Source organism: Polyodon spathula, chromosome 17, assembly GCF_017654505.1.
Source record: "Polyodon spathula isolate WHYD16114869_AA chromosome 17, ASM1765450v1, whole genome shotgun sequence".
Classification (NCBI taxonomy): Eukaryota; Metazoa; Chordata; class Actinopteri; order Acipenseriformes; family Polyodontidae; genus Polyodon; species Polyodon spathula.
In genome coordinates this window covers 3,222,257-3,331,713 of record NC_054550.1, presented here as the reverse complement: position 1 = coordinate 3,331,713, position 109,457 = coordinate 3,222,257, and the positions used below count along the sequence as shown (strand labels likewise).

Below are 109,457 nucleotides of genomic sequence, written 5' to 3'. Positions count from 1 at the left end.
GTACAATGGAATTCTAACATTGCAAGCATCTTCAAGTTACTGATCAGCGCAGAACAAAACTTGCTTTTGTAAAGACATGCAGAATCCAGCCAGGATCTGTACATTATTTTTCATATATAGAACCTGAGCTGAATTCAAAATGCTCTTACAGGTAAGAAAATCAAAAAGGGGCAAAGGAAATGCTAGCCTAGGGTTACCAAACACAGCGACCAGCACATTAACTTACACATCCATTAGCATCCCGTGTAATGCAGTTAGCTGTTGCCGGTGTCTTAAATAACAAGCAGTCCCTGAATAATATCAAAGGTACCAACCAACGTCAGTCCGAATTCCTCTAATGGATTGTGCTGCTGTAAGCGAGGCTGCTAACATTTATCAGACTTTGTAAGAGAGTGTCATTTTCAAAGGGGAGGCAGACTGGTCCTGCAGGGCCACAATCTTGTCCTAATGATTGCAGCTGTTCTTCAGTCCTTTCCCACCCCCATCGTCAGTCTAGCCGGGAGCCTATGTTTGGAACGATGATCTGCACAGTCTCCCCGGGGGAGGGTTGGAGAATTCCAGGCAGTCAGTTGTATCACAGGCGTCAAGGTGGCACCACAGGTGGTTTGGACTGGCCTGGCATTTTAGAAATCTAGGTTAAATGAGGCAGGCTGGGGGCTGTAGTTCTAGGTTACAGGTGGCAGGCTGGGGACTGCAGTTCTAGGTTACAGGAGGCAGGCTGGGGGCTGTAGTTCTAGATTACAGGTGGCAGACGGGACTGTAATTCTAGGTTACAGAAGGCAGGCTGAGGGCTGTAGTTCTAGGTTACAGGAGGCACGCTGGGGCTGTAGTTCTAGGTTACAGAAGGCAGGCTGGGGGCTGTAGTTCTAGGTTACAGGTGGCAGTCTGGGGGCTGTAGTTCAAAGCAGAAAGGTAGGCAGTCTGTATGGATCCTTCAGGGACTGTGCACAAAATACAAGGCAGGCTGTCAAGAAAGCCTCAAGAATATCATACGCCATATCCCAGTTTCCACTTTCCCAGCAGACATTATAGTAAGGAGTATGTGGCTGTGAATGATGCGACTAGCCAATCATAAGTCATCCAGCTAATAACCAACTACCCGTTTATTAAGAGAGTAGTTCTTCCCAAAGAAGGTCAGGCATTGTTTCCATAATCAGGCACTTGTCCATCAGTACTAAAATAAAGCAGAGTAATGTTAACATCTAAAATTATAGATACTGTAAAACAGGGGTATCCAATCATGGTCCTGGAGGGCAATTTCACTCCAGGTTTAACAAGTGAAATGAGATAATGAACTAGTTCAGGGTCTGGATGCAGGTTTATAGATTCCATAACAGATACAAGATCTGAATTTGAAATGGAATGGTGTACCACTTCCCAAAGCATGTCACGTATTGTTCCTACACTGAGATTGAAAAGATTGAAATTGATCATAAATTACAGCCTTGAATGGACCCTCTGAATGACATTCTGCACACACGTATTGTTTGAGCACAAGCAAACATAAGAAAAAAAAACTATATATATATATATATATATATATATATATATATATATATATATATATATATATTGTGTGTGTGTGTGTGTGTGTGTGTCTTCTCATACCAGAACAGTCAGTAATATTATAATTATAAGATTTCTAACGTCCTATAGATCGGTAAAGGTGCTTACGAAAGACTTCTTTTAAAACGGGTGAGTTTTCAGTTTATCAATTACTTTTTTCTTCATATATATATATATATATATATATATATATATATATATATATATATATATATATATATAGACACACACACACACACACACACTAATTATGTGATATTCAGCAATTCATATTAACAATCCATGTGTGTCTATTATAATGAACTAATTTTAGGTTTGGGAGTGAATGCATTAATGTTGGCCTAGCATAAAGGTACTGATAATGTAATGATACTTTTATTAACAAGACTGTCATTAGTGTATTACATATATAACAGTAGTTTATGTTGTCTTGCAAAGCATTAGTACTTTGGCCTTCGATGCCTATTGCAACCCTCTAGCAAAGTCTTTCATATCTTTTCTGATCAAACTGTTTAACAGCAGGAAACTGCAGCTGTTTTAGATAATGTGCATGTTCCCAGTGTTTGCAGAACAGATTCACTTTGTGATTAATTGAGGAACAGCCACACTTACAAAAAAGGTGTTATTGGAATGATCTCTTTTAATGCACCCAACTGTGTCCCAGTTAACTTTCAACATTGCTGTCCATATCGTTTGGGACATACTAAAATGCTTCTAGATGTAGGGATGCAAAGATATGTGATCAGATGACTGCGGAGTGCATTGATCCTTTATGTGAAATGCATCAGCCTGGCCTGCTAAGACACCCAGAACGTAGTCACACCGTTCATTGCTTTCAAAGCATGAGCTGTGGTGTGGCAGAGCCGAAAAAGTACCGCTGTAAAATCTTACCGTGACAGAGCTTTGTGGATTTTACCACAAGAGTTTGAACAAGAGGGCATTTCTGCAAAACAAGCAGAGCTGGAGAAAAAAAAAATTCAGTAGAAAGGGCTGATTTAAAAAATCTGCAGAATTTGCGGCAGTAAAAGAACAATTTTTTAAATCAGCATTTTACACTTAAACTTGAGTAATAAACTCCTTAGACTAAGACTCTTTTTTCATGAAACATTCAGCTAATATAAGCTACGCCTCTTGGGTGTTAAAAATTGCAGGATTGTTGAGCAATTAGTGGATTTAAAATTAAAATGCATTCATGTTGTAGTTTCATGCCTAATAATGGGCTGTATACTAAATGCAGTATTCAGACCTTATTTAAACAGTTAAAAAGAATGGGCAGCTGTAGAATGAGAAACTAAATTTGAAGTGTGCAAGGAGGATCATGTTTTAAAGTTAGTGACACAGTATTATCGGGGCTGTGCAATCACTCCAGGTTTAAAGGAAGTTATTGGTTCAATTAAACAAGTTAGATGGTTGTGGAACAAAGGCTTAGTATAATCTTTTTTTTTATTTTTTATGACTGAACAGAGAATAAATGCAGAACAGATATGAGACACACACTCTGTGCTGCTGCCAACAGAGCAGCTCCGTGACTTCAGCTGCTGCTGATGAGAGTTCAGCCCTGATTGGATTAGCAGGCATGAAAATAACAGAGCACGCTTCGGATCACTCAGCAGAGGGCCTTGTTCTTAGTAAAGGAATACCGCGCCCAGCTAACAATATCCTTACAGATCTTTTTTTTTCCCATTAGTTTCTCATCTTAAAAACAATAATCCCACGGCAAGCAAGTAAACATCCCGTAATGTTAAGGAGTCTGTAAATATGTAACGTGGAAACTCGCCATGTGCAGCAGCATTGCTTTTGGTGCTAAATTATTAAATGTTGATTTAAAAAATGACCTCTAGATGGCGCTGATGTGTTTTATTTTTCAGGTTCAGAAGCAACAAGGATTTGCAAATTATAAATTCTCAAAAGTGCACCTGCTAACTTGCACGCCAGTGTAACCCAAACTGTGCTCTAATAATGTGCCACAGTATTTTTACACAAAGAATACATCTGCCTTTTGCAGGGGTGCAAACCGTTTTGAAAACTGGTGCCAATAACCCAAGTGCTCTTTCACCCACCTTGTACATCAATCAGCACAAAACCATGCATGATGTATAAAACTTCCATTCATTGCAGTAAAGATCTGTTTGTTACCCGTTCTAATGATTTCCAGCTCGCTCCAATTTTAATGTGACAAACGTATTCTCCCAAATGTCTCATGGCTCCCAGGGTACAGTGCAAGTATACAGTATAATGTTGATGGAATGCATGTGACTATTGCATTGCACTTGAAAATATAGATGACCTTTAATTACACCCTTGTGCTGTATTAATAACCAGACCATACTCTCCCAGTGTCCATCATATGACAGTTGCGGAGCTCTGAGTAATGCAAAACCAGAGACAAGCCAGTCATTGCATGTGCAGTACTGTATTCATAATCGTATATGTTACCAATGCTGTTAATTTGTAAAGCCACACTTTTTTTTAATTTTCTTTTTATGATTATTGACTGCATAATTTTTGTTACTGGATGTTTGCTTCTGGTTAGTAAATAAAAAGTAGCCTATTTATAAACTCTTAAGGGGTTGAGTTAAAAATGTCCTGCAAATATCAGACTCCTACTTTCGGATTATCTTGAGTTATTTACTATTAACGCAAGAGGGATGAATGTGTTAGTAAACCAGTTGTTAACAGTTAATAAACTAAAAACAAGGGATGATTTGTAAAACTGTAGTTAGGCTATTGTAAAACTCTAAACAAAAGAACAAAAACTAAAAAGTTACCAATCAGAATTGGAAAATAAAAATGCTTTTATGTTTGATGCAGCACTTCTGCCAAGCAAGAAGTTGGAATGCATGCCTCAAAACTGAATTATAAATAGCTGACGGCACAAGTCATTTTAATGGACAGCAAAGGGTAAAATGCTCTTGGTCCTAACAAAGGTGAAGCTGTCTCTTGATTGAAACGGGACTGACAGAGACTAATGGAGTGCTGTTCAAAACCTCTTCAATCAAACCAACCCTGCGCTCCCCATAAACTGTGAAAGCTCGACCTGCCCATTACTTGTTTGTACTGTGTCATCCACTGGCGTCCCCAGCAGGCATCACCCTCAGAGACAAACCTTCCAATTATAGACCGAGAGGAGGACGGATGCAACTCAAACAGCAACCACTGTGCATGAGGGGCAATGACAAACACAAATACAAAACTGCCCCTCTCAAGCTGCTGTTGGATTGCGCGCATGCTTTATCAGTATCCGCACTGGCATTTCTGGTAAATCAGTGTAAAGCTGGTCTCTCTCTTTTTTTATTTCTATAACAGAAATGGTCTGTCTCGCGAGGGCAGGAGCTTGCTTTGTTAGACAAGAGAATAGCAGGAAGGATACAAATACATTTCAAGGGCTTACTAGTGTCGCTGAGGCTGAAAAAGTCAAAATGCAGAATACACAGACAGGAGACCTATTTTTCTTAAGCCTGAATTCCTCTTTTCTAATCATTTATTCTAACCTATTAAGGCTATTACACTGTGCTGGACTAGTTATGACAGCTGTCAGCACTGGAGTATTTATAGCTCAGCTCATCTTACAGCCTTGATTACATAGGATCCATTCAAGACCACCCTTTCTGTTGTGCGACACCCACCAGCTAAATGCAACTGGTGCGCTGCTGATGGGACTTTTCAAACTGCATTAAGCAGACATTAACATGTCTTTCAATGTGGGAATTTCCTGGCAGGACCCAAGCAACATGACTAGTAACAGTAAATGTATATAATCTTTTCTTAATCTGCCTATTCATAAGCCACACCATTGCTGCCAAACAATGTGAACATCTGCTTAAAAGCATTGCAAGCCCCATGTGAAAACCACATGCTAAAATACAACCCAGAAGCAATTTACGGTACTTGTATTACAAAAGAAAGGTATTAGATTGGGTTATGTGATGCTTGATTCTATAGAGTTATCAAGTTTTATTTCAAACTGAGCATGCATGTTTAATTTTTTGCTGGTTTTACAGTGCATGATGCCATGGCCTTTCGCAGCAGGGTAATACGGCCTCTGACACTCCAAGAAGATTAGCAGCATTAATGATAGTACAACATTCTTTTAAGGGTACTTCATATTTGGATTAGTTACCCTGGGAGTAGTTTGAGAGATGACCTCATTTGCCTTGAAATAAAAACACTTGAACCTGAATACAAGTAACCTCCCAAGGTCTTCTCGAGGCACGACAAGAAGCTCTGTTTTTTAAGTTTTACAATCTCTACTGCCTCACACAGTCCGATAGAAGTGAGAAGCCTCATAAATTCCTAGCAGGACTGTACAACTGGACTGCAAACTTCAATTAATAGTGATAGTGAATAGCATTAACGCAACAGTTACATCAAAGAAAACATCAGATGGCCAGAATTAGGAAATGTCTTTAAAATGCATTGAGATGGATGCTCTATTTGAAAGTGATCAAGTGTTGTTTGCATTTTTTAATACGCATGTCCTGATTGTTCATCTGAAGATCTATAAACACTCATATACAGGATGGGATTTAAAAAGGAATTTCAATGCAGCTTCATGAGGGAAAATCACCCATGATTGCTCACGACTGATTATACTCTTTACATAGCTGCTGTTTGCGAGGACTACATGACAGAAGCCTGCAGCCAATGACAGAGAGACCTCTAACTGCTTTATTCCCCCTTTGTGCCATTCCAAACACATGTAGCATACCACAGTGCTTCCACATAGATCCAGGTGAAATCTCACTGACCAGGGTGTGGTCACTGGGGTCTAGCAGGGATGTAGACACCATGTTGTCGTAACTATATCTCATTGTGACACTGCTGCAGCACCCTGCTGTCTGTCACCACCTGCTGTAGCTGTGGCAGGCATGGACAACTTGGAACACATACAGGGGATGGGATGCCAAACCTTTTAACATACTTAACCTTAAACCACTTCCAAAACCCATTTTAATAGGCGTGCTTTTCTACATTCCCCTTGACACTGATCCCCTCTTCAAGAAAATGAATATCAGAGGTGCACAATTCTGGTCCTAAAGGTCCAGGGTCCTTCTTGTCTTTCTTCCTCCTGCCTTTAAAATTACTTAAATAAACCTGATTATCCTAATAAAAGTTGAAATATACAGACACCTCAGGCCGTTGTGTGACACGAGAAGAAGATGGGTGCTTCCAACCCCCAAGAAGACCTCCTCTTGTTTCTTATGTTCTTATGTTCTTATTTGTAATCCAGGTCAAACCGTGGATTTGAAAATAAAACCATAAATCATGTTTAGGGCAAAAAATTATTTGTTTTTTACTAAATATCCTTACACCAATAAAGTAGTCCCATATATAACTTTGAACCACACATTAAGTTAAGCTGAGTAAATTAATTTAATTGAAACATGCAAAAGTAAGTATGTCATTATTTTTGATATTGTGTACATTGTTATTGAAAAGATCACCAGGGGGTGGAGTTGAGACGGAACTGAGTTTATTATTTTTTTTCTCTCGGGGCAAGACGCTGTTTGAGCAGAACAGACAGGAGAAATAAAAATAAATTTAATGCTGTCTCGGTTTCTAATAATTTGTTAAGGTCATTTAAAAATCCAAATCGGCATGTCTTCTTACTACTTGTGGGATTTTTTTGCTGTTAATTGGTCACTCAGTTTTATAGTTACTGTACATCTGTAACTGTAAACATGATGGCTACCAGTACTTTAAGTTCTGTGAGGCTGTGCAGTGATTTAGAATATGTGACAAGGCTCTAACTTGTCTTATCTATCCAATATACAGACAGCTGGAACCTTGTTCGACTAATCACATTGCTTGTTTCATGTTCCATTGCAAGACCTGGATTATAAGCATAGTGAAACCATAGGAAAGCATTGTAAAGAATATTACTATAAAAAGAGGACAAACTATTGTGAATGCATAGTATAACCATGGGTTAAGCTTTTACTAGGGAACGTTTATCCTTAGAATTCTGATTTAGCGTTTTGGGCAAAGTTATGGACAAATCCTAAGACTGCATTGGCAGTGCATCTGTACAGCATTCAGACAGGTTCTCTTTCACAGTTATTCTAAACAGCGTTTTACATTCAGCAGGGGGGTTACAGCATGTGTCATTAGGAATGTTAGGTCTCAGAGTGTCCATCAAACAAGGACAACCCCTACAGTTTGGGCTCTTCTTGTAGGCAGTTGGGAACAAGTCTCTTGCTTGCCCTACATGGCAGCCTCTCAATGGATGCTATCTGTATGTATTTTCAAACCAAATAATAAAAAAGTTCTACATTGTGGCTGCTTTTTGACAACAACCCGCAGGCGCACCTTCCTAAGCCCCAGCCTCTATAAGACTGAATTTACATACTAGGTGCAACCTTTTATACAAACCTGCAGCTTTTAAAAACAATTTGAATAATTAATTAACTGAACCACCAATCAAGGCCCACAGTTTTCTCCATGGACATCAACATTCTCACATGGAAATGGTATTTAAATCATGGATCAAATTTAACCCTTTCCTGGGTTCAGTTAACATACACATTTCCCAAAAAAAAACACTTTTGTACATCTTTTTGAACATCTGTACAATAAATAAATTAAACACATTTAGTGGGAATATAGAGATAATACTGGAATTGATGTAGCTAGTGGAATAATTAATTTTATTCTGTAGAATATAAGAGTGAATAAAAACATGAACTGCTAGAAACTAAATAAGCTGTTCACATCATATAAATCCCCATTTAAAAAAAAAATGCATTTAAAATGAAGTAATAAAGAAAGCTGTGATGTGAGTGCTGGTCATCTTCTTGTAACCTGTAATGTTTCTCTTTGAGCAAAGCACCCCAAGTGAATGCTGTGAACTGAGATACCAAGTGTTCTGTGGAGTTAATAATTCACCGTGCCTCTTCAGACTAGTATATGTGCATGCATGGACCCTGTATGAATGAGCAATGAAATTAATATTCACACAAACTGAAAACGTGCTATATTTGTATTTACTTGTTTCTATTAATTATATAAAGAAAATAGCAAAATCTTTATCTCTAAATTTCAACTAATTAATGTTCTAGTTTTTTTGTTTATGGTAGGAAAAAAAAGAAAGACACAAACATACACTGCATACATCCTCCTACCCCCCCAAAAAAAGAAAGACACAAACATACACTGCATACATCCTTCTACCCCCACCAAAAAAAGAAAGACACAAACATACACTGCATACATCCTCCTACCCCCCAAAAAAAAGAAAGACACAAACATACACTGCATACATCCTCCTACCCCCCCAAAAAAAGAAAGACACAAACATACACTGCATACATCCTCCTACCCCCCAAAAAAAAGAAAGACACAAACATACACTGCATACATCCTCCTACCCCCCCAAAAAAAGAAAGACACAAACATACACTGCATACATCCTCCTACCCCCCAAAAAAAAGAAAGACACAAACATACACTGCATAGATCCTTCTACCCCCCAAAAAAGAAAGACACAAACATACACTGCATACATCCTTCTACTCCCCCAAAAAAAGAAAGACACAAACAGACACTGCATACATCCTTCTACCCCCCCAAAAAAAGAAAGACACAAACATACACTGCATACATCCTTCTACCCCCCCAAAAAAAGAAAGACACAAACATACACTGCATACATCCTTCTACCTCCCCCCCCTCCCCCCCCAAAAAAAGAAAAACTGTACAGTCTACTACAGTATTGGTAAATATCTAGAGGCATGTATTTTAGTTCTTTTGAAGAACACAATAATAACAAACTCCTAATAATCAAGATTTAACACATTTTATATTCAAATTATAAACAAGAATACATCCATTCCATGGTGCCCATAGGAGAGTGAGAAAGCAAGAACAGTACAACACAGCATGAGTTATTGCTTTTTTAAATCAATGAACTCTCTGATAGTTTGCACAATGAGATTAGCTGCTCAGCTATACAATCTGAACATACACCTCTTCCCTCTGCACAATACACCCAGACTACAATCACATGCATTGACCAATTATAAGAAAGAATTCCATCTTCAACTTCACAAACTCCAATATCACATTTTGACTTATCTTCTTCGGCGTGGCACACACTGTTTTTCCAAACACAAAAGCAAGCACAGAAATGCACAGAAACAGTGAGAATGCAGGTGACTGAAATGTAATAGAATCTGTTTGTTAAGTAGTTCACGTTGCAAAAGATTATGATAAATACAAAAGTTGCTCAGATTAGGGGCACTTCACTTCTCTTGCGAAGCCTTCTTAGCCATGTATGCTGAAATGCAATAACAAAATTACATAAAAACTATTGTATTATAAACTGTAACTGATTCTCTGGTCTGCTGCTCTTTTGAATGAACTTAAAGCAGCTAGAGTAAATATACTGCTATAGCTGATGTATCCCAATGTATAAAACATTAATTAGCAGTTTATGTTACAGGGCATGATATTACAATGTAATTCAGCCATGCAATTACATTGTAATAACTGGGACAATAGCAATGATTCCTTCTCTTACTTGGTAACTACCATGCAGTTACATGGATACACCATTGTGCAATTACATGGTAATAAGAAGTAGATGATTACAGACAAACAATGAAAACAAAATAAATATAATGAGATGGATGATTGGTGTTATTTCCATATAACTATACCCTATTCTACCATGCAAGAGCTAAACCCACAGTTAGTACCATGTTATTAAATGGTTGTATGTTTTATACACTCAATTCTAAAGTGCTACAAAACCAGTGATTTACATTGAGCATTCTACATGGCAGCTATAAAGCCTGGCAGGTGTGGGCACCAGACAATGAGAAGTGAGGCTGAATGACCAGGGCACAGCAAGCCATTAACTGCCTAGTATTGTCATCGCCCCTCTTGAAGAGAGATAACATTCAACTAAGACTTGAGTTCACATTGATTTGCATTGTCAGCAGCCTCCCCCTGCCAGCTTGTATTTGTTTCAGAATTTAGAATGTCCTGTACATTCCGAATTCAGAGTTCAATGTTCCTCAACATTCAACATTCTCCAATTCGGTGTACTGCATTTAAGACTGCATTCAGCGTTGTATCTACATCCAAATGCAGTCATTTTTTCCTCAAGTAGGATATCCAGAAATAATATTGACTATGGTGAAAATGAACAAGTATGCATTGCTTTGACAGTTAAAAATCCTGATGAACCCAAACTGTCCCTGTGAAAGGGAACTCATATAGTCACACTAAGGTCTTAGGGCCATTGTAGTATTTTATTGGTAGTGGGAACGGTTGACACTTAGACAATCTGGATATGAATATATTGTACATTTACACAATGTGGAAGGGCTTACCTCGGGTAATGTTCAATAAGAAGTAGATGATTACTGACGAACTAGGAAAACAAAAGAAGTATAATGTGATGGATGATGACATTGGTGTTACAGACAATGAAACACAAAGACAGTGGCTTGACATGGACTGGAGGTTGAAATCAGGAGGAGTTATGGGAAGAGTAGGCCTTACAATAGCAATACAGTCTTGCTCTAAAGCAGGGGTCTCAACCCTAGTCTTGGAGAGCCCCTGTCCTGCAGGTTTTATAGGTGTCTTTACATCATCAGTGGCTAAAGATCTGGAACACCTGTTAATCTTGACTAATTAAGCCAATAATTGGTGCAATTAAGTAACCGAGATCTCAATTGCAATAAAAACCAGCAGACCCAGTAGCTCTCCAGGACTGGGTTTGGAGACTCCGCTGTCCAAAGCAATAGGATAAATGACTTCCTTTCCTCCAGTATACTGTATGTTATCCCAATGCATCCTGCCAACTAGGCCCCCCTCATACGTAGTATAGAATCAGTAGCGTAGTACCAAAAAAAAAAAAAGAAACCTAGCAACACAACTAGACAATCGCTTCAACAAGCCCGTTTCTTTTTTAGTTCTACTGCATATCTCCCGGACGCTGTTCAGAGATGACAAGTAGTAGCATCTAAGACACTAGGAGCATTAAAAAACTATTTGATTCAGACTCCCTCCCCCTTAAAAGGAGTACGAGGCTTGAGGGACCGGACTCGTCCCGTTCCCATGTTCCTGTTTTCTCATTGCTGTGAGGGTTACTTACCTCTGACCTCCAGTTTGCACTCCACCTCAGCCTCCCCAAGGTCATTGATAGCCTTGCAGGTGTACGTGCCCCCATCGAAGGGGCAGGGTTTCCTGATCTCCAGGGTCAGCACTCCCTGCTTACTGAACATGCGGAACTTGGGCTCGTTCGAGATGTCCATTTTGTTCTTGTACCAGACCACTTTAGGCTGTGGATTTTTAAAAAAAATAAAAAGGTCTAAGTTAAAAAGGTTACTTGCTAGATCAATGATTTGCACCTTGCTAGTAAGTCTGCATCACACTTTAAAAACAATAAAAATACAATAATTCAGAATCCATTCTTATTTGCTGCGCTGTTTATTTTTGTAAAGTCAGCTGACTCCGGGGGTCAACTCCTACCTATTTATAATAGGATTAAATACAGCCCCCCCCCCCCCATTCCCTCTTCATCTTCACACACTGAAAAGATATATTTTACCTTAGGCCATCCCCTCAAGGCACAGCTCAGGGTGGCGTTGTAGCCTGCTATTACAGATCGGTTCACCAGGGGATGTGTGAACTTGGGTGCTTCAGAAAAGTCATGCTCTTTGTAGGACGGTGGCTTGTACATGATACCTGCAAAAATTCAGAGCTGTTGTTAAAAACTGATAGGAGATGGCCAAGCAGGCAAACCCAGTGCATCTACACTCTCGTCACATTTGAGGAAACCCAGTGCATCTACACTCTTGTCACATTCGAGGAAACCCAGTGCATCTACACTCTCGTCACATGGATCCCAAAGTGCTTCACAGACACACTCACACACACACACACACACACACACAAATGAACAATTAAACCATTCAATTAAAAACAGACTAATACAAATTTGAATATCCACAGACATTTAAAAAAGATGCATAATGTGGTTTTAATTGTAAAATTAGAAAGCTAGTTTGTAAAAATAAAATAATTAAGCGATTAAAATTGACATGTAATAACACTGAAATAAACAAAAATATATAAATGTGAGATGGATCACGTTCTTCTGGTCTCAGGTAAAACTACAAGAAAGTAGACAAACAAGTAGACAAACAATAAGGCTAGTGCTTTCTTCAGTGTAACTTCCTGTCTACCTTGGTAAATGTTCCCATGGCGACAGATTCCATGGCTTGTCATGACAGCATGCTGGTCTCTGTATTTTTGTACATGTTTGGCTTCAGAAGAAGCTGTGGAGCTCACCTGTTTTCTGGATGTAGGCGCTGTCTTTGGAGGTGCAAGGCTCTTCACTCAGGCCACACATGTTCACGGAGAAGACCCTGAATATGTACTCGTTTCCCATGATGAGGTCTGATGCCACGCAGTTGGTGCGGCGGTAGTGGTCATACACATTGAACCATTCCTGGAGGACATGAGGAGACTCCGTCAATACAGGCCCATTCATCCTTTCACTGGAAAGGGCTTCTCTTACTGCCACAAGTAATGCCCATCAGCTTTCCTATAAGTGCTACTGAACACTACAATTATGATGGAAATAGTTGCGTTTAAATAGGTAGATTTTTTTGATAATATTTTGTATTATTTTTACTGTTAAAGGTGTTTTTTTCTTACTAGGGTTTGTAATGTTGGCATTGCAATGGTACAAAGTGCTCTTTCGAATACATTGACAAATCTGTGTATTAAGTTTTATTTATTTTTTTTCCAGTGCATATTCAGATGTGCACCCAATTATATCTAAGCCGAAAGCGTCCTTTTTAAAATTGACAAATTTCTTTTTGAATTGTGATCATCTTGGATGGGCGGATGTTCCGCTGTACAGACAATAATCGAGCCAGTGTTTCCAATATTTGAGTTTAATTTAAACTCAGTAACATGGGCAAGTTCACCAAGATGCTAACCTTCAAGCTTAACATTAAAGTCAGAGTGACATGTATCCAGACAAATAATAAATCTGCCCAAGGCTGGTAGCTAAGATTAGTGTGCTGTTGTCTACTCATGTTCCTGGAGCGCTCCTCTGTGCGTTCGGCACAGCTGGGCTCTGCTAGAATGTCAGTTGCGTGATCCAAAACAAATTGTTCAAGTTGAATGCGTACAGCAGTGAAACATTCTCAGCTACCAGTGGAAAATTCCACTGGGGGTTCATGTTTCATTCTGTAAAATATCTTGCTGAAGTAAAGGCAAACTACACAACCCTCAATGATTTAACAGCTCAGTTGCTTCTTGCTACCTTTATTCCATTCCAAATGATTTACACATGTCTGAAAATCTGACCTTACCCATGCTTCAAAATATGGTTGTAAATGTTCAGTTGCCATACTACTTCTGGATTATATAGGGATGGTTACATGATACAAATAAATTCAGAGCCTGTGCAGAGTGACACTTCTATTACAAACCCTGAGACAGAGAGTTTCATATGATCAGCACGTTTTCATTAGAACGACTAGGCTGAAGAGCCTCGCACAGGAAGGTCACCAGGGGGCTGCTGGGGTGACAGAGGTGTTTGTAAATTCTAATTTCAGATGGGTAGGGTTGAAGGTGTACTTGCCATTGTCTTTTTGTCTGCTTTCTGGATGGTGTAGCCTGTAATCTCACAGTTGCCGTTGTCCTTCGGGGGTTTCCACTCCAAAGCCACGTTGAAGCCCCACACCTCTGTGATCTTCAAGTTCTGGGGCGGTCCAGGCTTGTCTAAATAAAACAGCAACAGCAAAAAAAATCAAACAAACCACACAAAAAAGCACAAAAACATTATACAGTAAATGTGCATGTTTATATATATATATATATAGAGAGAGAGAGAGAGAGAGAGAGAGAGAGAGAGAGAGAGAGATATGGACGAACAGACAAACGGACAGACAGATAGATAGATAGATAGATAGATAGATAGATAGATAGATAGATAGATAGATAGATATTTGCAATCACCCTACAATGTAGTAAAACAAAATGGTTCAAAGCACTAAGCCTACTGTACATACAGTAACCCACCTGCAGTACCACATTAAACTTCAGGATCACTGAGAATAAACAGACACGGAACTAAACTGAACTCCTTGAATACTTATAAGTCATGTAGCGGACACTATAGCCAGAACCACCTGTGTCACCGATAGCCTATTACCACATACAGCAGAGTGCACTACAAAGCAGCCTGCAGTGCCGTTCTATAATAAAACACGCACCGACGACCTGAATGTGGAGGCTAGCCTTGTCCTCCATGTTCTCGATCTGCACGGCCACATCGTACTTCCCGGAGTCCTTGAGCTCCGACCGGCGGATGAAGAGGATTGTGTCGAAGTCGCTGTTACGGATGCCCACTTGCTTGGGGTCCAGAGCCTCTCCGTCTTTTGTCCAAGTCACTTTGGGCCTGGGCTTACCCTGAGTGGAAAAAAGAAAATAAGATATAGCAAGTGCTCTGCCACCATATCAGGCTCCTACAGTACATCTCTCTAATTGTGTCAGTCCCTTTCAATTAACAGGTTAGTTTGAAGAGATCTCCATCCACTGTATAGCATCAGTTCTCTAATGAGACTGTTTTCGTCCACTATGACAGCAAACAGGGTTGATTTTTAAAAAAATATTCGTATTCAATTTAAAGGAATTACATTTTGTTAAATATTGAGACAATTGGAAATGTCACAGTTGAAATGGGACAGGGTCGATTCAAATAGATTAAAAAAATAAAAAAAAAATCTGCACCAGCATAAGTGTTAACCTGTTCTGCAATCGTTGCCTTTAAATTGTAGGGTAATAATCTGTCTTAATGATGCCCCTTTATTTAATCTGGAAAGTCCTGTTAGTCCTTGATCTCTAAAACTGATGCCATCCAGTTTCTTACAAATCACTAATGAAAGAGCCTGCAGATACAGAGGGCATTACAGAGAGTGTTTTCAATGATATATTATACACAAATGCTTGTGTCATTTTTACACAGACAACTTTGTATTTGCAGCGTGTGGCGTGTGTGTCACAGAATAGTGCCAACTGGAGGGTCATAAATTCCAACCAATATTTCAATTGAATCTCCCACTGATACACATATACACAGATTAAATGCAATATACATATATATTTATACATGAATATGAATATATAATTATATGAATATATGAAAGGCCACATAAAATGATTACAATTCCTTTGAAACATGCCACATTGATTTGTGCCGCAACATCCCTGAACATTTTTTTTTTTAAAGCACATGGCAAGATCTCATTTTAGCAATTCAAATAGCTGTGGTACAGGTGGACTGAGGTCACCCATAGTGCTGTATTTTTATTGCTGCTAAAGAATGGGGCTCATGGTGAGGCAAGGGCTGATTTTTCCAATAGCTGCCAAGTTGGTACAGCATTTGTCCTTAAAGCAAATGCATGTCCTCTGTAGTACTTCTTTGATGATTTATCTTCAGCTACTGACTGAAGAGCGACTAATAGTTAAACAATAAATTGCACACCTTGTTTGGGCTTTAAAACACATTTTTAAAAAATAGTTTTTCACATTAGCCATTTCCCCTTGCAACAGTGATCTGCATTGAACATACAATATAATTCACAAAAAAATGTGTATGTGTATATTGGATAACATTGTTTTCTGACACCCAGCATTGATAAACATGGACACGCAGCCTTTATTTGCAGGTGAGGCCTGGACAGTATCAAAACAAATTAATTAACTAATGACTTGCTCATTACTAAGTGCAATAGTTCAGATCGCATTGTTTTATGCAGATGCATTCCCAGCGGTCCTTGTGTCCTGAATCTAGTTTGGATTGCAGAAAGCCTCCAGTGCTCATAGGTGTTTAGAGCCTTTTCCTTGGAACAGGCAGTAACATAAAAGCACACACGTTTGCTGGTGAGATGTTAAGCTAATGTTTTGAGAGGGTCTGTTCCGTATGATGGTAGTTTTGCAGTAAATCTGTCGTTTCTGATGGCTGTTATGAATACCAGCCCTTCAGCAGCTCTAGATGAGATTTCATTAGGAGTTGAGAGATGCTAGCACTGGTAATGAATACAGCCCTACATGTGTTACAAGGATCTCATTTCAGGGTGTGAGGTCCCCTTTATATATAGCTGGCAGAAAGCACAAAAACATTTATAAAGCACATACAATACTAACTCATGTCAACAGATCCCTGCAGATTCAGGGCAACATATAATACAATACCTTCAACAACACTAGATTTTGTATTTTGAGGGTATACCGCTGAAAAGGAAGGAAACACTTCAAAGAAACTTAAAACAAAGCAATTAGACATAAAGCATCCATTTAATCATTATGTTGCTCATGAGTTGGCCTATGTCTATATATAACCTGTATTTAAAATGGCTAGGCTTAGGACACATTTTCAGTCTTGTGTAGAAAACACCACTGCTTATGTAGTGAACATTGGCAGTAGGTGGACATTTCTATTGCCAGTGTGTTGACAGTTTTCTTCTACTGATAATATGCTGGTAGGATTAGTATTCTTCATTTACACATTATGTTATTGAGCTGCGGTATGTTGAGATGTGTGAGTGTAGTGTTTCCACAAGAACATCCACAAGCGTAAACACTAATACTGAGAAAAAAGAAGTCAAGTGTCCTGAACAATCTAAAATAGTGATTTTTATAACATACGTGACTGAATGACTGCTTACCTGGAAAGGAAGGACAATGTTTATTGTCTCTCCTACTTTTTTAACCACAGTCTGGCGGAGGCTGCGAGGAATCCAGATTTTGGGGCGCTCTAAGAAACAAAGACAGAAATCACAGTTTGAACAATTCAGCAGAGAACTATGGACTTACATTTGAATTTAATTGCATGTGTAGTTAACTATAAGTGATGCCACCTTTGCTGAACTGACAAGAGTCCTTGGTGCTTCACAGACAACCCTGCAATGTATAAACATCAAAGGCCCAGATATAGTCAGTGTAGTCTTAATGATGGCCGATGGGCCTGCAATATAAGTCAGGTGTTCTTCTTTCAGCATTGATAATTCCTCGACATTCAGGATTTTGGCAAAATCGCCAAAAGACATTCTTTCAGTATGCTTTGTGATTTCGGCTTCGTGCATATCCCAGACATCAAATTACATTTTATAAAACCGTTTTTCTGGGCTTATGTATTCAAGGCATGATAGTTTAATTATTTTTAACATTGCTATTTAAATCTGTCCTTTATCTGAATAGACCAAAACAACGGATTTAACAGCATTTAAAAAAAAAAGTTTATTATAGTTTGACGATAAGAAAAATTTGTATTAAAAATCATTGCAGATAAAATAGGTATGGCATATGAGCCTAATATCTACATAGCTGTAACTGATAGTTCAGCAAAAATAAATAAATCAAATAGATTAACCTATTTACTAGGGTAGCAAGCATGTGATACTCCCTGTGGAACTGAAGGCAGAGGAGTCGGACCCCCACTGAAAGGGTTTTCAATTACAAGCTGAGCTCTGCAGCCTTCAATTAGGGACTGATCAGCCACTCTGAGCTTGAATAAGCACATTCATGGCAACAGCATGTACAGTGGGAAGCTTCTGTTTGTCATCTAGCTGTGTGCCTGTCCACGCTTGCCCAAGCTTTGGTAAGTCGTTGGATTTTTACTAATTAGCTGAGTATCAATTTCCCCCATTCTGAGCTCCTTGGTGTTCCAGAGCCCTGTGGAATCATCCTGTGTTCTGAGTGCAGAGCAACAGGTGGGAGAAGTGACTGACAAACCGAGAATGCACTGAAAGGCAGCTTTCTTAATCCCCCACTGATCCCCCCAGAACCGCAACCTCGTTTTAAACCCTGTTGATTTTGGGCATGTAGTTCACTGTTCCTAATGGAGTATTTCCTTCATATACAAAATAATAAGCTGCACAAGAACACATGCTTGGATTGGATTTCAGGGCGAGCGACATTTAAAACTCTATTTTTAGATTTGCTTGCTAACTATTCCAGCTTTTGAAAAGACTCCTCAATGATGACTGTGGGGAAGTGAGGTGGGAAGGATATTAACGTTGCACAGGCACAACTCAAATATGCTTCCTCACACATTTTAGTTGCAGGAATGAACGCTTAGGCTGTCAATGCCTGCTCAGCTCCCAATGCCATCTGTATTCCTTTACTGTAGGTGATGTATGTTTTTGTACCTTCCCAGCCCAGCTTTTTCTTTTTGTCTGCCTGACTTGGTTTCTATATGCCTCCTCAGCAAAAGGAAAGTTGCTTGAATTATACTTGTCGCAGACAGGGTCTTCTTGTCCTATCTATCAGCACCTGCTTTCCTCTTCAACGCTTAGCTCTCAGAGCAATAGCAAAGGCACCAGCATGTGTTTGTCAATCTGGTATGTCCTGTTCTTGACTGAGATGATCAGCTTTCAAAGTGTAATGACTTAATAATTGATTGCATTACATTAGTAAGGCTAACCTTGAACATGTGTCTATTGTTACATCAGTACCATCAATAATACTTTATATTAAATGAGTCCAAATTAATTTTGACCTTCCCTTTGAAAAAAAAAAAAAATTAAAAATGTCTACTGGGTGTGCAAAGTAAAAAAATCATTTTTTAAGGTGTTGAACTTTTTAAAGAGGAATGGGATTCGCGTCACATGGCTGAAAATTACTCAAAACATGTCCAAATGGATTCTTATTGCGATAACCGTCAAAAGAAGAATTTGTACTCCCTGTAGACTACACACATGAGTACTTTACAACCCTTGCTTATTGCTGTACCACGCTTTCACTATGCTCTACTGCATTAGCTCTGCTTCTACTGTAGTTGTGTAAAGCTTGGTACATACGCATGATCTCACGGATTGTCACAGGCTGGGCCAGGCTTGCCGGGGCGCTCGCTCCAGCCACGTTGATGGCTCGCACACGGAACTGCATCTTCTCTCCCGTCGGGAGGTTTTTGATGTTGACAGAGGTGCGCTCAGTTAGGCCCTCGAAGGCAGGCACCCACTCATCCGCTAGGGAGGCAGGCAAGGAAGAGAAACACAAAGTGAGGATGAGCCACAGAAAACATCCATGTGTTAAAAACTCACACAAGAGGAGCGCGCAGTAAGTGTGATAAGGTTGTAAATACATTTTTATACCTTTGATTCATCCATAAATATAAAGCAATGAACCCTAACCCTAACCCTAACACAAAACCTGCTTTTTCTTTGTCTTTGCGCTGCCTTATTTAAACTATTTAGGACTGGAGCCATTCAGACATGGAAAAAATACTGAAAGAAAAACAGAAACAACTGTTTTCAATGTCTTCTTATTTAACTTATTTCTTATATCTTTATATAGTCTTTCTATATACAGTACAGAATAAACATGGCTCTTAAAAACACTTTATTACATTTATAAATCATAAATAAAAAAAATACATTAAAATACATCTAAACATGGCTATAAGTGTGAATTGCAATACAGGATTACATTTGATACCCAAGTCATAAAATAAAGATGACATTGGTGTAATAGCAGACAGCAGTGACATTTCAGATGGTTTATAAGCTAACAAACTTGGACTTGGATCAAGTGAGATTTAAGTAGAGTAATCCAATTACACTGCAGCTATATTATATTGATCATAAAAAATAGCAACAGCAATCTAATTTATTATTATAAATACCCGAGCCAGAACCTCAGTTACTCTGCTAAACAGCATCTCAATAAAATGAGAAAATATTTAATTCTGAATTTCCTTGCTTTTATTCATTTCAGTGGTTTTGAAAAATGTAAATATTTCAAATGTCTATTTTTTTCTCCTTTATTTGTTTATTTATTTATTTATTTTTACTCTTTAGTTTGAAAAAATGACATTCTGTGTATTTTCCAAATACATGTTATATAACTTTGCAACATTATTGGATTTTGTTCACATTTCTGGCAAGTAGGGAGGCCACCTCTGAAGTACATAAAGCAAGGACACTGGAACGGCTGTTAAAAGTTTAAACTCGCTACAATTCCTACAGTCATATTGTCCGTCTGTTGCAGTAATATTACCTTGATTTATTTAACATGTGCTCAATTTACAGGACTAGCCGTGCGATGCTGCTACACAGATGTGGAAGCATAAGATTAAAAACGGGATAAGGTTAAAAACCAGGATCTTTTAGGATTTGAAAACACCTTCCCGGGACACCTTTCTCAAAACCGAGACCATCCAATGAATGGGTGTCAACCCTACTGTGAAGCTTTCTTCACAGCCCTGCGAACACACCTGTCCTGTAACTCTGTGTCCTCTCCAATGCCTATTGTGCTGAGCTGAGTGACGCTTTCATGAAATAGACTAATCAAGTTTGCTACACTCGGACCCAGGCTTTCAGCTAACCCTTCACACTGTGTTTCTGCTCAGCCTGGGGGCTATTCCACACAGCAGGAACACTTACTGCCCTCCTTGCAGTACTCCACAGTGTAGCCGTCCATCCCTGCTGCTCCTATCCGTTCCGGAGGTCTCCATTTCAGGGAGATGGAGGTGTCAGTAATGTCATCAACAGTCAGGCAATGGGGCTCGCTGGTGGGAGCTAAGGAGCGAAGGAGAAACACAGATGAACAGAGAGGAGAGACATGCTTTATTTCACCTGGAAAAAGAGAATAATGCCACCAAAATGCAGAGGATGTGCGTGTATCAAACCGCCTTGCTGAAACAATTAATGGATTTTAAATGCGTATTGCTTGATAACAAGCGGTAGCAAAGTGCAAGAGAGTAAACTCCTAAGTCTAATCATAACCAGCAGAACTCTAACTCTAACCCTGACTCTAATGCGCAAAACCAGTTTAATTAATTGGTAACCCACGTTAACCAGGAGAGAGGTTTCCTCAGGGCTGGAGGGTTTTTACATGCCAGGCCTGCTCATTATAGTGCTATTTTAAAAATCTCTCATTCCGTCGAACAGTTTCCAGGTAAGTATAGTGAGGGGTGCAAGGAGTTCAGAAGTGACTCTATTTTTAGTTCTCCAGCAACAACATGATTTTCTCTTGTTTGAAAGACTGCAGTAATAACGTATTCCTTATGGGGGCAGGAGTCTGTTTCCACAGAGATGAGACAGGTTATAAATAACTTGTATGCAGGTACCATTTGTGGCCCCAGGTAATGAAAGGGGTACGTGACCACCAAGGGACGAAGTCCAGATTTGGTTGTGATTTTTCTTTTGGTTTGCTTTTGATTTACCAAAGGAGAACCACCTCCACACCTCTATTTCACACCTCTGCATAAATCAAGGTCCCTGTTTCTATGAGAGCGTCATTCACCTCTACTGCACAACAGCTTAAGATCTTAGTGAATAAAGCAAGCCTGCCTTGCACGCTGTCTTAGGCTAATATAATATACTACGTGTGAGTTTTACATCACTGTTGAAGGCTTGCACATACGGTATTCTGAGTTTGAGTATTCCAAATACACGTTCAGAATAATCTGTCAATGTAATGTCCCATTTTTATTCTGTATTTGCATTAGAAGTACAGTATTTAGAGTACTAGCCCAAAGCAAAAGTTTTACACGTGTGGAAAGACAAGCAAGATCAGGCTATTCTGCATATGCACTATTCACAAGTGTAAACATATATTGTGATTACTGAAGTATTTATAATAATGAAATTGAATCATGCACATAAGCTTGGTGATGGCCACATTCAACATAGAGAAAGCCAGCCTATTATATATTATCTTTAAAAAAAAGCCTAATATTTCCAGCAGCTGTTAAAGTGTGCCTGGGTATATTTTAAATATTACATGGCACTGACCTCCAAGGCTGTACTCAACTTTATGAGCTTTTATGAATTTGAAAAATGGAGGCAATCTATGTGATGTCTATCTTTAGATGGCTAACTATTCTAGGCTAACCCCCACTATAACATTATTACAAACAGACACTATAAATCAATATGCATCCTCCACTAATCTGTAGAGTAAGTTAGCGATGCCAAACAATCTGAATCTACAAATAAAGCAACTTAAACATCCAGCGCATAATGCATAACTCTTCACAATGTAATGCACATGGTTTACTGCAGCAGGGATCACCAGGGTACAGATTTAAAGTTTTCTGTAGCACATAGTTGAAATCAAAGAACAAAGCTAACAATATAGATGTACGTGCATATAGAAGCAAATTCATATTTACAAGAAGCAGTATTTTCAAACTTTGCACGTACACGAAAGCAAAATAAATCCATCGAAAAAGCTTTTACAGAATCCCATACAGTAAATAATAGTATACTGTGCTATTTTATTTTTTATTTGGGACAGTTCATGAACAAATTATTGCCCTTTAAACAGAGCAGCATCTCAAGAACAAACAAGTGCATAAAAGGAAATCCTACTGCCTATGGGTTCCGGTTCTGGTTCTGGTTCTGGTTCCGGTTCCGGTTCCGGTTCCGGTTCCGGTTCCGGTTCTGATTCTGGCTGAGGCTCCTCTGTTGGTTTCTCTTGTTCTGTCGGAGGTTCCTCTGGAGCAGAGTCCTCTCCGAGAGCAGGGGGCTCTCCTGATTCTGCAGCCTCCTCCGGCTGTGAAGCAGCTGGTTCTGATTCCTTCTCCTTTGGGGGCTCATCTGGGACAGCCGCTGCTGGTTCTTCTGCCTGCACAGGTTTCTTTTCAGCAGTTTTCGGAAGCTTGGGTTTTGTCATCGTAGTTGTTGTTGTTGTTGTTGTTGTTGTTGTTGTTGTTGTTGTTGTGTTGTTGTTGCTGTTGTAAACTGATTTCTTGAATATTGCAATCTGGTTATGCAGTGAGGCTGCACCAGCACAACTTGTGTCCCAAAGACTGACAGTCACTAACTTCCAGCTGGACCTAGCAAAGCTTCCCCGCCTGTTCATATGTGATTATTTATAGAGAGAAACGCTAGGAATACTTTCCTAATCAGCTGTCTTTGTGACACTCCGGACTCCTGGATTAGATAGGAGCTTGTTCAAATATTTCAATATTTGAACCCAGTGGGTTTCAAGATGGCAGGTGAAAACTGAGTAGTGTAAAGCACCTGGCTATGTGCCTCACAGCTTCCACTTCCAGCCCAAAAGCAGCCTGGCTTCTATACACAGCAACAGACAAATAGTTAATCATTGGGAATACCACCAAGAATGAAATATTAAAAAATATTGATGCATATTTTGCCAGATTGTACAGTATATAAGAACATAAGAACATAAGAAAGTTTACAAACGAGAGGAGGCCATTCGGCCCATCTTGCTCGCTTGGTTGTTAGTAGCTTATTGATCCCAGAATCTCATCAAGCAGCTTCTTCAAGGATCCCAGGGTGTCAGCTTCAACAACATTACTGGGGAGTTGATTCCAGACCCTCATGATTCTCTGTGTAAAAAAGCGCCTCCTATTTTCTGTTCTGAATGCCTCTTTGTCTAATCTCCATTTGTGACCCCTAGTCCTTGTTTATTTTTTCAGGTCGAAAAAAGTCCCTTGGGCCGACATTGTCAATACCTTTTAGAATTTTGAATGCTTGAATCAGGTCGCCGCGTAGTCTTCTTTGTTCAAGACTGAATTGATTCAATTCTTTTAGCCTGTCTGCATATGACATGCCTTTTAAACCCGGAATAATTCTGGTCGCTTTTCTTTGCACTCTTTCTAGATCACCAATATCCTTTTTGTAGCGAGGTAACCAGAACTGAACACAATATTCAAGATGAGGTCTTACTAATGCATTGTACAGTTTTAACATTACTTCCCTTGATTTAAATTCAACACTTTTCACAATGTATCCGAGCATCTTGTTGGCCTTTTTTATAGCTTCCCCACATTGTCTAGATGAAGACATTTCTGAGTCAACAAAAACTCCTAGGTCTTTTTCATAGATTCCTTCTCCAATTTCAGTATCTCCCATATGATATGTATAATGCATATTTTTATTTCCTGCGTGCAGTACCTTACACTTTTCTCTATTAAAAGTCATTTGCCATGTGTCTGCCCAGTTCTGAATCTTGTCTAGATCATTTTGAACGACCTTTGCTGCTGCAACAGTGTTTGCCACTCCTCCTATTTTTGTGTCGTCTGCAAATTTAACAAATTTGCTTACTATATCAGAATCTAAATCATTAATGTAGATTAGGAATAGCAGAGGACCTAATACTGATCCCTGTGGTACTCCATTGGTTACCATTCTCCATTCTGAGGTTTCTCCTCTAATCAGTACTTTCTGTTTTCTACATGTTAACCACTCCCTAATCCATGTACATGTGTTTCCTTGAATCCTTGCTACAGTAATATGTATGTCACAGGGATAAATCACATTTGAGAGAAACCTAAGCTTGCTACTGAGAGAGTGGTTCATCAGGGCACTGTCCTGTGGAAGTGACCAGCTTTGGGTGATGTCTATAACTGATGTCCCATCTGCTTAAGAAGACCCTTCACCCTAACCCCCCCACTGCCCACCATGAAAAGTTAACGCTACATTTGAAATAAGCTTGCAGGCTCACATGACTTCCACCTGATATCTTTTGTACAAGCTCAGTGTTGCTTCACAATTTGCATCACGTTTCCTAAAAGAGACAATTGCTTGGTAATGTTATAAATCAAGTGCTCTTAACCGTGACAGTTGCACTGCACTGCAGTTAAAACCATTCTATTTCTTTTTCAGAAAATGTGCCTTTTGCGTTTGCAAGCTCCTAACGTTCTGAAATGGTTATTTCGGGTTTTTGTTAAAATGTGGTGCAAAAAAACACCCTGGGAATAAACCATTTACTTTCTGAGGCAGCAAAGGGGATTAACATGCTTACCAATTGGCACGAAGGGCTGTGAAGGGGCGCTAGGCCGAGACATGCCGATGGCATTCACAGCGTAGATCCTCATCTCATAGGCCATGCCTTCTATCATTCGCTTCGCCTCATAGGTCAGACCCTTGTGGGGATCAAAGTTGAGCCTCATCCATCGATAGCTCTTCTTCTTCTTTCTCTCCAGCACATACCCTGAAAGGAATATTCAGTCGGTCAATTGTATAGCCTTACCCTATACAATTCCATCTGATTGCTTAGCCCTTACAAAATTGACTTCAGTGCTAATAAACAGCAGGTCAATGTTGGACTCAGTAATGTTTTTATTGCTGTACGATGCATACTGACTGCTTAGAAATATTTTAACACAGTATGTCGACCAGACTTATGCCTGCATTAGTGTTCAGTTTCATATAGTTCAGGTTGAATAGGGTTGAATTATGGGCTCTCTGCATTATTGCAGAGTTGCAGGTTAAAGGAAGCAATGCTCTGAAGTCTAAAATTGGTAGCTTTGCTGTTGAATTTCCATGTCGTTACCCAGAACTGGCTGGCCTCCGTTGAATGCGGGTGGCTCCCACTGGACATTGCACCAGTCCTCACCCAGACTGACAATCTTAGGAGCCTCGGGCGGGTCAGGGACATCTGGATAAATACACACACAAACAAGACAAGTCAATGCACCGCAGATGCAATGGAGTGGATGGCAGCTTTCAAAAGAAAGCCATGCAGTATACAGAATAGAAACACATGGTACACCAGAATGGGAGTTACTGCATGAGCTTTTAACTCCACAAGCGTTAGTTAGAAAGTCCTCAGAACCTACTGAGATGTGAATAATAAAATAAGTTCACAATATTACCGTTTATTATTATTAGAATTCTGACATCCATTAAAATAGCAGCAGAGCTGCAGTACAGTGGTGTAAGACTCCATTCTCTGCATGAATAAAAGGTGTCTATCTGGTTAATTGGGGTCACAATTTGAAAATGTGCTCAGCCACATACCTCTTTTAAGATTTATTAGAGCCTAATAAAAATCCTAAAATATAACTGGAGAGAACAGCATGGCTGGGCGTACCAACCTCAACGATGGTATTTAAACTGCAGAACTCTGCGGAATTTGTGTCCTTAATTGGGATGTATAATTCTCCCTTCAATAGCTTCCCATTGCTTCCACTTGTCAGGAGAGTTGAAATACTCCTGCCCACTAAAACAATACCCTGACATTTAGCAGATGGCAGGTGCTTGCATAACATTCCCTCCATAAATGTGCAGCGTGACCAGCTATTAAAACGAGAGCACTCGTGGGTCACATTATAGGATCAAAGGTACAGGGGGGACATTTCAAACATGGTTGAAAACTCAATAGACTTGGGAATGTCATCTGCACGTCATTTGCAATGGTTAGAGACCCTTATAAAAGCAGTACTGGAGAGAATCAGTGCTGGCCAAGATGTAGGCGATTTGAACATGGACGGACAGAAAATGCTGACGTTCCCTGCCATGCCAATGCAATTCATTTCAATTTTCGGTATTTATGGAAGAACATGTTGCTAGTAGCAGACTGATTCTCTAGGTTAAATTGTGTTCCAAGATCACAGGATGGCTAATGCAGAGAAGAGGTTAGTACTGCCAATTATAATGTTATAAATGTTATCAACCTGTTTATCTGAGGGACTGTTAATCCCAATTGTTGTACAGGTTATAAAAATGTCTGCAAATGTGAAAGACTTAGTAACAGTTTGTTTAGTTTTCTCCTTTCCTGTCTGTGTTTTTTTTTTCTTTTTCTGGGCAAGGCAACTGTTACACATTAGGCAAATAATTGTAGCCCAGTCAAATTTTTAATAACACAAAGCTAATTTTTGCTTTATAGCATTTGTTTTACTAATGCAAACAAAAAAGATTTATGAAGTATAATATTTTTTTTTAAAGAAAATAAAATGAAAGTAGGTCATTTACTCTAATTGCTAAATAATCAATTTCATTTAAAATAAAAAGACAGATATATTTGGATCCGGATGTGACGCATTGTGCATGCATGTACCTGTCTGCCCAGCCTGAATTCACTGTGTCATTTCTTAGGTACTATCTGCAGGCCAGCAGGTGAGCATCAGATACTCACCCACGACTTTAACAGTAATGTCGGCAGTATCCTCTCCAGCAGGGTTCTTCACCACCACGGAGTAGACCCCCTCGTCCCCTCTCTCTGCCCCCTCTATGGTGAAGATGCAGTGATCCTTCAGGGACTCCACATGCACACGGCCGTCTGTGTCAGATATCACCTGAGTGAACACGAGGAGCAAGAGTCACACCTGACCAACAACATTGCATGTTCAAGAGTCACACCTGACCAACAACATTGCATGTTCAAAAGTCACACCTGACCAACAACATTGCATGTTCAAAAGTCACACCTGACCAACAACATTGCATGTTCAAGAGTCATACCTGACCAACAACATTGCATGTTCAAAAGTCACACCTGACCAACAACATTGCATGTTCAAGAGTCATACCTGACCAACAACATTGCATGTTCAAAAGTCACACCTGACCAACAACATTGCATGTTCAAGAGTCATACCTGACCAACAACATTGCATGTTCAAGAGTCCCCGCGCTCCTGTCTCCACACTCATCACGTCAAAGTCGCGCATTCAGCGTCTGGTAAAGTTTGCTGTCCAGTTACACTGATGCATGTGGAAGGGCTTTACTTCTCCCCTGAACATCTTCTGTGGCTGGTTTCATAGACCCCTAATTATCACTAATCTTGGACTGGCATGTTATTTTAGGTAAGGCAGTCCAAGACTAGAGCTACTTGGGAATTGTGAAACCCGCCGCTAGGGTTTTATTTAATGAGATGCTATTTTCTGCCCCATGAGATTATAAGTAGGGGTTTGTTTTTCTGTGTTTTGTTTTTCTTGCACACTCAAAATAAATCATGTTTTAATGCTGTCTCACACACCAGAGCAAGCTGAGGTGAGTAATGTATTACGGTATGTTGAGTGCTCTTACGAGAAAACGAAGAACCATAATTATGGGGGAAAAAGGGGAGGCCCTGTGGACCAACAATGCTCCTCCAGGGCGTTTCCAAAAAGTTTTAACCAGTACTACACTTTCTGAAGAGTTTCACGTAATGTATACCTCACTCGCACTGCTTAAGCAATCCCCGCTTGATGAAATGTGTTTAACTGAATGCCGTGGATCACATATTATTTAGGCAGCGTCGATAGGGTACTAATATATACCACTTACAATGTTAGCAGCCAGTCGTTCAGATCATCTGAATCAGTTCAGTTTCAACTCAATGCAACACTTGCAGTTTCAGAAGCAGTATATATTTTAAATAGTAAGACTTACTCTGCTGTAGGAAGCATCACTACTGCATTACCTTGGCACGTTATTGTCGTCTTCGTGTCGTCTTTGGGTAAGATTTTAAAAGCAGTGACAAACACGCCAAGCATACTGTACCTGGTATCTTGTTAAAGCATGTGCAGGTATACACAAAGAAGTCCACGGCTCCCGTGAGCGATCACTCTACACCACACGTCAGGGAGCGCGGTATAATATTTCATCTTAAACGTAGCACATGTCTATCAATGGAAATTCCGAGGGTATGGAGAAAGCATGCAGAGCTTTATGAGCTGTGAACCCTCCAGTCAAGAAGCACACTAGGAACCCGCCTACTGAGTTACAAGAAGCACCACATGGAACATAACCCGGACATTCTGAGCCTTCACTAACTCTACATTCTAAGTGTGGTACTTTTCAAATAGGCATGCCCACTTGTCTGCAGTGCCTTCTTCTGCACTTCGAGGAAGGCTGTTTCCTGTTTTCAATTTTCAAATCTACACGGTTTTTTTTTTTTGGCTCGTTACTCTGAAATAAGAATTATTTTCGCTTGTCTTTTTTAAAAAATCTAATTAAGAAATTTCATTTGCAAGTACCAAAAGTGTATAAAAAAAAAACGTTGATTTTAAAATGTAATGTCAGTGTAATGACGTACCTGGTGTTTCATAATGTTGGCACCATTGGATGTAACATAATGTTTGTCTTTTTTGCTGCTGTGTGTAAAGGGCAGTGTTGTGGGATACAGTTATGGATTCTGCCCCCTGTTGGTGAGATGAAGTTATGTATGCAGGTTACATATCTAAAGGCTGAACAAACATAATGGAGATAGTTCTGTAGAAGGTCTTGTATCAGAATGTTTTTCCCTTTATCCAAATAACATTTGAAAGCTTCTAGATTTTTCCTGCAGCTATCATAAATGACAACCCAGTTGAAAGTACGGTAGTTTATAATTACTATCTGACTGATTTTCTTCAATCCAGAATGCCAGATTACAAACATTGTAACTTAACAATACATAAATAAACGTAAAAAGAACAGTAATATGACATTTAAAGCTATTCACGGTTTAAAGAAAAAACAAAGAGCAATAAAAGTAGGAGCAGAAAGACAGAAAAGGCAGCAGAGGAGCGTCGCTGTACCTCACACATCCACAGAGGCATTCAGGATGGACTGGTAGGAACTTGTTGCTGCTGAACTGGGCCCCTCAGGCTCTTGCTGTAGTTCTGAGGTTCTGATAGGCATGCAGAGTCTGTATTTATGTATTTACTTACTTTGCCGTCTTTCATCAAATCAGCACTGAACTCCATGTCTGAGGATTCCTCGCTCTTCTTTGGTCTAGTTTTACCCTACATGAGCAAAGCATAGCTGTGAAGCAGTACAGAAGAGCAGCGACACCAAAGCAAGGCAGAGAAGAAGATTCTCAGACAGAGCCAGGGCCAGAGTGGGAGGATAACAAGGTGGGGGAAGAGCGGGCTTTGTGTGTGTCCATGAGTTCAAATAATTCATTGTCTCCATTTGGTAGTGTTTCTATGAGCTTTAGGTTATGAAGGATTATTCCCCTGACAGCCATAGCCTGATCAGGGGTCTAAAGGATAAGATCAATGTGTTTGTATATATCACCCTGATACAGTTCTTCAGCAATTCGGATTGTGCCTATGCTTCTTCGGTATGGTTTTACTTTCAAGGTTCCGTCTTTGTGCACATGTCTAATTTAAATACAGTAGAATGCACATATATTTGTGAACAGATGTACAGCATCATAGTATGGAAGTATATCTATCTATATCTATATTTGGGGGTTGAATGGTAAGCAGTGTAAAATAACCGTGGGGTATATTATGGGATATGTTGACTTTCTTGCTAGAAATGTAAGATAGAGTGAAAACAGGTAAACAGAAACAGAATTTACAGGAAAACAAACAGAGGGACAAGAAGAAAAACCCCACAGTGCAACCCTGCAGACCTTACACCTTTGAGAACTGAATCCTTTTTCTAGTGCTGCTTCTTGTTTTCAGTTTGTCAAATACCTTGGGAAGCAATGTTTTAGAAATCAAATGTCCTTCTCGTTTGTAAACCTCGCCCTCTGCCACCCTTGCTGTTTGCAGTATGTTGGGTTAAGCTTTCACTAAAGAAAATCATACAACAATCAAAGCACATGCAGTACAGTGATGACGCCACCAAAGGACTGAAACACTTAGCTGTTTAGTCGGCTACTCAGCACATAACCTCCTTAGAATTATTTGGCATGTTAAGCACGTTCAGGGCGGTGGGGGGTTCCATTCAATTACTGAACAGGTCCAATCTTGCCCGGTTTATTCACTCTGTTAAGACTATAACACCCAAGTGGGATGGCAACCAAGATGATGTCAGAATATCTGTACTTTTAAAAGCTTGATTTTTACCTAAGAAAAAAAATCCTTAAAGAGGACTTAGAAACCTCTTCATGTTACAATAAGCTTTTAAAAAACAACAGGACATGAACTTACCTGCAGGTCCTTCCCAAGCCGTTGAAACCTGACTTTCTTAACCTGTGCAGTCTTAGGTAAGTATACTGTACATAACTTTTATTGTGTAACCTAGTTTCTCAATAAATAGAAGTCATGTTACTATACTGTACTAGAGGTAAATGAAGGATACTTATAAATTAGCTTTATTTCAAAGTATTTCTATGTTACTAGGGTATATATGCTAATAAATCCTGGGAAATGTGTTAGGAATGATGGATGTCTACCTTGTCCGCTTTGGTCCACACCACAGTGGGAGCAGGGTCTCCAGTAATGGGCACGTCCAGTCTCAGTTTGTTCCCAGCCACAACAATAATAGTGGTCTCAGGGGTGTGGCCAACGCAGTCCAGGTGAATTTTGGGTGGATCTGTCAAAGTGAATTATCACACACATATGTTACTACAATTAGTACAGACCATCATGAGCAAATTCACTGCTAGAAACACACCATTATATATTAACTAATAATTTTTTACAGTAGGTGGTGTGCATGAAAGAACCAATCCAAAAAAAAAAAAAACATACCGAATGTGGATGTTTTCTGTGATTGGGACTAATATGAAAGACAAGTGGAAAATGCTAGCATAATAAATATTCAAAAGAGATTACAAAAACGTACCTTGTCTAGGCACATAGTCGATCTTGACCTCTGTAGGAGGGGGAAAATAACAGTTAACAAATAAATTTGGATTGTTTAATATATTCTTGAGAGCAATACAATGAGTTTTTCAGTTTGAAAATTGCAAAATTTTCTTTAACTGTGGGATCTGCCTCTCTTGTTTCAAACATCATTCAGTGGACGTCAATCTGTCATTCCGCATTAATAGAAATTGGGGTTCTTCTTGGGGTAAAATATATTGGGTGTGTTGTTGGAAGGACTGTATGATGAATACCTAGGAAGTTCAGTTTGGCAGAGAGATTAAAGGCATATCCTTCGGGCACAAAGGTGTAATCGCCTTCATCTTCTGGCTTCACGTCATCAATTGTCAATTTATGATTCCTAAAGAGAAATTCATATTTGATCATTATAGAAAATAAAGTATATGAAGCATCTTAGTATTCTCTGTATATACTGGTATTTTTGCAGTTTTCCCATGCTTTTCCCATGGTTATATTATGCATTTACAATAGTTTACCCTGGTTTGCTATGTTTATTAACCCTTTCATTCCTGAATTATTTTTGTCGAGCTGAAGAATAAACTCCTTTTCTGTGTATACATTAGAACAGGGCAAAAAAAAAAGTACTTATGCTTCTACACTCCCTCGGACTGGGACCTAGGAGTCCCGTGAGGTAAGGACTGAAAGGGTTAACATGCTTCACCTTACCTCGTAATTTTTTTACAACGCTTACCTGTGTTGTTCCGTGCTTTCACTATATTTCTTACACTGTGCTGTGCTTTTACTATGGTAAACCTTTATAAGAGAGATTACAGAGTAAGGGATGGCAGTGTATGATACTGTATCTCTGGAGTTACAGTGTGACTGCTCACCTGCCAATGTGTGTGATGTGGACTCTGTCACTGGCTTTCACCTCCATGCCATTCTTGTACCAGATTCCTTTCACGTTCTCGTCCGAGACCTCGCATTTAAACACAGCCTGGTCTTTGGCCTTCACTGTCAGATCAGCAATGCTCTGATACACTTCCAAGTCTTTTTCTGTCAGGCAGAGGGAAACAGAATGTTTGTCAGAAGTGCCGTGAAAGAGTGAAGTGGATCTTAGGATGGTGCTCCAGAGTGTTCAGCCCAGCTTCCATGTAGCTTTGGTGGACAATCATGTTATCTACAATGAAATCCATAACTTCGTACTAATCGTAAACCCTGATTTAAAAATCAAAGGTCACTGGGGGCTGTGGGATCATATTTTTTTTTTTTTTTAAGGAAACCGGCGGTAACAGCCACATTTAACCATCAGCTCATTACAAATAAAAATAAATCTGGTTTAGAAGCTGATCAAAAAAAAAGTCATGCAACTTCAGACTATTGTCTTGTGCGTCTAAACATGACGAACATTGTTCACTTCAACAAATTTCCATTGCTTTCGGTGATTACAATAAAGCTTAAAGAAAAACAATAAAGAGAATGTCATATGCGTTTTTTTACCTATATGAAAGAAAATCAGCCACAATGGTAGCGTATTTCCCTTTTGGTTTCTTCTCTACACACACCTCTTGGCTATGTGATGACACATTTTCTTTGTAGCCAGTTTGGCTACATTGAGTATGAGATGCCATGGGCAGCCATAGCCAGGAAAGCCGGCAGTGGAGGCAGGGCATTCGTTTATTTTTGTTTAGTTGTAGTTTTATCTCTGTTGTAATATTATTTCCACAGTGCATCTGGTGTTCCTTGCAATTCTGGCTTACAAGGAGTGAGCTGGCCCACATCTGCATCTCTGTTATGTTATGAAGAGAATTTTGCTAACCCAGGAACTCCAGGAACAAAAAGGAAACAGGTGGAGAACTTTAGTAAAAAGTCCATTGAGCTCTGCCAAGACCTTGTTGGGTATGACCCAAAGAAAACAAAGCATGGATGTTTCCTAGCAGCATTTACATTTTATTTGAGTAACAACCTTGACACCCAGATGGAGCCATCGATCGAATTTCAGGAAGGAAAACAGTAGAGAAGTAGCGCATACAGAATTAGAGCTAACCCTTTTAGTCCTGGCAGGACCCCAAGATCCTGTCTGATCTTAGCACCATATGTTAAGATATGCCGTTGGAAATCACGTTGGAACCTCTTGGAACTCCCGGGTCCCAGTCTGAGGTAGTGAGTAAATATATGTGAAAACATCTTTTGTCCCGTTTTCATGTATACTCAGTAAAGAAGTTCCATTCTTTAGCTTGGCAAAAAAAATTCAGGACTGAAAGTTTTAATTGCACAAAACGGCATTCTCTAGCGCAAAAACTATTCTGACAATTCAACTTATCAAATCCAGTAGGTTCAGAGACAGAATCCTCTATTGCTGTTGTTACCATGCTGTAACCACTTATATCATTAGTGCTTCGAAACAAACCTTGGACCATGAGCTCAGCTACAGATTCCCCGCCATTGGTCTTGACCATGTAGTGGCCGCAGTCTTCCTTGCTAGCTTCGTTGATGATCAGGTAATGCTTCCTGCCGTCTTTCTTGAAGCGATACTTGAACGTCTCCTCACGGGTCAGCTCCACGCCATCCTTTTCCCTACAAGTTCAAGGGATAAGTGCTGACTTCTCAAACCAGCGTGCCAGCGACACAAGTGGGGGGCAAAGAGGGAATTCAATGTGCAGAGCAACACACAGACAGACAGACAGGCAGACAGACAGGCAGGCAGACAGGCAGGCAGACACAGTGGTGTTGCTAGGATTTCCATACAACCCTTACAGCTCTTCTAAACAGCCTATGTAAATGTATTGAGACGGTTTTACAGATGCTTTTTCATGATTATTTAATGTCAAGGTTGAGTTTAAATTGTGTAGCTCCTTTAAAATTAATAGTAAACTATGCACATTCTTGTTCATATGTAATTACATTTTAATTGCAAATATTATACTGTGTTACCAAATAGCTTTTATTTTTTTCTTTGATTCTGATGTTGGTATTAACTATTGCTACAAACAAACATATATAATTTACATAAATGTAACCACACGGTATTCTGTGGTACCACAACATTGTCACATGTCAAGGTTACATATTCTTTGGTCCATAACATTTTGCTTGTGTGTTTTGTGTGGTCGCCTCCAACTGTAGTGATAACTCTTTGCAATGTGTGCTCCATTCACTTCCAGTTTTGCTTTACACATGTTCACATAAAGATCACATTAAAAAAGAGATGTAAAGAGATACTTATGACCTTCAAACTGCTCTTCATTTGTTATGAGTAAAAATAGGGCATTGACGTTAAAAGTGCGTCTATGCTCAATCACCAATATCTTTTCATGAAGCACAGTAGTTTTTTTTTTGGTTGATATTGTCAGTGAAGTTGCTCACATGCCATCTATAGGTCAAGAAAATTTGATATAAAATTATTTACAATGAATATAAAACCAGAATGAATCTTACACATTAACACATTTTCATGTATAGCCCCACCCCACCTCCCCCCCCATGTTACCCTTCTACATGGCATCACTTCCACCCTCTGCCTAACAGTGACACCTGCAGGAGGAGGTGGGAGTAGCACCACCGCAAACTCTCTTAATGTGTCCGTCAGTGGGGGCAAGTCATATAGCATAAGTGGGCCGAATGGCCTTTTCTTCTTCTAGAATTTCTTAGGTTCTTATATCAGCAATATAAATCAGCAATTGAAATCCAGCTTTAGGGAGTCTTTTCAGAAGCAGACCCTATGTTAAACCCAAGTAAAAACAACACAGGAAGGAGATTAAACATTATGAAATATGTTCATTGTATGAAGTAGCCCTTTAACCTTTCAATCACTCACCATTTGACCAGAGCTCCCTCCTCGGAGACCTCACACTCAAACTCCACTCTCTCTCCCTTCATCGCCATCTGATCCTCAAGGGATTGCAAGATGAGTACCGGGGGCTCTAGAGACACACAGAGGGAGCAAACACAGACCTATCTGTCGCATCACTGAGATCAAATATGCAGTGCTGTTTATTGTGTTTGATTGCAAGCAACAAAAAAGATAATGATCTCATTAATCCTTATAGCGGTTTTTAAAAAGAGCCAAGTGAAGGTAAGGTACATGATGTTTTTTGATGTTTTGTAGCCTTACCATTAATTAATTGCATATGGTTATCTTAGTTTTGCTTGTTAATGCTTTTCTTATTATACTATTATACCAGACCGTCAAAGGGAAATATTCAAAAATCTAGCTGTTTCAAGCTGTTATGTAACAGAACTCAACAATGAACACTGAAACAGGAAGGACGTTTTAAATACTGTGGTCTCTTATTAGCCCTCTATAGTCAGAACCATGCAGGCAGCTTGAAATACTGTACATGCTGATATAACCTATAGAAACAGACTTTGGTGTTGTAGTGGTATGTGAAACATGTACTGAACACCAGTCAAGACATTTTTAGTATGGTACCGGTTCCCATCAGTAATCAGTACGATTTTTTTATATGAACAGCATTCCGTCCCTATGTGGTTTGGATTAGTGAGAGTCGACAGTATATATAACACATCCGTTGTAAACGATCACACAGTAATAGCTCACAAAATGAACAGTGCATCCAGTGGATAATGATCTCCCTTCTCTGAAGCCTACCTTTGACGAAGAGCTCAGTGAAGCACTTCTCCTCTCCGATGACACACTGGTAGGCAGCGTCATCAGCCAGACAGCAGTTGTTGATGGTCAGAATCCTTTTGTTTCCGACATTCTCAAAGATGTACCTGGTTTAACAAAGGTTTGAGTTCAACGTAAAACATGAGCTCCAGTGTCCGACGCCTGCTGGAGAAACACAGCGTTACGCTGGAAATATATTCAGACAGCCCCCCCTAGCTTGGCAATCATTGCCATGAAGCATTAACCTCAACTTGCAGGTCTCGACACTTCATTTGTATGTGTATAAGGTCACTAACCATCCCCTTTTTAAATTCACCTTCACCCACACGCAGTAAAAGCAGGAGTGTTAAAACCGTATAGATGTGTACAGTATAGATAGACTTACTTGCTACAGGTGACACCAACAGACCCACGTGGTAGTCAGAACGTGAGGTGAAAGAAAAGAAGAACCAATTAAAATGCGAGCATCTTAAATGATAAAACTGACACACTGAAAACTATGTGCAATAATATTTCAAAGACATTTGTTATGATAAGACATGTTTTATGACATCATAAATGCTTAGAATATAGTCTTCGAGACTTCATTGTGAAAATAATGAAGTGATAGAAACCTGATTCAAGGATGCTAATGCATGGTAGACTGGGTTGGCCAGGTCAGAGAACCCACAAGGTCAGCTACCAAGATATAACTAGGGATTTCTTGCGATTGTGAAACCTTTACTTCCTTTTCAATCTCTGATGCACACGTTTATTTTGATGAACAGCAGCAATAAAGCTATACTTGGTAGAGCATGCATGTCTTTGCTTCGCTCGTACCTGCCACTCATTTGGATTTCCTGCCCATTCTTCAGCCACTTCACCTCCGCATCAGGATCTGCCACCTCAACCACAATCTTCATTTTGTGACCTTTGTCCACCTGATAGGCTGGGTCAAGCTTCTTAAGGAATGCTAGAATAAGTACAAAAATCACCTGTAACTTCAAAATGCCCAGTTGGAGGGTACAGCAAAATCTTTAAGCAAGTCATGTTGACAACCATTTTGGTGACTGCTGCTCTTTGCAATGTTTTTAATACACACAGCAGTGATGAGCACCAAAGGAAAGCAATAGCAGAAAAAAAGTGTTTCTCCAAGTCTTAACTCCTTTTGTAAAAAAATCTGTGTATACACTGTGTCTGTGTATTTGAAATTCAATACAAAGAAAATTAGTCAGCAATAGTGCATGGCAGCAATAGGCTACTGTTCAATAAAATAGATCCCACTTAGATTTATCAAGGCACACTGTAGAGTGATCTGTTTTCGATTTTTGTAACAAGGGCAACTTTTTGATCTTAAATGACGTTTCTGAGTTTCTTGTGACAGGTTGCTCTTGACCGGCTTGAGAGACTGTTCCGTGCTGTTTTAACCAGTAGACCACTAACCTTCACTTTTCTTTTCCTCTTTCTTCATCCTCTTCAGTCTCTTCAACATGCCGCGCAGGTCGGTGATGCCGTACTGGAAGGCGATCTTCTCGTACTCGGACGCCGGGGCTTTCTTTAGGATGTCCCACACGTCCACCTCCGGCTCATTGCTCACGTGGGTGGCCCTGGAGCAACAACATGAAGAGCATGAAGAACGCTCCACAGAGCAAGATAAGGAACCAGGCTAACTAATCTCATTAAACAAATGAAACTATTAAAGGATTTTTAACTTGCCCAGAAAACTACTAAAACACAGCAAGTTGCCACAGTCATTTTGCAGCTGATCAACTTAAAAGTGTCTGTTTTTTCCTTAACCATGTAATAGGAACAGACTTATTAAACCTGGCCAATGTTCTCTTATGCAAACAGATGTTGCGATGTTTCTTAGAAACATTGCTCAATAACACGTGTATCTTGGTACAAACGTATAATTCACATGTTCAGGTATTTGCATATATTTTAAATGTCAATGTTTGGACTCATGGAAATAAGTAAAGATATTTCCATAAAAAAAAAATATCAATACTTTCTTGTCTACTTTGTATTCTGATTGAAGAGAAAACATAGAAATACACGTTCCAGTCAGACGAATTGAACATGCTCGATCACTGACAGATGAGTTAAGCAAATGAACAAAAACAAACAGACCAAACAATCATGCAGCTAAAACCGCTTTTGAAACCGGTTTTTGATCATTTTCTTACCGATTTGATGCTTTTATAAAACTGCTGCACTCAGAAAGATGCACAACACCAGCAGAAACCGCAAGGCACCCCCATGACAAAGCAAAGCAAAACTTGTTAACACAGGGCACACATTGCATTGCATGATAAACGGTGCTGCACATCTGCTGTCAGATGCTTTGCACCACTTTACAATTTACTGTACGTTCAGTGGCCAGTCAGAGTTGCAATTATCACTGAGCCAAAAATCTGTTTTTAATTTTGCAATGCATACTTTTCAAATATCATTGATATTGAAGATTGAAGAATGATAATATAAAGTTAATCATTTAGAAGTGCACTGCTAGGAGGACTAGTCAGTAAATACAATGTATACAATTTACAAACTGCTGCAGAGCATGGCAGTACTTTTTCAGTTACATTTTGGCCCCAATAGTTTAATGATCCATTGATACACATGTTCTTATAATTTGTTTATTTAGCAGATGCCTTTACCCAAGGTGACTTAAAGAGACTAGGGTGTGTGAACTATGCATCAGCTGCAGAGTCAGTTACAACAAAGTCTCACTTGAAAGACAGAGCACAAGGAGGTTAAGTGACTTGCTCAGAGTCACACAGTGATTCAGTGAGTGAGCTGGAATTTGAACCAGAGACCTCCTGGTTACAAGTCCTTTTCTTAACAACTGTACCGCACAGCCTCCTATATTAAATGTGATACAGATTATTAACAATAGAATGAGAGTGTAAATATGTTTTTATAATGCATGTCATATAATACTGTGTTGCTATACCCTGTTGATATATTATCGATATTATTACAACACTGTCATGTTGTTATAACATGTGTATATGTATATTACTTATTAATCTTTATAGCGGATCCTTAAACTAAAGTGCCATCCATATTTCATACATTCCAAAAATATCTGCAATAACCTTGTGATAACCAAAGTTATTTTTTGTCAATAAAATAATGTTATGTATTCCTGAAGAGGTTCCAGACAGTCGATGGCTTCTTTAACCAACAGTTTGATGAAATTCATTAAAAAACATAAATCATGCCCAATGCTTTTGTGAAAAAAATTAATGCAGATTCCTTTTCTGTGATTCTGGCTTTCAACTGTGTAACCAGGAGAGCAACATGGGTCACAATGTGACAGTTTGGGACTTGTTAACTCATATGAAGACGTTGAACACCTGTACATTCTCCACACTCAACAGTTACAGTGGAAAGGCAAGGGTTTGTGGTGCTGCTCCTGGCTGGGCAGTTACTGTCATTCATAGTGTAGGTGTTTTGTGTTTTTTGATATTCCTCCTGTAGGTCCACATATATTGCATTGATTCTCAAACATCATAGAGAGTAGACCGCGGGGATGGAAATAAGACTCCTATTGTACAACACTCACCCATTCCAGGTTTTACTACGAGCTTAGTTAGCCACAGAGTAAAGGTAGCAAGCTCAGGTGCGACTTATTAAACTTAAAGTAAAACCAGTATGCAACAGGAGTCTTTTTTTGCATCCCTCGATCAGGCTTTTGAGTGGAAAACGAAAGTGAAGAAGTACTGATATCTCTTTTAAATGTGATAGGAAGGGCGTGCTGAACAGAAATGGCTGAGGCCAACACCATTACGAAAAGCGTTCGAGATTCAGAAATATATCAGCCAAGAAAGTATCTGTAGATATATCGATTTTAATTTAATATTTTAAATTAAAGGAAGCCTATGATTAACCCCTTGAAGTCCAATGTTTTATTGATGAAAACATTTGACAAGCTTGCTGGGGCTCACATAATGTTTACAAGAGAAACCTGTTACAGTCGGTCTTGTTAATGCAATTGTTGCCCCCCTCCCCCCATAAATGCACAAGTAAATCATTACAACTGCTGTTTGCTATCAATAAAGAGCAGTAAAAGTAAGGATCTTATATATACATGCTTTCCTATATTTGAAATCAGTTGTGCGAGAGAAGGGTTTTTCAAAGGCATGTAGCACAGTGTTGATGAATAAAGTTGTGATTTATAAGGGTGTTTACTTACCAAGAAAAACAAACGCAGAAATAAAACGCCACAGTCTGCTGTGGGGTGCTGCCTTGTAGTTTGAGCTTAAAAAAGTTTGTTTTAACTCACATTAAAATGCCTGAAAATTCTCTCATGGCCACTATAAAACTTATTCCATTATTTCAAGAGGCAGACTCATTTTCAGCTACACTGCTTTTTCTTCTGGCTCTGTTTTATTGTAATTGAAATGAAGCAGTTGGAAGAATTCTCATTCTCTTGAGTCAAGGGCTCATTTCTTTCCATCGAGTGATTTGTTATCATTAAACAAGCCCTAGACTACAGTTCGGCAATAATATGTAGCTTTAATAGACCCATGATCCAGGAGTAATGTTTGCATTGACTTTCCTGTTAAAAGATATCAACGAAGTCTAAATGTTAAAGAATATGATAACTCAGTTATCAGCAGCAAATACCACATTGAACAAATGTGGTATTTCTTACATACCTGAGTTATGGGGGGAGGGCTATAAAAAACAGAAAACCATGCAAAGTGATTATAATTAAGAAGGCATTAGTTAATATTTCATAGCAGTACCAAGTGACTCTTTAAGCATACAGCACTTCCATTCAGACAAGTACTGCCCAAGCCTTTCCCCATTTCTTATTTTCAAGCAGTGTGTGGTGGCGGAACCAACCTGCAGCCATGCATGTCTACAGTGCAATATTCAGCAGCAGTGTGTTAATAGCTGCAGTCCATGCACAACAGGTCCCATGCATTAATCTAGTTTCACACACTGAGGTCCTTACTCTCTGAGAAGGGGGTAGGGGTAACCCGTATATCAGTGAAGGAACAGGACGACAGAAAAACAGGCATAAGGACAAAAGGGAAAATGCATTAGAAGAGAATACAATTTTCTATTGTGCATAATATCAATCATTATCAAGTGCAAAATGATTGCAGTTTAATCAATTGCATTATATACCTGATCACAGCACTATTCCATAGCACGTAACTAAAGACTGTTACTGACAAACAGCTGCATGGATGGAAAGATATACTGAACAGTATGTAAGGCACAGTGATATTACATAATGGCTTGATCAGTGCTTGGTCAGTTGAATATGTTTACTGTACCTCTTTCTCAGCAAAGCACTGAAATCCAGCTCTCCCGCCTCCTCGGCTCCATCACAGCTACTGTACAGGAGAATGAGAACAGGTCATCCAATCAGCATGGTCTGGAACACCTGCTGGGAACCCTCACCTGCTCTACAGCTTGGACTGCACCAAGTGGCTACTCACAGAGGGGTCTCCTGCAAACACTTGATTACTTTTTTAATTTTTTTAAATAACCTGTTCTTGGTTCCTATTACCAGCCCAATAGAAAAACTAAAATGTTTGTGGGGTTTTCCTACATATCTTTCATTTTTTATTTCCAGAAAATATTTTTTTTAAGGTCATTTTAATTATAAAGGGGTGAATCTGATATGATGTTGCATCAGGATTTTTCAGGACACCTAAATATAATGAAGAAAGGAAAGTCACTGATAAACTGATAACTCTCTGTTTTGATAATTAGCGACAATGTTTTGGCTTCCACTTTTTTCAGATAGCATGGTAAAACTGATGTTAAGTGTATGTCAAGTGTTAAGTTTGCTGTTTTTCAATTATCTATCTATCTATCTATTTATCTATCTATCTATCTATCTATCTATCTATCTATCTATCTATCTATATATATATATATATATATATATAATATATATGATAATATATATAATATCTATATATATATATAAATATATATATATAATCTATTAATTATTAAGATTGATAATAATAGATTTGAAGATTTGATACTGTTTATTCGTAAATTCGTCATATACAATCACTAGCTTTCAAAAGTCTTGTTTAATTTTGCTACACAGCAGTAGTAAAGCTGAAAAGCACACTGTTGGTAAAAAATAAATAAAAATACCGAATTCATGAGTTAAATTGCATATATACAACCAAAACCATCTGAATAGGAATTGCAAGTGAGGCTATAGTTGGTCTCTGATTTTACGAACTTAAGCAAACAGCTTACACTGTTACAGTGTTGCTTAATTGTGTAATTTATAATCCATACACAGTAAACTATTTCTATATTGACCACTGTAGGTGATAATAACTTCTTTAACTCATGTAACTCCACCAGTATGGATGAAACTGTAAGGATGTACCCACATACTGTATCAGTGCCTTCTATGGTTTTCTTTCCACATGTTGGTTGAGGAGTCAGTATTAGGGTTTATCAACATCACCACACAGCTATCAGTAACTATCGAGGGTACAAGACATGTATGAAAGGAATTGGGCTGGCATACATATTACAGTGGAAGACATGTTGTGAAGGAAGACAAAGGCTTGTTGTTAGTTCGATGAAATGAAGAGAGTACAAAGTGACCCTAATGATTCAAAAAGGTTTGTGTTAAAACCGGTCAATATAGAGATATATTGGTCAGCTCAATTTCTAATCAGAAAAAAAATAACCAGAAAGCCCCATAGGGTTATTTTTTCAGTGCTAAAGACATGGGTAATGAATGGAGGGAGATATTTAGACATGGAATGAACTACACAATGGAGACAGGGCTTTTGTTTTAATCTTGAATAATGCCACACTGGCACATGTCCTTTGGTTCCAGTAATCTGGTGCTAGCATTACAATACTGGGATTAAAAACAAAGCCTGTTTTCAGTGAATTGTTAAAGTAGAACAAAACACACAGTGTATAAGTGATCACGCTTATCCAGCCCAGAATTTTGTTGCACTAAAAGTACGATGCACAGTGACATTCATAACTTTGTAGTCAACCATTAGCACAAGGGATTCTGGGAAATTCTTATTTGTGCAGCTGGTCTCACTATTTCTTAAAGGGATTAGGTTGTGATGCAGAGCAAGAGAGAAAACAAAAAGTTTGTTATGGATCACCAATTATTTATTTAAGATGACCAATGTTCTTGTATTACTGTACAATTGACAATGTACACTATTTTTTGTATCAGTGTTTAAAGGATTTTATTTGCACAAATAAACAATTATGTTTTTGTCTCTCATCCCACAACCACCCTGCCAGAAAGCCTGGAGACAAAAGTCTGCAACAAATGTTTGTTTTACTACCTTCCACCTGCTGTACTCTTCCGTTTACCTCCTGGTATGAGGCTCCTAATAAACGTTCATGACCATAAAGTGAATCATTACATTGCAGTACAAGGTTTAAACTGACTTCATTGTTACAGAAAAGCAGCAGACATCAACAGACAAATGTATACAAAGGTGACCCAGAATGCATTGAGTAAAATTACCAGTAGCTACTGTATACAAGCCTGTAATGCCTGGATTAAAGCACATCTACGGCTGGGCTGCATTCAGAGACGTTCTACAGTACCACTGAATGACATGTCAATATAGCGCCATAATGGCTCAGCGGCTCTCTATTTTTTTTATTTAATTCAGTCTTTAATCCTAATAAAGAGCAGCATTGTACTAGGGACTATTGTGAAACTAGACTTTTTTGCGGTAAACCCATGTGTCTAATGCTTGTTTTAGTGCTGATGTGAATGAAAAATAATGTCTTATAATGGGAAGGGGGGGGGGGGGGGGGGGTTATATTGATACCTCCATTTTAATGGGGTTTTACCTAATAGAGTCTATAGTTGGGATTTTTTAACTTAGGACACAGTGCCACCAGGTGGGAAAGAATTGTAATTGCATCAAAGATTTTTGATTTTAGCAGATTCATACTGAAACCAATGGTAGTTTGCACTGAAAGTAACCCTAGAGAAACAGCTTATATCAGCATGAATGAACTTGCAAACATTCTAATAACAATGACATCACGTATTAATGTTACAAGTGTACGTTTAGACATTTAAACCAAGTTCTTAATTGAATAGCACCAGCACTTACGTGCGTCTGAAAGCTGCACGGATATCAATTTCTTCTACACGTGCCTCTGCAAAAATGAATTGCAAAACATGCATCTCAAAATCACAATTAACATAACAAAAAGTTTGTTTGAACTACAAGTACATGTGTCTCCCTCTATGCACTTTATTTGGTATTTTGCAATGTCTACTACATGGATTTTCGCATGCATTGAACGTAATTAAATGAACACATATATTAGCAACATGAATGTAACACAGTTCTTCTCCTTCAGCTTAGTGTAACGTGTAACTCTTATGTAACTGTTGTGTAGTTTCTGTACGTGCACTGAAATGCAATAGAAGTCTTATGGCCTGTCAGCAATTTACTCTTTAGCTGACTAGTTAGTTTCAAACAGGTCCAACGCTGACGTTCCTGACCTCTCTGTCTTTGGGAACTCTTTCATAATCTATTACATATTCACAAGCCATTCTTTTTTTTGTGCTGATTTTCTAGAGACACATGACGGGTGTAAATGTGACATTTTCAAAGTCATTTAATCAGAGGCGTTGAGTGGTGGTGGGTGACGTACCGTGCACAATGAGATCAAAGTTGCAGCTGTCAAACTTGTCCTTGGAGGAGACTTCACATCTGTACGCACCAGAGTAGTTGGCCTTGGCTCCAATGATTTGCATCTCAAAGGTGTACACCTGCAAACGATCAGCACAGCTCAGTTCAGCTCTGCACGGTTATAAAGAACCATTGCAGGCGTCTGTATTGTGGAACCATGTTGGACAGCAGCAGTTTTGTATGCATGCAAACTTGTCATGCCTTTCTTTGCAATACTAAAGTGACAATTTGTCTGTAATAATAATAATAATAATAATAATAATAATAATAATAATAATAATAACAATAATAATAATAATAATAATAAATAAGTCTGCCTTTATATCTCACCATCTTTATTGAACACAGTCAATACTTGCTCATAGTATAGTAATGGCAGTCTTTCTAATGTCATCTCTGCTTATCAGTTACCAATATTTTCCAACCAGATAAGTTGACCAGTACCAGTTTTCTAGAACATACTTCCTTTCCTTTTAACATGTGACACAGTGGTTCTTGATTTCGGTAACACTTTACATTAAATGTCTCTAATTACTGTGTATTTACACGATACTAGTAAATACATGAGTATTGGCATAATTACAATAGAATTATGTATAGTTACAATGTACTTAATGTGTGTAGGTAAGTACACAATTGTATCAGAAAAGGGTTAGGGTTAGGATTATTGTGTAAAAAGATTTGCACAGGAAATACATTGTAACCATGCATAACAACATTGTAATTATATGTAAGGACACATGTATTTACTAAGTAACTACTATTCAAATACAAAATAATCAGAGACACTTAATGTAAACTTCGATTTCTTGGTTAAACTGCAGTTCATTGTACTACCAGTTAGCTCCCAGGTAACAATTCTAGCTCTTATATGTTCCACAGCTGATCATGTGGTCGAGTTCTCTCCAGGGCATTGCCTCTTGGAGCCCTGGCCGTCACCTGCTCATGTCTTAGTGTCCTGAGGCAGTGTAGGAATGGAATCCGGTCCTGGAGCGGGCTGCTCTCACCTTGGTATTTCTGTCGTACAGCTCCTTCAGCTGTAGGTGCTTGCCAGCTTTGCTGGCCAGGTCCATCCACTTGCCTTTAAACCACTTCACTGCTGGTTTCTTTATTAGGTTGGCGGACCCAACTTTTGCAGTGAAAGTGATGTTGGCACCTGAAAATAAAGGCAGTGCGAAATGATGGAACAATATCCCCGCTATATTGGAGCAAGCTTAGTAGAACTGTTTTTTTTCAGAATGGACCATCTCCAAATACCTGCCAATTCAATTATTAAAAAAAAAAATCGGGGGGGGGTGTGAGGAGCCCATTGCAATATCATTTAGCCTCTCCCGCCCCTGCATTCTTTCTCTCTGATTAATTGATAATAATATAATAGAGACTTTAGTATATTTAATTACATCCATGTGTGCCTTTATTGTATCCATAAGGATCTAAACCAAGTGAAAATAAACATGCGCTGTATGGCTTGTGCCTTTACCAGTTTTATTATCGCTTTTAACCTTCAAATTCCTTTTTTTTCTTAAGTGTTATGATGGTAAGAGGACATGATAAAAATTATCATTTTAAACAGCTTGCTCTTTCATTTCAATTTCTTATCTGACAGTGCTGTGCAGTGCCAGTGGCCCTCCAGGTGAAGAGTTAATTTCAGCTCATTCTTTCTTACCCATTGTCACCTCTCCACTCTGGGGCTTCTCCAGGAATAGCCCCGTCAGGTCCTGTCTCGTGTCTGGTTGCTGGCTTTCAGCAGGAGCTGTGGAAAGCAATGTGCTCAGCCTTTCATATTCTATCAGAGCCACTACAATGAATCTCAGCCCATTGAATTAAACAGAGAGGCAAGGGCTGGACGTGAATAACTAACACTTGTAGATGAATGTGTGTTACATGTACTACTACCACCCTGAATTTACACCCTGATTTTGTATTGTCGTCTCATTCTCACTCCTCCTCACCTTCATGCTCACAGCTTGCTTGAGGTTGACCTTCAGCAGAGGCAGGGGAGCTGGAAGCAGCATTTTCTGTTTTCTCTGTAAAATGTCAATACAAATTGAAAGATACGGTGTCAAGGTACTGTCTCAAACCTCAATCTGAAACATGTTCAGTGCTTACTGCAGGCTGGTATCCTTTACATTACAGTACTGCTAGTCACACAAGGCTTCAACGTTCTAATTGCTTTACTACAATAGCCCCTTCAGCCCCTGTGTGCACAACTGCACCATGTTACGTTTCCTATCTGTGTATCTAATCCAAACTGCTGAAGTAACTAGCCTTCAAATAAAATTAAAAAAAGGGATGATTTTTGGTGGCACCGCTTCTGTTGGCAGGCACTGTATTGACATTTGAGGTTAAACTAAAAAACTAAGGAATTTAAAATTTCCACTGCATAGATAGAGGTTTAAAATCTCATAAGAAGTATTTCTATAGTCTCTTCTGACACCACTGTGGGGCATTGACTGAGTTCTGAGGGGAGGCTGCCCCCTACTGGGCAAGCAATAATACTGTACTGAATACACGTTGTTTTCTGACTGGGGTTTAGCGTGTGAGATCTGACAATATCAGGGTCATTAGGGTTAATGACGAGATAAATTTTAGTCCTTCATTTAAAATCTCTCAAGCCCATATACACACAGAGCACTTTATACTTGACAATAACCCCCCCTTACTTTCATCTTGTGAAATAAATATGCATATTAATGATTTATTTTAGATAATGCATAACTTTACTAAACACTTTCCTGTATTATAATTATCAGTTGGCATGACGGGGTCCCTAACAGAGACACAAATGGTAATGAATGCCTCAATGTTAAAATGAAGGTCATCCCTCGAGATATGAGCCGGCATGCAACAAGTACATCTGTCAACTTTCCAAAATAAACACTTATATTGAAACAGGGGCCAAGGCATTTAAAGTGTTATTCAGATATTCCAGTAGCAGGAAAGCTCTCTTCCTACATCATTGCACAGTAAGTGGATTTCTCTGATGAGCTGGATTTCTTTGGGTGCACTGTGATTAACAGAAGGAGATCCACAGATCGCTTTTCCATTTGTCACAATTTACCACTAAAATTCCCTACCCAGTTTCCCATGCACACAAGCCTAGTTTCCTAACCAGCATGTAATCTTTCAGCTAAATCTGCTGGGCAAAATCCCCAGGTGAAGAGACATCATCTTAGGGGGAGAGAGAAAAAAACTGGTGAAAGCCAGAATTGTGGAACTGCCAGAGCAGTCTTTCTCAGATCATGGCTACCGCAGACCCTCAGTAAAACCCCTGATCAACCATTTAGTGGCATCGACAATGAAATCTGCAATGTATTTCATTGCTGCTGTTAGGGGCTCGACTTGCACTCCTCCTACCAATTGCTTTTATATGTACTTTCCATTTGGACAAACTCAGTGTGCTAGTCTTCTTTGTTATGCAAAAAAAGAATACAAACGTGCCCTTGATGGTGAAACCTGAACTGTATTTATATGTTTTAGTGGGGCTTACACACCTGAGCTGATGAGCCCTTTTCTTACAGCTCTCTATTCTTATGCTTTTCTCTGTAACCCCCCCATTTCCTGTACCTCCTCTCTTACTGCCCAATGCATTCAACACCTTAAAGAGCTAAGCAAATGTTTGAACATTACACTCAGCAACTCCCAAATCCTTTTGGCTTGAAAATCACTGGACCACAGGAAAGTAGCTCAAAGCCAATGGTTTTCTTTAAAGTTCACTGGGTTTTAAATGAGTTAACTGTATTATAACTCTAAGGTGAAACAAGCATGTGTATTAACGTTATATAACTGTTTAAAAGACATGACCCTGGTTTTATGATATAATGGTAACTGGTAAAGGTGATGTACTGTAAGTTTAAAAGACTGTGAGACCCACCTTGCTGTTCTTTCACTTTGAGTTCAAATTTGACCTTGGAGCTCCCTGCGATTACTGAGTAGATGACGTCATCCTCCTTGCTGATGCTGGTGATGGTCAGAGAGTGTTTATTTCCGTCCGCAGTGATCAGGTATTTCTCACTCGCCACGATGTCGGCCGAGTCCCGCTGCCATTTGACCTTGGTGTCTGTCTTCTCAGTCTCGGCTTCAAAAACAACCACCCCGCCGGCCACAGCTTCTGAACTCTTGGGCTTCTTGGTGAAGGCGGACGCTATAAGTTGAATTATTATTTTTTTTTCCAGTTAATTTTGACAGATTTTCAGTACGCTGAAGCTACACTATAACATACAGGAAAGATACTAACTTCTCATTGCCTTGACATAGCAGTGCTCAAAGAACGCACCACAATTCAAGAGAAGACTCCATTAATAGCTGCCCAATCTTTGGACTTGCCAGTCTATGTATGAACGTGGGACACTTTCCTCAATTGCCCAAGCTAGTATCTCTCATTTAGCTTGTGGTACATTTACATGGATTGACATTTACTGCCACCTTGCATAAGAAACATGACGCTTAACGCAGGCCCATTAAAGAATCTCTGGAATAAGTATCCCTTTGCAGTTTATAATAAACACATTCTTGATTCTGTCGCTTTTTGTAAAACAACCCGAGAAAGGAATTAAATCGCTTCCATCTGTCTGATAAAATCAGCAATCACACTGCATCGCCAGCTGGTCTTAAGTTACCAGAAGCTGATGCCGGACCATTTCTACAATGCACATGGCATGAAGCTGTGGCATACTCAGAATGATGGAAAGACTTAGTGCTGGTATCTGAATGCTTAGCTGATAATCAAGCAGATAATCAGTGCGATCTAAATCTGTGTAATTCGGTAATCTGCAAGCGCAAAGTACCAACAGATTAATGAAGGCGATCTATCCAGAGGCAATAAATCCTGGAATATATTTGTTATATCCCCTGCCAAGAAAACTAGTATGCATATGAATCCCAATCAATTCCAGTTACCAAAGGCACAATTCTTGTGGAGTGATCTATTTATAGCACTTTCAGGACATTTCCATTGGACTGTTTTAAAGCATAGTCCTTTGGCATACTTTATCTGGAAGAAATATTGCACAGGACTTCAAGAGAATCCCCAAATAGCCAAACAGCCTCTGCCTGAAACAATGATTGCAGAATTAGTGTATGAAAATACACATTCAATTCAAGTGAAATTCTATTGTGCATAAGCACTTGAATCTAATATTTTATAACATTGGTTTAACATATTATACTTTCAGGTGTTGCTTTTCTCAGTCAGTTATGTAAAGAGTTTCTTCAAAGGAAGTGTAAATTAGTTAACCAAACACAATGACATCGCAGCTTAACAGTTTCTTTGTGAGCTTAAGAACCTGGAGAAGAGTGTTCAGCCTGGTTAATTAATGTGAACATCTGACCTCTCTTGTCTCTTAAATTAATTAAACCAATCTGGATCAATACGGCAAATATATGACAGAAAATATCTAAATGAACTTCAAAACCTTTTTGAACGAAATATACTCAGCCACACAACGTATAAAGAAGGATAAATAAAGAAAAAGTATACTGTGTTATTGAGATTTATAAAAAAAAATGCATAAAATAAATGAATGAATAAATAAATAAATACATTCATAAATTAATATATACATTCTAATGGTGAAATTAGAATTCCTCCGGGCCCCAAGATATTATAAAGTACCTACGGATTCCTTGATCTGTTTTCATTTATTATAACAAACACTTTCTTGTGTTATTTAGGTTTTAATGTTTGTGAATAATAATTATGGTACATTCCCTTACCAGCTTTCTTGGTAGGTTCTGGCATCTCGGAAGAGACTATCCTTGGATAGGAGTCCCAGCAGACAAACTTGAGACACTACGAACAGTGCCTTTAAAGATCTGGGTGAGAGCTTATCCAGAGTGAGGCTCCAACAAAGGGCCACCAAACATCCCAATCCACCAATAAAAAAAGATTATTTCATCAATGCCCACCCAACTCCAAGATCCACATGACAGAATCCTCCTCCTAAAATTAGATGACGACTACAGTGGAGTCACTCACACATTCTCCAGATCGTTCCTCCGGTGCCTGTGTGCTGTGCACTGTTGTAGAGATAACTTGGGGAAGCGTTCTCAGAGGAAATCTTAACAGCTGGTGCAGCTAGGACAAAATTAAATAGCAGCCATCCCATACCTCGCCTTTCTGGGAACTGCAAACTAATTGAGAGAGCCAAGGGCCTCGATGAATGGGGGTAAATACAAAATTCTACCTTGTCCTGATAAAAACAGTTAGAAAGAAGAAACCCCTCATTCTGGTGTGATGAACATGATGCCTGTTTGGAATGCCTGCAACTGTTTTATTAAAAAACAAAGTGACAATCTAGAACGATGTCATGAAAATAGAAACAGACTTAAAATAACACAGGAGTGAAAGTTTTGTGAATAGGGTCCAGTTAGTCAAGCAAGCAAACACCTCAGCTAGTGCCTTCAACAGTATTCATGATTCTATTGAATAAAATGTCAACGGGGAGATTTACAGCCAGTTGACCTTTCCCAGAATGCATCTGTGGATAAACCGGCCTGCTCTCTTCACAGATATCTCGCGCAACTCTCTCCCAGACTTGCTAAGCTTTGTTATGTGGTGTGGCAGCATGCAGATTACTAATCTGCTGGGGGGGGCCGTACCGACCCCGGTTGTCTTGTGGAGTCCGCACCTGCGCTCTGGTCTATGTTTACAGACACTGAGGTCGGGACCACTTCTGTGTTCAGTACGTGTTTGTCATTCCTGGAGTTGTCTGTGGTGTGAAAAATGATTCTGCTGAAGAGAGATACGGAGAAGTGTGGAAAAAATGTGATCAGGCTGCTTAATCATACTAGCAAGTTACTGTACTGTCAGTAACTGACAAATACAAATGGGCGTAAAAGCAAAGGGCTAGATTCTCAAATCTATTTCTGCGAATCGTCATTAACACAGTTTCTCTGAATGTAAAAATACAAATTTAAAGGTCTAAACCGAATAGGAAACAACGCCATACTTCATTGAAGCCCCTGAATTAACGTATTGCTATTGTTACTGACTTTTACAACTTTTTATTTTATAGATTATTCATTAAAGCTTGGACTAAACAACAGTACTACATTATACATATTTTCACACTGCATTCTTTGCCTTTGACCTCAGCTTTTTAAGTACCTCCTGCCCTTGTTGGAGCTCACAGATAAGTGGAGAGGCTGACCATAGCAAAACCATGGGCAGGGGGCCGGGATAGCTGCCCTCCCCGTTAGACAAATGAATGTGCAACACTATCCCACTGTTCAAGGAGGCTATTCTTTTAGGTCCACACACAATATAAAGCATGTGTCACTACTGACCTCTAGTGGCATGTGGCCTATTTGCAGTTACTGCATATACCGTTCTGGCATGCTTAATGGATGACCTCATTTTGAAGTGTAATGTTCTATTCCAGGGTTTATCAAACTTGGTCCTGGGACCCCCTGTGTCTTCTGGTTTTCATTCCAACCGAGCACTCTGTCACTTAACTAAGCCCTTAATTGAACTGATAATTTGCTTAATTATACCTTTTTAATTGTTTTCAGCTCTTAAAAGGTTGCCTAGTTCAAGTTGCTTATAAAATGTTATAGCTGACTTGAAATCTGCAACTGTTTAAAGACAAGTAAGGTCTAATTAAGCAAATTATGTTTGGCTATATTATGGTGAGCTTTGGGATACTGTGTTCCCATTAAAATTGAGAGATTATTTAAGTTAGTGTTTGTGTTAGTGCTGTACCAACGTGTTAGAAAACTTACAAAAATGGATATTTCAAAACCAGATGTTTGAGTTATTTAAAAATAATTTATTTTATATTAACACATATTATATGTCCACCAATCTTTATTCATTCAGCAAATGGATGCCAGTTGTGAAACGTACCGTATAATATGATTGTCCTTCATCGCTAATGTCTAATGTTGAGTTTATTGGAAATTGCTAAAGCAAGTAACTGTGAATACAAAGTGGTTTTACTGTATCAAGCTAAACATTTCTGACTTGAATATATTTGCTCATCCATGACAGCAATGAATAAAAGGTGAAACATTAAAATTACATTTCCAAAAAAAGGAAAAAAAAAACATCATGATTATTAATGCAAACTTAAATTACATTTTTGTAAGAAAGACAGCTTTACCCTGTGTATACCTCATGTTAAGCCTGTTTTGATTAATGAAATAAAGTGTACTGTTCTAGCTGTTCATAGCAGCCTAGACACATTTCACGCGTGCCAGACTTCATTCAATTGATCAAAACTGACTTAGTGACTTTCACATACCACATTGAAAACCTTGGATAACAGTTTTGGAACATGCATGTCATACATTGCCTATAATAGAATGATATAAGAATTCTTTACTAAATACCTAACAAATTGCAAACACAGAATAATGTCATGTGATGTTGTAGGCTCTGTGGTTGCTTAATATAGCCAACTCAATTTCAAGAGCACAGAAATTGGTGCATTAAGTGAGGTGTGACTGTGGACATTAGGAACAATGACCCTTTCTACATGTGTTGTGTTTATCTGTATCAGTTCCTGCTTTCTATAACGTGCAGTTCCCCATATTATTCAAGCAGCTCCCGGTACTCTGTGTTGCCTTTCGATTGTTGATCTTTACTGTAATAGTATATATGCAAAAACACATTTAATCATTTTTTATTGCAGTGCACTGTTTGCAGCATTTAGCTACAGGATCTAAATACATTTATTTGGCTGGAATTATGATACAGTCAACAATATTGCTACATTCACCTGGCAAAGAATATATTTACTAGTTCTCTTTCATATTTGTGTTAATTCTTCTGTGGTTCTTGGATCAAGCTACATTCCCAGTTGAAATAAATCAAAATTAAAGTAGCATAACAACAGTGGGAATATGAAGGGATTATATTACTTCTGCTTTTGCAATTCTGCTTGGGGGTTTTACCCCGGTTTTAATGCTTACGTCATTGGAATAGGTGGGATAATCGCCACAGTGATATTTATCAGTGCAAAAGTATGGCATGTCCAGTTATCAAAGTATACAAGAAATGCAGCATTCCACTTCAATTCAATGTCTTGGCAGGTAAGAGCTTGTAACAGAATGTTTAAAAAAATGCATTTTCACTCATTCTGTCTAGGGGTCCTTTAACATTGCATTCCTGGCAGTGCATACACAGGTACATAATGTACACAGACTTCTAGATCCGACAGCAATGGAAACAGCATGATTGGCCATTGCTATGAGAACAACTGTACAGTACATGCTTCCTTTGGACGCGAGGCAGCGGGTTTAGAGATGAGATCATGGCCACATACATGCTACTTACAATGCAAACAGTTTTGCCAGTGGAAAGCCATACATCTAAATTAGCTAATAATATTATCAGAACCAACACACTTCTTCTTTTAATCAGAATGGCTCCTCTCAGCCAGTCACCAGTATGTATAAGCTAAACTCCTTCAGTGCACTGAACTCATCTAGTTATTAAGTTTCACTAATTACTGTGTATTTACACAGTAATTACATACTAAATACATGTGTACTTATACAGAATTATAATGCATAGTTAGAATGTACTTAATGTGTAAATCTTTTTGCATGATATATCCCTAATCCTAACCCCAACCCTAACCATTTTCTGACAGAATTGTGTGCTTACATGTATAGTGCAAAAACATTTACACATTAAGTACATTGTACCTATGCATAATAGCATTGTAATTATGTGCAAGTACACATGTATTTATTAAGTAACGACTATGTAAATGCACAGTAATTAGAGACACTTAATGTAAACTGTTAGCAAATTGACTACCTGTTTTGTTCTCTTTTTATGTGCCTGTAAGTTCGATATTTCAATGTACTCTATGAAAGCGAAAGGAAGCACCAAGACTTTTTTGGCTGCAGTCTTTAAGGCTTTTCTGTGGGTTTTCCCTCAGCTCTGGAGCTGTATCAGTGCGAGTACATCTTTCTATCGTTGCTTCTCCCCAGCACCTCACCACTGAACTGGTAAGTCAGCTTTTTCTTCACTTTCTTCACCTCGCCGGTCTTGCCGTAGTTTCTGAGTGCCCGGGCCATCTTCTGGTAGGTCATTTTCTTGCGGTTGCCCTTCTGCAACCCCCAGCGGTGGGCCAAAACTTCCTTGTGTTTGGAGGAGAACTGGAAGGTCCCCTTGTCTTTGTCCACCCACCAGATGCTTTCCTTCAGGTCCCCGTTGCGCAGCAGATCAAGCAGGAATTGGAACAAGCGGATCTTCTTCTTACTTCCTGCAAGGAGAGACAGACTTATCAATTCCAGCCTTCTGTCTTTCTGTCTGACCGTGGTTATTGAAACTGTTTACCTCCACCCACCTGCTTCTCCAGTGGCTGCGAAAGGAATACTGCCCGCAGGGTCTGTCTCTCCATCAGACACCTCGAAGGGAGGGCTCCGTCTCTCCAAGTCATCATCATCCGAACTGCGCTGCGCTGGAGACTGGAAAGGAAAGACTCGCTGAAAATACTGCACCTAAAACACGCCGATAAAGGAAAGAGAAAAACATTCAACCGACACCAAAAATGGGTCTCCTGTTTTTCAGTCACTAAAACTGTCTGGCTCTGTTGAAATGCTGTGGCAGTAAATTAGAAAAGAGGATAATTCCGTTTATGGATCAATTTATAAAATACAGGCAGATGGTTTATTAACGAGGAATAAAAGCGTACAATGACCTCAACGACACATTACAACTGTAAAGATTCATGTCATGTTGTAAAATAATTGTACCAATACTATGATTTATAACATCACATATAGTATATTTGGAGAGGCGTTTTTCGTTATTTATATCAGGAGTAGGGACCTGGTCCTGGAGTGCCACAGACATTTCTGGTTTTTGTTTTAACCGAGCCCTAATTGATTCAATGATTGGCTTAATTGGTCAGAATTACTGTGTGTTCCAGGTATTTAGCAATTGATGATTAAGAGATACCTACAAAATCTGCCGGATCGTGGCACTCCCGGACTAGGGTTGCATACCATTGATTTATAACACCCTTTGCTAAATTATATACAAAATAATGATTGTGCAACATGGTTTTTTTTTCTTCACTATTCAGCAATGTGAATTAACCTTGAAGGGACGTTTCAGTGGGAAAATGACCCTTTGAGACCACACAGACATCTTGAAAGAGGAAGTTAGACAGGACAACCAGAGTGTTTGTGGGGGGGGGGGGGGGGGGGGGGGGGGGTGGGGTGGTGGGGGCAGTAGACACTGTGTCTTCCCAAAACTCGGCTAGCGGGGGGGGGGGGGGAAAGGTAGCATGACCAGGCGTTGGACTGGTGGAAACTTTGGTCACGCTACATTTTAATATTTTAATAAGCACTTTTTTTGTTTGTTTGCTTATTAACTGTTGACAAATCCTGTGATTTTTTCATATAGTAAGCTGTTTTTAAACTATTAAAGTAGTGTTGTCTTTAAAAACACCTTTAACAATTTTAGACAACACTTTCCACTTTAAACAGTCAGTAATGCATCTATAAACACATTTATATACTTTATAAAGAAATCCTTAAACTAATGCATAGCCTAAATTTGAACCCATTTCACTGAAACGCCCGAGCTGAAACTCTTTGACAAAATATTCACATATTTTCAATAGATTAATTAGCAAGTAATAAACAATTTAAAATAAAATGTTCTCCACTCTGGTCATGCGTGTGGATGGGAACTGCATAGCATTATCATCCATATGCAAATATTCATCAATTACAACTTAATCATAAGATATGCAGATATAGCATAACATCTATCTATCTATCTATCTATCTATCTATCTATCTATCTATCTATCTATCTATCTATCTATCTATCTCAGTCTCTCTCTTGCTCTCTCTCTCTCTCTCTCTCTCTCTCTCTCTCTCTCTCTCTCTCTCTCTCTCTCTCCTTATTTTAAATCCAACTTTTCGTTGGGGTAATTTATAATACCCTCAGAATGATCTCCTTAAAAGGAATTGAAGAGAAGTGATTGCATGAAAGGGGAAGCAAGCAGAATGCAGGGGGGGTTTCCATCTCCTGAACTCCGGTTTTGCAACCCGGATCAGACAACAATAATCCCACGGACAGAGCCTTGGAACTTGCTCAATAAAATATCAATAATTATGGTAACACTTTAAAATAATGGCAGAGAAGTCATAATGAATTCTGACTGAATACCAAAGGAATAGTTTATAAATAGACAGGCAGGCAGACACTGAAATAAATCATTGATAAATAAATCACAAATTACCTTGCCGTGAGTTTTATTTTCAGGTATAGTCTGTATATTTGGTGAAACCAACTTCCATTCAGGTTTCCAGGTGCCAGCAACAAACTGAAGACACACAAAGTCGAATTATTACAAATTCTGGGCAGACGTTTGAAGGATACGGTACAGTATATTAATTTAATTCCATAGCACTTCTACAGCATGGTAAAATAAAACTTATACAGCCTAACAGCTAATAACACTTTCAAAAGAATCTTTACCAATTATAACTATACAAACATTATATAATTATAACTATACAAACATTACACAATTAGAAAATAGCGCATTTGACACCAGGAGGTGTGCTAGTCTGTATTAGAGAGGGTTAGAGGGTTATTCTCATTTTAACCTGAGAATGTTTACAAACAATACAAAAGCTTTAAACAAAAGACATTTCTTCAAAAGGGTCTCGTGAATAGGGCCTCTGGAGTGGGGCGGGGTAGGTGCAATAGGGGAGAGAGTGACGGTTTGGGCTTATATCTGACCAGCCCCCTCTCTTGAGATCTTCTGGAACTAAAACCCAGGGGAGCAGACAGCTACACTGGGTAGTAAAGTAGCACAAATCCACAAGCCAGCAGTTAATGAGTTAGCAGAATCTACTGCTGCCCTCAGGGCTGTTACACATAGCCAGGAAGAGCCAGAGTTGGGTAATACAGCAACACTTCAGTGCATGCTGTGTCCCCAATGCAGAGACAACAAGCGTTAGGCTGAGACAATTCCATCCTGCTGGGAACAATACCTCATCGTCAACACCAAACACAGATTATGATACACAAAAAGGGGGTCTTTTATTTGAACCGCAGGCATACGTTGCTTAGAGATCAGTGATTAAACAGAAACAGGTTCAAACACTCAGGCACCACATACATTATCTGGCACGTCCTACTTACAAATCCTGAAAGATTTCGATGGTATATTTCTAATTTGCATTGTGAATCCTATAATAACCATCATAGGAAATTACACACAGCAGGAAACAATCAATTATTTATTTTTTTTAATGAATTTTTTTACAAATTTTTTATAATATTTTAGTATAGATGTCGTCCACCAAAAACACCTTACAAAATCTGATGTACTTTAAAGGCGTACTTTTTTTTATAAATTTTAAAGCACTGCTCAGTATAGTCAATGTTTTTTTTTTTTTTTTTTTTTTTTCCAAAGTTCATATATCAAAGACACTGCATAGCACAGGTCTTACAAGGACCTTCTACAAACCTACAAACTGCAATCTAATATACTGTGGTGTATACTGCAAGAATTCTTCGGACAACATACTGTATGGTAGCTGAAACCCTCAGCTGCTTACACCTTGTATTGCAAATAGTCTGCTTATTCTAGGATTTTAATGGATGTTGGTTTGCTATGTACAATTTTTTCATATGATATTTTATTTGTATAATGTTTTAAAAGCATTAGTGCAAATTCTGTATAGTAAAGAAAATGGCAGAGAGAATAGGATTGAAAAGTAATCTAAAGAATGTGATGTGTGCAGCCAACAAGGGATGAAAGCAAATGTTTCCGTTTGTTTTCTTTAAATTAGGTTTTAAACCCCTCTTGCACTGTGTTAACAGCCGGATATTTAGACACATACTGTGTGTATCTTCTTACTTGGGTGTATTTTTAAATTAATTACGAAATTCAGACCACAGTGGAACAGTTTGATAGTGGTGAGCCGCTAAAGAGACTATAAACAAGAAGAGGATTAGGAGTAGCTTGGTCTCAGGTCTGCGCTGACTCTCACTGTGTTTGCTTTAGGGAAGGATCCATTTGGGATATGAAATGGGTAAAACTAGTACAATCCATGCAGCAGGGTTAAGGGTGGCATTGTGGGAGATTTCAGTACGACAGGACCTTTCATAGTTACACTGTCCACAAAATGTAATTCTATTTGGGCTCTGTAAAAAAAAAACGGGCAAGATACTCTGAAACACTTGCTGTCTTCTCCCTACTGACTGCCGAAGCGAATGGAAAAGCAGACCGTCCCGACTGAAGCCAGGCACTCCAGAAGGAATGAACCCCTCTCTCTCTCTCTCTCTCTCTCTCTCTCTCTCTCTCTCTCTCTCTCGCGCGCGCTCTCTCGCACTCTCTCTCCCGTGCCACTGAACGGTTGCTTCTTCAGGATCTGAAGGAATTGCAACATGGACATCTTTCACAACACGATTGAGTCACATTGGATTGAAACAGGACCACGGGGGCAGATGGAAACCTTTTCTTTTCCTGTGTGAAAACTACTTCATCTGACTGTTTTTTGTTATGTTTTTTTAGGATTTTTTTTTTAGCATTGGCTTCACAGAAGGTTCTGTAATATCGGCTTGAGCTTCAAATGGTGTGGCTTCTAGAAAGTAACCATCTGTGAAAAGGCCCTGAACCTGTTAACCCTCATCCACGGTCCGTACATAGCAATTGATTAAACTATTCAATTTGGAGACATGGAATGTCCCAGTAGGACAGGGGTTCCTGCAGGTAGTGCCCCTAGTGGCGAGTGTTATAGGTAACGTGTTTTACCTGGGGGGATATTCCGACATGTGTGGCCCCCAGAGCTGGGTCAATAGAGTGCAGGGGGTCGAGTTCAGTGTAACGGTGAAGCTGCTGCAGGTGCAGGGGCTGAACGCTCTGTAACTCAGTGAAGTTATTCTCATGGAAAGCTTCGAAGTCACTGCTGTGGATGTGGTGAGGGTGGTAATCCCAACAGTGATCTGGGAGAGAGAGAGAGCCAAGGCTTTACCAACACAGTCAGGTCCGTATGTACTGAGACAACACAAACCAGAAACGCTTTCTTTACATTATCTCATTGATAGTGATCAATGATATAAAATACAATAGATATGGTTTATTTCACAACAGCACATATAATGTAAGGAATACTGTAGAGTGTGTCTCCACCCTCAAGCGACATAAATAAACTGCAGCAGACTGCATGAGTTAACACAAAATAAGCAGTACACTCTTTGGGTGCTTACAGTTAAACATCACTTTCTTTCTTTCTTTCTTTCTTTCTTTCTTTCTTTCTTTCTTTCTTTCTTCCCTCCTCACTTTTCTTCCTTTCCTTTCGCTTTTTCCGTTCTTCCTCTTCTTTCTCCTTCCCCCCCTTTTTCTTTCTCACACCCTCCCTTCTCGTTTCCTCCCCTCCTCCCCTTCCCCTTCACCCCCCTTTACCCTCCTCTTTCTTTCTTTCTTTCTTTCTTTCTTGTTTCAGGGGTATTTTATCTGTTTATTGATTAAAACTAAAAAAATACAGCACAAATCCCTAACCAAAATGGAAATGGTTCCGGCTTTCCACAGAGGTGGTTAAATGCTTTAAAACTATATATGTTACATAGATTCACAAAACGAGTAATAAAAAATAGTTAACAGTTCCGTGTGTTTTTGTTTTGTTTTGTTTTGTTCTTATATGGTTCGTAACGTCGTTGTGAAACATTCAGTCATTTGGCCCAATAAAGGAACACCGGACGTCTAACTCCTAGTATTCTTCCTGTGGCGGGACTCTCTGTATCGTAGACATAAGGAGCCGAAATAGCTTTGTATCGGCGTGTTGCCAAGCATTGCAGTCAACTTTATTTATGTTAAGTCAGTAACACCGGGTTATTTCCTCCTGGCCTGCAGATTGACATCATAAGAAGGACACCGCCCTGAGAGACATAGCATTACAGTATTCCTCGGCTTTATCAGCATGCAACGGTTTCATATTTAAAAAAAAAAAAAAAACGATTTATTTATTTATGTATTTATTTTCAGACGGATGCGTGATGAGTCTTTCGGTTTTGTTTCGTAAATCTTCTTATTTCCATGTCCCTGTCTTTACATCTCTATTCCTTCCCGTTTTCAACCTTTGTGCCATCGTGTCAGTTTGTAAACATAAACACTTTCAGTTACTTCATCAAAATAATTGGGTTGCAGTAGTAGAGTGGTTTACTTCGCTTCCTCTGCCCAGTTTTGGGGTTAAATCTGCACGCATCGGCCTCTTGAAATGACACATTAAAATGGATGAATACAACGGAAGCACTAAATGCCATACGGTGTTTTATTGTATGCTTTAAAGATTCGTTCCCGGTGTACACTCGTGTAGTTTCAGGTTTTGGATAGCTTTAGTTGGTGACGTTGCATTCATCTTATAGACATTCAGGAATACATGTAAGTATAAACCGTTATTCTATTAGTACTTTCTCTGTCAACATCAAAACTTTTCATCTAACTATTAAATTCATTTAGATGTACACATAAATAAATCCATAAATAGATAAATAAATAAATACATAAGTAGATTAACATTGGGCAGTTGTTGAAACGTAAAATACATTAGGCTGCAGTAATATTACTTCTCTGGTCTCCCTTTAAGCTGGTGAACGTGGTTAATTAGTTTGAACCCGTGTGTAAAGTTAGGGCACTGAGATCATTTGCACAATTCTTTTTTATTTTATTTTATTTTACTAATTACTAATTGTACAGAACTAGAAAGGGACAATTAAGGTGCTGGCGTGAGCTTTTAAGCCTCCTGTTTATTTATTAACAGTTTTGTTTCTCTTTTTTTTTTAACTTTAAAAACGGGATAAAAAATAGTTCTCTATGAATCTGTCCCTCAGTTTCTGCTCTAATTATAACCTAGCCGAGGTTTTTCAGCAAACGGGTGGGTTCTTTACACGTTTTAATTACACGGATACATTATTATTATTATTATTATTATTATTATTATTATTATTATTATTATATAATAACATACATAATTATAATTCGATATCGAGTCGTCGATAGCTCAGCAGCTATATAAATTCTTAGACTGCAATATATTTAAAAAACTGTCCGTTTCACTTATTCTTTCCTTTTTCTTTACTTGAATAAGTCTGGCTTTAGTATAATTATCATTCATCATTATAATAATAAATAATTCATAATAATAATTATAATAATAATAATAATAATAATTCAATCTCCTTCTTTAAAATGCAATTGAGAACAACGTTTCATTTGCATATGCGACCAAGCCGAATAGCCTCAGTAGACTACACTGAAATATTATATTAATAATACACTATATATATATATATTTCAGCTTACCTCCATGGTTTTCTCCGTCGCTGCTCAGATAGGGATAATATTCGTGAGGCTGTCTGTAAATTTCAGGATCGTATGTAATAATTTCTTCTGCATGCTGTCAGATCAAAAAATACATATTAACTACTGTCTGAACGCATCGAATGTAATCAAATTAAATACTGCATGAAGTCTGATTTTGCACAGTGGTGAAAACTTAGCTAACAGGTGCAAACTAGAAAATACGGATTTTAAACGTGTAGTCTCGTTGGCCTACTGTTATCGTGAGTAAACGTGTTCATGCGGCGAAGCATCTACTTCAGAAACAACCTGTTGTACTGAAGAGAATTGCTATCAATCTCCTGACTGTTACAGGATGGAAAATAGGTAAAACAAACTAAAATGTTATATTTTGAACTACCGAGTAGCAGTCTTAATACAAAACCGAATACATTGCAGGTAATAACATGTGCATGTTTGTAAACTACACATGCTTAGAATTTAATTTTTTAAAATATAATTACAAAACAATAATACGCCTCAATTGAATAAAATTTTGTTTAAACTACAGATGAAACAAATTATGCTACGTTTTACTTTCCAAAAAGAAGTCGGTTTACATGGTAATGCCATGATATCCTCTATTATACTATAGATAATAAAAAAAAAACTATTGTATATGCACGTGTTGTTTATATATATATGCACTAACATATATATATATATATATATATATATATATATATATATATATATATATATATATATATATATATATATATAATAAATGACAACCTGTGAAAGATGTTGTTTAATGCGTGTATGTGAATGTTATAGATAAAGTAGTGCAATGAAACAGCATTTGAAGGAAAAGTCTGACCCATTTAAAATACACTGATATCTCAGATATCGGAAACTCGTATATTTTGTTCAAGAGTGAAAGAGAAAGGAAATACTTGTTTTTACAATTTAAATGTATATGTGATAGAAAACAATTGCAACTTATTGATGTGCATCTTCAAATTCCACCCACATTGCTGGTCATATTTTTTGCAGTCCCTGCTGCTGATGCAGAGTAGCACAGTCAATGTCTTGAAAGAAGCAGAAAGAGTTATACTTACATGTGGTAAGATATACCCTTCCATCCTATAGGCTTGCTGATTGAAATACGTTCTCAGATATTTGGTGCTCTTCAAGTGTCTCTGCGAAGCTCAGGGAGTCATGTCACGCAACTCAATGCAGACTTTTCTCAGCAAACTTGGTTTTAAATAAACATAGTATCTTTCCCAATAAAAAGCGAGGTTGAGCAACTTGTCTAGCTGCACAAGAATATAGAAGCGCACTGTGTATAAGGCAGCTGATGTTTAATTAATACTGTAAAAAGAAAGCTGCTGGAGTTTTGTCAGCCCTAGTGTGGCCTATGAAGTTCTGTGGTGTTTTGTTTTTTTTGAAAGTTCCTGATTCTGAGTGTGTGTCAGATGGAAGTATTGAAGCACTATATGTGAAGTGTGACATCACACACGGCCAATCAAATCAGACTGTGTCTTTTCAATGAATCAGGCATTTCTAGCTAAAGGTGCCAGCTTTTTCAATTGTACCTCTAACAGTATAGTGTACACTATATTGGGCACAGCCAGAGGTCCATGCTATTATTATAATTTTAATTTAATTAATTAATGTATTCATTTTCTTGTATTATTGTCTAAAAACGTCTAACAAATTTTGGTCCAGGACTGAGCAATGTATACATACTTTAAAAGTTGTGAGTACTCATTTTGCATGGTGCTCTCTACTGTACATTAAATATAATGGACCCTGTTCACAAAACCTGAAGGACTGATTTAAGAAATGTTTTGAGTGCTTTAAAAATGAACTAAACCTCTGCTGAAATTTTTTTTTTCCTATGAACATTCTTGAACTTTAGTGAAAAAGGCAGAATTAATAAAGTGTACAAATATCTCAAAGGAAACCTCTTGTGTACACGCACAGTAATATTATTTTTCTTCACTATAAATTTAGTATAAAAAAATAATTCAAAAAACAAAACAGTACTTTTCTGGTTATCTGTTTGGTACAACAATGAACTAATCTTCACTATACTTTTTTATGCTGCTGTCATGATTCTCTGCAGTTCGTTTGTTGACGTCCCATAATATTTTAAAATTCCTTGGACGTGTAACAGTTAAAAGCACACTGAGTCAGTTTGAAATGCTCAGACAAAAAATATATATATAAACGTTATATATGTAAACATTATATATGTAAAAAATATATGTAAACGTTTTAAGTTTTCAGAAACTAGTTCTGTGTACATTAGCTGATGCTGTTTGTGACAATCAACAAAAAAAGATCCAAGGGCTTTTAAAAAGAATGTCATTTCATACATACATATATAATTGCACAATCTCTTTTAGGTGCTATTTATATGAACAAAACTGCCCCACAAACACATCTATTTTTATAATGGTAAACAAACTTTGCACCCCTTGCCCCCTGCGATGTTACATGCATTCATCTACATGGTAGCTGTATTTATAGTCACTAAACTTAAAATGTATCTATGTTTAAAACCATGCACATGCATGTTTTGTCACTGATATTCCAGTTGCCCAATCTGCACTCCCAGAAAATAATAAGTTTAGTTTCTACTGATACATGTGATTGAAGCATGTCCCTGACTGTTTTAAGGATTTTTTTTTAGATCATTTTGAGTAAAAAGAAAGAAAAAATGGTCAGTTCGCTACAAATATTTTTTTAGCTGTTTTAGAGAGGGTTTATTAGTTTATTCTCATTTTCACAGCACTGTTTAACCAAAAAAAAAAAAAAAGTTTAGCCTAAAAAAACACGCAGTCCTTAACAGCGGTCCTTGAAAAAAAAAAAAAAAAACAATCCTGAAAGTTATTACAGTTTTTCATATGGAGAATTGTGTATGGATTTGATTGTGTAACCAGGAGCATGCAACAAGTCCGGTCTGGCTTCTGTCTTTAATGAAGTCATTATTGCTAATTATTTATGTGTAAGGGTGAGGAGCATTATATAGGGAAACCGAACATATATTACAGAGAGAGAGAGAGAGAGAGAGAGTACAGACTGCTACTCAGGAGGTAGTTAAGAGGGGTGTTCCTTATCATTTAAGGATCTTAGTGTTATTGTCATTATTTCTAGAAAGCAACTAAACATCCTTAACATTTTTTTTTTCTCATTTAGGAATAGCTTTTTATTGAAATGTTCTTTTCTTTTTCTTTTTTTTTTTCATTTGAAAACAATCAAGAATAATGGTAATAGTTTCTTATCTGGCTCCAAATGCGATTTGTAAGTCAAATGTAATTGCTGATGAATTCTGGTGCAAGCATTGAACACAAGTTTAATAAACTGGTGCTTTTTCCATATGAATTAAATAGCCAATACATTCGTTCATACATAATTATATTCTATTTTAATGACGTACATTTTTTATTATTATTGTTTCTCAAGTTTTAAAAAGGAATTATATGTATCAATGTATATATACTGTTTTTGTCTGCAAAGTTTTTTAGGTTTGGTGGCATTTTATCAAATTGTCCCCATGTCTTTATAATCTTTTCAATACTTAACAAAAGACACCTTATCCCATCACACACCAAAACAAAAAAGGTATTCCCAAAGGCAACAATGATATCAGGGCCGTTAATTTGTTTAAGAGTACCAGTTCTGCAAATCAGTGCTGGCATAAACTGCAGACAAGGTGGCTTATTGTTACCATTACATTATTGATTCACGGTTTGTTAAAAGTGAAGTCCCGAGTCAGGTTTGTTCCCTTTTTTAATCAAAGCCAGCACCACAAGTTCTTCCTTTTACAGGAACATAATGGAGCCTGAGTTGTTCAGGAGCCATCGCTTATAAATAACTGCAGTTCCCTGTTATTTTGCAGGTAAAAACCCATCTTTAGTTCCTCAACCTGGTCGCTGCCACCCCACAGGGATTCACTGCAGCAGAGGACAAAAAAGGTAGTTTTTAATTTTTATCAGGGGTGGCCAAAAGTTGGCCCTTCCACTCCTGGTCTTAGTTCTAAATTGTGTATTTGAACCAGTCAAACCTCCATCCAGACCCTGAAGTAGGTAACTATATAATTTCACCTGTTAAACCTGGAGTGGAATACTGGCCCTTCAGGACTAGCTTGATTAGACACAGTGTATAGGTAACAAGCTGAAGTGTGTCTTATTAAACATAGTAAAACCAGGAATGGATCAAACTGCTGTGCAGTGGGAGTTTTAATTCCATGTCCACAGATAGATAGATAGATAGATAGATAGATAGATAGATAGATAGATAGATAGATAGATAGATAGACAGATAGCTAGATATGAATAAGTTATACAATAATCTTAAACAAAATAAAAGAGAAACATTGTAAAAACAAAAATCAGTTTTAAATCGTAACAGTTAAAGATTCTCACAGTCCACATGAATCATGTAATTCAGCACCCTCACTATACTGTGCACAACCACAGTTCTAGAAACCCAATCCATCTGACATCTCAGTCATACTGTTAAGGTTTTACCTCAGAAACCTCAGCGCTTGCACTATGAACTTTATCTTCCCACTTTTAACCCTACCTGGGTGAGTGTTCCTTTTGCTTATCACGTTGATTCTACCAGAGAGATCTTATTTACAAACAGGTGTTCAATACTACTGTAACCACAGCAAACTCCACTCAACTGAATCCCTTTTCATTAAAAGCATTTGCTTTTCCATTTTCAAAAACCACTTCATGTACCTTGAAATACCCTTCTTATCTTAGGATAGTATTTTAATTATGATATTGCTATCCTTTTAATGGCTATTACAAAATTTACAAACAACACTGTATATACCTACACACGGTAATAATTGGATACAGTTATCTTAGATCTTGTTATTTGGTATTTCTCATATTAGATAATGGGACCATAAATGTAAATCTAAGAGGGAAGCAATTGAAATAGTATTCAAAGAATTTGAATGCTTTATGTCATTAGAACGCTGTGCAAAGAGCTCCAGATGCTCTTATTTGCCTAAAGTGTGTTCTGTGCCTAAGCTGTGTTACCATACAGCACTGTGTGACTGTGTGTCTGTGTGTGCATGCGGGTGTGTCTGTCTGTGTGTGTGTGTGTGTGTGTGTGTGTGTGTGTGTGTGTGTGTGTGTGTGTGTGTGTGTGTGTGTGTGTGTGTGTGTGTCTGTGTGTGTGTGTGTGTGTGTGTGTGTGTGTGTGTGTGTGTGTGTGTGTGTGTGTGTGTGTGTGTGTGTGTGTGTGTGTGTGTGTGTGTGTGTGTGTGTGTGTGTGTGTGTGTGTGTGTGTGTGTGTGTCAGTGTCATCACCAGCCCTGATAAAAATAGCAGTAAGTGTCACTGCAGCTGTACTGCCATCATGCTGGTGCTAACCCTTTCCAACTGAATTCATTTCCCTTCAGCTTCGCTGCAGTCACCTCAGGACTGGAGCCGCTTCAACAAAATCACACCCACTGAAAAAAATCATTTCCATCTGTACCCATGCATGCTTGACACTCAAGCAAGTGCAATCCCATCAGCTGCCTGCAATCATTCGTACAACGTCCACGCTATCTCCAAGACTGTATATAAAGATCTGAGTCAATAATGCGCCGAATATCTATTATATATTATAGTAAATACCGTCTTCCTATGAAACTTGTTAACACGTTTTTACTGTGGTTTGAAGACTGCTAGATAATTTTCCACAATGACAGTTATGTCTCACAAGCCCATGACAAGGAAACTTAAATAAAAGAAGAGGTCCAATATCTGTCTGCAGCTGAGAGTGTTGTTGCTATTATGTGGGTAACACTTTATATTAGGTCTCTCTAAATACTGTGTGTTTTATAGTAGTTTCTTAGTATATTCATGTATACTTACACATAATTTCAATGTTATTATGCACAGTTACAATGTACTTAATGTGTAAATCTTTTTGCATGATATGAGTAAGTACACAATTGTATCAGAAAAGGGTTACGGTTAGCGTTATAGCGTGCAAAAACGTTTACACATTAAGTACATTGCAACTATGCATAATAACATTGCAATTATGTGTAATTAGGCATGTATTTGCTAAATAACTACTATGTAAATACTCAGTAATCAGAGACACAATATAAAGTGTTATAGTAATAGACTCAAGTGACTGGTGGTCTTGTGCTGTGGACCACCAAATTAATTTGATTTGACCTTTGACCTGGCCCTATGTGCCACTGATGGTAGTTTTTTGAGGAATAATGAGCCATATTAATAATGCTGTGGCATGCTACAGTATTTCACCTGATACCTGTAAAAAAAAAAAAAAAAGCATCTTAGTAAAAGGGAAAAACACTGATGAGCTAGCGGTGCTAGAACAACACAAAACCGATGCGTCTGCCAATTCCACCCAAAGAAATAAGAGAATACTGATGCCCCTTGGACCTTTGCAGAAATGCAAATTCCCCTTGTCAAGAGTAAAAAATAAATAAAAAATATAGTGTTATCACAGATAGAAGTGCTGTCCAAGAAAACATACAGCATGCACTGTGTTTTAGTTAAAAAGCCATTTCCAAGAGGACCACATGACAAGCACATTTCTGTCTGTGTTCTGTGATGCATGTCCATCAGGTGTATTTCATCCAAGTCCAGGTTTGCTTTGCCAAGTAAACCCCCAGATCACTACACCCATTGTTCACCCCCTAGCTGAAAAGTACCTAGAAGTCTTTAGCAACCAAGCGAGTCTTACTGACCCAAAATGCACCAAAAAATAATAATTATAATAATAGTGGAATTTAACAGAGCACCTGATTGTATCTTGAGCAGGTGAAATGCCCTTTTTGAAATCCCAGGGAGGAGAGAGTCAGAGGAGGTTACTGAGTGCCTTCACAGCTTGTAACTGATAACTATGCACAGTTAATGCCTTACAACTCTCCTTTTACAGTGTGCTTATCAAGCTATACAGTAAAACGCTTTTTGTCTGCAATGACGTTTGCTGTTTTAAAGCAGTAGTAATACTACATCAATAGATTATGAATTGGAGTGTGATTAGCATGGTGCTACTCAATATTAACTCCATAAACTACAATGTGACAGCGGGCTTGGTGATGAGTCTGGTTTACACAAAAAGGGGTGAAATGCCGTGAAACGTAAGAAGTCAAGCAGGCAAATGTTTCGGCTGGACCGTGTTCAAACTACATAAAGGTGATATGCTCGGTGCTGAAGGCAGCGAGGAACACGTCTGTCTACTTGACTTACCTTATAATTCAGCTCCAGTGCTTTGCAGGTATTGTCTTTTTAATTGATAACCCAGATAGGATTTTTGAAAATATATAAATTAAAAAAAAACAAAAAAAAAACGATTTATGTAGTTAATAGGGGTTTACAGCAAACATGAAAACACTTAGAAAAATAAAAGTGCCAAACGAAATGAGAGGGAGGTTAACTAACACAATAAAAGGATGTGGGCAGATGAGAAAAGTACCCTGTTGGTCACTATCTGTTGAGGACTTTGCTCATCGCTATCTCTGTCAGTTCACATGGGAATTTTGGTTTCACAAGCGCAGTGAATGTCCCAAGCAGCTTGCGATGATGATAAAGACACCGGCCGAGCCTCTCGAGGCAGGCTAGAGCACCAGCAGTGGGTTTTGGTTGAACTAATGGTTAGCGTTTTCTAATGCATGATGGTGCCTTTAGCTTCAGATAAGAAAACAGACCTGGAAACTTACCAAGAGAAGGGCAAACTTGTGCCAGGGACTGGAAGCAGTGTGTGCAATTAAACAGGCAATAATTACACAAAATGCAATCACCTTCTTCCAAAAACTACTATAGGAGGCTGAGTGGTCCTGTCTGGTACAGCAGGTCCCCAGTTCAAATCCCAGCTCAGCCACTGACTCATTGTGTGACCCTGAGCAAGTCACTTAACCTTCTTGTGCTCCATCTGTGGGGTGAGATGTTGTTGTAAGTGACTCTGCAGCTGATGCATAGTTCACACACCTTAGTCTCTGTATCTGGTAAAGCGCTTTGTGGTGGTGATCCACTATGAAAGGTGCTATATAAAAATAAAGATGATGTATTATTATTTATTTATTGCAGTGTAATTACACAAGTGCAGGTGTAATACTGTTGTTATGAATGTTGTTATCGTAAAATGTTACCAAATAATGACCAGTTTATTGCTTTTTTATATAACACCATATAAATAATGTATCTATGTGCACTGCCTGTGCTGCGATCAGCACAACAGTCTGTAGTTACAGGTATTGCTCTGTACACACCAGGTTACGATTGTAGTTATTTAAAAAGGAATGTTTGAGGACTAGGTTTGAAAAGCAGTGCTTTAGAGGATAAAGGAGAAGCTGCCACTAAGCAGTCGTGTATTTGTATTTTCAAACTGATTAAGGGCTGCTAAGGCATGCAGAATATTAAAGTGACATGTGCATGCCTTCTTGAGCGGCCATGTGTATACATGCTGATGCTTTTCCAATTGAAAAGCTAATTCATGTTATTTTGAATGTACTGTACACGTTGCAGGTGGCATTTGAAAGCGCACCGTGTGATCTCAATGCTGACCTGCTACAATGTCAGCAGGAGGGTCAGAAATGTTGCAAACCAACTGAAATGTTTCGGATTCTGTTAATCTAGACAGACCTGAAACACATCATCTGGGAATTGGTTTGCATTGTCTTCGCACGGGATACCACGGCATTGAAGCTGGAATGGTAAATGAGCCCAATTAAAACCACTGGTTCTGCAGGGTGCAGTGCTTGGAGTGCTGCCATTAATAAGTAATCAGAATGAAAGCAATCATCAATAGAATATTCAACGCATGGCAATCGGTTCATGCATCTGTAATTAAACATGTATCTTTCAGAGAGAGATAGAAAATAGAAGGTCCTTTTTAACCCTTAATTAATTTACCCTGGTAAATAACACACACAGTGACAAATATCCTGTGAAGTCTGTACGTCAGGTTTCTTTTTTTTTATATCAATTTTAAAAATAATTGGAGATGACACTTCATACATTCACAAGAAACATCACAAATGCAGATGGACTAACAAGCTTGTAACAGAAGACTGCAGCTCAGTTTAAAAGGTGTCAAATTAAAAATTGCAATTCCCAGTTTTCAGTCATTTATCCATAAAAGCAGTTCATATGTTAGACTTTTCCATGCAAAATAATAATAAAAAAAAACATGTAAATACTAAAACAACAAAAAAAAAACTTTTTCCTGGCAGTTCCTGGCTACAATATCATATTTGTCATTAATTAGAAGTTAATACGTTGTATATTGGGTGTCTCTAATTATATTTTTTCACAGTTTGACCAGACAGAACCCAGCTGCATTCAATGACATATTTATACAAAAACAGACATTAACAAACAAGCTTATATTAAATTGACTACTATATTTGTAATAAGCCTGGGGGTGTCATTGTGTTGGGATTGCTAGTTTTGTGCAAACCACACGCCTGGTTTCGTGGGCACTGAGTTTATCACAGCTGGCCTTTCTCCCTTAAAACTGATGACATTCAACATTTCCAAGTGTATTTATACATCTGATTTTTCACCAGAATCAGCAGGGGTTTCTTTGCATCTATTTTGAGAGCAATTTAAAAAAAACAGGCTCTGCAAGCTCTCTACATTTAAATTCAAAGAGATGCAATCATTTGCAAACACACCAATACAATCAAATGGATTTTTTTTTTTTTTTTTTTTTTTTTTTTGTAATAATGTATGTGTTTCTTATTGGACAGGGGAGCATTTACTGGTGAGAGTAGGGTTACCATATGATTCAATGTACACTAGGACAGTTTGGGACAGGCTCTTCAACTCACATCGCAATGCATTCTGGTATATTTGTACCTGTCTCAGGTACCTTTCACAGCAGCAATACACTTACCAGAATGCACTGGGGTGTGGGTTGAAAAGCCTGAACTGTCCCAAACTGTCCTAGTGTCCATGGAGTCCTATGGTAACCCTAGGGTCTACGTAGGTAGCTGGAAAGGGGTTCATCTAGTATGCAGTGCAATAGTGTTTACATTTTAAACACCTTCCAACACACCACACCGATCTACTGACCTATGAGATAGTGGCACTCCACCTGACCAACACATTTAACCTGGCCATTTAATATGGATCTTACTGCTGACACCAGATCATATTAATGTTATATTACAATGAAGTTGCTTTGAAAACAGGTCCGCATGCAATGTTAAGGTTTTTTTTAAATTGTGGTTAAAAACCTCTTTGTTGTGAGTTAGTTACAAACAATCTAGTCACTCTGTCTTGCCATGACAATGGCTTTTAGTGGTTACAGGCCCAGAACTGTTCCCACTTCCCAAAACAATGGAAACACAAAGGGTGGCTCTCTGGTTCATGCAGGTGTGGGGAGGGTGATGTCACGTAGCATACCTGAGACTTCTCCAATTCTGCAGCAGCTTTTCACACAGGGTAGGCTCTGTAAGGCAAGTGAAACATGCATTATAAACTAGAGCCAGGACAAGCACGTTGGAATCAAACTTCAAAAGAATATTCTTTCTCTTTGAATCCACTGAAAAATAAACCCTCATCAGATACATTAATAACGGCTATGCCACTGCACAGTTTTTCTCTCCTCTGTTTATTGTGTGAAGATATAATTTCTGCACTCATAAATTTTGTTATGGGAATGAATATGAATATGGTCATTTTCCACAAAAAAAACCCCAACATTTTAATTCTTAGCTTGAATACTCAAATGTTACTTTGTTATTACGCACAGTTACAATGTACTTAATGTGTAAGTACACAAATGTATCAGTAAAAGGTTAGAGTTAGCGTCAGGGAGAGGGTTAGAGTTAATGTTAGGGTTAGGGTTACATTGTGCAAAAAAATTTACACATTAAGTACATTGTAACTATGCATAATAGCGTTGCAATTATGTGTAAATACATGTGTATTTACTAAGTAACTACTATGTAAATACACAATAATTGGAGACATTTAGTGTAACGTTGTATCATTTGAGAAGTGTCATTTTTTCTTTGTACACAGACACAGACAGTTACTCTAAATCTCATTACCTTTTAAACAGCTCTGAAGTTGTTTGTGTGTGTGCCTTTCATGCAGTGTATTTAAAGGTGGTTTATTTATGAAAAGAACCTTACTGTGTGAAAGAATCCTGCACTGCCTTTGCTTGCATAAAAAAAGAATCGAAAATTGAAAACTTTCACTTCTGCCTTCCAATGAATTGGATTTAAAATAAGAGCTTGTTTTCTTCATGCTAAGGAACACAGGAAACTGCAATAAATAACACACATACTGACACTTTTCTGTTATTTGTTAACTAATCAAGTTAAAAGAGAATGTATGTTATGGTAAAATAGTTGGATTTGAATTCCTCTTGTGGCTGCAAATGTAACATGCAGTGTTGTGAGATGCACTGCCGTTATGGATTTTGTCCCCAGTCGGTGATTGCAGATGAGCCTTATTGCAAGGGTGGCATGTGATTATTTTACAGTACAGCTGGCTCAGAACCAGGAGACCAGATCAGTGATTTATTTAAAGTACTGATAGATCAGTACTATAGTAAAATGCTCCTTCTAATCTTTATTATATGTTTTCCGTAGTAAAGCTTTGGGAAGAAACCAAAATACACAGACAGGTACAAACATTTTGCAAACTTACTACTTAATCTTGATACTGAGATACTGTCTGTAGCTGTGTCCTTAAACGTAAATCAAGCAGAACTACCTGCAGTTTTTTTAATGCTTCATTATGTTTTTTTCTTTGTTTTAAAACACGTTTAACATTAACCACACCCCATTACTCTTACACTCAAAGTGCTCACAAGAAAACTTTCACTGTCCGGGTTCAAATTGTACGACTGGCCTAGACAGTTTTTCAGAGGAGATGCTCCCTGGTTGTGATGTCAGGTGTCATTTTATTGTGGCCTGTGCACAAGGTCTTGAAAGTTACACTGGAATATTTGTGAATCATGTTGTAATTGTAAATTGCATAGATGTACGTGTTACTTGTAATTTTGCAATCTGCAAAAAGCTTCAATGGAAAGGGAAAAGAGAGTAGATGTTTTACAATGACGGTGCTGGTAAAGCTGTCATCACCTTAATCTTGTCATTATCATGAACTTAAGAGTGTGCCTTTAACTGAGCAATGTCAGCTACTGGATCACTAGCAAACCTTTTTTCAAAATTGTGTTCAATTTGATGTATTGCATAAGATGCACATTGTTTGGCCACTTCGCAAAGATGGCATCCTTGTGTTCATTTTTTTTAAATAATTCTCTGCAATAGTAATAATGCAGTTCAAATAGTAATTGTCACTTTAGAAACCCTCCACCAGCACAAAAACAAAAACATACACACACACACACACACACACACACACACACACACACACACACACACACACACACACACATACATATACACGCACACACTTGCCTAAAATAAGGGAACTAGGAAACTCTCGTTCAGATTCACTTCCCTGTGCAGGTCACTGTGTGTTGTTGTTACACACAGAGAATACTGGATTCAATACACCTATTGTGGTTAGATGTTGGCGACTTTTTTGGGATAAGCACAATGGTGGTTTCATTCTATGAGGAGGGAGGAGGAGGAGAAGGAGGAGGAGGAGGGAGCAGGGGATTAGGGTTGCCCAGTTCCCTTTTACATCAAAGATTATTGATACCGGTAGGCTGTAGCAACCTTGAATGCATCTTCGTCCGGCTTGTCAGTCAAGCTCATTGCACAAGAGCTAAAGGACGGCTCCTGATTCCATGACAAAATCCTGAATGATCCTGAAATCCTGTGGGAATACCCAGAGGTATTTGAATTAGATTCCCAACAAGAAGTAGGAGCAACCAATTCTCATTATCTTAAAATGAATACCCCCATAAAGGTATCTTCCAGGCTCATGACACTGCATCTCCTTGAAATTTTGCTGACACAATAACATATTTTTCTCTTTTTATGTGATATCAAAAAAATCAGTGCAGGTGAGGCTGGAATCATTGGTGGTCTTTGCAAGAAATTTCCCAGCTCTCCCAAGCACTGTTGCTGTAGTCCTTGTGAGTCAGGCGAGTAACGACACTGTGCAATACCATCTCCTGTGGTGCATTTTATGTGGCAATTACATTACGAGAGTAGATCACTATGACCTACGTGCTCTGCATGTACATGTAAAAAATTAGTGTGACATCTGCATGCATGCTTACGGCTATATCCCCAGATTCTCATTCTCTAGATACAATTCTGAAGTGTCACATACTTATGTGCCACCCAGTGTAGGCATCATAAGTACAATGCATCAAAACCAATGCATCTCAGGGATAGCAATAAGACTCACATTGCATAGCAGTTTGATCCACTCCTGGTTTTTACTATGTTTAATAAGACACATACTGAGCTTGTTACCTATAGGCTGTGGCTCATGAAGCTTGCAGTAAAATCTGGAATGGGTGAAACTGCTATGCAGTAGGAGTCTTACAGTTTTTCCATCTCTGTCTCTTCAGTTTAGGTGCGCTGAGGCTCAACACTCCAGCACGACAGGACTCCAGTCAGTTTGTAAGTGTGCTACACAGTGGAATTCACTTCCATAATAAAAATCTGCCACTGTAAACAAGGAGTACTTAGACTGCAGCGATAGATAGTACTCCATCTGCAAATCCTGGAATGCCCACAATTGCAGTCTTGTCTCCTCACAATAATTGATAATGGTTCAGCAAATCTTAATGGAAGAGATACAGATCTTTGGGCAGTCAGTATCATGCTGTGGTGTCTGTTTATTTAATTTTTTTAAAACTGTCAATTTTTGTGTGTCATGCATATCTGTGCCTAGTTTTCCCGGCAGCAGTGAGTTGCCAAGTCCTTCCTGTCGTCTCAGGAAGTTCGTTACATCTGCAGATGCGCACCCGGTTACACAACTCTTCTCAGGACCTCCTTGGGCTTCAACTGTGATCAGATACAAGCCTTTCTTACTAATAATCTGAAGCTAGGTTTTTGTCCAGCATGTGTTAAAAGAGGTTCTGTACAGCATTGTCAGATTACCTGGATGCAACGCGTTTAGGATTAATATTGGCGACCAGTAGCAGCAAGAAATCTTTTTCTCTATTAAAAAGATTTTGTGATTTAACCACAAAAAAGCACAACCCTTATTCCAACACTAGTGCATCTACAGGAGTAAGATGGTCCTCTGCAATTCACTTCAATGGGTGGGGTTTCTAGTCAGGTTTCCACATCCTTATCTGTTTGAAACTGTTTCCTGGACATTTCCATTCATTACACAACCCTGTTGAGAAACCTCAGCCTGCTGCTTCCAGAGGCTGTGGTAATAACCTGAGAGTCACTTGAGGTAATTCCAAACGACGCAATTGAGCAAGAGCATGGAGTCTGAACACTTTATGGTTAAACGGACAGCAGACTGCTCCCCACCCCCCCACGACTGATACAGTGTTGTGTATGTGAAATGTATCATGTTATGTATAATACATTTGCAACTGTAATCTGCATAGTATTAAAAACATACTTGGAGGCACCTTGTGGAGTAGGTCAAGCCTGTGATTAGAGCAAATGGGGGCCAAATCATTCACATTTTTTTCTTGGTAAGTAAGGCTGCCCAAATGACCATTGTTTCATGCCCCTTTACCACAGTATTTTCACACAGTATTTTTGCAGTTTTACCATGCTTTTCCCCCAGCTATATCATAGTTTATGGTGTTAATTAATAGGCTTTAACATACCTTGTTATTTTTTTACAATACTTACCTATGCTTTACCATGCTTTCACTGTGCTTTATTACACTTTGCTATGCTTTTACTGTGGGAAACCTTTATAGGGGAGGAACAGAATTAAAAGTGATAACTCTATGGGTCATTATGGATAACAGACATGGCTGCAGATTTTCACTCCTAACTCAATGATGTTGACTTTCCCTTCAGAACAATTTAACCAGTGTCTGTCCTGGTAGCAGTGATGGCCCTAACCCGATTGACAGTCAAGCAGTTCTAATTGTGTGTCCAGCCCTTGAACAAACTATATGATGCTCAAACTAAATTAAATATTTCCATAACAGATACATTTTGCTATTGACCAATATTAGCCCATGCACACTGTGCTGTAAAGTAGTTTGTTGCATTCACAGGTCTGTCATTAGTAATTGTCCTTTTAACACAGTGGCAATGAGCTGGTGTTTTAGTACCCTTTAAGTTTGCTTTTTGGTTGTTATAGTAATCTGAACCTTTATTATTTGTTGGCCATTCATTCTGAGCAAAGTTTGCTACATTAATTTATCTGTTAACTTTATTGCGTGATGTATCATGCACTACGCAATACACTTGGTCCTGCCTTGCTAAAACCGTTGATGTTTAATTGGGTGTTGCAGTCTTTGTCTTAAGAACAGAACCCAAATGAGAAATAAATGTTGAGCAAGGATCCACGACTCACTCTCGCCAAAACCTGATTATCATCGCTTGTACCACTGAGTTGTAATCTGCGCTTTTAATGAGACTCTGCACTTTGTGAATTAGCATTTTTATACCAGTCGGTCCTCTTGCATAAAGCATGTAGAGGTAACAAAGTCGTTCAAGTAATCACTTCCTTACATAATTGATAGGCATATATATATATATATATATATATATATATATATATATATATATATATATATATACACACACACACACCATTGAAAAATACCATAAATTACTTTCATATAGGTAGAACTACAAATGATAGTAACTCATGTTGGGTACAGTTTACTGTAATCCTTTTGTTAGTCCCACGCTGTAAAATTCAGTCACCCCTTCACATCTGTTTCTGGTAGTCAATGGTGGGACCAACCAAGCGTGCAAAGGAAGAGCTTTACTTTCCATTCCAGCCACCTGACACCGACAACCGGAAACACCATTAAAACAGATTAACTGACGCGCTAAAAGTTTCCTAACATTTCTATTATATTATTTAATTGCGTTTTTATTTTTTATAAACATACCATCACTTTTAATATAGCAGTGCTATTTGAATAACATGTTTCTTTTATACCATGATACAGTTTTCCCATCTTTCAGTTGTTCCCTCAGTGCATAGTGTGCAGCTGCAACATTTGTTGTTAGCAGCCTATCTCTGTATTGTACATGCAAAGCAAACAGAAGACATTCATGATCACTCTATTGGCTCTATGAGTAGGTATGCTAGACTGCTGACTCCCTTCTGCCCCCAGTGACCTGGGTATGGGGAATCTTGATATGTGAGTTGGACGACATGAGACCATGGCAAAACAGAGGAGACTGAGAATGCCTCTGCAGTGAGTACAGAGGTCATCGTTCAGGTTGACTTCAGTATTAATCATTCCATCCCTCACAAGACAATCATGTGGTGCCATTCTGTGGGCTGCTGTTGTTTCATATTGAGACAGCAGTCTATTTGAAAGACATATTCGTAAGTACTGACCAGCGCGTCAAACAAAAACAGGAAACACAATGGCTACCACAGGAGTTTAGTACCACTGCTGTCTGACTGCTATTAAAAGGGTTGCTGGTTTGATTACTAAATTCAATTGGATCCACTTTTTCTCCTAAAATGGCAGCAAAAAAATATTTTTGGACAACATATTATATTTAAAATAACAATTAACTACAACTTACAAAGCATCATGTTTTTGTTTTTTTAGTTAAAAAACAAAACAAAACAGGACATCCAAAAATGAATGGGAAAGCAAAACATCTTTTTATTGAGGCACTTGGGAAGCAACAGATTTGTATATATTTATTTTATTTTTTTTTGCAGTAATAAACCAGATAAAGTGAATGTGTTGATCAATGAGAAAGTTTAAGTATAGGAGATTTTGTTTAACTGAATTCACATGTCAACCTTCTGCACTCTCGAGCTGTAAAAGAACATGCTTTGTTGATGGTACGGTTTGTTTACATTCGCAAAGGTGTTTTTAACAGCAGATACCCCTCCTTAAAACATTCTTGACAAATAGGAATGCCAGTTCCACTAACCGTATAGCTTAGGAAAATAAAAAGGAACTAGTGTATGCAGCTGACTGTTATTTCTGAAAAAAATATTTTTACACGTCCAACAAAAGTACCGATACACAAGCTAATGCAGTTGAAGTCTGCTGGTCAAAAAGGTGGTCCTTCTGTATGGAAAGATGCCTCTTCATGTTCAAGAGTGTAACGGTACAGTACAGTAATGCCTTACCTTTTGGGAGACTAGGAAGCAGCTGTGATGTGTAATTCCCTCCCCTCTTCTTTCTTCTTACCTTCATTCTAAATATACTAAGATGGATACGCTGCCTTCTATTTTCCAGGGAAGACTATAAAAAAATCTACCCCATGCTATTTTTCCCCCTATAATGCTAACTATACATATTCAGTAAACCAGTGCGCTGGTTTGACACAGCTTTCTACCCATTCTGCCTCGCTTTGCTGCTCTCTAACTGAACGGCAATGGAATGGAAAGGCAAAGGCAAAAATCCTGACAATTATAAATCAAACAGGGAAGTCAATATAGTGAACACAAAAACTTCCTTTATTCACACATTCAAGCTGGTACTTGAGGGTTTTTTTATTTACTGATAGGAGTAAGGCTATAACTTATAGACTTCCCCAAACGGCCAGGTTAGTCGTAGACTCCAGCAGAAAAAAAGATATTAATCACAGTGACACCAGAAGGCTGGCCTGCGGGGCAGCTGGCTGGGAGGGGAGAGGCCAAGGGGAGGCTACCAGGTTTCTGCTCCTGCTTCCCTATGCCCTGCTCAACAGCCACACTGTCTTGTGATAAGCAGATGGAATGGGGTGATCACTTGACGTCTGCAGAGAAAAACCAGTATAATCTACAAAAACTGAAAATATTATTATTATTATTATTATTATTATTATTATTATTATTATTATTATTATTATTTACATTTTGTATTATAAAAGTAAAGGGCAGAATGTTCATTAGTCCAGTCTCTAAAGCTGAGGGAACACAAACCCATTTTTTCAGGAGTTCCTAGTTTGAGACAGCTTTACTGTCTCAAACCCCAAGCCTCCCCTGGTGTGTCGTGCAGTAGCCTGAAACCTAGTCTCCTGAAACCAAGCTCCAAGCCACTCAGTGGCTTTGTGTTCCCTCAGCTTGAGAGACAGGTATCCAGTTTGTTGCTGCTTGGAAACAAGACCTGTGCCATTGCTGATCTCTGTGCCTGGTCTTGATAAACAGCACAGACATGCCAGATATATAACCTTGTCTTAAGACTGCCTTTGTTTTTGGCATGGGATGCTTACTGTATTTACTGCCACAGTTGGTTATTCTGGCACGCTGCAAGTACAGTCCACTGTGAACGAGGTGGGTTTGTGTCTGATTTGAGCCTTTCGGAATGACATTCAGACATGTGGGACAGAAACAGGAGTCTGCTTGGGGACAACAGTTTCATTTCTTGTTCCCAATTCCTCATTTTCTCGTTCATAGTAAATGTATTTCTTCCACCGAGAACTGAGCTTGGTCTGAGCCTTCAGAGTAAAAGTGAGAAGTCAGTTTGAGTCACCGAGATGAATTCAGGATGAACTTCAAGATGAAACCGAAGAAACCTTCTCGCCACTCCATCCTTTCCAGTCCACTCACTACAGCGGGAATGATTAGGGCAGGATAGAAATCACCCGCTGAATCTGCAATCCACAGAAAACAACACAACGATACACTGCAAACTGCAGTGAAACGACAGTTCCTAAACATCTTTCAATGCCTTTAGTTTTTAGAAACTAAACATGGAATCAGTTTGTTGTCAGTAAGGGGTATGAACTACATAACTTTATAACTTTGAAATGTTTTTTAAGGCAGGTTGTTTCTATCAGTTTCTCAAACTCTGACCCCCAGCCCCTTGATGCTGACCGTATCACAGATAGCCGACCACATCAAGGCCAAAGTGAGTGCAGCCAGCCTGTGTGTTCAACAGTCAGTAAGTGTTATCCTGCAGGAGGATCTTATCTACCACAGCAAGCTTCCTGTCAGATCAGCCCCCGAGAGCCGCAAAGCCGCACAGAGCAGAATCATACATGCACACACACACACACACACACACACACACACACACACACACACACACACACACACCAGGGAACAGGGTTATTTCTACCTACTGGAAGTACACTGGAGAGTGAAAGTAAAGAGAGGGAGTACAGTTTTACCGGAATATTAAAGTGTCTTCTCCAGACAGCAAGACAGTCTTGTATCATAAGAGACACGGTCAAGTGTACAGTCAGCATTAACTTATACAATACACTGATGCTGTTACAGTAGGTAAAGGTTTCTGTACATCTGTATTAACAGTTCAGTTTACAACGTAAGATATTCTTAAGAAAACAACAAAGATTTGCATGTAGATTATTATTTATATTTGTATTCAGATTGATATTTTGTGTATACTGTAAAAGCCTACTGGACCGTTTCATTAAAATGTAACACTTGTTTTAATTAAAAAAAATGTTTTAAAAAAAGACTGCAGGCAAGCCCAAGACTTACTGATGATCAAACTGTATTAAGACCCATAACCACAAAAAAAAAAAAAAAAACAGGGCTTGCCATTGGTAAGAAAATAATGACTTACAGTATTAGTAAAACCAGCATACCGTTCCCATACCATTGTGCCACAAACCATTTCAAATCAGGGTTCAACGGATTGGGCACTAGAGTACCACTGCAAGGCAGGTTAATGTGGGCATTGTGGCTGCTGACAAACGCTACAGACAATGCAGGATGGCAGTCTCAATCACGTGTGCCTGGCTTTGTGCTGGGGAGGTGGGAGTGGGGGGGATTTCCAGATTTAGGTGGTAGCTAATTTTGGATCCACAAGGCGGGCCGCAATTCTGTTTTTGCTACGCAGCTTTATCATGTTTTTATCGCGTTTGTCAAATCAGTTGAAGAAATATTCTTCATGGGGGATGGCCTGGTGTCACAGAGGTGGATAGTCTGTGAAAAGTCAGGGGGCACCTGCTCTTTCCCCAGCTGGGAGCTACAGCCCACCCCTAATGATGTGACAGATCTTGTCATGATGACAGGCCTGACCAGAGGCAGCTATTCCAACACTGGCTTGTCACACTGACACAACAACTGTACAAACCATGACCCCCAGAAGCTATGACTTTTTCTCTTTTTTTTTCATGTTCCAAAACAGTACGTGATGTTCTGAAATAGTATGTGAATGGTTTACTGAAAATCAGAAAAGTGCTGAAGTAGGAAGTGTTGTACATGACAAATCAATAGGTTTTGATTATTGAGAAGTCAAAAATGTACACTAGATTCTAGGAAATGTGGGACTCTGGTGAAGAGATGAAGTGAGTACAGTGGAATACTGAACTGCAGTTCTGTTTAACTGTTTTACACACTGGGACACAATCTATACTGAAGACGTTGTGTAATAACTGGATGACACTGTTGAAAAAATAATATCTACAGATTTGATGATCTGAAGCTACACTGGGGAATATTTGTTCCTTACAGTCCTTTAAGAATGCCCAGAGGAGTGTGTTCCTTGTGGTATACAACACAGACATGCACACGCCAAGCCAATAATAATGGCATGTTCTGTTGCAAAAGGTAGGAAAGCAAATTCAGCCCAGTTACACAAGTGTGTCTCATGCTTTGTACATACTTTTAACTATAAACTAACACAAAAGTATGATTAAGACTAATTCCATTTCTGTGGACTGTCCCATACGAAAAAAACTCAGCAAGTTCCTCTTTCTATACATATTGCATAAGTTGTGTTGGGATGACTCAAATCACCCTTTCCAGCGTTTTCTTGCACAGTTATTTTTAACTCTTTCACTGCAGTGAGTTATTTTATTTCCATACAGGATATTCAATGTGTACGTCAATTGTAAGCTTCACACACCCAGGAGTGTGAAATATGACATGATCTGAAAAATCATTTACATACTGCATTGTCACCAACAAAAAAAAACAAACAAACATGGAAGCTATTTTTAAGCACAGCGATGACTTGATTTTGAAAGTGGGACTCAAGGTAACCACTGTCGCTTCCTCAATTAGATGAGAAGATTGGGTCGAAATGATTGTACCTAAAACTCCATGGAATAAAATTAATGGGAAAGGTTACGGTTAGATTTTGTTAAACGAATATTTAGTTTTTTTTGTCACAGCTGTTTCTTTGTTGGGTTTGTGAAGACTCAAACTTGGTTCAAGTGAAATAAGTTGAGTGACCTCTTTATTTCAGTTTATTTGCTTACAAAATCGGTGGAGCTGATTTAGCAATGCACAATACAGTTCAGTTACACAATTTCTGAATGTCACTTTTAACTTTTCCTTGCCACTGTTTGTGTGTTAATTTTAGGTGAGCCCAGGCCCACCCCTTCCTATATACAGAGATAGATTCTAAACATAATCTGATACGTACAAACAGCACACTGTAGAGTTCACAATGCTGTGACATCTGGTGGAGTTTTATGAGCTTATGTTAAACAGTTTCGAAAATAACGTATTTATAAGACTAGATAAGCCAAGCATGGGGAATTATTTACAAATCAACCTTAAGATTAATAGCATTGATTGAAAGGTTAACAAACTATTCAAACTATTTCACCAGGGTTGCCATGCTAAAGAAAGAGAAAGGTACTTATGATGTACACTCTAAACCTTACTTGAAACCATTTTTTTTAAGATTATGTTCCCTGACCGCAGCAAATTCCATGCCACAACACAGGAGAAGTGTAAGTCAATGGAGGTCTCCTGAGTCCACCATGAGCCAATCACTTTCCACCCAGGAGCTTGACAGTGCATTTCAGAGAGCTACCGAGAGCTAACCTGCTCTACCCAACTGTATGACTCGCCCTGCACACCATGCGGTCCTGCCTTGGGGGTCCTCTTGAACCCAGGTTTAATAAAGCCTACTGTGCAGCTTCACATGCTGTGTATGTGTCCACACTGGGCCACATGTTTATTACTGTGCAGGAACTCCAGCTACACAATATGAACTTGAATCACTGGCTTAAAAATCTTCCAGATCAACTTTATGCAAATCTCTAAATTAAGAAGAAAATAAACCCACCAGCAAAAACAAATTGCTCAAGCAATCATGAACTTTAACATTATTCTACGTGTCTTTGAAACTGGTTGCCTTTGGTTCCAAGGCCTTTCAACTCTCAGAACATACAAAACATCTTCTTTTTTAATGCATTAAGGTTCTTCATATACTATACAGACACATATAAATATATCTCTGTGAAAAAAAAATATCTTTATATATATATATATATATATATATATATATATATATATATACACACACATACACACACACACACACACACACACACACACACACACACACACACACACACACACACACACACACACATACACAGTTGTTTGCAGAAGTATCCACCCCCCCCTGCAAAGTTTTCACATTTTGTTGGCACTTGAGCATACTCCACAACGCTTTCAAATTAGACTTCTCCACATTGATAAAGTTAAAAAATGCATATAAAATATAAATTACTAAGATTTACAGAGAAAAACAGATTAATCTCAGTTGCATAAGTATTCAGTCCCTTTGCTACTGCAGCCCTAAATCAGCTCAGTTGCAAATGATTTGTTTGAAAGGTCACAAAGTTAGTGAAATGGTTTCAGCCTGTGTGTACTCAAAGTGGTTTAACTTGTAGATATTTTCCACTCTTATATTAAGACTTGCAAGCTACAACTCACATAGTGATCCAGCAAAGCAACCATGAAGACCAAGGAGCTTTTGAAACATGTGGTAGAGAGGCATAGAGCAGGAGAAGGGTACAAGAACATTTCAAAGGCACTGTTTATCCCTTTCAGCACAGTGAAGTCCATCATTAAGATGCATCATACCACATAGACACTACTCTGATCAGGTTGTCCTGCCAAACTGAAAAGCCGGGCAAGCAGGCAACTGGTTTGGGATGTCACTCTGAAGCCAGCAATGACCTTGAATTATCTGTAAAATTCTGTATCTGAGATGGGAGTCAGTGTTCAGACATCAGCAATAAGCCGGTCCCTATACAAAGCTGGCCTGTATGGACGGGTGGCAAGAAAGAAGCCATTACTCAAAAAGCCTCATCTTAAAGCACATATGGACTTTGCGAAAAAGCATGTAGATGATACTGCAGACATGTGGGAAAAGGTTTTGTGGTCAGACAAGACAAAAACTGAACTTGTCGGTCTAAATTTCAAGCGTTACTTCAGGCGCAAGCCCATCACATCACTCAGTCAACACCATCACAACTGTCAAGCATGGTGGTGGCAGCATCATGTTATGGAGATACTTCTCTTCAGCAGGGACTGGGTATCTTGTCAGGATAGAGGGGAGAATGGATGGTGCAAACTGCAAGCGAATAATTGAGGAAAACCTGTTTGAGTCAGTCAAGACTCTGAAACTGGGGAGGAAATTCACATTTCAGCAGGACAATGACCCAAAGCACAAAGCCAAAGCCACATTGGAGTGGTTGAACAAGAAGAGAATTAATATTCTTGAAGATTGTAGTCCATCGACGATCCCCAACAAACTTACCAGAACTAGAGCAATTTTCCTGTGAAGAATGGTCAAAAATGTCACCATCCTACTGTGCAAAGCTAGTAGAGACCTATCCAAAAAGACTCATAGCAGTAATTTCTGCAAAAGGTGCTTCTATCAAGTACTGACGTAAGGGGCTGAACACTTATGCAACCTGTAAATTTCATTTTGTACATGTTCATTTCAAGTTTTGCCTACATTTAACCTCCTCCACATATAACAGTATTCAGTTTTACCACTACAGCTTTGACTAAAAAAAGTTTGTTTGAAAAACTATGCATACATTATTTGTAATTCAACAAAATGTGACATTATTGGTAGGGGTGAATACTTCTGCAAACAACTGTATATATAACTTTTTAATTTAATTATTTTACTGTCTAGTCTGAATATTAATTGGAAATCACCTTCAATCCTTTTAAACCCTAAAACATCAATGCAACAATAGTTTAATTGTCAGACCACATAACAAAAGGCAATGCCATGTTTAATAGACACACTGGCTACCAATGACATTTTTTCTCCCCCACTGAAAATATAATTTACTAGCTCCCCCTACCAACTGAATTTGGTATAGAAAAAATATTTCCATTGCATGAGAGCAGGTGTTAAAACTTCATGCTGATATTGAACTCAGCTCTCGCCAAGATAAGCGCCAACTAAGACATAGCTTCTTTTACTGTAAACTAATGTGATCCATCTAAGTTTCCTTCCATCTGATGATGTAGCTATCCTTCTGCTTGGTGTTGATGGCTGAAGTGTAATGCTGGCTCCAGGGATCGGCCTATTTTGCCTCCCTGGTGCATCAGCACACACAACGGATGCAATCCTGGCTCCAGGGATCACCCACAGTGCAGCCTCCCTAGTACATCAGCATGACAATTGTCTGGACTGTGCTGTGTAGGGTACTTCTCTGGGGTCTTCAAGTGGAGCCTTTGGTCGACTAGCCTTAAGAGAGCTCAACAGTGACTGTGGCATCCCAGCACCAACCCCCTCCGTCCCTCACTCATCTAAGCCCAACTTACTTACCTTCCTTTCCATCAACTTTCTTTCTACTGTGCTTGAGGTGCCCAACCAGAATCTTTTCGTCTCAACCAGAGTCAGTTGCTGCTCCTCTCTGCTGCTTCAGATAAGTTCTTCACTATACGTCACAACTCTTGACCACTGAGTCCGATGCCTCTGAGAAACCGGGTTATGGAGTGTGCCTCAAATCCTCGACAGCCCACCTCCACTGGGTAAACCTGGACACTCCATCCTCGCTGTTCCACTTCAGCAGCTAGTTGAGCGTAGCAAAGTTTCTTCTTTTCATACGCCTCATCCCATGGCAATGTTAACTCTACCAGGTGAACAAGGTGTGTTGATCGAGACAACAAGATAGTGTCAGGTCAAAGGTTAATGGCAGTAATCTCAGGTGGGAACATAAGCCGATGTCCAACATCTGCTAGCATTTTCCAGTCTCTAACAGCTTCCAGTTGTCCTAGATGAGTTTTGTTTTTAATACCTTTTCCCATGTTTTTCACAATTTAGAATGTTTGATTACGTTCCCTCCCAGCAGCAACTCCCCTCAACAACTCAGGAGAACTGACAGTCATCCCAGCACCAAGTCAATAATCTCTTTAGACAAAGGCCTGCCATGCATGGCCAGTAGGGGCTACTATAGCATGGTGACAGAACTTTTCCTGTAACAGGCTCACCCTAGTTACCCTGTGATAATACCTGTGAAACCTCTAGTTACAGTCATGTAAACTAAAGTCGCCAAGCCAATAAACTCCAGAACATCTAAAATGACACAACATTTTGTTTACCAGTTAATTCATGTTTTCCTGACCTAAAACAGTTCTCAAGAATAAGTTTCACCCTGTAAGACTCTGTTATTGCCATGATGGCATGTTGGGGATATTTTGTTGTATTTATCTTTCAATGCAGGCTTGATTGACTGGCTGACCTTTTTCTGCAACAGTGTCAAGTCCTTGTTGTTTGCATGATATAGCTCAACCACTTTCTTGCACGGTTTCCTGTCTACTAAAAAAGCATGTGTTTTCATAACAGTGTGGTTCTGATGTTCTGTAATTTGGTATCTTAGGCGATTTCTGCCCTGTTGTTATTTTAGGGATATTGATCAAACAGCTTTTAATGTTAATTCTTCCACAAAGTTTCTATGCATGTTTTTTTTTTGTTTGTTTTTTTTTTATTATTATTATTATTATTATTATTATTATTATTATTATTATTATTATTATTATTATTATTATTATTTATTTATTTATTTATTTTATTTTTAAAGGTCATATAGTTACAAAAGCCATTTAAATCTTGATGTTTGTGTAACAGGGCAGAGGCTGTGTGTGGACTGGCGACTGTGCACATTGCAAGCGAGCGTCTTAACCCCTGCACAAAAGAGCCAAGCTTGTCTGCAGGTGTGGTTATTCATCTTTTAATCTCATCACCGACCAGTGGCACTGGAATAATTTTTAGTGGGGGTGCTGAAAGGCATTGAACAAAACTGTAACCCCTGTATATGACAGAAGCCATGCAAAGCCAGGGGGTGCTACCTCACCACCAGCACCCCTAATTCCAGCGCCCTTTTCACCAACAGGCAGGATTGGAGATTTATTTATTTTTTTTTTTTTTTTAATAAAAATCAGATTTATTTAATTTAAATATTTTTTTTTTATTTAAATCGATTTTTTAATTTTTTTTTTTTTTTTTTTGCTTTTAAAATGTTTTTGTTTTTTTTTGTAATACTGTAGTTGTAGCACTACAGTACCTCCATACTAAAGGTTTGTGAATAGTTACACACCAAACTAAATAATTCAATCTTAAATGAATACATAAACGAAGCAAATTATTTATCATTGTGACAGCCTTTAAATGTGAACTACAGTATGTGAACTGTAAGAATTGAGCGATGGAGTGTGCCAGCGAAAAATACCCCTCACTCATCCCAGCCATTCTTTTCTTTCTTTGATTTCCTCTTTCTGTGTCAGTCCAAACACACACAGTTGTTATTTAGGACTGCTTTGCTTTTTATAGTGTTCAATTGTTAAAGTTCCTGATTGCACCACTAAATAAAGGTTTCAGAAAGGTCTTAACACAGAGCTCAATGGTCTATCTGGGACCCCACTTAACTATCATCATAATCGCTTTGGAAAATATCTTAATGATGGGGCAGGCGCTCTATAACGCTCTATAATTTCACTGCAGTATTGTTTTTTTTTTTTTTTACATCTTTGCTCCATTTAATCACCACAGAATCGGGGGCAAGCACCATTCGCGCTTGCACTCACATTTGCGCTGTGATCAGAAAAGAGCCCTAAGAGTTTTAGATTACAGACGGTAAGAGTTTAAGATGTTTGTGTTCATAAAAGATTTTTAAAACATACTTTTCATGTATTTTCCTTAAGAAACTATATAAAATTGATTTTTTTGTTTGTTTGTTTGTTTTAATCAAGTGATTTAAATTATGACCTAAATCGACTTGATTTAAATCAGCCACCCAGGTACTTCTATACTTTCCTCTGTGGAAATCCAAAGCAACTGTATACAGCAGAAGAATAGTGCTTCATGATGCCTGCATTAATTAAAGCAGGGTGTCCAATCCCAGTCTTGCAGGGATATTCTACTGCACTTTTAACAAGTAAAATTATATAATTAACTACTGCAGCAATAATTGGTAGACAGCACCCCCTAATGTTCAGTCATTACATTACACACGGCTTCAGGGGAGCTGCCTGTTTGTGTCTCCAGATCAAAAGTGAGTGATACACAGAGTGGCGTTAATGGTGGAATGTCCGTACCAGGTGTTATCATAATTGTTAACTGTTGTTGGACAAACACAGAAGTTGAAAATAAACAAGCAGTCAAGGGCTGTTAGGTTTAGCAACCCTCACCAGTTAATGTTTATCTTCACCTTCCAGTTGAAGTTCAACTCACTTATGACAGCTGCAGAATGTTTACGTCTTTTAAAAACAACCCTGCGCACCAATTTATAAAGACCCGTCACAAATCAGTCTTTGAATTGCAATATATTTGATACTGTTTACCATCTACATTTTCAAGCAATACGCTTTTAATACATATTGTTATGCTGGTCTCCCCATAGAACCGCCACCGCAATTAAACACATTTACTGAAGCCGCTCACGCACTTCACACTGACGTCACTTGTTGGTTTTAAATCGATTCGTTTGTGTTTTGGGAGCAAGTCTAAAAATCTGGTCTATCTTACAGTGTCCCGGGCATATGGTGCCAGCAACCCTGGCTAGCTGGGAGTCACAGTGTTGGATGCATTCAAAACGAATCTCCCAGTCTGCAGTAATCCTTTCTATTTAATTGCTTCAAAGAGCAGCACAGTCTCCCACCAACACCACAGTACTACGCCTTTTAAAAAGCGCAGCGAAAAACGGACGTGTGTGTTCCGTTTTAGTATCTTCGTACATCTACAATACAGAATGTGGCCCTGCGCTGCGTTCTTTAGTTCCGCGGTGCGTCTTTGGTTCCGGGAGTCGGAGAGACGTGGCTGCGGGAGGAGCTGACTTGGCGAGATATTTTCAGGCTCCTGCACATCGCAGCCGCTAGTACGAAAGAACTGGATGGCAGGGTCAGGCTGGAACTCGAACGACAGGGCAAAAATAGTCATGCACGGTTATTTTTAGTATCGAAATGACAACGTTTAAAATGTCACATTATTCAGAATGAAAACGCGAAATGGCAAGTAAGTGAGAAACTTTTTTTTTTTTTTTAATCGTTGTTGTTGTGCACTAATCTACTGTACTGCTATAAACTGGGATTCCAATAATTCGTTTGCTGCGGAATAACACGGAAAAACGCGTTTTCAGAGATTTTTTAGTTTTACACATGCGAGGCTTTATTTGCTAATAATAACCAAAATCAATACATGTATAATATGTAAACATCAACACCGATATCTTTGCTTTAAATTTGCGTAAAAATGCAACTTCGTGCAGCAAGACTGTAGATTATATTAAACATGCATTAAAATGCAATGAAACGTAAACAAGATGAGGCCGAAACATGTAGGGCCATGATAGTAATTTCGGAATGGTCAGTGTGCGAGTACGTGCAAGAAGCCCACCGACATACATACTCTACCATGCAGATCGGTCAAAGTCTTTGTGCGGCTTTGCTGCTGAAGAAACAAACCGACAGCATTCAGGTCTGTTATTCGACAGCACTGTGACTGCAACGTGTTTTCCTCATGGTAGTGTGCGGTACCGTAGCTTTATTATTCACACGCCCCTGGCTGCAAATAGTTGAGTGTATGTTCCAGTCTTTGGAGGGTAGGCCATACAATAAAGGGAACACTGTTACTGACTAAAGTAAATAGCCCTAGTGATAAGTTGTGTGTTCAAAACTTCACCAGGTAGATCTTTATGCTTAACTGCATACAAAAAAAAAAAAGATTAGGCTTTTTTTTTTTGTTATTTATTATGCTTTGTAAGCATAGTAATATATTTTACCTTTAAAAAAAATATAGATATATAATGTAAATGAATGAATGTGTGTGTATAATCAAACCAAATGTATGTGGCATGCGCTGTAATGTCTTTCATCTGCTCAGAATTTCATTGGACTGTTCTTGTGGTTTGTCCACTGTGATGTCACCGGCCGCTCTCTAATTCTGGTGATATTGGCAACATTCTTACTGGAGTGACTCAAGTCAGAGGTGTCCAAAGTTGTTCTAACCCTGTTCTAAATTGTTTAAGTGAGCCAATTAAACCTCCATCCAGACCCAGAGGTAGGTAATTTTATCATTTTACCTGTTTAAACGAGGAGTGGAACAGCCCTCCTAGAAAAAGATAAATGCCACCTCTTCAAATCAGTAAACAAAATCCTAAGCAGTTTTCAGTGCAGTGATGTCCCAAATATGATCTGTTTTCTCAGTGTACAACTAAAGGGTAGAGCATGTGTTCTTTGTTTTTATCCCATTTAATGGGCTCCTGCAATTGTGACTACCAAGAATGGTTCACTATTCAATAGGACATGTGAGAAATCGGAAATGTTACAGTCATGTTAACATTTTGGAATATGCCGTTGGCTAGAAGTGTCAAGACGAAACTGGCCCTTTTAAAGAATAAACCTGTGATCCTGAAGCCAAAACAACTGCTGAGGTTGACCAAGAGCTGACGCACCCCCCTCTCCCCTGTGTTTTGTTCCCCAGTGCTCAGGCCCATGCTGGAGTGTGTTTGGACTGGATCAGAATGAAAGGACCGAGACTGGCGTTGTGTTTAACCCTGAGCGTGGCTGCCTTGCTGCTTCCTTTGTCGTGGAGCCACAGATCCAGTGCTAAGAAGATGCCCCAGGCCGCGATGGTGCAAGCTGCGGCCGGCAGTCGCTGGTGGTGCGCCGAGGAGCTGCTGAGTTTCGGGGTGCTGTCGGAGCTCTTTGTGGGGGAGAGGTTTGACGCCTGGGTCTGCTCTCTCATTGGCTCGGTGATGGTTGGCCTTAGTGGCATCTTTCCCCTCCTGGTCATCCCCATCGAGGCTGGGGCCACCCTGAAAACTGAAGGTGGGCGATTTGGTTCTGAGAACGTCCAAGTTTGTGCCAGAAATTCTGTAAATGTCTTTCCCTTTTAAGAGCCCTTTTGTGCAGTTATAGCATTCAGACACCAGGTGGCATGTCTTCAATACACGATTCCTATTTAAAGATAGCAGCAGGCTTGTTTACTGAATTACAATGTATTAGAATAAAAGAGTAAACACACAGATCTTTAAATAGCATAGTTGTGTCCCTGAAATAGTCACGACTAAAACGGTAACAAAAATGATTCCATCGAGCAGCTTTGACAGATAAACCCTACACTTATTCCAGATGATTAATAAGCTGCTGTTATACATCAGTGAGTCAGTATTAAGCAGGCAGAAAGCATTTCTTACAGTATTTCCTGGACTAATGGTTTGCCCTATTTCAATTCCTTCTTGGAAGGAAAGAAATAAAGATTGTTCTCTTTAATGCTTGTGCTGTTCCTTGCCTGTGATTCAGAAAGAGAGAGAGTAATGTTTATTTTGCTCTAAAGGTTTGCTTCTGGGCTACCCTGTAATACACTAGCTGGAGTAGCCACAGTGCATTCCGGTCTGGGCCAATGCCTGCATATCAGCCTGACCTGCTTGTGTTATGTAATGAGATGAGAAAATGCTGGAGTCTGTGATCTCCCTGCAGTTTACTCTCTTTTCTTTCTATGCAGTATGTAGCCTGTTCATATGTCTTTTAAGTGTGTTATCTGCTGTTCCTATAGATAGTTTAAATCTGTGTTCTTTCCACTTTGTATTACTATACAGGTGAATGGATTCTTCTAACAGCCAAACTGTGGATTCTGTGTGTCCAGCAGCCCTGATTTGATAGATCAAAGACTAAACAAAGTGTATTATTTTTTTTTCTGCTTTCTACTGTGGTTTGTCCACAAACCCACACTCCCTCTCCTCTCTGACCTACAAGGACCTCATTTCATTTCAAACTCCACTAAGTGTTTGGTAGCAGACCTGGGTCAGTTATAGTTAACGTGACAACCTCAATTGAAGCAGCAGTGTTTGCTTACAATGTTACAATGATATTTAGTTCTATTACAATGTAAGGAGGCTTAAAAATGGCTAGCCTGTTGACATTGAATTAAAAAAAGCACACATAACCCACCTCTGTTCACGTAGGACTATTCTAAACATGAAATGCTTGGAGTGGCAGAGTAGCTGTGGCTGGAGTGGGTTAGGGAACAGTCCAGTCCTGTTGAGGCATGCATATCTCCTCCTCACAGGCTTGATAATATTGGCGAAGTGGAGACAAGCCATGGAAACAAACACTGGCAGATTGAAGTAACAAGCCCAGTGACAGGATAGCTGTCCTTTTGCCTTCAAGTCGTTGTTTTCGTTCTTGATAATTCACTCAGTGTCAGCTATGTCTTCTTCTTTCCACTGATGTAAAGGTTTTCCTCTCGCTGCTTCAGTCAGCGGCGGTCGTTCTGAATATGCAGTGAGCATACTTGGCAGCCCAGGAAACCCCTGGCAGCCTCAGGTAGCGTGCTTGTCGTAGTGGGTGTGCTCCAGAAGTTCTGCTTCTGCAAGGAAACAATGTTTTTTTTAGTGCGGTACAAGAAAATCAAAAGCATTTTTTTTTTTTTTTTTTTTTTTTTTTTACTGTACATAAAAGATTTGTAGAACAAATCCATTAAAAAAAATAAATAAAAAAATTTGCAGTAAAGAACTCTGTCAAACGCTCTAACAATACACACTGGTGTAGTGTTCACAAAATATGTGGACACGTCTCCCGGTAACACCATAATGCCATTCCACTAAAATGGGGAGCAGTGTCTGGTGCAGGGTTGACCGAAGTTTGCCCTTCCACTCCTGGTCTTTGTTCCAGCCCTGTTCGAAATTGTTTAATTGAACCAATCAAGCCTGTATCCAGAACCTGTAGTTGATTATACTGTTTTACCTGTTTAACCTGGAGTGGAATGGCTCTCCAGGACTGATTGGACACCCCCGGTCTAGTTTGCCCCATTCATTACTGCAGATGCAGATGCATGATGTTCTCTGGTGTGTCCGTCAGTGTTTTAAGATGCGCTGTCGATTCTTATCCTTGCAAGTGAGGTCATGTTGAAAGCTCTGCAACTGCTTTGCAATCCAGTTAGAAAATCGAACCCCAGTCCCGTGTCCGGCAGCAGTGCCTCAGACAGCTTTGGTTCAGTCGAGACAGAGAAGCAGGGCTCCTGGCTCCTCTTGAAGTCATTGTTTGCTGTTTTGTTTCCCATGCAGCGGGCTCCCAGAAGCTGAAGCAGCTGCTGAGTTTTGCGATCGGTGGCCTGCTGGGTGACGTCTTCCTGCATCTCCTGCCAGAGGCCTGGGCTTACTCCTGCAGCAGCAGTGGCACAGGTAACCAGTGCTGGTTACATTATGAGTGGCCATGGGCCCGGGAGAGCATGGGGTTCAGGTTTAGAACTGTGAAATTACAACACAGAGCTTAAGAGTCCATGCATTAAACTGAGTACTACAAATTGACAAATACAGAAATGGGCATTGCAGGGTTTAATTCCTGCTCCCTTTTTGCAGTATTCCAAAATTGTCTATTTGTTACCTGATTTTAATCTTCATATATATATATATGTGTGTGTGTGTGTGTGTGTGTGTGTGTGTGTGTGTGTGTGTGTGTGTGTGTGTTTGTTGCCATGCAGATGGGAGCCACAGTCACCAGCAGCACGCGTCCATGGGTCTCTGGGTGATAGCAGGGTTGCTGACCTTCCTCGTCCTGGAGAAAATGTTCCCTGACGGAGAGAGGGAGGAAGAGGGTGCATCAGTGTCTGTGAGTGGTTTATTTTTTATTATTTTTTGATACTGTGTGAAATATTAAGAGATTAAGCAGCGTGCTTATACAGGGACTCATGGACACGCTGAATATTCAGCTCCAGGTCTGTGTTAGTGTCAGGTAAACACATATAGGGGGCTGGACAATTGGGACTTCCTTTCCCAGCATAAACTGTAATGTCAGATGTTTGCACATTCCCACCACCAATGTTGCATTTAGGTAAAAGCTTGTACACAGCAACATAACCCTGAACCCTTAAGAAGAAAAAGGGCATTGAAATGGCAATTGTTTTTTTTTGCCACTTGGTGGAGCAGAGTGCATCGGAGAATAATAAAACCTAACTCATGCTTATTCTGTGCGTCTTTGTAACAAATCATGTTGGTCGCATGTAGAAGGCATGAATGAACACTTCTCGCAGTCCCCTGTTCATGGATGAATGCATGCCTTGTACATGCGATCAGCATCATGTTACAAAGCAACACGGAATGAGTATGGGTACCCTGTATTCAAAATGAATGGCTTGAGAACAGCGAGGATGTGAATAAGGTATTCAGGTGTGTATTCCTGTGGTATTTAGACAGAGTTCATTGTTTTAGTGCTTTCTTCTGCAGGAACATTTTAAAGTAGGCTGCAGTAAAAGGGCAAGGGAAGTTGAAGCACTTGATAACTATGGCAGCTGTTTCCTTCCTTAAGTTGTAAGTGCGTTCTGGCACAAGCTGCCTTGCATCCTAATTGGTCACTGTTGACAGCATGATTGATGCCAAGGGTTTTAAAAACTAATGCAGTTTTATTTTTTTTGGGGGGGGGGTTATTCTGTGCTATCCTTCTGGATAGAACACAACATCATGTGATGTTTAACTGTGTATCCCATAGTACTTTGCCCACCTTTTTTCAACATGCTTTTTAAAGCATGTGGTTGTGGTTGTTGCAATCAAAGCTATTTCTTACATATTACCTTTTGTACACTTCCGGTCGATTTCAGATGTGCAATTTTGAAAGAAACACACAGTACAGCAAGCAAACCCTGATATCTGGTCCTGCACTGCGTTTAAGAACTCCGTATCCCTTTTAAAGTGGTCCTGCATCACTGAAGTTGTTTTTCTTTCGAAAGTAGTGTTGTGTAAATGAAAGTATTGAAACCTACAGCAGACAAGCTGTTTAGGGTTGCATAATTTAGAAGTCTACAGAAAAGCAAAACATTAGGAGTTGCTTTGTTTTGACAGATATAGAGGTCTGCTGTGTGCAAAGAGAGATACACACATCTATATTTCATGCTGTCACCACTAAACTTCAAGTACTTTTGCTTTCAATTTTAGCCTGCTTTATCTGAAGAGGGACTTGGGTTTAAGAAGTGTGGCATGAGTTAGCGATCTCCAGTAGTGCAGTCACAGTTGGATGTGTGACCAATATACTGGGACAGTAAAATCCCCTTTTTAGAGAGCTAGCCTTACACATGCCTCTCCTATACATTCAAATTAGAATAACATATACATTGATGTTGCATGTGTAGCAGTTAGAACACAGGGCACATGGAGAATAATAAGAGTGCTCCGTATGTGTGTAAGGCACCATTCTTTTGGATTATAGTGTGGTGATGGGATTCCACTTGTATTAATGTTCTGTCTTCATGGCAGGAAGTCAAAAGCTGAGCCTTCTCTTCTCCATTAAACCTGTATAGAAATTGCTCCCTATTTCTGCAGGATTTTCACAGCCTCCAATAATCTCATGACCTATGGATGTTAAAATATAGTTAATCCTTTTTTTGCAATGCCCCAGTAGTGGGGAATTCTGTTGGATTATTGCTTCTGGAAATTAGATCATTGGTAAACTGTGTAAAAGAATAATAACTGAGCTTTTTTTTTTAAATATGTGAGGCATAGTTGTTTTTGTTGTTCCATTTACTGAAATGATAGAGCACAAGAACAATGGGCACAGACTCTGAGACCTTACACACATATATCAGAACATTATCCCATGGAATAATTCCAGTCCTTAATGCAGTTTTCTTGTAACTTGATTGATTTATTTTTTTAAAAGGTGCTGTACAGGCATCATGCAAAATGCACTGTGCAAAAGAAAGAAGGAATAAACTAAGAAAGATCTTTGGGAGGGGAGCGAGCGCTATAAAATAGCAATGGAGTGTTTAACATGGTGAAATGCTATAGTGTTGCAAAAACTAATACAGGTAAGTGGTAGGAAATCAATAGTTCAATTATAGTATATTTTAGATACGCAGTTTTGTGTTCATCTAAAAGCCTCTTTGCGCTGATGAAATCAAATTATATGGCACAAGGAAAAAAGTAATTTAAGTAATTAAAAGTAATTTGCCATGTTTTCTTCATTTCTGACTGACAGGCTGGCAGCTGTGCACACCAGGACACTCTGTGAGTCCCTGACAGCATCTCATTTGCAAATGTTAATAAAGATTCACAACTACATGCTATTTCTAACTTTTTTATTGTTAATACCTTGGTTGGTGTCACTGAATTATGCTTTTTTTTCAGAGGCGATATAAGTATACTTGCCATCGACTTTTATATTGATCTGTGAAAGTCTTCAGTGTCATTTTGCAAGCCAGTTGCATTAAAATATTACAATAACATGTCAATTGAAAGCTTACTGTGAATTCAGTTTCAGAGGCATCACTGTGTGTAAACACTTCTGCTAAGAAATATTTAGTATTGTGACAGCTATTCTATAGATGTGTGTGTTTTTGTAAAGCAGAATCCTCACTCGCCAAAACCCTTAATCGTCTATCTTACTGAATTGCTTACAATTGCATTACTTTGGGAACTTGGATAGGTATAAGAGGAGAGAGCAAAGCTAACTGGGCCTGAGACAGGAACAGTTGAAAAAAGCATTGGTCAGCAGTGAGACAGTTTTAGATCATTGTTTTAGATCACAGAGTATCCTTCTTATTAATAGTGCTGTGGGGTTCACAAAATGAGAGAGTCCAGTTGGTCATTTTTTATTAATTTTTTTTGGAAGGAGGTGAGTTTTGTATTAATACTAGACCCCAGCAGTCTTTTGGCAGTTTTTGGTTTTAAAATGTAATTTTCTCCAGTCATGTAATACATATGGGGCTGGGCATTCATGTACCTTTCTGTCTGTATGTATTAAATATTCTCACAAAGCATGAAACGCGGGAATGCAGAAATAAAGGAGATGTATTACATTATGCCCCAGGACCAGTCACATTGACGACCACACAGAAAACAATTGTATTTTGGTTATACAGAATATTATTCTACTTTATTAGGTTTATTTACCAGTCCGCAATGTGTTTAGCTGTAATCGACGAGTCTCTACTCTCTGTCTAAGTGAATGACTCTATTGTTTTCAGTCAGCCTTTTGAAGGCTGCCGTCTGCTTGGCCATTGCGCTGCTCTGGTCAGTCGATTAGCATCGGTGTTAGTGAAAATAAATACCAGAGACAAGGAGTTTTACTACACAACAAATATGGAGTTTTGCATCAGGTGGCACGGAAGTATTCCATGAAAGCTGGCTCCTGATGGTGGTCTGTTCAGGTGTTTTACAATGTATTGGATCTAGCAGCCATCAACTTTACAAAGAATGCACAGAGAAGAATTTACCAAGGAGAGAATGTATGTTACAGTCAGCACAGGAGCTTCGCAAGAAACATTTGGAAGAGAGGGAGCTTGCCAAGCCTATACCCACAGCTGAAGCTGGCAACCTGGTTGAGAGCTGCAAGAGACGCCAATGCCAGTTTGGCAAGTGCAGTAGAAATAAAACTTCGGACAGCTGTGCCCTGTGCAGAAAGGCAGCGTGGAGAAGCGCATTATCTGCGTTGATTGTGAACAGTCTGACTCAAGATGAAAGAATACCCTTTTGTCGAAATAAAAAATTAAATAAATTACTTTTTTTGTTTTTTTTTAAATAAGAACTACTTGTGCTGTGCACGCTCATCTGATAATATACCGATTGCTGCTGAAAAGTAAAAAATGCATTGCTATCATTATAGTTGTAAATTTGTACAGTATGTTGTAAACCGATGTTTGCTCAGATGTTTATTTAGATTTTCTTGTTTTGATTTGTAAAATAAATGTGTGTATGTATATGTGTGTGTGTGTGTATATATATATATATAGAGAGAGAGAGAGAGAGAGAGAGAGAGAGAGAGAGAGAGAGAGAGAGAGAGAGAGAGAGAGAATAAATAAAATATGCAATATGCTTCGGTTGTTCAAATGTTTGTGGCACAGGTAATAAAATAATTAATTACATCCGACTGTTTCTCCTTTCATTTGTACTATTTACAGTGTTTTGAATACAGCCATCAGAAAGACTGCTGCAGGGTTTCTAGGTATGAGTATATCTCTGTTTTTTTTTACTGTTACAACACCACGTTACAAATGCAATGCGACCAAAGTCTACTGAAAGCTGATAAGGAGACTTTCTAGCCCGTTAAATACACAGATGAATGCACTCGCCAAAACTTTGTACCCAAGTTTCTTGTAAGTTTAACCCATGTAAGGTCCACTGCCCTGTTGACAGGGCACTACAAGCACTGGGAGGACATTTGCAGTGTACAGATCACAAATCCATTGTCTATATGGACAATATCCAGGAAAAAAATGAAAGTAGTTGAATTGCACACATGCGATAGAGGCAGCCTTTTGTCGGTTCGCTGGGATTGATTTAATTTGGTATTCCTGCAAAAACAATTAAGCGGGATAACATAAAACTCCCATCAGTCACCTGCAGCTGTCATTATCATTATGATCACTTCGTTCTCGTTGCTTGTAGCATGTGGGAACAACGTTGTCCTTCATTAAGATTTATTACTAACGTACCATCTGTTCTGTTGAGTGGTGCTGTTTAGATCAATTGAATAGAGCAATGTAATATAATGTGCAGTTCATTCATCCACAGTATTTAAAGCACACTGTTTGACATTAAACCCCATTAATATTCTATAGTGTGGAAAACATGCACAGCAATAATGTAGCATTAGATTAGAGATTATTTTACAGAGGTGAAAAAAGCAGCATTGATGCAAACTGTTATAAATTCAGCATGGGGCAGGAGGTACTTAGAGATGCTATGCAGGATCAGCTCAGAGGCAGTAAACACGGGGAGGCATTTATTGAGTACCTGAGACAAATGGACTTGTAAAAAGGTAATATCTTCTTCTGAGGTTTGTGCTCCAACCGTGGTAACGAGGACACGGCAGAGCATTGGCGCTTGTCCCGGGAGTGATTACGAGGTGTTCATAAACGATGTCTGTAAATGTTATTCCATGGGGGCTGTGTTTAATTTATTCCTCTCCGTCCCAACTTGTGTCTATAAATCAGAGGGAAGCGAAGTTGTCAGCAGCCTGATAACAAACCTGGCTGCTGCGTTATCTCCCAGCACGCCTCAACACTCTATCTCGCCAGGATATTGGAATAGCTTGCCCAGATACACGAACAACCGGCAGAAGGTTGAAATACCCCTCACCCACGGGAATTTCTTATTTTTGGGGGCAGCATCCATGGACCTCAATAGCTGACCAAGTACATAAGGGGCGATCAAACCATAGAGCTAATTGGGCCCATTAAGAAGGCTATAAGTGATTGCTAAAATCGATTCAGTGAGCCGGTGTAATCATGTGTAAATTGGGTGATGGGGTTGCAGGCTCATTTTAATGTGGATCAGAACATGAAGCCAACACCCTGCCCTCCTCCATCCTGCAGGTCACTCGAATAGAGGGAGCTGCAATGATACACTTGTGTCTGGTTGTTGTGATACCGGGGTGTTGTTTTGAGTGGGTTCTGAGAGAATCTGTTCTCAGCCAGGGCATTGACGCATACCCTCCGTCACCTCATACTCCAGTCATTGGAATAATTCATTTTCAAAATAAAATACACTGTTCCCGTATGACTCCCAGCCCTCCTGTTGCTGATTCACACTGCTCTGGTGATGTTCATTCTGCCATGAGATGTGGCGTTCTCCGATTAGTCTCTGTGACTTATCAAACCCATGTTACTGAAGAGGTAATTTTGATAACTGCCTGCCTGTGTTGGGTTAATCCTTCGCTGTCTCATGTTCTTACTGCAGCGTGGAAGCAGTGTAGATTGAAGTGGGTTGTTTTTGAGACTAGCATGTCAAGCAGTGCAAATACTGTGAAAATAGTAATCCTTTGCAGGCATGCATACAAACAAACAAACATGCTGTATGTATTTCCATACATACATACCTTCATGCATGCTTACAGTACAAGCATACTTAATGTACATTTATTCATACCAGGACATGCATGACATTTTGTGTGTGTTCACATGTTTTGTGGGGTGCATCACACCAGTTTGATATGTTGTATTAGCTCCAGCTCCAGTTATGCCTGTTTGTCTTTTGATTTTCCTACAGAGCTGCACAGAATCTGATGCCAGTTTTCACAATGGAACCTGTGCTGGACAGATAATCGCTCTGAAAGATAAGACCAGACTCTCCAGTGGTCACTGCAATAACTCTGTGCTGCAGCCCAAGACGATGTTACACCAAACTACAGAGAAAATAAAGGTTAGAGGAAATGTTCGCAATTGGTTTTACTTTCTTGAGTTTTTTTTAAAGTACCTCTTAAGGAGTGCAGTAACAGTGTGGGAAATGCTCTTTGCCTTGAAGGCATTAGCATCTTAAAACAGGTCACTACAAAATTTGAAGCTCGTATCCTCAAACCAATCTATATTTAAAAGCATTGCTGCCGTTGATCCAAATGTCTAAATATTTATTAGACATCTTTCTCTGGCTTTCCTTATTCCCCAGTTATGGATTTATAAAAAAACAGAATCTCTTATCAATGCATCGGTTTCTGTTCTCAAATAAAGTCTGGGGGGGGCAATGTAAGTGGTAATTACTGTCATAAAACTGATGGATAATTTACTGCTAATAGTTGTGGCATGGAATAAATATCTCTAATTTAACTGTTAGTTACCAGCCAAAATGTTTGCCAGCTTGACTTGCTTTATGATTTAAGGTTATGGATTAGGAATTGTATACCTGCTGCTTTTGCTAGATCTTGGTTGATTTTAAAAACATTTAACTGCTGGGGTTCCAGCAGTTAAATGTGAGAACGTAGCAATGTGTTCAGTCTAGTTCACAGATTCAGATTTTGTTACCGAAAATACAGCCAGGGATTCATGTTCACTTCTGCTGCAGTTACTGTCTTTGACTGATGGAAGTAATTGCTGGGGATGGAGGTGGGGGGTTGTGCACAGTGTAATTCACCAGAGCTCCTAAGAGCGCAAACTCCTTTTATGTTATTCAAACAAACTGCTGTTACCCCGTGAAGACATAAATGTTCATTTATTTATTTATTTTATGTTTTGGATTTTTTTTTTTTTTTTTTCCTCATTATGATGCCTGCTGTTTTAAACAGACGAGCGGATATTTAAATCTACTGGCCAACTGCATTGATAACTTCACCCATGGACTGGCTGTGGGAGGCAGCTTTCTTGTCAGTAAAAAGGTAGGTGTGTGTCTGTAAGCCTCTGTGTGGGTGTGTTTGACTGTTTGTAGGAGCATGCTGTACACAAAGGGCTTGGAGTCACAGTTTACTCCCAAATTGTCATTCGCACATTCTTTTCAGAATACAGCCAATTAAGTTACCAAATCAGGGGATTGTAAGTAGTTTTCTTTTTAATTTTAGAATTGTAATTGGAGATGTTATTTTTTCTATCCATTGGACTGTCAACAAGGTAATTATGTTAAGTGAACATATGGCTAAACAATGGAAGAATATAGTTGAGTACGAGTGTGTTGGCTTTCAGCTTTAGGCTTCTAGAAATGCCTCTGTCTCCTCAGGCTGTTGCCTGTGGCAGCCTCTTCTCCAAATGCACGGTGCAGATGGGTATGTTTGTTTGACCTGGAGAAGCCCACAGAGATCAATCATCTCATTTCCAGGAACTGTCCCTAAGAGAATTTCCAACCTGGAAGCAGCCATCCAATGATTGCATTTCATCCCTCATCAATTAACTGCATTGCAGGAATCATTTCAGAGGAGCTTAGTAGGCTAGTACAGGGGCAGCCAAGGGAACTTTTTAAACTTGTAATCTCTGTCTTTCCGTCTCTATAAATTTTTTAATAAATTTAAATTAACCAAAGAGACTTAGAGACTACGTGGTGAACTATGTATTCTATCAGCTTAGCTCCACTTGTTTGCACTATTTGAAGCAATTAATTCCTGCATTTTTTATTTTTTTGTATTTAATTTAAGCAGACTAGAAGAGGCTACTGTACCTTCAAACCCATTGTATACCTACCTACCTACCTACAGTACAAAGCAATATAATTATTTCTGTACCTCCAGCAAATCTTGTGCATGCGGTCCATGAAATTGCTTTTTCCTTGTCCGTGCTGTTAGAGATGTACAGTAGAGGTACAAGTAAAGACGCTGTCAAGCTGCAGTAATTGACAGTGTTCATGGCAGACATGGCTGGTAAACCCGTTTGAGTTGTTTTTAAACCCATTGCCTCTTCACACGGGAAAGTATTGAGAGAGGGCCCTTCTGCCTTTATTACTGTTAAGTACACAGACCTTCACAATGAACAGTTACATCGGTGGTTCCCTTGGTTACCTTCCATTACCTTCTTTCCAAAGCCTGGTGAACTCTTTCATTAGTAACCCCGTCATTGCTGTCTCGACAGGTCGGCTTTTTAACAACGCTGGCTATTCTTCTTCATGAAATACCTCACGAGGTGAGTAAATACCGATTTTATTGTAGCTTTCCTGTTTTAAATGTTCTTCAACAGAGTGACGTGGGTGGAACATGTCAAGGTTTTTTTTCAGTAACCGTACTTAATTGGAGTAAATAGACTTTACTCATTTCTACATGAAATGTTAAGCTCTCTTTTTGTGTGGGTGCAGGAATGTGGGTGGGTTGATTCAGGATACTGGAGATTTGCTTTAGTTAAACATCTCCTCTTAAGCAGTGTCTCCCCATGCACAGACACAAGAAAAGGAAAACCGTTTACAGTTCAATTGCAGCAGAGAGCCGGTGGAAGCTGTCATTTAAGAGAAAGGCAATAGTTGGGGCAGTCCTCAATATGAGAAAGGCATTCATTTTTCTAGTGTGACTCTTTTTGCATATCCCACTTTGCACTTCCTTGATCATTCAATTAAAGGTAGCAGTGTATAGCAGGTTATTGGCCTACCAATAATAAAGAAGATTTTTGACACATTTCTGTCTGCACCATGAAAGCAGTCTGTACCGGAATGGAATAAGACTCGCCCATTACTGGTTTTACTACAAGCTTGATTAGTCACAGTGTGTGTAGGTAACAAGCTTGGGTGTGTCTTCTTAAACTCATAGTAAAACCAGGAGTGGATCAAACTGCTATGCAATAAGAGATTTAAAACTTGCCAATCCCAGTGGTGTGAGTGAGGCTGAGGCTTTAAAAGCCCATATCGGCTATGCAGGGTATCCTGTCCAGTGTTTTCAAATAGAGAAATCGTTGCTTAACAAACCCTCTGAATTGCAGGTGGGGGACTTTGCCATCCTGCTGAGAGCCGGGTTCGACCGGTGGAGCGCTGCCAAGATGCAGCTCTCCACAGCATTGGGGGGGGTGCTGGGAGCTGGCTTTGCATTGTGTGCACAGTCCCCTAAAGGAGCAGGTAGGGTACCGGGCTGACAAGGGGGGGCAAGGGGCATTCTGGGTGTGCCTCTTTCTTTTCTCATTATTCAGTGTAGCAATATAAAATAAAATAAAGTTTTGACTTTTACGTTACAAAAATAAAATTATTTGATTGACGTTTCAGCTAGAAGACAATATCTAATCTAGTTCAATTTGGCATTTAAGTTCTGCTATATATCTTGCTGTTGAGTGTTTTATAGATACAGTTAGTTGCGGGGGCAGTCGGTTCTCTCTTCAAAGCAAGCTGTTTCTGTTTCTGTTTCAGATGTGAAAAGGCTTTGATTGCACATTTTGTTTTCATCTGTCGATATTATAATAATAATAATAATAATAATAATAATAATAATAATAATAATAATAATAATAATAATGTCCTACAATTGGGAAAGCATTTTCTATTAAATAAACATTTTGTTTTTGTTTGCTTTTTTTAACCACATAGAAGGCACAACCTCCTGGATCTTGCCATTCACTTCTGGAGGATTCCTGTATATAGCTCTGGTCAATGTAGTGCCTGATCTTCTTGACGAGACCAGTCTTAGGTAAGTCTCATTTGGTGTTGTACTCTTAGAAAAGTTTCCATAGTAAACAACATAGCAAAGTGTATTAAAACCACATTGAAAGCAAGGTAGGGTAAAGCATCAGGGTGAACCCTCCTTCTTTCCCTTTGCAAGTAGTGGATGTTTACAGCTGCTATACTGCACAGGGTTGTCAGAACCCATCATTACAGGCTGCTTGGTAGAGCAGTCCCTGTTCAAAGTCCTTGTCTTGTTTGTTATGTTTCTGGTACTTGTAGTATTTAATCAAAAATCTGAAATAACCATTTAAATGACTGCTTTATATGTTTTGAATTTGGATATATGGTATTAGGTCACAATTTCGGAGTTAGGATTAGATTAAAAATACATGTTTATAGCTTTTGTTTGTTTTATATGTTTTGTTTCCTCTCCTTTCAGTTGACATATCAACTTTCTCCACAGACTGGATCAGCAGAGTGTCTCTTAAGGTTTAAGGGCCTGTGCCATCAGTGACTCAAGTTTGCTTTGGTACTGCTGTCCATGCACACCACCTGTGCAAAATACTTTGTAGCATACATGGTGCTGTCTCTTGTAGTTATACAGATCCTTTGAGGTCTATCCTGCATATGACTAAGCTGAAACCCAGTCTGGTAACTGGTAATTCAGTCACCTCAACATAGATTAACCACTCTTCTGTTTTCCTTTGTTTTTTTCTCTGCAGACAGTCTGTCCTGCAAGTCCTGCTCATGTGCAGCGGTATTGCAGTCATGGTCGTAATGTCGGCAATAATTGAGTAAACTCTTCGTGAGCAGGGCCATGTGACAATCGGCTAGCTGGAAGAAAAACAATCGCCCAACAGACCGTTCTGCTCCGGAACTTGAATTTCAAGTACCTTGCTCAGCGCTTTTTTTTTTTTTTTTTTTTTTTTTTTTTTTTTTTTAAGGCTTTATTAAGTCTAATAGAAGATCGTAATCAAATACTAAATTGAAGTGGGCTGACAATCTCTTCTGTTATTTTTAATTTAAATAATAATGAATATAGTCTTTAAAGATACACTTCCAGACACTTTTTTTTTAACACTATTTATAATTTAAAAGCTGATTTCAGTATCTTTGATATTTTAAAAAAATAATAATTAAAAAGGGGGGTCGTGGGGCAGGGTTGATTTAGAACAATTTACAGACTGAAAATAAACCCAGCCAGAGAGCCAGGCCTGGAAAGTGCGGACTGAACTGAAGGAGTCTTCTGTGCCACTGAATCCCAGAACAATCTACGGCTTGTACCCACCTCCCAGTGACAGTGCGGAAACCTCCAGAGACACAGATGCAACAACACCCCCCGCTCCCACCTCCAGACAAACAGACAGAACCCCACTCCCCCCGCGGGACTCTCTGCTTGTGCCTGACGGAATGCCAAATAGTACTGAGATTCTTACACTGTATGGGATTTTTTTTTTCTCCCCTAATATTGTCTTCTGAATTGCTGTTGGATTCCTTAACAACATCTAGTTTAAGAATCTTCTCTAAAGCTTTTAAAGGGGGATCTGTCTACCAGTGGGGGAAAAAGTTGTACTGAGAACCTGGTTGGTTGAGACAATTTGCAAGGTTTTGTAGTTCTTATTTAAACATATTTTTAAATAACTTGTGGGTCAGTCCATTGCTGTAGGGCCCAGTATGACTGACAAATAGTACATGTGGGATACACCCTGGTAATCTCGTTGCAACTGTCTCTTGTTATAGCTACCTCCTGATTTTCTGCTGTTTACCTTGCATATATAATATACCTTAAATCCTGCATAAGGGATCTTCAACTTGCACCTCATTATAACTAGGGTTTCACACTATAAAGCCAAATGTGTTTCAGTTCAAACCTGAAGGATAAACCAGAGTCCCTCATTATGACACCTAAAGTGCTTGTTTCTCCGCGGTGGTGTTGCAACTAGGACAGGACCAGCTTAATTCTAGTTTAAAATTCAGATTTAAGAAAATGTATAGGTTTTATATTTAGTACTAAAATATTGATATATTTGAAAGTGGAAATAATGTTATTTAAAAAAAAAAAAAAAAAAAAAACTTATTTTTTTTATTTTTTGTATTTATCGGTACTAGTCTCTAAAAATACTCTTCCAATATCACAATTTAAAGAGGCATAAATAACACTCCATGGAAGGTGGACACTTGTCAAACTTTGCTTTTGAAGTGCTCTGATGTTAATGGCCCCTCTCCCTGTGTGGTGATGGCTGTCCCTATATCCTGAAGAGAGCTGTCAGGTGTACTGTCAGGTTCCACCTCCTACCATCTTTACTACCACCAGCTCTTACTTCAGCCTGTCACCTACCTTAATAAATAAGCAATAATCCAAATGGCCTGTTACACTGTGTGATGCACTGATCTGTTACATTGTATGATACACTTTGATCTGTTACTAGCTGCCTGTCAGTGGGTGGTGTTTGTGATTTTTGTTGTCTCGCGTTAGCTTTACCGACCAGTAAATTCTGCTATAAGGCATTCTTCCTCCCTTTGGACAGAGCATGTCAGTACATGTCGTCTCCAGACACCTTTTAATGAGTGAGAGAGATGGGATGGTCTTGGCTGTTTCTGAGCTTTCCTCTGCAGTGGCTGGTGAAAATGTTCAAGCGTTCTGAAGGTTGTGATTTACATACCTATGCAATACTGTTTGATAAAAGGCAAGTCTCTTTAACCTGTGTTCTCACTAGGTCTTTTACTTTCTATTTTCTGCAGAATTTCAAGAGTTGACACCAGCTTGTATCAAAATGTAATTTTAAATGCAGGGTGATTTAGAAAGCTTACCACACCAATGCACCACATCGTTCACGTGGTAAACGTACTTTCTAATCACCCTGTACTTCAATCATTTGAGCGATATTCTGTAAACGCCTTTTCTCAATCCAAAAGGGAGATAATCAGCAGAAAGAAAAGGAGAATAAAAAGAGCAACAAGCACTAAGGGGTGTGTGAGTTTGTTCTGGGCTCTTAACGTGACCACTCGATATTCTTCATTGTTACCCTTTTGTATTAACTCTCAAGAAGTGTTTAGAAAAAAAACAATGGGGATGTATATTTGATAAAGAGCCTATGAGGGAAGAAAATCTGCTGTCAGTTAATTTAATCAAACCAAACTATTTTCTTTTTGAACAAGGTAGCCAGTAAGCCAATACAACATGTTAGGAGCAGTTGGTATTTACAATGTCCCCTGGCAGAATATTCTTTTCAGACACGTTGAGACCAGCAATAACTCCAAAATCTCTGCACTTTCTTGGGTGTCATTTCGTATAGATAAGAATTTTTATTTAGCATATATTTTTAGCAGAGCTATTGTACATGTTGTTGGTGTCTCTGTAAATATTTTGGATGTATATAGAAATAAACTGCTTATAATGTGTGTGTAGTATTATTATTATTGTGTTTAGTCAGTTATTAACAGGGAGTAACTTTATTTTAATGGTAAATTTCATCACATAAGGGTTCTTATGAATGCATTACTTACCAGTATATGGTCTGCATTGTAATTTAATAACACTTTTCAATTTTTTTTTTTTAAAACTTACTTTACATTATTTCTAACGCATTACAGATCCTTAACCCAAAAAGACCTTTCCAATTTAAAGGATCTGTTCTAAACAATCGCTAATTCATCTATAAACATGTTGTTACAATATTTATCAATTTATTAAGTCATCTTAACAGTAGACTGCACCACCCTCCAGGCAACAAATTGGCCAATAAATGGTTGTCTTCATGCAGCAGTGGAAGATCACAGCTATTTGGAGTTTGTTCTTTTGAATCCTTTCATCTCTGGTTGCTTCTTAGTATTCAGTTCTGCTCCTCTCCTCACGTGCTTGCTCCAGACTTCTCAGTAGTAGCTGCTGCTGCTGCGTTTCAGTAGCATGCTGTGTGGCTCCCCTTGGTACCCTTCATAGCACAGCAGAGGGTTCTAACTGTGCATTTTGATGTATAAAAGGAGGTTACAATTCTTGTTAAGTGCAGTGAAGTGTTGTGCTTTCCAGGAAAGATTGAGTACTGGTTTTTAATCTCAGTGCCTCTGTAACCCCTTAGTTCATTCACACTTGTTGCAGGGTGTATCTGCTTTATCATTTTGTTTGGGTTTGTTTTTTTCAGTG

General features: G+C 38.9%; 3 protein-coding genes and 2 long non-coding RNA genes across 20 annotated transcripts; 2 read left to right on the top strand and 3 right to left on the bottom strand.

Annotated features, from left to right (window-relative positions):
* Nucleotides 1–9,345: 9,345 nt before the first annotated feature.
* LOC121329842 (myosin-binding protein C, cardiac-type-like) lies at nt 9,346–50,886 on the bottom strand. 12 transcript variants are annotated; one of them, XM_041275743.1, is made up of 35 exons: nt 50,780–50,886; nt 48,939–49,208; nt 47,017–47,091; nt 46,731–46,817; nt 46,072–46,220; nt 45,027–45,144; nt 44,477–44,522; nt 43,688–43,732; nt 41,666–41,725; nt 41,338–41,340; nt 38,555–38,578; nt 37,812–37,975; nt 37,209–37,341; nt 36,775–36,777; nt 36,372–36,496; nt 35,577–35,682; nt 34,170–34,336; nt 32,650–32,815; nt 32,053–32,159; nt 31,779–31,808; nt 31,387–31,526; nt 29,927–30,001; nt 27,427–27,586; nt 25,843–25,947; nt 25,312–25,500; nt 20,979–21,113; nt 19,395–19,562; nt 17,262–17,350; nt 14,808–15,003; nt 14,174–14,313; nt 12,868–13,027; nt 12,125–12,261; nt 11,669–11,855; nt 10,902–10,942; nt 9,346–9,841 (listed from the first exon to the last, which is right to left on the bottom strand). In XM_041275743.1, the coding sequence occupies exons 1-34, from the start codon at nt 50,802–50,804 to the stop codon at nt 10,932–10,934; spliced, it is 3,795 nt and encodes a 1,264-aa protein (XP_041131677.1). In that variant the 5' UTR covers nt 50,805–50,886; the 3' UTR covers nt 9,346–9,841; nt 10,902–10,931. The 12 variants fall into 12 exon arrangements, with proteins under 12 accessions (XP_041131677.1, XP_041131675.1, XP_041131678.1 ...); XM_041275741.1 differs by lacking the exon at nt 10,902–10,942; XM_041275744.1 differs by lacking the exons at nt 10,902–10,942; nt 38,555–38,578.
* A 3,853-nt stretch (nt 50,887–54,739) lies between these two features.
* LOC121330219 (transcription factor PU.1-like) lies at nt 54,740–63,811 on the bottom strand. Of its 2 annotated transcripts, none has more exons than XM_041276562.1 (6): nt 63,450–63,811; nt 62,353–62,446; nt 59,806–59,996; nt 57,277–57,360; nt 55,366–55,486; nt 54,740–55,281 (listed from the first exon to the last, which is right to left on the bottom strand). In XM_041276562.1, the coding sequence occupies exons 1-6, from the start codon at nt 63,471–63,473 to the stop codon at nt 54,968–54,970; spliced, it is 828 nt and encodes a 275-aa protein (XP_041132496.1). In that variant the 5' UTR covers nt 63,474–63,811; the 3' UTR covers nt 54,740–54,967. The 2 variants fall into 2 exon arrangements, with proteins under 2 accessions (XP_041132496.1, XP_041132495.1); XM_041276561.1 differs by having other exon boundaries at nt 55,366–55,519; nt 63,450–63,810.
* Nucleotides 60,871–77,106, top strand: LOC121330221. 2 transcript variants are annotated; one of them, XR_005951844.1, is made up of 3 exons: nt 60,871–61,431; nt 66,239–66,314; nt 75,835–77,106. It is a non-coding gene; the product is annotated as an uncharacterized LOC121330221 (long non-coding RNA). The 2 variants fall into 2 exon arrangements; XR_005951845.1 differs by lacking the exon at nt 75,835–77,106 and adding an exon at nt 67,760–68,149.
* On the bottom strand, nt 72,245–80,146 carry LOC121330220. Its single transcript, XR_005951843.1, has 3 exons — nt 79,527–80,146; nt 75,029–75,128; nt 72,245–72,780 (listed from the first exon to the last, which is right to left on the bottom strand). It is a non-coding gene; the product is annotated as an uncharacterized LOC121330220 (long non-coding RNA).
* A 10,150-nt stretch (nt 80,147–90,296) lies between these two features.
* LOC121330234 (zinc transporter ZIP13-like) lies at nt 90,297–106,394 on the top strand. 3 transcript variants are annotated; one of them, XM_041276586.1, is made up of 11 exons: nt 90,297–90,573; nt 91,441–91,617; nt 92,041–92,387; nt 94,625–94,741; nt 95,041–95,168; nt 101,537–101,689; nt 102,546–102,635; nt 103,813–103,863; nt 104,647–104,779; nt 105,242–105,341; nt 106,039–106,394. In XM_041276586.1, exons 3-11 carry the CDS (start codon nt 92,081–92,083, stop codon nt 106,112–106,114), a joined length of 1,155 nt encoding a protein of 384 aa, XP_041132520.1. In that variant the 5' UTR covers nt 90,297–90,573; nt 91,441–91,617; nt 92,041–92,080; the 3' UTR covers nt 106,115–106,394. The 3 variants fall into 3 exon arrangements, with proteins under 3 accessions (XP_041132520.1, XP_041132518.1, XP_041132519.1); XM_041276584.1 differs by lacking the exon at nt 91,441–91,617; XM_041276585.1 differs by lacking the exon at nt 90,297–90,573 and having other exon boundaries at nt 90,584–91,617.
* The last annotated feature ends 3,063 nt before the right edge of the window (nt 106,395–109,457 follow it).

Coding starts and splice junctions, on each gene's coding strand:
- LOC121329842 (XM_041275741.1), bottom strand. CDS start 50,804: ATGCCAGAACCTACCAAGAAAGCTG. Junction 37,976..38,554: donor TTTATAAAAGCATCAAATCG/GTAAGAAAATGA, acceptor TTGTTGCTCCAG/GGCCACCCACGTGAGCAATG. Junction 32,816..34,169: donor AGCTGAGCTCATGGTCCAAG/GTTTGTTTCGAA, acceptor TCTGCCTGACAG/AAAAAGACTTGGAAGTGTAT.
- LOC121330219 (XM_041276561.1), bottom strand. CDS start 63,473: ATGGAAGGGTATATCTTACCACAT. Junction 62,447..63,449: donor AAGGGTATATCTTACCACAT/GTAAGTATAACT, acceptor TTGATCTGACAG/CATGCAGAAGAAATTATTAC. Junction 55,520..57,276: donor AAAATAAAACTCACGGCAAG/GTAATTTGTGAT, acceptor GGCGTGTTTTAG/GTGCAGTATTTTCAGCGAGT.
- LOC121330234 (XM_041276584.1), top strand. CDS start 90,554: ATGAAAACGCGAAATGGCAA. Junction 103,864..104,646: donor TTCATGAAATACCTCACGAG/GTGAGTAAATAC, acceptor TCTGAATTGCAG/GTGGGGGACTTTGCCATCCT. Junction 104,780..105,241: donor ACAGTCCCCTAAAGGAGCAG/GTAGGGTACCGG, acceptor TTAACCACATAG/AAGGCACAACCTCCTGGATC.